We start from the raw sequence: 142,773 nt of genomic DNA on the forward strand, positions 1-142,773 counted from the left end.
TCGAAGAGTGGTGCTCAAGAAACTATCTCACGTTGAATGTACAAAAATGTAATATTATCTTTGTGGCATTCAACTATACGATAAATCACCAACTTCTGCAACGTGTGGACAATGTTCGTGACCTAGGAATCACGCTGGACTGCGCCTTAACATTCAAGCTTCATTACTCGGGCATCGTTGCGAAAGCTAACAGGCAACTCGAGTTCATTTTCAAGATCGCTGACGAGTTTCGCGATCCTGCTTGTCTAAAAGCTCTATACTGCTCTCTAGTGCGATCGATCTTGGAATTCAGCTCGGTAGTATGGTGCCCGTATCAAGCAGTTTGGATAGCGAGGATTGAATCTGTTCAAAGGAAATTTGTTTGGTATGCCTTTCGTCACCTTCCTTGGAATGACCCTGTGAACCTTCCGCCGTACGAAGATCGTTGTCAACTCCTGGGTCTTGAAACACTAGAACATAGGCGGACGATTAATCAGGCCGTGTTCGCAGCGAAAGTACTTATTGGTGATATCGACTCGCCAGGAATCTTGGCTGAATTCGAAATCTACGCACCCGAACGAGTTCTTCGGTCGAGGAGTTTCCTGCATCTTGGACCTCGTGCTGCGAACTACAGCTTGCATGACCCAATACGTTTCATGTCTGGGCGTTTCAACGAGTTTTACGAGTTTTTCGACTTCAACTGTGCAGCGGAAACATTTCGTCACCGTATTCAACGCAGACTTCTGAGAAGGACGAGGACTTCTACCTGATTCACGGACAACTCTATGCCATAGGAGGATAACTTTTTTTATGCTATAGACTTGATTAATGTTCGTTGTAATTGTATTGTATTGTATTATTGTGATTCATGTATTTCGAAAAGATATGGGGTTTTTACGCCTTTTCTAGGATTTTCCCCATCAGGCTTCATTTAGACACGTTAAGTCCGATGAAGAAAAACAAAATAAATAAATAAATAAATAAACACGCCAAGCGTAAGTGGCCATGGATGTCCTCTTCAATAAAACGGCCGCTTTCAGGGCCATCAAGCTAACATCAGTAAAGAGTTGGAATAGAATTTATCTGTGCTAGTTTGTCCATATTCAGAACCACAAGCCCCCAATGACCACACAAAATGCTCTCCAGAGTTGTAATCTTCTAACCAAACTTGGAAGCAGGGGTGCAAGTGATTTTGATTGATTCTCTTAATCAACTTTCTCTTTGAAAAAAAATACTACGAATTTGGTACGCCTACAATTCAAAAACGGAAAAAGTTGAGATAATAGATAATTGATCAATTATTTAACTTTATTATTATTATTTTTTAACGTCAGGAACTTTGTTCATGGGACTTCGTATGGATTTAGGAAATTAAATATAAATTCGGTGAACTACGTAAAGGGAGAATTTCGATGAGATTCATGAAGCTTTGTAAAAATTCGGGAAAACTTCGTAGAATGGGCTATGTGCTGTAGGACGAATATCTCTCTCTCTCTCTCTCTCTCTCTCTCTCTCTCTCTCTCTCGCTAACTTATGACTATCCAGTATTGTTGAGAAAGAGACTTTCATCCTAGGGCGTCAGAAAATCAGCTTAAATTTTTTTTCTTTTTCTGTTGGAGTCGAGCAGCTTCGCAGCATTCTTGCACCTCAGTTGGCGTCGACAAACAAATTTTCAATCGTCTGTCTCTTTTTATCCGGACCGCTTGTCTTTGATCGTTTCGTCTTTCATGAAACACATCAACCGATGTGACGTATATGAAGGAAAGTGAAAATACCCAACAAACAATTTGGGCTGATTAAAGACTGCAAAAGCCATTTTTATCCTGAAGAAGCTTATTTTTGCCTGAATAAGCTCTTATTCAGCTTCCAATGTTTGTTGAGTATACATTTAAAGCATTTCTCACGTGAAAATACTTGAAGATTGGAGGCGAACCAGCCCAAGACTGAAAGCCTCATTAATAAAGTTAAATAATAATACTTGAAGATAATACCCCGTACAGACTATAGCTTATATCATGTAATATAGGCTGTCTTGCAACAAATGAGCACTCATACATAGGATTTCCAGTGAAAACTAGATGTATGAATGCTCATTGCAATACAGCCTATTACGGGGTATAACACGTAATATGTTTAATTTAAAATCCATCCATATATTTATCTAAAAATAATTAACGAAAATGGGACATGTCGCATACTAAACAAATTGACAGAGCAGATGACAGTGTCGGTGAAAGGGATTGAAAGCCATAATGAGGCTTTGTTTCGACTTGAAAATCGACGTTACTTTTATTGAAAGGGGTAGGCAAAGCAAAGACGAGAAAATCCACAGCTGGCCTTCCGTTCTAAGCGTGCTTCTTTGTTTGTTTGAGTTTCGTGCTGATAATCTAGCTAGACGTTTTAAAAATGATGCGTTAAACACGTTGCATGAAGGAAACAAAAATCATGTTCATTTTAAAGCTTCAACAATGTAGAGCCCTGCATTCTAAAGCTATTAAACCATTGCACAGTAGTCTGAAACCGAAAAAAACGTGATCGTTGAGATTTGAGCCTGAAAGTTTTGTTCAAACTATTTGTGCGACCTGCAAACCTACACAAATCTTTGCAATTTTTCGCACAGACCCATTTTGGAGTTATGAATCAAACTGAAAGGCCAAGAAGATTACTTTTTAGTGGATTTTTTTACAAAAAAATATTTGAGATGTCTCAAACTTTGTTTTTTAAGTATAAAATGAATGAAGAAACGTTTTAACAAAAAGTTCAAAAATGTTTAACAAAAGTTATTGTTCTACGATTTATGTAAATTTTTAAGCGTCCATAGTTTTTTTTTTTAATTTTTGAGCTTTTTTGACAATAAAAATTTAAAAAATCAGACAGAGACATTGTTAAATGTTAGGATTTAAAAAAAAATTGTTGAAACCACTAAAAACAATTTTGTATTTTTTTCCAGAAAAATATTATTTTTCTCTAAATCGTTGCCTCGGACGTCATTAAGATCAGAAGTTCCATTTCCGTGCTACAATGTTTTGAACAAAATCAAAGACGATAATTTCAAAATTTTACAAGACTCCAAATGGCCGAATTTCAGTGAAAATGTGAATAATTGTCCTTAACAAATAATTATTGAAAGTTGCATACAAATCGGAGCTGCCGTGTTTTTTTTTTCGATTCAACATTTGGTGTGGAACTGCTCTAAAGATGAATGGACTTCAAATAGATCAGCAAATTCTGTATGAATTCAAGTTCAGGGAGCTTTGTAGAAGTGCACTGCCTATAATCGTATATCAGTCCCATATGGATTTTCGTCAGTTTTAAGATAATAACGCTATCCACTATCAATTGGCATCCACTTTCATATAACGTGATAAAACTACGGACTTAGATCATGAAAAATGTGTAAACAACATCAAGTCAGTTTGTCCCATCAAGCAAAGTAATCGCATATCCCATCCTGAAATTCAATCGTCCAGAGATCAAGTCAGTGCTAACATTTGAAAACGGCGCAAAAGCCATTTGTAAACAAATGGTTTGTGGGCCCTTTACTCGCTACCCGAAGAACGCCCACGCAAACCAACAGCATCGTCAGGAAGGGGAAAATTTCCCCTACCCGATGTTGCTGTTGTGTCGAGTGGGTGTACTTCAAGTAGTGAGTAAAGGGCCCACAAACCATTTGTTTACAAATGGCTTTTGTGCCGTTTTCAAATGTTAGCACTGAAGTTACAGTTCTGTTTTTTGAATTGCCATATTATTCGCTGATATAACAAAACATTCCAGTGTTCACTCGGCTGTCGACAAAAGCAGGCCACTCTCGATGTGTGCCACGCGATCGAGATGGAAAATGACAGGTGGGCAGGAACTCACAGTCTCCCAGTGTTGGTGAGTTCTTTGCCGTTAATGTTCACGAAAAGTTCACTATTTTGCTATACAGAAATTCTAAACAAAAATTTTTATCTGCGGATTTCAACAGTTTTTGACCTGTTTCATACTACCGGAAGGTGTATGCTGGTCACAAATGCCGTGCCAAAATGATTTCCTACTCAATTAATCAATCTTTGATGTGAAATTCGCTAATAAACACGAGGCGCATTTCTTATAGCAAACATGCCATAACAAAATGGGCATGGTTCATTTAAGTAAACAAACTAACACTTCTTTCGACTGTGGCACCTATGCAGAACGTGATATGGCGAACAAAGTAGTGTTTTTGTTGAGTTGTGCTGTGGAAATAAATACATAATTTCGTGTGAAATAGTGCCGTGTGCCGCGAAAGGATCATCCCAACGCGTGCCCGTTGTGTTGTTTTTAACAGGATAAGTAGAGAACGGTTGCCTAGCAACTCGTTTTGGATTTAATTTTGATTTTCCCCCCAGCGCGCTATTGATTTTGTATAGTGAGCTGCGGCGGTAAAATTTTATTTTGTGTTCTCTTCCCCTGTATATGTCTACTGCTAACAGTGTGCGCGTTTAATTTGGCGTGGTAATATGGATGTGTGTAATGTCTGCAAGGGGTCTATTACTATTAGTGGGCTCCCAGTCACATGTGTAGGTCCGTGCAATGGAATGTTCCACTTCAATTGTGCGGCACTCACTAAGACTGCGGCGCGCCTAATAGCAGATAATGCAAATGTTGTTTTCAAATGTGGTAACTGTCTATCAGGTCAGTGTTGTGGCGAGCAGAATGATCTGATCTCGCGCGTCAATAGGATAGAAGAAGAGATGAAGAAAGTTTTTCAACTCTCGGACTCTATCACTGGCATACGAGATCACATTGCTGCTCAGATAGACATCGCGGTTAAAAGCGGGATGGCAGATATAAGCCGAAATGTAAATGGTTTTGAAAATTTAATTTGTGAGAAATTGGATAATATGAAAAGTTCATTTTTTAAAATTGATGCGGAAAACAAATTAGCGGTAATGAATGATCAGTGCAGTGTATCTAGGACAATTCAGTCGGAATCGGACCAAAATACCAGACGCAAAAAACGTAAATTAGTAATCAGTAATAGTGATAATGATGATGTTTTTCAAGAAAATGCGAGTTTTGCGGATGTTGTAAAAAGAGACAGTCGTGCTAGTAAAAGTAAACATGTTAGTAACAGTAACAGTAAAAATAACAGTAACAGTAACAAACAAGATAATCGTAAGACTCGTCCGGTCATTGTGATTAAACCGAAAGAGTCCAAACAAGCTTGCGAAGACACTCGTAAGTTTTTGAAAACTCAGTTGGATCCAAAAACACACAAAATCAGTAATTTTAGAAATGGTAAAGATGGCTCCATTATTGTTGAGTGTGCAACAGGAGCAAATGTAAGTGATGTCAAAAATGGTATTGAAAGCAATCTGGGTGAAAGCTATAGTGCTGTTGTTCCCACTTCGGTGCCGAGATTGAAAATAGTGGGCATGAGCGATCAGTATTCCTCCGATGTCTTCATTGACTATTTAAAAAGTCAGAATGAAGACATCGCTATAAATGATGTAAAAGTAGTTAATATGTTTGAAAATCCACGCTTCACGTACAACAAGTTCAGTGTTGTGATTGAAGTCGATTTCGATACGTATAAATGTTTGTTATGCGCGAAAAAAGTAAATGTAGGGTTTGATCGGTGCTCTATAGTTCCCGCGATTAATGTATTGAGGTGTTTCAAATGTGGAGAATTTGGGCACAAGAGCATGGATTGCAAAAATTGTGAGAGATGCTCTAGGTGCAGCCAACAACACAAAACATCGGAGTGTACGTCAACTGTATTGAAATGTGTTAATTGTTTGAAAATGAATAAAGAACGTAAAATGAACTTGGACGTCAACCATGCCGCATTTAGTCCTGAATGTTTGCTCTATAAAAGACTTTTTGAACAGAAGAAAAGCAGCTTGCGTTTCAATAAATAGCAGCCAAGTTCCAGGAATGTGAATCAATTTGATTTTTTATATTTGAATATTGCGGGGTTGTCAACAAACTACGTAGCATTACGTCAGATTGTTGAGGAAAAACGTCCTCTTTTAGTTTTATTATCTGAAACTCATATTGTAGAAACTGAAGCTTTTGATCAGTATAGTATTCCGGGATATATTGTTGCTGCTTGTTTATCACATTCTAGACACACTGGCGGTGTTGCTATTTATGTCAAAGAATCAATTCAATTCGACCTTCGAATCAACGAAGTTATCGATGGTAACTGGTTCTTGGGCATTACAGTTGTGCGTGGCATGAAGATGGGTAATTATGGTGTTTTGTATCATTCTCCCAGTTCTAGTGACCAGCGTTTTGTTGATGTTTTAGAGAACTGGCTAGAGACATTCCTTGATTCAAGTAAATTAAATATATTAGCTGGTGATTTTAATATTAATTGGCGTGACAACCATAATTCGAATCATTTGAAGCGTTTAGCTGATTTTTTCAATTTAAAACAAACGGTAGATGAGTATACGCGTATTTCCAGGCACAGTAGAACTTTAATTGACCACGTTTATTCCAATTTTGATTCCATTTGTTCAGTTCCGGATGCTGATTTGAAAATAACCGATCATGAGACCTTAGTGATTAATGTATTAGATAATATCAATAATAACGATGACTTAGTCAAATTGAAGTGCTGGAGGAAATATTCGAAACAGGCTGTTTCAAATCTTGTTGAGAGAAGCGTGGATTTTCCATTCGCGGCCGGTAATTTAGATGAATCTGCAGCTGTTCTAACTAACACTTTGAAAACGTGTACCAATCAATTAGTTGAGCAAAAGTTTGTTTCTTTGAAAAACTCGAACAGCTGGTACAATTTGGAACTTTTGCGTCTTAAACGTAAGAGGGACAAATGGTACAAAAAGTTTTGCAGATCAAATAATGATAATCATTGGAATAGGTACACAATCGCGCGTAATAAATATTCACAATCGATAAAACAAACTCGTTGTGAATATGTCCAGAGGAAGATTGATCAGCATCAAAACAACAGCAAAGAGTTATGGAAAATTTTGAAATCTTTATTAAAACCTAGTAATTGCAAACCGCGGTCCATAACTTTTAATGGAACATTAGAACAGTCAGAACCAGTAATTGCATCTATGTTTAATGATTATTTTGTCGAAAGTGTTTCATTGATTAATCAATCCATTGAATTGGTCGATGAACCTGACGAAATAAAACAGCCAGTTAATAGTAGTTGTAGATTTGAAGGTTTTCACCAAATTACTTTAGATGAACTTAGAGTTATTTGCTTTTCATTAGGAAAATCGGCTGGAGTAGATAATGTTAATTCTAGAGTTATTCAAGATTGCTTTCATGTCATTGGCCACATCTTGCTGGACCTTATTAATGAATCTTTGCAGACTGGACATGTGCCACAAATTTGGAAGGAATCCTTAGTGGTTCCTATTCAAAAAGTTGCTGGAACGATTAAAGCCGAAGAGTTTCGTCCCATCAACATGTTGCACACATTAGAGAAAATTTTAGAACTTGTTGTTAAAGGCCAGCTGTTGGAGTATTTGAATAGCAACTCTTTGTTGATACCAGAACAATCAGGATATCGGGAAGGTCATTCCTGTGAAACTGCGTTGAATTTGGTGTTAGCAAAGTGGAAAGACAACTTGGAGCGTAAAGATACGACTGTTGCTGTTTTTTTGGATCTGAAACGCGCTTTTGAAACAATTTCTAGGCCCTTACTGTTAAGTACAATCAAGCGCTTTGGAATTACGAGTACTGCTTATAAATGGTTTGAAAGCTATTTATCTGACAGAACTCAACGGACTGTTTTTAATGATTCTGTTTCCAGTCCCGTGGGGAATAACCTTGGAGTGCCCCAGGGAAGTGTATTAGGGCCTCTTTTATTTATTATGTATATTAATGATTTGCGACGCGTTTTACGATTTTGCGACATTAATCTTTTTGCAGATGATACTGTGTTATTCATTGCAGCTAAGGATTTAGAAGTTGCCGTCTCACATTTGAATGAAGATTTGCGTTCTCTAAGTAGATGGTTGAAGTGTAAGCAGTTGAAATTAAATACAAGTAAAACTAAATTCATGGTAATTTCGCGGAACCGAGTAAATGATAATGTCTCCGTGGTAATTGATGATGAGGCTATTGATCGCGTTCGGGAGATTAAATATCTTGGCGTGATTATTGATGACAAACTTAAGTTCAACTCTCACATTGACAATGTCATCAAGAAAATTGCCAAGAAGTATGGAATTCTATGTCGACTGAAAAACGATTTAACTATTGCCAGTAAAATACAGCTATACAAATCAATCATCTCTCCTCATCTAGACTTTTGCCCATCCATTTTATTTCTAGCCAATGAAACACAAATATCGAGATTACAGCGTTTGCAGAATAAAATAATGCGTTTGATTTTGCGATGTAATAGATTCACTTCCTCAACTTTGATGCTGGACGCTTTAAAATGGCTGTCAGTGAAGCAAAGAATAGTTTATTTGACTATGGTGTTCATTTTTAAAGTAGTAAATGGTTTGCTGCCTCGATATTTGTGTGATCGAATTGAAAGAGGAAGTGATTTTCATAGATATAATACTAGAAACGCGGATGAAATAAGAACACCACATTTCTTGACTTGCGCTTCACAGAATTCATTGTATTTTAAAGGAGTAAATGTTTTCAATTCGATGCCTAGACATATTAAACGTGCAACAACATTAGCAGAATTCAAGAGACATTGTATTTCACACGTTAAAACTGTCTTTTGAACAGTTATCCAGTGATTTTTATTTTTTTTTTTATGAATGGACGAAGTATGTATCTTGACGAAGTTATTTATAACGGATTATTTTGTATGGATAGCTGTCATAACGACTTTTTAATAATTATTGTAGCACTGCAAAAACTATTTTGTTCGCCACGATGGTGATGATGGATTTTTTTTTATATTTGAATTAAAGTAGTAGTTAAAAAAAAAAAAGTAGTAGTCTACAAAGGTTTGAGCCTCGCGCGCGTATTACGGATATAGAGGACTGAATTTAACATTTGATAAAAAAAAAATGCAACTTTGAAGCTTATTTGGAAGATACTTTGAGTTAGTATTAAGTTTTCTGGCTGAATGTCGGGGGTTCGTGAGCATTCCTGACATTGCTGAAAATTATAATAGCATCATTGCGGGGTTGCTAGTGTATAGGATGCTTTGTTGATTGTTCATTAACTCTTGATTGCTTGTAATACTTATGAATATTCTAGGTGGACAAAAAGGCGAACTAAGAGGTGGACGCCTAAGCTTTTTCACATTTATGTATATTGCTGTGAAGCAACTGTAAAGTCTAGAGGGAATTTATATCTGTAACTGTAACCAGCTCGTTTTTGTTTGCTAACCTGGTTAAAATGTTTATATTTAATTATCTTAAAGATAAATCGTCCAGCTCAAACCTTTGTAGGGGTAAGAGGTGGGACCATCATCATCATCATTAGCCGTCTCGCCACGCGATCGTCTGTTTTCTCGGCAGCAACCATTGTGTGGTCTTTCTCATTGTTCTTCATCTGCAGTTCTTTCGGTTGATGCGTCGTCGACTTTGGAAAGCAACCGTTTCGTGATGAGTGTGTGAGTGTTGACCACGTTTTGCGTCCATTGCTGCAATGGAAGCGCTTTGCCCCACGATGGCGTAACTGCCATACAATTAAACAACTGGAAGCGGCTCCACTTCTGATGGAGGAGCCTTTTTGGATAGCAGAAGATAAAGTGTTTATTGTGTTGTACCTTTTGACTATAGTTTTAAGATGTATTGTATAGTGACCAAGAATCCTCGGCTCTGTAAAGTTAATTCGGTTGAGCTTTATCAAATAAATAAATAAATTAATGAAACAAAACATTCAAGCTTCATTGCAACTGATTTTAATTTGACAAAATTGACGGTTAATTTAATATTTACATAGAAACTGCACTTCTTAACTTCAACTGCCATTTTCTCAATGTCTACTTTTTCCATATGGGACTGATATGGGATTATAGGCAGTGCAGCGAACTTAATAGAAATTTTGAGATCTTTGTAGAAATCATCCAAATTAAGTAGCAATTCTAGGAACTCCGTCAAATTCCATAGAAGTGCTATGATTATTTTCAAGTTCAAGGATCTTCATAGAAGTTCAGCCAAAATTGTAGAAACTCCGTTGAAGTTCAGGGAATTTCGTAGAAAATCAAGGGGTATTGCATGATTCTTAGAACTTCAGGGTTTTATTTGGGAACATACTAGAAGTTTGGGGAACTTTGTTTTGCTCAAATGTTTATGAATGCTCATAGAATAGGCTCATTTTTTCCCTGAATATTGGAGAGCGTCATGGATGTTCTGAGATCTTAATCGAACTGAGAGTACATAAAAAATTATTATGGAACTTGGAAGAAGCTGATGTAACTTAGTAGAACATGAGAAAACTTTCCAAAAGTATTGAGTATTTTTCCAAACCTTTGGAATTTTTGGGTGGCAAAAGAAAAACTTCGCCACCTGCTGGGTACGGTGCATACCCTTAGTTAAAAGAAAATCAGACAATGACCAAAGACACCAAACGGCTAAATATTACAGCAGAAGCTCTAGGACAACTAATCTGTTTATTTGTTTATTTGTTATGTTTGCATCAACAGACTAGAAATAGTCCCAATGATGTGTTGTAAAAAAAGTACAGATTATACAGACTACATATACTACAGTTACAAACGAAAATAACTAGGAAAGCATTGTCAAGTTACTAAAAATGTATAAGTCTTAAATTTTACACTTAGCTGTTGGGCGTCAATCGCCTTCGGTCAGCAAAAAAGGCAGAGAATCTTCGACGAAGCATATTCCGTGTCCAGTGGAAATCGAACATCGACGCTACTCGGTTGAACACTCGCTGCAAGCCGTAGATAGCGCTCCCTAAGCTATAATTAAAGGGTGATACGGTCAAAATTTGGTCAATATCAACTTGACGTATTTCTTTCAATTTTGCATTTAAAAAACCTGAACACCCCTCATTTTTAAGGTGTGTGTGTGTAGAATGTTGCTCCTATTTTGATTTTGGAATTCACTCTTCAGTTGTCAAAATGCCGTCCAAGCAAGAAGAGCAGCGTATCAAAATTTTGCTCGCGCATCGCGAAAATCCGAGCTACTCGCACGCAAAGTTGGCAAAATCGCTAAAAGTTTCCAAATCAACCGTTACAAATGTAATTAAAGTGTTTGGGGAACGTTTGTCGACAGCCAGGAAGTCTGGATCGGGGGGAAATCGAAAACCGGAAGCCGCTGAGACGACAAAGAGAGTTGCCGGTAGTTTCAAGCGAAACCCTAACCTCTCTCTCCGAGATGCCGCAAATAAGCTGGGTGTATCGTCTACAACCGTGCATCGAGCCAAAAAACGAGCCGGACTATCGACTTACAAGAAGGTAGTGACTCCAAATCGCGATGATAAACAAAATACGACGGCCAAAGCGCGATCCCGGAGGCTGTACACGACGATGCTGACGAAGTTTGACTGCGTGGTAATGGACGACGAAACCTACGTCAAAGCCGACTACAAGCAGCTTCCGGGACAGGAGTTTTATACGGCAAAAGGAAGGGGAAAGGTAGCAGATGTTTTCAAGCACATGAAACTGTCAAAGTTCGCAAAGAAATATCTGGTTTGGCAAGCCATCTGTACCTGTGGCTTGAAAAGCAGCATTTTCATAGCTTCCGGGACTGTCAACCAAGAAATTTACGTGAAAGAGTTTTTGAATAAACGTCTGCTGCCTTTCCTGAAGAAACACGGTTGTTCCGTACTGTTTTGGTCGGATTTGGCATCTTGCCATTACGGTAAAAAGGCCATGGAGTGGTACGCCGCCAACAACGTGCAGGTGGTTCCCAAGGACAAGAACCCTCCCAACACGCCAGAGCTCCGCCCAATTGAGAAATACTGGGCTATTGTCAAGCGGAACCTAAAGAAGACCAAAAAAACTGCTAAGGGCGAGCAGCTGTTCAAGGCAAACTGGCTTTCTGCGGCGAAGAAGGTGGACAACCCAACAAACAATTTTAGCTGCAGATTAGCTTATACAGCCAAAATTTGCCTTATGCAGCTATTTTTTGCCTGTATAAGCTAAGCTGCAGCTAAAATTGTTTGTTGGGAAGGTGGCTGTACAAAATCTGATGGCAGGGGTCAAGCGTAAGGCCCGGCAATTCGGATTTGGAAAAGCGGAAGCCTAACTGAATATTTTTCCTGAATTTTATACTAATTGAACTTGAAAAAGAAATTTAATTTGATTTTTTAAATAAACGATTTCACCGATTTACACGCGTTTTCCCTTGACCAAATTTTGACCGCTTGTTCACTTGTTGCAGAATTGCTTCGCAGTCGATTCTTCCTTGCAGAGTATCGGCGACGGTTAAGGCTCTGAAAACATCTCTTCTGACACGTAAGGGCTCGACATTGATCAATTGGCAGCGATTCTTGCAGCTTGGAAGACGAAGTCGGTATCTCCAAGGCAGCTTACGGAGCGCGAAGCAAAGAAAACGTCGTTGCACAGATTCAATTCGCTCGGCCCCATTATTGCAGTTCGGGCTCCAGACTGCAGAGCAGTATTCCAACGTAGATCGTACGAGAGAGCAATAGAGCGATTTCAAGTAGTAAATGTCTGTGAAGTTCTTAGTAATCTTGTCGTGCCTATCGTTCGATAGTCGTGCCTAGTAGTTTGTAATTGAAAATAATCGGTTGTTTCTTGCGTGAGAAAGTAATAACTGTACACTAGGGTGTTTCATTTTGAAAAAAGTGATGAATTTTTGATAGGCCACCCTCCAGTTCGATTCATAGCCCCAAAATATGAACCTGTGCAAAAAATGGTAAAGATTGATGAAGGTTTAGAGGTCGCGCCAATGATTTGGATTTTGTATGGAGATTTTGGTGAATTAGTATGGGAAATTATTGATTTTCGTTTACATTGCTCTAACTTTGGTTGTAGTTGTCCAAACGTTGAAAAAAAAAAATATGTGGTTGTCATGACAATGATCAACAAGCCTGTTGTTGTTGCGATGAAATTGGCGTTGTTGCCTTGTACATATTCATCTGTCAATTTACCCTATTTTGCCATTTTTTCACATTTTTATAATTCTTGATACGCTGCAAAACTGAGCGTAGCAACTGTAGGCTTTTTGTTTATTGCCATAGCAATAACATACTAAATTTTTTCGACATTTGGACAAGTAGAAGCAAAGTTATAGCGATATAAGCGATTTTTTAAATTCTTCCATAGTAATTCCCATACAAATTTCAAATCATTGGCGCGACCTCTAAACCTTCATCAATCTTTACCAATTTTTGCACAGGTTCATATTTTGGGGCTATGAATCGAACTGGAGGGTGGCCCATCAGAAATTCATCACTTTTTTCAGAATGAAGCACCCTACTGTACACTTAGCTGGGTTGACCACCAGTCGGTTAAGACTACACCAGTCAGCAAAGATGTCAATCTGATTTTGGAGAGAACGGCAGTCGGCGAGTGAGCGGATGCCCAGAGAAAGTTTCAGATCGTCTGCAAACGATAATCGTGGCCCTGTAATAACATGGTGAACGTCGTTGAAGTAAAGGAGAAATACCAATGGTTCCAGATGGCTTCCCTGAGGTATACCGGACTTTGCGCAGAAGCTTTCTGAGCGATAAGTACCCAAAGTTACTGTCAATTGGCGCTCCGTGAGGTATGAACGAAACCATCTCAAAAGATTTCCACCGATCCCTATCAAGCTTAGCGATCGCAATTTCGTGGTTCAGCTTATCGAAGGCTGCCGTAAGATCTGTGTAGATAACGTCCGTTTGGGTCCGAGCAATCAAACTGTCTGTGATGTAAGACGTTAGGCATAGCAGGATCGTAGTTGTGGAACGCCCAGTTATGAATCCGTGTTGATCTATACTTAGATATTGCTTGCAATGCGCATTTAGGGACTCTATGACAACCAATTCAAAAAGTTTTGATACAGCACTCAGCTATGTGATTCCCCGGTAGTTGTTTACGTCACGTTTGCTTCCCTTTTTATGAACAGGAAACATATTCGCAGTTTTCCAGCAAGACGGAAATATGCCGCTGGAAAGAGAGAGCTGGAATATGCGGCGCAGTGGATCTAAAAGACAAGTGATGTTCTTTTTAAGAATAATCGACGGAACACCATCGGGTCCAGCCTTAGCTGAAGTCTTAAATCGTATCTGTAGTGGCGTCGACAACGCTGAGCGTTTGGTTGACCAAAGGAACATTACTGGCCGCGGAAGTAATGTGATTAGCGGAGAGTTGTTCGTCTTCAAACACACTAGCGAATTTGGCTGAGAACAGGTTGCAAATGTCTTGTTCATTGCCAGCAGTTTCACCATTAAACATCATGGAAGAGGGTAAGCCGACTTCCCTGCGTTGCTCATTTACGAAGTTCCAGAAGGATTTCGGGTGTGATTTTAGCCGCCGTTGAATCCTCCTTTGATAGCGTTGAAAACAGAGACGACTTAACCGCTTATACTCATGGTTGAGTAGCATTTCAGTTTAGTAACTCTTCTGAAAGCAGTCTTCTTAGTTCTTTTCAACGAGCGAAGATCTTTCGTCATCCACGGGACGCGAGAGTTGATGTGGGTGATCTTTTTGGAAACGTGTCTGTCAATGACATATGCCAAGACGTGAGAAAAGGTTTGTGTAGCAATGTTGACGTCTACAGGATCTAGAATATGCTCCCAATCTAGGTTAGACAGCACATGGACTATACTGCGATGGTCAGCTCTACGGAAGTCATATGACACAGCGTTTGGAGTGCTGGTGACTAATCCTGCTAAATTGCTGGACTACTGTGCATTGGTGCACTCAATCCTTTGGAGAATTTCCCTTACCTGTTCATTTTGTTGGTTTGCGTTGGTGGACTTCGGTTCATGACAAAATGGCCTTACAAGGTTTGCGTACAAAATGGAGTTGAGGCCTTTTCAATTGTTCGTCTTGAAATATCATGTCACTAAGGGTTTTCGTATAAACACTCATCTTGCTTGTTCCAACAAGTTTAACCATCTGATTTAAAATCAACCAGAACAATGCATAAGGTCCTAACTACATTGATCGATTATTGGAATGAATTTTTCTTTGAATCACCACGGTCATGTAAAATCGAATCGAGCTATTTTCGACAAACAGTTTAGTTTGATGGATGAAGCTATTATATAGCTATTAACACGACAAACACAGCCAGACACATTTTTGTAGCAAAGTAATTAACGAAATAGAAAGTTGATGAAGAGAATCGATCACTTTCGAGACCCTTACACGCAAACCAAAAATCTATTACAATGAATGTTAGTTCCAGTTCCTATCATCCTCTGTTCATGAACATCGCAACGAATGTTAGAAATTGACCATGCAGGCGATGTAATGGTTTTTTGTCTTTTTTTTATTTCGTGTTCCATCTACGCTTTCGAATATACTAGTAAGCTTGTAGAACGACGCACATTGTAGAACATTGAAGAACGACGCACACACTTGTCTCGAATCTCTCCAGCAAAAAAAGCATACGAAGTCGAGCATTTTTATTTCGTGTTCCATCTACGCTTTCGACTATACCAGTAAGCTTGTAGAACAACGACGCACATTGTAGAACATTGAAGAACGACGCACACACTTATCTCGAATCTCTCCAGCAGAAAAAGCATATGAAGTCGAGCATGCGAGAAAATGAGCGCTTCATGTTTGCTTTTAGGCTAACCGTATTCAGAAGCTTGGAGAGAGCAGTGGAGAAAGCACAGGTCTGATAGTCGCAACGTCCGTGGTTCGAGTCCAGTTGGCAACCTTTTTTCTATTTTTTTCGACATAATTAATTTCACTCACTAATACACTCTACATTTTTCGGTCTCCAATTTTCTTACATCGGACCGCAGCTAGGTATATCGCATCCTCGGTTCATGCGGTCTCCACTTACATCCTCTGATGATGAATCCCACATAATTGTAAGCGAATCTTACATCCCCCGGTTGGGTGTATGCATTGTTCGGGTTAAAATGTTGTTATTGAAATTAAAAAAAAATAATTAAAGCGCTTTTCGATATGTAATCGATTTAAATGGTCTTCCAAAAACCATCTTAATACTTCAAATATTATTTTTAAGTTAAATGTATTTTATTTGGACGCCTTTTGGTACTCGATTTCCATCGGCTGTTAATCACCAATTGGTAATCGGAACACTTTGGTGAATAGAATGCTGTTGCATTGACGTAGTAAACGATAGTCTTTACATCCTGGAAAGACGAGTATTATCGGTTTTTTCGTAAGGATTTGTGCAGATGGCTATTATATAGATATCATTTTATTTTACCAGGATTACGTTCTTTTTTTTTAAAGAATATTCCTCGTTGAGTTGATACTGAGCAATGATTCTGAGAACGTGGCACCTAGCAAGGATACTAGCTTGTGTTTCACCTCGACTGCGATTATTGCTCAGAGTTTGCTTGTTACTTTCGAAATGTGAATTTTCAATCTGGACATATCCATGATAATCACAGCATTTGGATGATCCAACCAGCATTTGCTTACCTTCCCATTCAAAGCAGTTCAGCGAAGGGTTGTGTTGCGTGACACGTTTCATTAATCATTCGATATGCTGGAAATATGCACGTATGTGCAATTGTCAGCAGCAACCAGACGCTTAGTAATGATTCGCGACTTTTTGGCATGGTTTCCATTTAGAAAGAGCCCTTCACCTCCCGCAGCCGTTGAATGTTTCGTCTGGCAGCATCTCATTAAATTCCTAGAATCTGGAAATATGCACAACCACTGTAGGGATCAATGGCACAATCATATTCATAGCCGATGATCCTGCAGAACTCCTGCCCGCTCTCCCTTTGACAAAGAAGGATATCCGGAACTTTTGTTTTCATCGTTAGATATCCACTAAGAACAACAAAACGACAACCGAAACGATGAGGAAAAACATGTTGCTCAATGAAAAAAAAATATCAGTCTGCAATAATCTCAAACTGTAACAAAAAATTTGCCGGACTACTTTGTCTGTTAAAAGTGTATTGACGAATCAAAGCAACGCACGTCGTATCGCATCATATTTGGCAGTCAGCATTTCAATTCGTCAGTAAGAATCGAGAATCGAGAAATGTAGCACGTCAGTTGTCACGTGACATTGATGAAATAATACAGCACTGTTAAAAACTAAGAGTTAAGTGCATCGAAGACGCTAATACGACTCGAACTTATCGCTGCACTTTTACTGGATTAAGGGCTCTTAGAAGTGGATTACGCAACTCACCTGTCTGTTTGTTTGTGTATTATCCAACTGAAACACGGATCTACAAAAAATTACTTTGTTCACATCAAGATGTCACAGCAAGCAGAATAAATTTACCCATGTCAATATGCAATCGTGGAGAGATAAATCACCCTGGTGTAATTAAATGGTAATGAAACCATCATCGGGCTCGAGATTAATTTCCCGGGTTGCACGATCACTTCCAGGATTAAATTTCACCGATTGTATCATTGATTGTCGTAATGACACCTGAGGTAATCGTAAGCAAAGGGGCAGTTGGAATGACAGAGTCTTCCCTTCGGATCGAAACGGAATGCAATTCCCCGGCGGTCAAATATTTCAAGCTGAACAATGCATTAGGTCCTAAGTAACATTGATCGACTGTCTTCATCGACTTTCTCTTTCGTTCATAACTTGGGTACAGAACCGTTTCTTGTCGTTTTTGTCGTATTAGCAGCTAGATAATAGTTTCTTTCATCGATCTGTGTACTGAAAATAGCTGGGAATGTCTTAACATAGCCATGAGGATGCAAAGAGAAAGTTGACGAAGAGAATCTGCCAATGCCACTTTGGACCTAATGCATTGTTTGCATGATTTATGCTTTATCGCAATTTATCACGCCTGATGCTTGTCCATGACCCACATTGTCACGGTGTCCATCCATCTCAGCCGGGCTGTGACCCATGCTGCTTGATCGATTTGGCACTTCCCTTGCAAACGTCGTGGACTTTCCTACGAAGAACCTTCAACGAAATTTGATGCCAAAATATTGCTTCCTATAATGTTTCATCGATGGGAAAAATAAAAAAAAATCTGATCACCAAATTCAATATAAACTCGATGATGCCCGTGATGATGGGTAAGAGAGAATCTGCAAAAAAAAACTCGTCACAACAACATTATGTCAGCGGACTGAAACGGGGTCTAATAGCACCCATTGACGACGGAATAATCGAATGATGGTTTTATGCTAATGCAAGACACAGTTTCAAACTCGATGGAGGTGGCACAACAAGTGCTTCGTCTCAGCACCAACTGCCATTCGCAGATTTCGACTAAGGGTGACGAAGTAGGCGCTAAAATTGCACATACAATGTGTTTGGACCTTCCGCAGCTAGGTGTCGCTGATGCTGATATTCTTTTTAGGTTTTCCAGCGCATTTTGCATCCCAGAGATGCCTTCTTTGTTTACAGTTTGCTTAATTTGCGCCTCTCCTCAGAACGAGCACTCAACACCCATTATTAGTTATAATGAGTTTTTCCATCCGATCTACCGGGACCATTTGAACCGGGGGCTTAAATGACAATCGGCCAATTTTCAAATTAAGTGTGCATACGTAGGAGTTTCTGGCTGCCGCGCCGAGGAGAACTCAACTCGAAGCTCAAACGGACCGAAGTCAATGCACATTTTAGCACTGATTAAGCGGTCGATAGTTCTAAAATTAACAATTCAACTTCAACCCCCCCCCCCCCCCCCCCCCCCATAGCACACACACACATATACGCCTCTCCCGAACGGCATTAAATCTACTTAAGAAGCTTCTCTAACAAACAGTTCCGACTCAATTGAGTCATTAACCGCGCGAAACCCGCTGTTTAAACCCTTATTGCTTTCAATATTCATGCGGCCGAGTTCGGTTCGGGGTTGTTCCGAACCAGATGAGATGAACTTTTGATTTGTTTTGTACGTGACTAACATTCAGTAGCGAATTTCCATCTCCTTCCCAGTGTGGTACAAAGTGTTATTACAGGCTTTTACAACTGGCCTCCCCTCGTCCACCTGCTTAAAACGTTAAACGTAACCGACGTGTGTTTATTTTTGTACCTTCCGAAAAACCCGCTGCCTGCCCGGGAATTAAAAAATCCTTATTATTCGTTACTTGCTGCTGTTGCTGCAATCGGTGGAGTTGGCAATGACCCTTTGGACTTTGTTGCCAACGTCTTCAATCATGAACCAACACAGAGTGTATGGCTTACAAGTACTGCGTAGTGATCTTTCAGACTTAATGGGTCTTTTCCTCCCTCGGAAATTCCTGCAGAAAAGTCAAGAAGCTTCGTTGCGAAAACAGTGTCAGTACCCACCTAACATTTGTCCACCTCCATGAAAAATTATGATGCTACGTCTCAAATGTTTCTGTTTAACCCAAATAATCAGACAACCCTAAGATGCTACCGAATTTACAGGTAGCATCCAAAATTCAAAGTGTGTTCACCCCATTAGTGCCTCTATTAGAGGGAGTTCGAATGTGTCTCTATGCTATGATGATCAACATTAATTGGCGCCATCAATCATCGCTGGATGTTACACCGCAGGCAGTTGCTGGGTTGGGTGTCGTGTACGGGGCGCCCCGCATCGATTCGAGCTGTTCGTTGACACGGCCAGCCGGCGGCGATGGGTAACAGCGATTTTGGTGGTTCCCTTCTTGAACAAGCGTTCAAGTCTCTTGGACGAATTTGGTTGTGAAGTGGTTTTCACAGACCGGAGAGCGATCGAGTGATGCTTTCTGATGCGGTGGCTTTGGTACTTCAATGGATGGACTGCATTGATTGAGACATCAAGTGGATTAGATGGGTGTACTAAATCTACTTGCTCTTCTGAGTGCAATATTTTGATGTTTTTTTTTATTTGGTAATGTATTGGAACATGGAATGTACTTACGTTCGTCCAGCAGGGTAAGCTGGCACAACTCGAATTTAGCATGGAGCTCGAAATCCTGGGACTGAGCGAATTCCGGGACTGAACAAACTGCTGTCTGGACATGTAGGGGAATGAGGGGCACAGTGAACTGGTGCACACTTAGAAAAATTGATGTAAATTTAGGTGCTCTTAAGGCTCTGAACCATTTGGTGGATTATTTTAACTTTTGGTTAAAATTTGACAGATGGAAAGTTATCGATTAACCCTGCTATCCGAGCATGGTTATTTCTGACAGACAAGAAGTTAAATTTTGACAACTGTGGCTCAAAAACCGGTCGATCGACAGCACGGGGATTTTCGAACATAGAAAATAACTTTCGAAATGTCACTTTTAACCACGAGTTAAATTTAACTCGGCAAATGGTTCACACCCTAAACTGACATACACGGTTCGAAACATTCACGTAAATTTCTGCGAGATATAGCGCAGCGCACATAAAATTAACGCTAGATTTGCCATAAATTTACGCGATATTTCGTGTAAATTTAAGCGCAATATCGCATAAATTAGCAATATTGTATGCAAGCTTGTAAACCATTTCGCTGTTTATGCCAAGTATAGCTAAAAATTAAACGAAGGGAGATTTTACGCGATAGTTAAAATTCAGAATTTTTTCTATGCGAGCGTCAATTTTGACATAAATTTTAATCATAACAGACACGAAATTCAGCTCAATCAAAAGTACTTTCAAACTTTTCCGTCTCGGAACACTTAATTTAAATGACATGTTTGTTTAACTTTATGCCAAAGATGCATTCCGTCACATGTAAGATTAGGTACACACTTAGAAATTACTACTTTTACACGAGACGTAATCCATGAACGTAAATCATAGAAGCAAAGTTCTCAAAGCGAAACATCAGCTAGTCGACGAAGAGAACGTTTGAATGAATTGATTTTCACGTTTCTTTCAACTGATTCTTATGTCAAAAGGACGGCTTGGATGTGTCGATCTCAGGGAACCGAAATTTACATGACTTTTTAGTAGTGTGTATTTCTAAGTGAGTGGGGCATAGTGAGCTTTAGCCTTGAATTTCTTAAGGTTCGAAACAAATTAATTTGTCAATAATCATTGCAATGGCGATGTTGAACCTACTTCCAATTAATTTGTTTCGAACAATTCACACAAAGAAATCCTGATGAATGTTGGTGTCTTAGTGGAATACCTGTATAATGAGAGAGAGAAGGATTAGTAATTTCCATTTAATTCCACTACCTTATTTGCTTATCATTGACATAACAAATTTTACACGTGACGGAATCCATCTTTGACATAAAAGATCAGACGTAAACACATATTTCATATAAAATTAAGTGCTCCGAGACTGAACAGTTCGTTACTCGACGAAAAGTACGTTTGATTGAGTTGAATTTGGTGTCTGTTATGACTAAATTTCATGTCAAAATTGACGCTCGTTTATGTCAGTCTATGAGCACCTAAATTTACATGATTTTTTCTAAGTGTGTAGGATTACACAATTAGAAATAACTAATTTTACACGAGACCTAAACCATGGAACGTAAACAAACATTTCATGTAAAATTAAGTGTCTTTAAACCGAAACATAAGCAAGTCAACGAAGTGAACGTTTGATTGAATTGATTTTCTCGCTTCTTTCACCTTTTTTTTTTTTAGCTCTTTATTTGTTCCAAATTCAAAATAAAATACATTTCATTTTAACCTAGGTGCTCCAGTTACTGCAGTAACTTACCAGCCTTAATTGTTATGATATATAGCTAAGTGAAGTAATGAAATTGGGTTGTTAGCGGAATGCTAAATAAAACAGCAAAAAGGTTAACTTCCATTTAATTCCACTTAATTAATTTTGGTATCCATGACAGATACGTATTTCGAATTAAATGGAAGATAACCTTTTTGCTGTTTTATATAGCTAAGTGTTTTTACATTGTTCCTGTCTTGGCAATTCAGTATTTTAAACAGGTTTTTTAAACCTGCATGTCAGTATAACAATTGATAGCTTAAAACTAAATAACTAAAACTAAATCTTATCTAAGTATAAAGGGAATTAATCGTTGCAATTGAGGATTGTAACGATTTTTGCCGGAAATTATTAATTATTTTGTTGGACATTTGTGCTAAAGTCTCAACATTCGAAATTCTATGTACTTCGGTAGTACTGTACCAGGGAGGCAACTTCAAAATCATCTTCAGAATTTTGTTCTGAATCCTTTGAAGTGCTTTTTTCCTGGTAGTGCAACAACAAGACCATATTGGCACAGCGTAAAGCATGGCCGGTCTAAAACTTGTTTAAATATTAGAAGTTTATTCGTCTGGCAAAGTTTGGATTTCCTGTTTATAAGAGGATACAAACATTTTATATATTTGTTACATTTGGCTTGAATGCCCTCAACTTGATCTTTAAAAGTTAATTTTTGGTCAAGTATTAATCCAAGATATTTCACTTGGTTTGACCAGGAAATTGAAACTCCGTTCAAAGTGACTATGTGACTACTACAGGGTGATTCAGAATAACTGTCACCGATTTCACAAATATGCAATTCTCAATGGGTAAAATGGGTATATGTTCAAGTATTTTTGTTTTAAGTGTGTACAAATATCAGCTTGTATTGATAGTAGGATTTGAAATTTCATTCGTTTGTGATTTCAAGCAGCCATTGACGTCAAAATGGAGAATGGCATAAATCTTTAAAAAAATCGTGTGTTATCTTTTAGAAACTGAAATCTCTTCGAAAGAATGTAACATTTATTTTTGCATCATTATAGAGGTACAAAGAAACCATGCTTGGAAAATCCGTTCAATATCAGAGCTTAAACGCATCACCAGGACTCAAAAAATGCTGGAACTAAAGCGTGCGTGCCAACTGTGGTTAATTTTCATGACAAATGTGGCTGATAATTAAGGTAAAGGGAGAGAGATTTGAAATAAACTATGCTTAGTTGAAGATTATATATGTAGAATATCTGGAATATAATGATATCAAAAATTCATGCAAGCATTCAATCGTTATGACCATTTGAAAAAGGGACAGTTATTCCGAATCACCCTGTACTAGGTTTCAAAAACGAAGCTCTAGGCTTATGTGGAAATATTATAAGTTGAGTTTTGGAAGCGTTGGGAGAAATCTTCAATTTTTGTAAATAAGAAGAGAAAATATCTAAACTTTTCTGCAGTCTGCTGCAAATAACACGAAGACTTCTTCCTTTAGCGGAAATGCCTGTGTCATCAGCGAACAAAGATTTGTGGCAACCCAGTTCAACCCAGGCAAATCAGGGAGGTCCGAAGTGAAAATGTTATACAATGTAGGCCCAAGAATGCTACCCTGAGGAACTCCTGCTCTAACAGGTAGTCGATTAGATTTGGAATTTTGATAATTTACCTGCAGAGTTCTGTCAGTTAAATAACTTTGAACTAATTTCATAATGTAAAGTGGAAAATTAAACTTTTTCAATTTAGCAATCAAACCTTCATGCCAAACACTGTCGAATGCTTTTTCTAAGTCTAGAAGAGCAACTCCAGTTGAGTGGCCTTCAGATTTGTTTGAACGAATTAAATTGGTAACTCTTAAGAGTTGATGAGTAGTTGAATGCCCATGGCGAAATCCAAACTACTCATCTGCATAAATTGAGTTCGTATTGATGTGAAGCATCATTCTATTCAAAATTATCTTTTCAAAAAGTTTACTTATTGAAGAAAGCAAACTTATTGGGCGGTAGCTAGAAGCTTCAGCTGGATTTTTATCTGGCTTTAAAATTGGAACAACTTCTGCATTTTTCCATTTATCAGGAAAGTATGCCAAATGGAAACATCTGTTAAATAATTTTACCAAGAAAGACAAGGTACTCTCTGGGAGTTTTTTAAAGAGGATATAGAAAATTCCATCATCACCTGGAGCTTTCATATTTTGAAACTTTTTGGTTATAGACCTTACTTCGTCCAAATCAGTCCCCCAGGAATCATCAAAAATATTTTCCCGAGAGAAAATATTCAGAAAATCCCGAGCAACCTGATTCTCAATAGGACTAGTAAGATCCAAACTGAAATTATGGGAACTCTTGAATTGCTTAGCAAGTTTCTGAGCTTTTTCCAAATTTGTGATCAAAATTTTACCACCTTCTTTAAGCGCTGAAATTGGCTTTTGAGGTTTTTTCAAAATTTTTGTGAGTTTCCAAAAGGGTTTGGAACTCGGGTCTAATTTAGAAACATTATTTTCAAAAGTTTTGTTCCTCAGGGCAGAGAATCGCTTTTTAATTTGTTTTGCAAATCCCGCCAGATAACGTTCATGGCAGGATCGTGTGTTCTTTGAAATTGTCTCCTACGGACATTTTTAAGACGGATCAAGAGCTGAAGATCATCGTCTATTATAATTGAATCGAATTTAACCTCACATTTTGGTACTGAGGCAGCTCTTGCTTCAACTATAGAAGTAGTCAGAGATTCAAGAGCATAATTAATTTCATCTTTGGTTTGCAAAGGAATGTTTGGATCGAAGTTATATTCCATAAATGTTCGATATTGCTCCCAATCAGCTCTATGGTAATTGAAAGTAGAGCTGCTGGGATTACAAATTATTTCTTGGGATATTTCAAAAGTTACTGGAAGGTGATCAGAATCGAAGTCAGCATGGGTAACCAATGGCTACAAAGTTGACATGAATAAGTTAAGACCAAAGTGGAGGGATTTCTTGCAGAAGAAAAGCATGTTGGGCTGTTTGGATATTGAATAGTGTAATAACCTGCAGAACAATCATCAACATTTCAACAGAAACTCCCAAAGTTTCAAAAACTTTGGTTTCAAATGAAGAAAGAATTTTATGTTTGATTCGTCTATGAATAATGATGGCAACGCCACCACAGGGTCCATCAAGACGATCATTTCTATAAATCAAATAATTTGCGTCCTTCTTAACCTTATGGTCAGGTTTAAGGAACGTTTCAGTTATAACGACAATATGCACGTTATGAACTCTCAAAAAGTTAAATAGCTCGTCTTCATTATCTTTAAGAAATCGAGCATTCCAATTTAAAATATTTAATGCTTTAAAATCCATTACTGAATTTTAAAGTCATGACAATATTATTTGCAAATTTTACTCCAGTTTGAATAGCATCAAATATGGAGTTAGATTTAAGCATATCAGAAGCTTGCTTCTTTCAACTGATTCTTATGTCAAAAGGGCCGCTTACATGTGTCGGTCTCAGGGAACCGAAATTCACATGACTTTTTCGTGGTGTGTAGGACTGGAGTGTGGGATGCTCATTATGCCCCACCTGTTGACTATACCCCACTTACCTCTATTGTTATACTTTGGCTTTGGTATTCGAGGTGAAAAGGTTTCCCGGCATTGGAGAGCTGGTTTCCTACACATTTAGAAATAACTTATTTTGACGGAATCCATCTTTGATATAAAAGATGATTTTGATACAAAAAGATGAGACGTAAAAAAACATGTCATGTAATATAAGGTGCTCCGAGACTGAAATGTTCGTTGCTCGACGACAAGTATGCGGAATTTGTCGTAAATTTATAGAATTCTCGCGTAACTTATCAAAAGAACTAATTTAACATATCCGCCATTTTCAGAAAATCTAAGTTGATATTCGACAGATTATTATTTCAACTGTTTCGAAACAATACATTTTGCAATATTACCCAACAAACAATCATTAGCTGTAATTAAACCGGCCAATCGAATAACGCTCGAATAATAGCCTTGAGTGCTGAATAAAACGATACGTTGAACTATATGTTGTACAAAAGGTGATTTGAACAAAGTTAAATCTTTTATGCTATTGTTGAAGATTGCCTGAATAATATGGTTATGAAATGTTTTATAAGTCATCTAAATCTCTTTTGTAAGACTGACCAGTAGAGTGATGCAAAATTTAAAATTTTCACTCCACAATACTTAAACGATTCCAAATCGGATCCTGACTAACCTCTCAAAATTTGAACCCATTTGGTGAGAAACTGAGATGACACAAACCATTTGTAGTTTGTATGGGAATTACTATGGCAAAACCAAACTTTTTTTTATGTTTATCTAATAATTCATCATATAGGTCTGCTTCAAAAGTTTTCAATTGTACTTGTAGGAAATTTTCCCAGCTACAACTTTGCTGTAGACCACTTTTTTTGATTGAATGCAAGGGTCGAAAGTTATCAATGGTTCAATGCGCTGATGTCTTATGATCATGCTCAATCAACTGCTCAGCAGGCAACATTGGTGTTTTTGGGGCGTTGAATCATGGCTACTAAAGAGACGACATGTCAAAATTGGAACAATCGACTATCTGTCAAAGTCATACGAAAAGTCATTCCAATCGAGCAGAAGACCTGTCAAATGGATAAAATGTCGTCTCTTTAGAAATTAAGGCTCTTTAATGGCTACTATGTCACAATGCAAGATACAGTGTTGCCTACAGAGCAGCTGCTTGATCATGTCATAAGTTAACCAATCTCTTAAATAATTAATAACTTTTTCCTGTCTACAATCTTCAACAAAGTTGTAGCTGAAAAAAAAAATACTATAAGAATGTTTCGCAGCTCAATATGGAAAAAAAGACTAGAAGGCAATGAACAAAAAGTTGAGATTTCCCTTAGTAATTTACATGTAAACTTCAAATGACTTGTGCGAAGTCTGTTTCTAACCAAATGAGTTGTAACTTTGAGAGGCTAATCAGGACCCGATTTGAAACCATTTAAGCACTGTGGAGCAAAAAAGTCAAATTTTGCATCAGTCTACTGGCCAGCTGAGCGAAAAGACGAACAGAAGGCATTTCCATCAAAATTATCGCTTTTAATCTTTTTATATAATTTGCCTGAATAATATTCTTAAACAGTACCTTATAAGCGTTGCATAGCTTCTTCATTCATTATCGCACGAGAAACTGAAAAATAACCTATTACCGATAACCGATTAATAAGTCGTTTTTTGAGTCGACATTTTTCCGGCAGTATTCATACTATTTTCTTCAGTCTTTCTATTCTTGATATGGATAAGATATATAAAAAAGTATAAGAGAAGTGGAGCTTATCACCGAAAATTGTGAAAACTCGTGAAAAATATGAAAAGACCCTAAAACATTTGTATTCACAAACTCACTCGGAAGTATGCGGAAGGAGCAATCTAGCCTCAGAACCAAGTTTTTATTCAATTCAACACAATTTCGAGTCACGTAAGCCAACTTAATTGAATATAGAAATAAATTCAAAACATAACTTGCTCTATCATATTTCAGACGAAACAAGTGAAACTAATCGTTTACCAGCAATATCTAGAGTATACAAAATACATGCATCACAAATAACCGGTGTTGCCTCTAGATTCACATGCAGTAGTTCAGATGAACCCTTATGAATATGGGCACTCCGTCATAATATCACTCATCATGCTTTGAAAGATTTACTTATATTGATAAAACAACAATACCATGATGTAAACCCTGCCTTCGGACCCAAGAACTCTTCTACAAACTCCACAAAATACTGGAAACTATGTATTCCGATAGGCGGTGGTAAATATTGGCACCCCGGGATTAGCAACCGAAATGTTGGCTCTGATTTTTTGACGTAGGACTACGTCTGTCATTTCTATATCGGGGTACACTTTGTGAAAACCGAAAATGGAAGATGTAACATAATTATGAAAGATTTTGAACGTTAATAACTCAGTTGCCCCTGGACCAATTTCAATAATTTTATCACTAATCGATCAGAAATATTTCTACGCATTTGATAAAATTGAGACTTCATCATTGTTTCAAAATGTCACTACTGAAAATTGCATGAATGTGCAACTGTTGCTATGACAATTAAAATTATCACTGATTGCCTGTGAAAAGCGATTTACCTAACACACATTTCAAAGTTGAATTCCATACGGTCTCACCAAACGGTGTTTATTCTCTAGTACACAACAGTGTTCTCCAGTACACAACGAAAGGCTCCTCGCAAGCAGCTAGCTATCGAGGCTGGCCTCAACCACTGATCGGATTCAGTTCCAATGACCGTGTGTGGTGGTGTCCGGTCGTTGGCATTAGCTGCTGCCCCTACGAGCATCCATAGAAGGAGGAAGCAGCTGCACCGTTATTGATTGGAATCAGTAGCTCTTTGTGAATCGCTGTGGGCCATCTATGTCAAGTGCGTCATACTAAAGTGTATAAACAGAGAGAACCTTACTCAAATTCTTATTCATACACAAAATACAAGCTCCTGCTGTAGTTAACAAATAAGATTTATTATATAAGACCACGTAGTCCTACCATAGAGGTAACTCTAAGACCACTGGGTTCCGAAGAAAATCATTATTATTTTTGGTTCACTCAGTACCAGAACAACGGTCCCAAGCAGTCCCAAGCTATTTCACTCACCCCTGCATGTTCTGCATGAATCCACACACCCCTGATGTTATCTGTCAAACTTTCATAGCGAATCAAAACAAACATAGTGTAGTAATAGAATTTCAACTAGAATAGGGTACGTTAATCGTTTGCTTGGGACCAATAGGCTACTAAAGTGGTGAGCCAATTTAAAATCGTTAGTTTCGTATTGATTGTTGGTCCTACGTCACCATTGCGTACAACCTCATAGGGCCAACAATCAATACGAAACTATCGATTTGAAATTTGCTCACTACTTGACTAGTCTATTGGTCCCAAGCAAGTTGATTAACGTATCCCATTCTAGTCAAAATTCTAGTACTGCACAATTTTTGTTTTGAATCGCTATGAAAGCTTGGAACCGAAGATAGTACCAGAGCTGAGCCAAAAAGTAGAGCTCGTTTCTCCGGGACCTACTAGTCTTAGAGTTACCTCTATGATAGGGCTGTCCCTTGTAGTTTTTTACGTGTGCGACATTGGCCCTTATGAACGCTCACTGTCGAGTTTTTGATTATAATATGCGGTACACGGAACCAAAAAATTCCCAAAAATTAAGTTCTTTTCACTCATCTCCCATGTTCCGTTCAATAAGCTAATTTTCAGTAAACCGCTTATAGAGCTTTTTGACGTTTAATCGGCGCACACTACTGTACCATTTCTGGATCAACAATAGCAAAGGGCCCATCAGCCCATTCCTCACAAATCGAAGGCCGCTCACACAAACCAACACCATCATCGTGTAGGTAGAAGTTTCCCCTATCCGATGATGGTGTTGGTTTGTGTGGGTGGCCTTCGCTTTGTGAGTAAAGGGCTTTGGAACGGTTTGTTTACAAATGCTGATGGGCCCTTTTCTATTGTTGATCCAGATTTGAAGCGAACGAGTGCGAGCAAGAGGGAAACAGATTAATGGGAAAACAAACCGTCCATTCATCCGTGTGTGCTAGATAGAGAAAGATGATTAAACGTCAAAAGGGTCTATATACACGGAGAAAAATACTACTCAAAATTTGAGTTCTTTTTACTTAATATTGACTTCAGCCTCTCAGTTGCACTCGTTATTGTTGTCAAAAAAGGAACGAGAGATTTGACCCAACGATATAGTTCAGCCCAATAAGTCAGTGTCAACATTTCAAAGGGGCGTAATTGCATTTGTAAACAATGGCTTTAGCCATCGACTTCTCGCGAATAAAAGCATACTCATGAAGATTAATGACACCCGCAGGTAGAAAAAATGTTTCCTTTACCAGCTAGCATTGTTAATTTGAAGGGATGCGCTTTTATTTGCGAAAAATCGATAGCTCAAGCCATTGTTTACAAAAGCAATTACGCCCCTTTGAAATGTTGGCACTGAAATTACTTTTGAGTAAATTGCATATTCTCAAATTTACGTGAATTAAACTTAATTTTGGGTAGAATATACTTAAGAGTAGGTAATTTTTTTGCTAGTGTTAAATGGAAACTACTATATGCGATTTACTCAAATTTGGGTTATTGGGCTGAACCCCACAATTGAGGGAAAAGTACTTGATTTTGGGTAATTTTTCATCTCCGTGTAGTAGTTTACATTTGACTACGGTAAAAATAATTACTTGCTCGTGAGTATTTTCTACCCAAAATTATGTTTAATTGACTGAAATTTGATAATATCTCATATACTCACTAGTAGCTTCCCGCATAAGCGCGAACCATGAATTGACCTTACTTAAAATGGTTTAAAAAGTTTATAATCCCTGCTAAACTTCAACTGAAATGGTTATGGAACTTTACATGAACGTTTAATGATAAAGTTTTAACCATAGTAGTATTATAGTTTTTTGGAAGTGGACCTTACAAATAATGGGTTGTTAAGAACCATTACCATTCAAAATTCTTGTTTTCTCCATACATTTTCGGAAAGAAAACTATACTAAAACCTTTTAACTTATGGTTTGAGAACATTAATAGTAATGGTTATGGTAACCAGTAAGGTCCATGAATGGTTTTGTAACATCGATCAACTTTATGTGGAATATATCGCGAAATGGTTGCCTGTAAATTACTGATTACCACCCTAATAAAAATGGTATGGTTAATTTGCTTAACGACGTGTTCTGGGTATCATCCAAACCATTTGTGGAATAGTTCAATGATTTAGGTTATCGTTCGTTTATGGTTATTTTTTATTAGGGCAATTCACGATATATTTCACGTAAAGTTGAGCGATAATACAAAACCATTAATGGACATTACTGACTACCATAACCATAACCATTAATGTTCTCAAACCATAAGTAAAAACGTTCTAATATCATAGAGGTAACTCTAAGACCACTGGGTCCCGAAGAAAATCATTATTATTTTTGGCTCACTCAGTACCAGAACAACGGTCCCAAGCAGTCCCAAGCTATTTCACTCACCCCTGCATGTTCTGCATGAATCCACACACCCCTGATGTTATCTGTCAAACTTTCATAGCGAATCAAAACAAACATAGTGTAGTAATAGAATTTCAACTAGAATAGGGTACGTTAATCGTTTGCTTGGGACCAATAGGCTACTAAAGTGGTGAGCCAATTTAAAATCGTTAGTTTCGTATTGATTGTTGCTAATATAGTTCTCTTTCCGAAAATGTATGGAGAAAACAAGAATTTGGAATGGTAATGGTTCTTAACAACCCGCTTCCAAAAAACCATAATACATAAGGTTAAAACTTTATCACACAAACGTTCATGTAAAGTTCCATAACCATTTCAGTTGACGTTTAGCAGGGATTATAAACAATTTAAAACCATTATCGGTAAGGTCATGTGATGGTTCGCGTTTATGCGGGCAGTCGTCCATACTTTAACGAGAGGGCTTTAATGCGAATCTGTCACTTCTCGCTTTCCCGCAGGTTGGTTTGTAAACGTGTCAAATTTTTTTTTATGTGTTCGTTTGCTTCACCAGTCGTCAGTCAGTTCGTGTTCGTGTCTCTCCGTGGGTCCGTCGTCCGTAAGGTTTATATCGCGCAAAAGAAAGCAGCTGCAGAAAAAGGGAAAAGGTAGTTTTGGAGGTGAAAGGTTTGGCTTTTTCCTCTCTGCGGGCGTGTGTATTACTCCGTAAAGTTCCGAGCTAACCCGCCGACGAATCCAGGATCCACTGATGTAGAGAGCAACAGGATTACCGGAGATTAAAAGGAAATAATAAATCTTGCCGGAACCCCAGGGCCGCTGCATAGGAGCACACTACAGAGGAGGAAGAGAAATAAGATAGGAAAAAATGGGTGGCCAAAAGTTCCAGTACGATGAAAGCGGCGGAACTTTCTTTTACTTCATTCTGTCGTTTCTGGCGCTGATCCTCATACCGGCCACTTTCTACTTTTGGCCTCGGAAGAAAAAGGAAGGTAAGTGTGTGGATTTTCCCTTGGAATAATAAGAACGGAGGCAGCTATTTAATCTGTTGATTCTGATGGCTGAGCAAATTTCGTCCATTCCAGCACCTCTCGCTGCCCGATACCAGTCGTGTCGGCATACCATGCCTTTGGTGCGTGTGTGTGATGAGCTGTCAAAAAACATTGTACAGACCTAGAGACGAGCCGAAAAATCAGGAGAAATTTTTACAGTTATCTTTCACTTTTCATTCGCTTTCTTCTGCTCGCGTCGCGATGTTTGCGTTCGACAGCCCAGGCAGAATCAAATTTACCTGGGTAGGTCGTTGAAATTTGCAGGGCCCTGGTGCTATAGCATGAATGATGGGCTTCATTATATACGAACCGCACACGTTTCACTTGGGAGCACCTTTAAAATGGTGTGCACCGTCATGTGTGGCATAAGTTAATTCTTCAAACAGCTCATTGTATGGAATTATTCGTAGTTGGTTTAGATGGGTAATTGCGCCCGTGCTGAAAGAATATCTGCGATAAAGTCTTGCTGTACTGCCGGTGGATGCACATCTGTCGCAAGTTCTATGGGATTTCCCATATGCGTAGGACAGTAACTATAGGTAGTTTCCTTCTGGGAATGGATTTTATTCTGTGTAAACATACACATGTGGGGTTACTCTGCGAGTTGAGTGATGTGATGTGGCTAATGTTATTTAAATGGTCACTTATATTATACTTTATGAATATTCAGTTATTCTTTTTTTTTATAATGCGTTTATTTTTCCAGGCTCATTTGCTGTAGCTTTGCGGAGCCGATATTCATTGTTTAGATTACAAAATTACTTAAAACTAACGTTAGTAAAGCGGGGCCGTTTACTCGCGGCTATCTAGGTTTAGGAGTAACAAATTGTAAAAAATGGATGGCAGGGTAGGGATTGTGAACACAAGGTTTGGAGAGCAATGTGCACTTGATCTCGAACTAAGCGGCACTCTGATGAAAAAGACAAACATGGGGGTACACCGATGGGCCGTTAACAACTTGAAAGAACACAAGATGACACTAACTACTAAATCCTCAGATCTATCCGTTTTAAAAACACATAAATTAAATTCAAATAGTCGAGATCTCGGCTCACCAAGACATCTCTAACGGGCATCGCGGGTTGTTTTCCTCGGGCCCTGAGGGATGTGGATAACTCAGATCTGGCAACACGGTTTAAGATACATGACCAAACAACATGCTCGATATCGTGATAACCACTGCCACACGCACCTAAATTGCTGCCTGAGAGCCCAATTCGATAGAAGTGTGAGTCTAACGAGCAGTGATTGGACATAAGCCTTGATATAACGCGTATAAAGTCGCGGCTCATGTCCAACCCTTTGAATCATGGTTTGGTCGACACCTGTGGGAGACTAGAATGTAACCATCTTCCCAAATCACCATCATTCAATTTTTGTTGCCAACTGATGAGGACTTGCTCACGAGCAATGGAGAAAAATTCGTTGAAGTGCCCACCTTAGCCAACGAGTCCCCTTTCTCATTACCCGGAATTGAGCAATGAGATGGGACCCAAACTAAGGTGATAGTGCCCCGTAACGTGGGTAGATCACCTTTTCGTGGTACGTTACGGTAAGATCTACCACCGATTCCTAGTCCCGACTACTTCAAACTAGGGGAACAGGATTTTTCAGTAATCTAAGGAACACATCTTAGTCCTTGTTACTTTTTATGCCTTGTTGATAGTGACAAGACTCGGCTTTGTCTACCGAGGATGATCTTGAAACAAGGCAAAAAAAATGAGTTAGTTGTCTTCATCTATGTGATTCCTAATCTTCTCTTCGTTGTTCCCTAGTTTGAAGTGGTTAAGACTAGGGTTCTGATGCATGGTCATTATCGGTGTCATACCTTAATTTTGTTGCTAAGGAATCCAATTTTGACTGACAAAGGGGCGCGGCTTTGGAGGGTGTTTCAACACTCCGAAGGGTATAAATAGCGGGACCTTTCAATTAGACTCGGATCCTTGCGATAAATGCAAGAGTGGCAACTGCAAAAAAATCGAATGCTTCATCATTTCTCAATAGTGGTGGAGTAATACGACATGCACTAAACTAAGGACACGGGATATACAACAATAGATCAATTTACTGGTCGCAGTAGTGTTAGGTCCCGAACAGAGGAAAAAAAAAAGGTGATAGTATAGGAGCAGTTAGATAAAGTACTCAATTTAGCTCGGATTTCAGGCAGGAAATACAGGAGTGCTTCATCGGCCTCATTGAACGAATAGCCTCCAAAGAGCTAAGATTATCCGTAAAAATGAAATAATAGTCAGAAGGTAGTAAGACAATTCGCTCTACTGCGTAAATTATGGCTGCGAGTTCCGCAACGTATACGTAGCATGGTTTTTGCAGATTATTGGTGGCGCTATGAAATTGATTAAATACACCAAATCCAGTGGAAGCATTTATGGTTGACCCATCTGTGAAAAAACTTTTATCGTTACTTACATGGTGGTACTTGATTGCAAAAATGGAGGGAACAACCATCGACCGATGGTGATCTGGTATTCCATGGATTTCTTGCATCATGGTCAGATCAAAATTTACAGAGGAACTATAGAAGGCTTGAAGGCAATCACGATTGGAGATTAATGAAGAAGGACCAACCTGCAGCGTCATGTACTCGTAATAGAGACTCATGAATCTTGTTTGAGGATTTCTGTTCAGTAGCTTCTCAAAGTTTTCTATTACCAATGGGTTCATTACTTCACAACGGATAAGAAACCGGAAGGACAGTTCCGCGAAACGATCTGTCAGTGGGAGAACACCCGCGAGTACTTCGAGGCTCATCGTATGCGTCGAGTGCATACTGCCAAGCGCGATTCGGAGGCAACGGTATTGAACCCGTTGCAGCTCCAGGATATGTGTTTTTGTCGCGGATTGAAAGCAGAAGCTACCGTACTCTAAAACCGAAAGGATGGTTGTTCTGTACAACCTGAAATTCAGTTCACACTCACCACTCACCAATCAGGCTAAGGCCTTGTTGTCCTCTGCTGCCCGAAGAAGTCGTCTCCACTCTACTCGATCCATGGCCACACTTCGCCAGCTTCGTAGTCTGCGAAGGGTCCGCAGGTCGCCTTCTACTTGGTCGATCCACCTTGCCCGCTGCGCGCCTCTTCTTCTTGTTCCTGTTGGGTCGCTTTCTAGAACCATTTTCACTGGGTCGTCGTGCCTAGCCCACCGTAGTCGCCCAATTTTTGCTATGTGGACGATGGATGGTTCTCCCAGCAGCTGGTGCAATTCGTGGTTCATTCGCCTTTTGTATTTTGTCTTTGATGCGTTGATGGCAAGTCCAATCCGCCTAGCTTCACCCTTCAGTCTGATGTACGTTTCCGCTATCGTCTCAAAGTTCCGTGCCATGATGTCAATATCATCGGCGAAGCCAAGAAGCTGGATGGACTTTCTGAAGATTGTGCCACTCGTGTTCATCCCAGTTCTTCTGATCACATCTTCTAACGCGATGTTGAATAGCAGACACGAAAGTCCATCACCTTGCCGTAACCCCCTTCGAGATTCAAAGGGACTCGAGAGTGTCCCCGATACTCGAACAACGCACATCACTCGATCCATCGTCGCCTTGACCAATCGCGTCAGTTTATCCGGAAATCCGTACTCGTTCTGAAACCGTACTTGATGTAAAAACTCTGCTCGATTAAGGTGCGTTTGCTGAACCCCTTCCAGCCCACCAACGATGTGCGTGCCACATTTTGAACTCAGTGGCCACTACTGACGTTAATCCAGTGTTTGAGGAGGTTGCTGATTTGAAGGAAATGAACGAAACTACAGAAAAAATTGAAGACTTGGTGGAGGGAGCAGAACAAATCTTCTGTAGTTGCCGATGTAATAAAGGAGTGCTTAAGATTATGTCTGATAGCAAATCATTCCAGATCTGCAATATCATTGATCGTGTTCCAGAAAAGTTGAACGCCACTTTAGAACACACAGGATTGCAAAAATGGTTGCCGTTAGAAGTGGCGTATTTAAAATAATATGTGTGGGTGATGCAACCTATTGCGTACACATTAGATACTCTACAACGAGCGAAGTTTATGTATATGGGCTACTTGCTTCCAACCATCTATGGTCTGTCATTGGAAGCGAAGCGAATCAAAGATGGAAAACCTTTAAAACATTGCCTATCACTGTTGGAAGCAGCTATATCATCGATCAAATCCGATAAGCGATTCGGAGCTATGATGACCGATAAAGAACTGATTGTAGCCACTACATTGATACCGGCATTCATGTTTGAATGGGATGCATTCAAGAACATGAACAGAGATGATATTTATCGAGTACTTGTCCTAAGAATGACGGAAGCTGATGGTCGTGAAGTCGATGCTGAAGAGGACGATTCAAACGTCGATGACAATTCAGAACTTGACGAGGAAGCGGTGTTTTTCGGCGTTAGTCAACCCAAACTGCAAGCAACTCACAAGGAAACATGTCAAAAAGAGCTGAACCGCTACTTGGCATGTACTTTCGATACCGTTGAGGAGTGCTACGGTAATCGTAACCCAATGCCATTCCACAGATTGTTGTTTTACATCAACAGGCTGGATGAAGCCCCAATGATTTTAACCTTATCAACTATGGAAAAAAAAATATTCAAGCATGGTCATAACATAAAAAACATACATCTTATAGTCAGTTACTACTGCCGGCGAAAAATAGAAAAAAAAACTTTCGACGAAGCGCACCACGGGAGAGATGAAAGTCGAAAACAGATGCAACTCTGTTGAATGTTCTGTGCAGTCCGCAACTCGCATCGTACGCTCCATAATTTGTGCGACGTAGAGGCAGTCTTAGCATAGGGTTATTACGAAGCGGTCGGGGTTGAACATTCAGGTCAATTTGCCTCAGGATAGCCTCGCAATCTGTCCTTCCTTGTAGGATATCGGCCACGGTTAGAGTTCTGCTTGTGTCTCTTCTAGTCCGGAGAAGTTCTAGGTCGATAAGTTGACTACGGCTTTCGTAACTGGGTAATCGAAACGGATCATTCCAAGGCAATCTACGTAACGCAAAACGAAGAAAGCGACGTTGAACAGATTCAATTCTCTCGGCACCGTTGTTGTATTTTGGGTTCCAAACCACCGAACAATACTCAAGCGTCGATCGAACAAGCGAACAATAGAGAGATTTTAGACAGTAGATATCAGTGAAGTTTTTAGTCGGTCTAGAATAGGCCGACGGCCAGGTTTCAGTAGGTACACACTCGCTTAACGGCAGATTGGTTTACAGTGGTCGACCAGGGTGTGTGCTGATAAATTACAAAATTACAATTACATTACATCATTATTTCATACATCAGCTTGAAGTACGTTGATCGATATTACATTTTTTTTTTGCTGTGCACTACACCACTGGAGCCAGCAAAGTTCAACAATCCATCGTTGCTTATGCCTTTGTTGTCGTTTGGAACCAGTTTTGCGAGGTAGGCGACGATTGTGCGTATTTCTCGCGTAACTTTTGAAAAGGGCCTATTTATAGCCAGAACAATACGTAAAGAGCAAACTGAAACAATTAATTAATTTAGCTTTATTTAGGAGGCTTTCAGCCTTAGGCTGGTTCGCCTCCAAGCAAACTGAAACATTGAACGTCGCGTGAAAGTGGAACTTAATGAAGGCCTAAGTACTTTTTCGTAGTTTTTAGTTTTCGGATTTGAAAGATCGTCGGTTACAGTGGCCTGCTTACTGAGCAGAAAAACGCGGTCCCAGGTCCTTACATATCAAAGAGATTTATGGTAAAATCGCTTGTGTATCGTGTATTTTGCGAAACTCGTTGTTGTCGTTGGTTCCGGGTTTGAATGGACACCAAAATTTGAGCAACGGTATTATGTGATATGAGGGGCTCGGTGGCCTTAGAGCAACCGTTTTTGCTTACTGAGCAGAACATCATGAGTCTAATCTCAGGCCCATCCACATTCAAGATTCGTCAATCGTTTTATTTGTTAATATGACTACATGGTAATAACAGCAACTCGGTGATTAAAAAGGTACTCGTCTGCCTAGTGGCAAACGTTTTTGCTTACTGAGGAGAAGACCGTGAGTTTAGTCCCAAGCTCGTTCGGGTTATATGATCGTATGACCCTGCTGCAAACCCAACCCTCTTATCCAACATACCAGTGATTCCTCGTGGAAGTGCAGAGGTGTTCTCGGCTTCCATCAAAGCGAGTGTCATGTCAACACAATCCTTCCCATTCCTTTCTTGACCTGTGTGGGCGCGGCCGGCGCTGGTATTGCCTAATTTAAGATCACCAGTTTTTACACATTGAGGATGATTGCTAGTCCCAAGCATCGTCTATTGGTTCTCTGTGTAATTACAGCTGATCTGGCAATAACAGAGTAGCAACCGTGGGCGGTCAATCAAGCTCAAGCTCAAGCTCAAGTAGATATCAGTGAAGTTTTTAGCTATCCTAAAAATGAACCCTAAAGTTCTTGACGCCTTATCAACAACATATGCAATGAGTTGTTTGAATGAAAGCTGCGAATTCAAGATCACACCCAAGTCTTTCACCTGATTCACACGTTCGATTGTCGAGCCAAGCAGGTCATAGCTAAATATTATCGGTTGTTGATTTCGTGAAAACGTAATAGCGGAGCATTTGGCTGGGTTCACTACCATTATGATTAAACTGCACCAACTACCGAATACATTCAGCTGACGTTGAATAAAGTGACAGTCAGCAATCGAGCAGATTCGTAGGAAGATTTTGAGGGCATCTGCATATGATAACCGAGAAGCTTCGATGACCAGATGCACGTCGTTGAAGTACAGTTTAAAAATTAACGGTCCCATGTGGCTTCCCTGAGGTATACCTGATGTGTCAAAGAAGCTGATCTGCAATCTCCTATGGCAACCTTTAGTTGCCGACCGGTAAGATATGATCGAAACCAACTCAGAAGATTACCGCATACACCGAGCCTGCCGAGTTTAGCAATCGCAATAACATGGTTCAACTTGTCGAATGCTGCGGATATGTCTGAATGAATAACGTCCGTTTGAAACCGATCCGACATGCTTTCGGTTATATACGATGTGAGACATAGGAGATTGGTGCTTGTAGAGCGGCCGACAGTAAACCCATGTTGATCAGCACTCAAATACTGCTTGTAATGGAACAGCAACGGTTCCATAATCACTAGCTCGAATAGCTTCGAAACGGCGCTTAACGATGTAATTACTCAATAGTTATCCACAGCTCGTTGCCTACCTTTTTTGTGGACGGGAAACATGTGCGCAAATTTCCAGCAAGATGGAAATATGCCACCTGAGAGAGACATTCGGAACAGGCGAAGAAGCAGAATTAACAAGCTAGCAATATGTCTCTTCAAAAATACAGATGGAGCTCCATCAGGTCCAGGATTGAAGGATGACTTGAGCAGAGTCGCGGCCTTAGAAATCATTTCTGCATTAAAATCAATTGCACCCAGCGTTTGATCGTTTACTGGAACGTTCCTGGCAGCCATGTTAATCTGGTCGTCAGTTAGTATCTCATTAGTGAATACACTGGCAAACTTTTCGGAAAAAAAGGTGGCATATATCCTGAACGGTGGCAGCAACTTCTCCGTTGAATTCCATAGTCGATGGGAGGTGGATTCCCTGCGTTGCTCGTTCACGTAGTTCCAAAAGGACTTCGGGTGTAGCTTAAATTTGCACTGGATGCCTCGTTGGAAACTTGAAAAGCATTCACGACTGACTCGCTGGTACATGTGATTCAGCCTCACATAATGTAGTTTCAGAGGAAGCGTGCGATACTTCGTAAATCTTCTCAATGCTGCTATCTTGATTGACTTCAACCTACGTAGCTCTCTCGTCTGCCAGGGAGGGTGAGACACTTTGTGGTGAGTTCTTTTCGGGACGTGTATGTCAATGACATATGCCAATACATGTGAAAAGGTTTGCGCTGCAGCCTCAACGTCATCTGGATCAAGGATGTTCTCCCATACCATGCTAGACAATACATCTATGATGCTACGGTGGTCAGCTTTACGGAAGTCATAAGAAACCGTAGCAGGATAATCGTCGAAATCACGCACGAGTTTGTCCTCAACAGTGACAATTAGAGGAGGGTGATGTGGAACTAGCTTAGTTAGTTCACAAGGAGCCGAGGAATTTGATGGATCCCTGCCCTGTGTGCTCACGAAGCAGAGGTCCAAACTACGACCATTTTTGTTAACTACATGGTTAATTTGAGAAAGCGTCGCTGCGCTGTAGTTGTCGAGAAGGTTAATAGCTCCTGCGTGAAATGTAGAGCTATCAGGATCTGGGTACAGGAATCCGCTATGAGATGGACTCCACGAAACGCCTGGCAGATTGAAGTCACCAAAAATGAATATCTCATCAACTGGAGTGGCACTTTCGACAACTGTGAAAACTAACCGACAGTGAGTATCGATGAGTTCATTGTCGCAGATCATCAAGTCTCATTGGATACTCGCCATAGTGAGTGGGTTGGAAGACCCCCTCTCCACATCCGACAGCAGGTCCGGAACGACTATGATGAACGAAGGCTGCTGATGACAGGACTGAGACGGAGGGATTGGGGGCTTCCATGGGGCTTTCTACGGCGCGTTCCAGGATTCCTGGATTGGGAGTTACATCATCACAATGACTAACACAGTCAGAATTGCTGAAAATTTGATCGGCATCAGGCAGTGAATAGTCAATATATTGATTATACTTGCGTGTAGAGGCAAGGTGGAAGACTCGAGAGATTTAATCGAAAATTAAACTACCCATAAACGCATAACAGTTCCATTTGAATAGAATATGTCCTACCTCCAAGACTAATCTAGTTTTCAACTAGCAATAATCGCACCTCGGACGTACCTCATTGGTTACGATATCGCCACTGCGCAAAGTTCCAAGACTAATCTAAACTTCTTTTTTTTTTTTGGTTTCCTCCCTCACCCAGACCCGGAACGCTTCAAAGCAGAATGCCAGTGCGAACCATGCAACAAAAAGCGCATCCTAATATCACATTCCGACCCGTACAAGGGATTCAAGGCGTTCCTGATCAAGGTGCTGATCATCGGTGGCTGGGCGCTGCTTGCATTTCTAACCTACAAAGTGTCCCAATTCGACTACGAGATGTCCAACTTTGACCCGTATGAAATTCTGGGCGTCCCACCGGGCACCTCCGAGAAGGACATCAAGAAAGCGTACCGCACCCTGTCAGTCATTCTGCATCCGGATAAGGAAACCGGTGACGAGAAGGCTTTCATGAAGTTGACCAAGGCGTACCAAGCCCTGACGGACAACGAAGCCAGGAAGAACTGGGAAAAGTACGGCAATCCGGATGGCCCGGGTGCGACGTCGTTCGGTATTGCGCTGCCCTCGTGGATCGTCGAGAAGGAGAACTCGGTGTGGGTGTTGGGTTTGTATGCGTTGGTGTTTATGGTGGCGTTGCCTACGGTGGTCGGAACCTGGTGGTATCGATCGATTCGCTACAGTGGCGATAAAGTGCTGCTGGATACGACGCAGATGTATTTCTACTTTTTCCACAAGACTCCGCACATGGCTCTGAAGCGGGTGGTGATGATTCTGGCTGCCAGTTTGGAGTTTGATAAGAGGCACAACACGCAAGTGGTCGAACGACAGTCGGATAACGAGGAGGTGCCAATGGTGAGTGAGAATCGGTGCCGATTTTTGAAAACGTAGATTTATCTGATGTGTGTTCATGTTGTTACAGCTTATCAAACAACTACCGAACTTGAACGAAAAGTGTAAGGAGCTGCCGCTGTGCCGAATGTACTCGATTAAAGCCCGATCCATCCTGCACGCTCATCTTAGCCGGATGGTCCTGAATCCGCACACACTGGACAAGGATCGCCAATTCATCGTTAAGAAGTGTCCCTATCTAATCCAGGAGATGGTCAGCTGTGTCAACCAGCTGATTATGCTTGCCTACGCTCGAAGAAGTGAGTTCGAAATTCCTTCATTTATAGAAACGTATTTCAATGGATTTTTCTAGTTTCCAAGCTGCCCACCATTGAAACGATCGAAAACTGCATGAAACTGTCCCCGATGATCATCCAGGGTCTATGGGAGTTCAAAAATCCGCTCCTGCAACTGCCGCACGTCACCGAAGAGCACCTGAAGTACTTCACTTCGAAGAAGCGCCCGGTTCGGAATCTGCAGCAGTTTGCCCAGCTTCCAGCAGACGAAAGCCGCGGAGTGCTGCGAAGCTTGAGTGACTATGACTACGAGAACGTAATGAAGGTGCTCGGCAAAATGCCCCTGATCGATTTCAGCGTCAAGTGCGAAGTGGTGGATGACGAGAACTCGAACGTGGTAACTGCCGGGGCCATTGTGACCGTCACGGTCGAGCTGGTCCGGAGGAGCATGAGCGAACTGTTTGGCGATACCACCGCCAAGGAGAAGCAAAGCATTACGTGAGTTGTTATCCTGACTATTTGTTTTAGGATCAACTCTAGATCCTTTATTGTTTTAGTGAGGAAAACGACGAGGGAGCTGAAGGGGAAGAGAACGGTGGTGAGGGGGCACCGGCCAAGGACGAGAAAGAGGAAGCCAAGGCAAAGAAGCCCGCCTGGCAGCCGAAGGCAGGCAAGGGTCACAAGAGCAAAAGCAAAGGTGCGGCCAACAAGAACAAGCAACGACAAGCAGCAGCCGCTGCCGCAGCACAGGCTCAAACTCAGGTTACCAAGGTCGACAAGGTAAGAAAGGTAATTATTGATAAACATAAATAAGATAGACAGAAAAAAAAAAAACAATTATTTCCGCTAATTTTCAGAACAAAATCAACGAAAAGGTTCGCAAGGATGATTCAGATGCAGACAGCGGTGCCGAAAGTGACAACGATATCAGCTCCGATGAAGGGAAGAAGTCCTCTGTGGAAGACGACGATGTCGAATGGGAAAAGTAACTAATTCATACTTCCCCAAGATCAACTTTCCAAATTATTGACTCAATGCATTATTTTCAGATTCCAACAGAAAATCAACAAACGTGAGAAATTGGAAGGCAAATCCAAGGTTTCCCATCCGGTGCACTGTCCGCTGTTCCCAGAGGTAACATCCCCTTTCAGCGGCTTAGTCCAAATCACCGACATAATCGCCCATCCTTAATTTCCAGGAAAAATACGAATACTGGTGGACGTACATCTGCGATCGGAAGTCCCGCACCCTCCTCACCGCGCCGTACCACGTCACCAATCTGGTGCACCGCGAGGAGGTCGCGCTTAAATTCACCGCCCCCAAGTGGCCCGGTGTGTACGTTTTCACCGTTTGCCTACGGTCGGATTCCTACTTCGGAATGGACCAGCAGGTCGATCTGAAGCTGGACGTCAAGGAAGCGGCAGCGATACCCACCGAACATCCACAGTGGGACATCAGCGACTCGGAATCGGAAGCGAACGAACAGCAAGCCAACGAGAGCGAATTCACCACGGATTCGTCCGATGCGGAGAATGACGATGACTAAAATTAAGGGAAAAAATACAACTGAAATGCAAGCTGTGGTTGCGAGAGTGTGTGCACAATGCAAGAGAGAGACTATTATTACCCTCCAAATACCTACCCCAATTTTGATTTGTTCTCCGTTGTTGATTTCCTATCACCCTGAATCCTGGATGGACTCCGATGTGCGCCGAGTGTTTCGCGTAATTTGATCCCACTGATGATGTGAGAGTGACACATTTGCACGGGAAACGAAACGAAAAAAGGTAAGAGGACACTTTTTTATAAAAACACTACAACGCTCGGTTGAAGCGAAAGACTACAATATTTCTAGAGAAAATTTTGGGTAAATGTAAGGTAGACTAAAAACGGCAGTTATGTAGTGTACAAAAAAAAGTAAATCTTCGCAACATTACATACAATCACAATTATAGAACATTAAAAGTCTGTAAAACAAAAGTGCAAGAAAGCATATTATGCAAACAAACAGTAGTAGCAGTGGAAGTTCGTTCATCCGAAACCTATCCTTAATGATTTGATTAAATGGGCGTTGTGACCGGTAAAAGGTGTTGGGGGAGAATCTTCGTACGAAAACGAAGAACTGCATTATTTACCCATATTGTCTAGTGGCTAGGAACAAGAAAACCTCCAAAAGGTCGCCCAGTAGGTGGAATCGAACCACTTCGACGCTAATCGACTACAGGTTTGAAGCCTGCACCCCGGACCACCGAGGCTCGACTGGGCAGTGGAGGATGGTAGCGGCATTTGTATATATACTACTGGCGCAATGAAACAGTTCTAGCGATGGATGGCTCACACGAAGCAGGCACGTGATTTTGTTTGTTTTGCCGCGGATACATTTGTATGGCCAACTATAAGCATGAGCCGTATTTGTATAATAAAACTCATACTCATCCATTGTCACACTTGTATAGTTTTTGAATAGTGCTCATAATTATTATACAAATAATACTCATAGTTTGCCATACAAGTGTATCAGCGGCATACAACTTCCACGCGCTGGTGTTGTATGCAAGATTTTTATTTATAGAATCTATTGATTTTTGTTGACTGCTGCTGTGCACATATCTAGACAAACATTCCAATAGGTCCCTATCTGCATTGTTCGCTTTTCTTCATGAATTTCGCTACATAGTCTGATAACAGAAGGTCCGCGTCCGTGTAAAACACAACAGGAAAAATGTGTTTGCAGGTGAGATCTGAAGTCTTTTAAATAGGTCCTATATCCATTTGTTGATAAAAAAATCGAGGTGGCTTTGCAATATTAATGCTTACAATCAAAATTTCAAAGACTAAATTAAAGACTGTACGTACCGAAAATACCGCGTTGGTCGCGCTGAAAAGCGAATCAATTTAACCGATTTATTGATCGACAAATAAACAGGACATATTGAAAAATTAATCTATAGTTATTACCTGAACACGCTAACTTGAAAGTACCCATTAATGGGTAAAAAATACCCATTTGAAAAAAATGGCTTAAATCATTGATGAGTAAAAATTTTACCCATTAATGGTTACTTTCAAGTTAGCGTGACGAGAAAATCGATGAAGAGAATCAATCACTGCAGATATTACGACCTTTTGAAACGTTCATGTAGAATTGACTCACATGTGCTTTGCCTAAGTTGGTCGTGTGCGGATTTTACATTTATTTTGAGCATCCACATACTGGTGCTGTAGTGTGAAGGGTTGCATACTGAAAGGCGACTTCCTCGGGGGTTAACAACAACGGTGAACGCTACAACAAAACATTATTTTACTATTAAACAAAGAAATTGTTTGTCTGCTGTTTTTGTCTATTTTTTAATAATTCCTGTTCTTTTTGTTATTTTATGATTAATAGTAATTAATTACAGTTATGATAAAACACTAAACATTCGCTAACCGAAAGGATATTTGAATATTTAAAAAAATCCAACTTATTAAAGTTGTTAACCAACAGGCAACATATCTATACAGAGCTGGAAAAAGGGCCTATCTGCTTTGATCGATTCTCTTCATCGACTTTCTCTTGATACCTACGGCAATGCAAACAGATTTTGTGCTATTTTTGCCACATAGCATGATAAAGGAGGTTTTCATCTATCGTCCAAATCATCAAATGCAACAAGGAATGTCGTTACAGCTGAGTTATTAACGAAAGAGAAAGTCGAAAAAGAGAATCGATCAAAGAAGATAGGCCCTTTTTTAGCTCTGTTTATGATTTATGATAAGCTTGACATAGGACCACTAGTGGACGGAACAAATATGTTGAGTCTTTAGTCCTTTTGACCGATACTTTTTTATCTTAACTCTACGTGTTTGAATTGGCGGCCCTAAAAAGGTTGTTTTACGAATGGTGGCCTTGAGAAGGGCCGTTGTTTGTTTTTTCTTCCTATTGGTCGTTTGAGACCTCTACCGTGTAGCTGATAAAAATAGTGATTATTGATACCTGTAATTTTAAAAGTGGATGTGATGGACAACTAACACGTAATGCATAAACGTGCTACCAATTAATCATGTTTTGTTGTTTTTGACATCATCCACATCCAGAGGGCCAGTCACTTCGAATGTATGGGAATGGTAGGAAACCATTTGGAAATGCATGAAAATTTTCAGTTTTTATTCATTGTCGTCTTTATGGGCAGTTTTAGATGAACAAAAAATGCCCGAGTACATTACTATGGTGATAAGGTAAACACTCGTTTATTTGTTTCCTTCTGTGAAAGCATGTTTAGTCACAAATCGTGGATTTTCTGATATTCTCCATATTGCAAAAATGATTTTCCTACCACTGAAGGGGCGACATCTCTCGGATCTTCAGTATAGCTACTACTCAAATCATATAATTAATTGACGTCTGCGGGAAGGTTTAGAGCTGGATGATTTACGCATGGTATATACATGGTGATACAGCTTTTTCACTAAATGGGCGAGGTTTTAGAGCAAATTGTAAACAAACTTATAACAAGTTTATTCTCTCACGAAGACTCAATGACCCAAAGCTGATAGTGATTTTCCGAACACTGGCATACTGGCACTTTCAGGATATCGTGCTTACACCATTGCACAGCGGTCGAAATGTTGCAGGCAGCGAGACACATAAAGCAACCAACGATACAGACAAAACGGTTGCTACGACCGAGGCTACGACTACCATGACAAACTCGCTCTGTAACATAGCTCTATCGGAGTGGTAGAAGGATAATGATATATTGCTTGCCAGAATTGTTGCAATATACATGGATGAGGACATAGCTTGATCTGAATCGAGAAACGACATAACACAAAAATTCCCATTAATACACGTGTATCATCTTCGGCTATACTTCGTGAAGCAGCTTGCCAACAATTTGCTCGTTTCTTTCTACCGCACCGAGTGAGCTGTGTCGCACGGGCTGATTGTCATGAAAAAAGGAAGAAGATTATATCATCATTGCTTTCCACTTCTTACATAGCGTTATCATTCGGTCCATTGATCGCTTGTCATTTTGTCATTTGGAGATATTTTTGATTCCTTGGTTGCAGGTGATCAATGTTGTAGTCAGCCTAACGGAACGACTGCAGTGGAACGTCCGAAAAGATGGTGAAGCTACTCAAAGAGCCTCCGATGTCGGCGTCCTTCAGGATCTCACCAAATTTGTGGTGGCCATCTCCGTCGCAAATGAAACTGCCATTTTGGATCGAGGCGAACAAACTGGTGCACTTGGGTATCTCCAGAGACAGCGTGCTCAGTTGGTTTCAAATTAGTTGTGACTACTGTCCCCACAGCAAAAGGAATTGCAACTGATCACGTTCACTGAATTACAGTCTGTTTTATACTTTCAGAATAGCTGATTAAGCCCCTCCCTTTTGGTGTATTTTTCGTCAGAGCGTTCTAGGAAGTATATGGCAGCATTCACACCAGACCAAGACGTGTTCCTACCAGCATTGAATTGGATTGTTGTGAAAAAACAACTAGCGCTACTTGACTCATTCATACCAGTGCAATTCGATGATGACGGATCCGGATGACGGCTGCCCAGTCATGCTGCCTATTGCGGGAAGCCTTTCCTCCGGTCGATGTGGGTACATTCGTCGTCGTCTTCGTATTGGTACGATGCGTACTGTTCCACTCATACGTCGTGTCCGACGCTTATCCGTCCGTTGTTCGAAAGTAATTGACGAAGAAAACGATTTGGCAAGCGTTTTTATTACCGCTGCTTTCTCCTCCCTTACGAGCGGCCGTGTGTCGTTAAATTTGCGCTCTATCGTTGCGTCCGTGTTTGGAATTTTTCGTTACATGTATGAATTTTGATTTTTTTTTAATGTGACCTCCAGTATAGAAATTAAAGACGTAGTCCTACGTCAAAAAAAAATCCAGGGAAAGATCTTGGACATTTTTTAAAGATCTATGACATAGACCAGTGGTTCTCAAACTTTTTTCGATTTTCGTCTTCCACTCAAGCCGCGCTCGGGTTGACGCTAGTGGGTCAGATGTGAACAGGAGGGTCCGCACGGGGTATGGGTGGTGCCAAGTGTGCCCCGAACAAGTTCAAATTCGTGTACGACCTCTTTGCGCGCCGATTTGAATGGAGCGTTTTGGATACGAATTTTAAGCTTCCGCTTTAAGCTACAATCCTATTATCTTATTCATCTTTTTCCAGATAATGTTCGGAGGATTTGTACATGCTTAGATGTTTTTATTTATATCGATTGTCCCCGTAGATTGTGGACAGTCCTTGTATTTGATTTATATTGATCATGAGAATCCGTGTGACATTTTAATTATCATATCAACAGATGCACATTCGTGCAATTTTCAATAGTGACATGTTGAAAAATGATAGTCTTAATTTTAAAAGATTTGTAGAAAAAATTCGTATCGATTGGCGTATTAAGAATTAAAATCCATCATCTCTGGATCAAAATCAGACCACTTTCATGCCGCGACCGGCTTTGGTTTTTGTAATTACACCCCCAATTTTGCCTTCAAGAACATGGTATGTTAGATTTAGATAGACCTGGAATTAGGCGTATCAGCTTTTGTAAACAATGACTTCTCTCGATGATTTTGAGGAATTCAAGACACGTCAACGCATACCAACATTTCCGTCGGGTGGGGGAAGTCTTACCCTACCTGATGGTGATGTTTATTTGCGTGGGCGAGCCTTGACTTTCAAGACATCATCGAAAGAACTCATTGTTTACAAAAGCTGTTACGCCCTAATTCCAGCTCTATCTTGGGTAACTGACATCCGATTGATGACCTTGACAAATGTCAGAGCAAATGTCCAAAAAATACTCTTGTACAAAGTTATGGTGGTCCTGAAAAGGACCGTTTTGTCGTGATGGCTGAGCTATTAGGGTATTGAACACAGATGAGGCTGGTGAGCTGTATGTTGTTTAGAATGAGGGTGACGCGCTTGGCATAGATGGCCTACGACACGTTGAAACTACGTGAAAAATCACGTAAGTTCTCTCTTTTACCACTCCCCTCAGTTTTACGTGACTCACGTAGAATGTATGTGATACCCCTTAAATGTCAAAGGGAATTCCGATTAAGCACACAAACTTAATCAATGCAATTTACGTGATTTTCACATACACTGTTTCTATGTGCGTTTCACGTAAACCTTATGTGATTTCCACATCTGAAAAAAAGAGTTCTACACTCAGAGTGGTGCAAAGTACGGCGACATCGTGATGTGCTTATGTCCGTTATTTTTTGCAAAATAATCGCAAGATGTAAGTACAAATGTTGATTATTTCTAATGATTATCAAACATACATTGGCTGTCAACAATCAATACGAAACTAACGATTTTAAATTGGCTCACTACTTGACTAGCCTATTGGTCCCAAGCAAACGATTAACGTATCCCATTCTAGTCGAAATTCTAGTACTACGCAATGTTTGTTTTGATTCGCTATGAAAGTTTGACAGATAAAATGAGGGGTTATTGGTTTTTCCCTAAGAGAAGAGATGACAAAACGGGGGCGAAAATGAACCACTTTTCTGTCAACGTGAACCAGCTCCTGATTGGCCGATTTCATGTGCGTAAGATAGAGATAGAGATAGATAAAGATAGAGATAGAGATAGAAATAAAAGAGGAAGAAGCCAATTGTCATCTCTTCCTCTTAGGTTTTTCCTATGTTTCGAGGGGTGAATCGATTAGCTTGGGACCGAAGAGAGTACCATAGAGCTGAGCCAAAAAGTTGAGCACGTTATTTCGGTACCTTCTAGTCAAATGCATATATAGAAGTACCAGACATGTTTTGTAGTGTCAGGTACTCTATTTTGTAATCTGTGAAAAGGGAAATCACAAATCGAGTGTCAACAAAATACATGGCATGTTGAGAGATTGAGGTCGTGAGTAGAAACACTGGAATAAAAGACCAGCGGAGAAAAAAAAACATGAATTTGGCAACAAGATAAACATTACAGCAATCCTGGAATCACTTGCATTTGTAACTGCTTGCGAGTGACTTCGTCAATGCACCGACGATCGAGTTCATGAGTGATTGTTAAACGATTTTAATACTCCTCCCTAATTGAAGCAAACCATTTGTAAACATTGCAGATTGGAACCGCTTTTGACAGTTCGATTGGAATCATAACAGTGTCTCCGCTGGTCTCTTATTCCAGTGTTTCTAGTCGTGAGAGCAAATTTTCTCTCTCAAATTTGAATTTTTTGGCTCTCTGGGAGCTGGTAGTATATCAGGTAAAACTGTATGGGGAAAAATATTTTTTATTTAATTGTAGCTTGTTTAACAATAATTTCCGGGAAAAAACTGAACTACAAAGTCCCTGATTAATTTCTTTAGGTTGTCGTTCACTTTTTTTTTTGACCTGAATATGCACCGAAAGCGAATTATTCCCACTTCTCTCAATTTCTCGCAATTTCTATATGAAGATTTTTATCACTTTCTACCAGCGGAACAGCGCCATCTGTGTGGAAAATAGTCGAAAAAAATGATTAATTGGTATAATGAGAGAGAGAAGAATTAGTATTTTCCATTTAATTCCACTACTTTATTTGCTTATCCTTGACAGATACGCGTATTTCGTCTACAATGTGCAGACTTCTTCAGTGTCTTGTACTAATACTCGACTGTCGAGTATTAGTACAAGACACTGAAGAAGTCTGCACATTGTAGACGAAATACGCGTATCTGTCAAGGATAAGCAAATAAAGTAGTGGAATTAAATGGAAAATACTAATCCTTCTCTCTCTCATTATACAGGTATTCCACTAAGACGCCCACATTCATCAGGATTAATTGGTGCCAATTGAACCGCATGGTTGTAAATCCAACAAAATGTTCAGTAATCACGTTCTCACGGAAGAAACATTCAGTTATATCAACAATCAATTCGAAACTAACGATTTTAAATTGGCTCACTACTTGACTAGCCTCTTGGTCCCAAGCAAATCGATTAACGTACCCCATTCTAGTATAAATTCCAGTACTACACTATGTTTGTTTTGATTCGCTGTGAAAGTTTGACAGATAAAATGAGGGGTTCGTGGATTTTCCTATGTTTCGAGGGGTGCATCGATTAGCTTGAGACCGCAGATAGTACCAGAGCTGAGCCAACAAGTTGAGCTCGTTTCTTCGGAACCTTCTGGTCTTAGAGTTACCTCTATGGTTATATCCTAGTAGGCGTTGACGTACATCGTGTGAATCACATTAAGGATCTAGGAGTCATCTTAGATTGTCAACTCACACACAGCCAGCATATCTCGTACGTGATCGACAAGGCATCCAGAACGATCGGCATCATTTTCAGGATAGCTAAAAGTTTCACGGACATCTCCTGTTTGAAGTCGCTTTACTGCTCCCTCGTCCGGTCGGTGTTAGAATACTGCTGCCCTGTATGAAATCCCAATTACTAAAACAGTGTACAAAGAGTAGAGTCTTTTCAACGGCGATTCATCTGGTTTGCCCTTCGACGATTGCCTTGGAGGGATCCTCATCGCCTTCCAAGCTACGAAAGTCGGTGCCAGTTAATTCACCTGGATCCTTTGTGGAGTCGAAGAGATACGACCAGGGCCCTGTTTGTGGCAGACATTCAACAGGGCAGAATCGATTGTCCTTCTATTGGCGTTGACGGCACCGTCGAAAAATTTGCTCTTTCAGCAAATATAGACAGTTTCTTATAGAAATTTTCGGTGGAGTAAAAGGATAGTACAAAGTCCGCCATGTTTCACGCACAGTCTGACGTTTGCTTATGGATTTTCTCATAGGAGTAAAGAGCTACAGAGTCGCCGTCAACGCCAATTCTGCAACAAATCGACGTTGAACCACAAACGAAGTGACAGACGGAGCGGCTCGAAATTTGATTTGACGCACTTACATTTGCAGTTTTCGAGTGTACCTCACGGCAACACTATCTACTCATATGTACTAGCTTAAAGTGGGAAGTACCGTATGTTATCTCTTTTTCTCTAACGAAAATTTAAAGGGAGAGCCTGTTGTCAAACAGCATGTCATTATGACGTTTAGTTGTTATCTGCTTTTCTTTTGTATAACAAAAGATCATATGCCAAAATGATTAGGGGTGAACACATCGGTTTAACATTTGCTTAGAAGTAAACGATGTTGAGCTGTCAAAGACTCGCGCTTGTTGCCATTGTTGCTACAGATTTCTTCAGTCCGTGCTTCTAACCAAAGTCAGAGTGAACCGCGACCGAGAAGACATCGACAGAACTCCTCCGTAGCGGAACTGTTGACGGTTTTCGGGGAGTCGGTGGATGGTGATAGGAAGGAGGACCTACTGCATTTGCAGGCATTGCTTGGAGTTTGTCGCGAGGCGGTGAAGTTCAGTGGGAAGGTGGTGAGTTTAGTTCAGCCATAACATTTGATAACGGCATAAAAGCATTTGTAAACAAACTTTCTAAGGTCCTTTACACGCGAACCAAAGTACGCCCACGCAAACCAACATCATCGGATAGGGGCAACTATCACTTTTCCGAAAGTGGTATTGGTATTCGCGTGTAAAGGGCCTTAGAAAGTTTATTTACAAATGCTTTTGTGCCGTTATCAAATTGATTTTGGATTCTGGATTCTGTATAATAAATTTTACTTTTTCAGGATAAACGACACATATTAGTGCAATGCGCTTGCTTGCTGGAAGATTGCACATACGAAGAAGCAAACGGATCAGCAAAAGTGGATTTTGTCTGGATTGGATGTGATCTGCTCCACCACGATTCGATTGTTGCGGCATTGGTCCGAGTCTGACGAGTTGGCGATCCGGGCGAAAGCAGTAGGGATCTACAACGATGTGTTCGATAACTCAACGGCGCTGCTGTATCGACTGTTCACTGTGTATCAGAAGCGGCCAGCGAAATTTTTCGCATCAGTGATATATAGAGAAGTGTAGCGAGATGGAAATGGCAGAATTATTCCACAAGAGTTTGTCTTATTTGAAAATAATTCTTAGCTTGGGTGAGGCTTCCAAGCAGTACATACAATTAGTGGAGATTCTTAGTAGGGTTAACTACCCCCTTTCCGGCCAATTAAGCACAACGCGCACTTAGTCTTTCTTAATCTAGCACAGTTTAGCATCAAACGAAATGTTATTATTACTGATGGCTTCCAAATTTATTTACCTTTCTGTACGTACCGTAAGATTTAATAAAGAGAAACCAATCGTTGAGATATTGTCAAAAGTCTAACACTGATTCTTGATACCAAACTCGGCCTACGGATTCTAAATTCGACCTAACGCATTGAATCGCCAATGAATTCACTTCGACCTTTCGGATGAAGATAAAAATTGATTGAGCGCTTCTTTTGTTTTTGTGAATTATGGGTGCAAAGCTTTATATAACGCATTCTCATTGACTTCGTTCGACAGCTAATTGACTAAAGTATCGTACCAAACCCACAATTGACTTCTTAACTCTGAAATCGTGGATTTATTTGATGTTTTCTGCTCGATAGGCCCAAAATGGGCGATTAGACCGAAGTAGTTCTCTACCCTATTTTTGAAAGAATAGAATCTGAGCCAACGGCAAGTTCCGTGTGGATTTTGAGTAAGTATCTCAACTTTCAAAACAGCTCTGTTCTGGATATGAAAACGCTGAAATCCCTATCAGAGAAATTGAAAATCCTCAGTGGGAAATCCCCTCCGGATCAGATTTTGGTAGAAATCGTTATATTCATCACACTTCAACTGTGGATACATTTGGATCAAATTAAGCAGCATGCTTCGGAGGTAACCGAGCCGATCATTGAATTGTGCAAATCGTTGGTCAAATTCAGTAAATACTGCCCCAGGAATCAAGCCCAGATTTGCTCCCGCTGTGGAAGCTCCAGTTGGAATTTTGTGGATTACATTTCAACGATAGTTATAAACTTGGCGATGACCATGTCCAAGGCCGGCAGGAAATCAGTCCAGAACTGGTCGGATTGGTCAATGGATTTCTGAGGTATAAAATACTAACTCTGGACGATTTGGTATGCGAAAAGAAGCCATCGCTGCTGGACTCCGGGTTGCGATTTTTGGTCAATTTCCCGGAAGAGAAATGCTGGACCTTGCTCGGTTGGTCATCGACTTCAAGTACAAATACGGATTCGATTTTCTAACGGATAGTTATTTGATAAGACTCGTGGAGAACTGCCTTAAGGATGCCGAAGTCTGCTCGGCTACAATTGATATTAAATTCGTAAAACTATTGGCAGCACTTCGAGATGTTGCTGACGACTCCAAAGACGTGGACGAAACAATTTATGCGATTGTGAACTTTCAACTAAGCACCAATACCGAACCAATTCGTTGAATATTACAACAGATAAGTTGCACATAACATATACACACTAATCCAGTCAGTAATGTTTTTACTGGGTTTTTTAATTAATTATATGATTTGAGTAGTAGCTATACTGAAGATCCGAGAGATGTCGCCGCTTCAGTGGTAGGAAAATCATTTTGGCAGTATGGAGAATATCAGAAAATCCACGATTTGTGACTAAACATGCTTTCATAGAAGGAAACAAATAAACGAGTGTTTACCTTATCACCATAGTAATGTAATCGTGCAATTTTTGTGCATCTAAAACTGCCCATAAAGACGATAATGAATAAAAACTGAAAATTTTCATGCATTTCCAAATGGTTACCTACCATTCTCATACATTCGAAATTGACTGGCCCTCTGGATGTGGATGATGTCAAAAACAACATCACATGATTAATTGCGGACTGTTCGATAAAAGTTTAAAACTCTGCAGAAAATTCAAAAATATGAAACTTATTCCGAACTTGTACAGATATAGTTCTGTTAATCTCATTTCTTTTTTTCTTTCTTCCTTTGGTTTGTTTTCGGTCGATCTGGTTTTCGGTGCTGAGCACCAATGCTACCGACGCCAGCGAGCTAGCTCTCATACCTGGACCCTGCCTATTTATTACCTATTACCTATTATTACCTACATCATTTTAACATAGAAATCTTGAACCACCATGTAACCGATTTGAGAGATAAATTTGATAAAGTAGGAAAAACGCAGTTTACAGATGTGATAGTCCAAAAATTTGACGACATAAACCTCTCACTAGGAACTATTTTACAAACCAAGAGACAGAAACGCTGGGACGCAGTAGGAAAAGTTTGGAAATTTATTGCCGGATCCCCCGACGCACATGATTTAAAGTTAATCAATTCAACCATTAACAATCTCGTAGCAAATAACAATATACAAGTAAAGATTAACCGAGAAATGGCATTACAGTTAGAAGAGACAGTATTTAAAACAAAAGATGCTATTCCACTGTTCAATTCAAAAACTTCGGAACTATATTTCATAAATATTCTTTTCAACCTTAAGGAATTAAATGATAAAATAAACAACATTATTGATACTATAGCCTCAGCAAAAGTAGGATTATTAAAGGAAAAAATTCTATCAAAAAATGAAATTGAAATGTTTAGGAGAGAAAATATTACAGTTCACTCAAATTCCGAAGTCGTAACCTATGCCAAGACAGCAATCGCCACCAACCGCAAGAAGATCGTATTATTCATCAAGATGCAGAAGTTAGACCCCAGAATTTTTCGTAGAATCTATGTTTTCCCAACATTCCACAACCAACAACAAATCCACACCACAGAGAGATCTTTCATGATCCATCCGACACAGAAATTTATCGTCAAGAACCTAGAACCCATCATTTATCGAATTGAGGACATTGAAGTAACCGAGTCTACATGCATACCAAACCTAATAGATGCGAAACCAGCCATTTGCAACTATTCATCAAATCCCATACAGCAGGAGATTGTTCCCATCGATAAGTATTATTTACTGGTGAATTCAATTCAATGAGCAATTTCACCCTATCATCAGATTGCAGCACCAATGAAAGAATTCTCACTGGATCATATCTGATTCGATACGAGAATTGCACCACACGAATCAACAACATTTCGTATGCCGGCAGAACTCGAACCACGGCTGGAAACCCGGTCCACCTTCATCTGGACGGAATAGCTATTTCCAAGGACAGTCATATATTGAACCTTATTATGGAACATCTCCACAAACTGCAAACAGAAACACGGAAAGATTTGGACTTACTCCGTTTAAAAAGCTACAGTCTGCATTTCCCACACTGGTTCCTTTTTGGAGGGATAACCATCCTCCCCATGATCGGTATCATTATTTTCCTCAGCATTTTCTCCCGCAGAACAACAAATATCAAACTAGAGACGATGCCAAACACCAACGATCATCGTGGAAAATCGGAACCTGGAAAAAAAAACGTCGGAAACCTAAGTACATCTTCATTTGGATATACGATGCCCCTGGAGGTTCATCACTAAGGAGGGGCGAGTTAACGCCGGTGCCAACCGCAATTGGCAAATTCCATCGTCGGTGCTTTCGTCAGCATCTAGGACGGATGCACAGAACGGCAACAGCAGCGAGCTTCATCAGCATTCCGCAATCGGGCGATCGATTGGACTCCGGATTTGCATAGTGGACACTTTTCGCGAGTGCTAGGTTCTCTGTAGGAATTATTGATTGAATAAAGTAGTTTTTAGGTAGCAGCAGTAGTGAGTAGATATTTTTTTTAAAATAACCTCCGACGCTCAAAACTTTAACTCGCGCAGCGAAACGAACCGACGGAGAATCGCAATTGCTGTGATCAAAGTGATTGGTGAGGCAGAAGGAAACAAGTCAGGTCTTTCATTATCACGACGTTCTTATGCATAATATAGTGTGACGTAACGTTGGATCATGTGTAAGAACATCGTGAGAACAAAAAAGTCGACTACATTCCTTCTGCCGCACCTATAGCAACGCACACGGCTCCCGCACTGACTGTTTCTTACTTTCTCACTCTAGTCAAAATTTCCTTCGATGAGTGAGAAAACAGCACCCCGTCAATGCGAGCGAGAACGCGAGTTGCCAGATCATTGCACACAAAACCAACTTGAATTAATTCAAAACAAAAATACTAGCGAACCTGGCGGTGAGGGGCGGAAGGTGGACTAGAATTCTATTACAGAGAACCACATTATTTTAATTAATTTCTTCGGAGAAAGTCGTCTGTAACTTCGTTTGTGGTTGAACGTTAACGTTAACGAGTACTCCGTAACAACGCAATGCTGAGCATACCTTTTCGTCGTACAAACTATAGTTCGTATGGTGCTATCAAATGGATTAATGGATTTTCACTTGGCACGCGAGACGCTGCGTCAGAGATTCCGTGATATATTTTTAAGAATTAGGAATTAGGAAATAAGTTGGACTTCACGGCCTTTGCAGCTTGTTACTTCTTGACTATATTGTATTTCCTACACACAGAGAAATGATTTTTATATTCAAATGGATATATTTTTGGCTCAGGGCCTAATATATTTTTGGTATTGATTCAAATATATTATTCGGTTAGTTCAAAGAAAAATATTTTTGAATCAACAAACCGGTTGTAGAGTCAATAATCTGTTTGTTGATTCCAAAAACCATTTTGTTGATTCAAAAATATGTTTCGTTGAAATAGTGATACAATATGTTTTTTTTTTTTTTTTTTTTTTCCTTTGGTTTGTTTTTTCCGTCGATCTTGTTTTCCGTGCTGAGCACCAATGCTACCGACGTGCCAGGAAGGCAGCTCCCACACCTGGACCCTACCTATCGACCCATCAACTCATGAACCGGGGACCAACGGCTTTACTTCCCATCCGAAGGAAGGCGTGATCAGAGATGTTATGCCTCAGAACATCCCGGCGGCGCCGACAGAGATTGAACCCAGGCCTGCTGGGGTGAAAGGTAATCACGCTTACCACTACACCACCGGTGCCGTTATACAATATGTTTGAATCAATAACAAAATACATTAAGCCCTGAAACAAAAATCCATTTTTCTGCGTGTAGTATTGCTTAATCCATTATTAGGACTAAACCCAGTCTGTTGATGTAGAACCAAATAAACAAGAGAATTAGGATCCGGGGGGTCCGCTTAGGGGGGGCAACTAACCTTTAAAGTTGTAGAATAAATCTTCCTATTTAGTCTTAAACTTCAATAAGAAAACGCAAGCAGACCAATAGCATTAAGCAGATTAACAAGGAGAGGAATAGCAAGCCGTTCTATAGCAAGTAGGAGTGACTTGCAATACTAATCTAAACCCTAATAAAAATAACCATAAAAGAGAGCTTATCGACGTGTTCGGGGTATCATCCAAACCTTTTGTGAGATAGTTTACCATTCCGGGATACAGCTCGTTTATGGTATTTGTTTATTAGGGAAACCATAATTAAAGGTACCGCCTGATAATTTCAGTGCTTGATACTGAAACCGTCGATTCCATGCAATAATGCCACAAGTTTATTTTTTTTTATTTATGAGATTTTGATTGCAAATGACGGCAAATAGTAGGAAGTATGATTCCGTAGAAACCCATTTTGAAATTCGTGAAAAAATAAAAGTTATAGGTAGATAGGCCTTGCTACTTTATCAAAATAGACAAACATTAAGTAGCATCTAAGGCACTTGTTGAGTTGTCAGATTTAGTTATACTTTAGCATGTTGTTTATTCATGCAATAGGGTTTTGATATAATTTCCGTCCTACTTCCGCGCTTTACCTCTCTTTTATGAATGAGTTTAAACAAAAAATGAAATATTTATGTCAAAGATGACTTCTAAATTTATTCACCTTTCCATACGCACCGTTAGATTTGATAAAGAGTCACAAATTGTTGAGATATTGTTTAAAATCCACAACTGTTTCTTGAATCTAAATTCGTTCTACAAGTTTCAATTCCGTCCTAACGCATTAAAACGTCATTAGATTTTCTTCGTCCTACGGATAAACGTTGAAAAAGGGGATTCGCTATGAGCGCTTCTTTTGTTTTGAGAACAATGAGTGTAAATATTCACACAATGCGCTCTAACAGGATTTATGTTGTAGCTAATGAATTCATCTGAAATTCACATAACATTTATGCGATCGCATTAAATTTATGTGATTTTGCAAATGAATTTCATCGGCCTCATAATATTCATATGATTTTGTGCTGGGATTTGCTGCTATGTGATCACTGGAAAGTTATGTGAAATTCACATGGATTTCATCCATTAGATAGGTGATAAATTTTTTGAGTGTACCGCATCGGAACAAACCTATTATTGATTTGTGTACACTGAAATCATTGATGTTATTGATCTTTTCTGATCGATAAAATGGAAATGGGCGATTACGACGAAGTAGTGCTCTACCCTATGGCCACAACTCAAAAAAGTAAAGCCACTTTTTCGGGGCCTTCTGGTCTTAAAATTACTTAACAAACCTTGAAATTACAGGCCTTACTGTTGATATCCATTCCATTTTGTATGTAGTTTATTGAAACAAACAATTATCTGAATAGTAATAAAAGTAACAAATTTGTCTTGATTACAAATCCTAGCAACAGCAAGATTGCCCCGATGACAGCATTGGTGTCTAATCATTCGGGACCCTTTTCAACACTGCAACTATCCATTTGAGGAATACTTAGTAAAACAGCAAAAAAGCCCTTTTAGGGTCACACATTAAAAAAAAATATATATATATATAGAGTTAAAATTATAGATCTTGAACAATTTAAAGCATCAAACCCAAAAACTAATCCACCGATAAATGCGGTACTACGTCAAGTTTCCGTTCGGGTCCCTAGGCACAGACTCTTTTACTTTTTTGTATCATTCAATTTGAAAAAATATGATCCCAGATGATCTAGACTAAGAAACATTTTCAAGATTCTAAACTGTGACTTTTTTGATTACCGGTCATCTTGCAAGCTTGGTAGAAACCCCTCGCCATGAGAAGCAGTTTTGCTATTTCCTCTGCCTTTCTTCCTTCTGTTTTGAAATCCGACCTTTGTGCGCATGTGAAATGGAGCTTATGGTGACGCTTCTGGACAAAAAACAAACACCCATCAATTGTATACTTAACTGTTTTTATTGCTCGAGATATATCTTTGTGTGGAGAAAAAAATCATTGCATAACATAATGCTACAGTGAAATATTCCTGCTTACTGCATCTCGATCAGTGGGATTCTCTACATTACGTTGCACTGCTTTCCACCACACGAGATTGCACAGCTTTCCATGACAAACGTTGTTATCGTTGCGTTCGACGCGTCCTTAAATAAACATTAAATAAAATTGCTTCGTCATCTCTCGGGGTGGTCTCCAGATGCATGGACGGTTCTTTCTGTGTGAATTCTCATCCTTCTTTCCCCATATTAGATAGATAGATTTTCCGACACCGCGCAAAAAGGACAACTAATTCAGTGCACAAAAACTAACTTCATTGCTTTAAACATAGCAACCCTGAGCCTATTGCTACTATTGCGGTTTCGGTTCGGTTTTTCGCTTTTCCTCGTTGTTTATCAGTTGTTGCGCCCTACGCCAGCCAGAGAGTTCGATGAAAATTATCCTAAGCATCTCTAAAGTTACATGATTTTGTTTATGTGTGGGTATGAGTTTGTCATAAGAAAAAAAAAACTGGTCTTATTAATGCTTTGTTGTTCACTTAACGTATTCTTACACGGTACAAGATACAGAGATGTAGTGGATTTTGTTTATTGGATTTTCCTAAAAATCGGGGAGTGATGACATGGGACACGATGAATAAGGCAGTTCCAGGAGTCGGATTTATTCCTCCTGCTCTTGCTCGGCCAGCATGGGATCATCGGTGTCCACTAGTTTGCCGGACACTTCATCCTGAAATTAGATTCAAAGCAGATCGATTAGTCGCTTCCAGTTTCCAACATAGCCGAATCACACTTTCAAGCGGACAACATGGCGACGATTGAAAAGTTTGAATTTCAATGGTAGATGTTTATTTGCAAAACTAAACGCAATTTGTCGATTTGTTAGAAGCAATTCCCTATATAGAAGTTGTACGATTCTTCCTGAAAGCATATATTTTTCTTTTTTTTTTGTAGTTAATAGCATATTCCGTTTTGGCTCTTTTCACACCTCTTCGGCAATCTCCACGTCCTCCGTCTCTTCCTGTTGTTGGTCGTTCTCTTCTTCGGCGTCCTCTCGTTTGCCCATAGCGGCAGCCGCTTCTAGAAGTTCCCTCTGCTCGGCCTCATCGTCCTCGGCTGGCTCTTCGCTAAAAATTGCCTTTGAAATGTTTCGAATATTACGTAATTACGAGTGCGGCTCTTTTATTTTTCTGTGACGCTATATATTGTATTACTGTCTACAGTGCAAGCGGTCAAAAATACACATATCAGCGTGTAATAATATTACCAGTAGAATAGAGCAGCGATTTTATTGAAAGCATTTCATACATGCCACGGCGTTCGAGATTTGTTTTGTGGCACACGCGGAAAGACGAGTTCATTTGTCTTTAGCGTGCGTTATTTTTCGCTTCTTTGAGAAAAAAAAAATGCAGAAATACACACAGAAAAAAGATAAAGTCAGCGTAAACGAACGAAAAGCCATTAAACGATAGGTAGGACTCAATGATTAGTCTAAGCATGGTACATAATATGAAAGGTAGTTTAAAGAAGAAGTAATCGAATCAGATGAAAATAAAACAAAACCAACTAATTGAAGAATGCGGAAAAGTCTGTTGAAGTAAAAGCGAAGAGAACGGAAGTGATTCATTGCAACGTAGAAGTAGAAGTACGTTCAGAACATTTATACGAGCGAAGAGTAGAAGGAAGACCATTGATACATAGTAGGAATCACTCGCACATGTTGATTCATCAGTCATTGGTTTGTGGGATTAATATTTATATATTGTAATTTTTGCGGTGAATAGACCTTTTGTGAGCCAAAATCTATCATATGACACAAAATATTACAGGAGACCTCTAACATAAGCTCATTGCGGGTCACATTACGAACCCAGAACCACATTGGCTAACACCAGAACATGCTACGGGAACATGCTACGGGAAGTTGCTCAAAATTTGATTTTGTAAAAAGGGTCAGATCTCACCATATGTAGGTAGGTAGATAAATTCAGATTTATGAAGTATTTTTAACAAGTAATACTCCAATTAAAAATAAATTACACACAACATGGAAGTACTAAGAAGCGCATAATAGTGATGGATGCAAATAAAATATCCACTTAGAAATGATATCCGACTTCGGTAATTAGATGAACTCAAATGTAAGTTAATTTTCTATTTATCGTCGTTAAGGGGCTGTCCATCCATCACGATGAGAGATGAGCTACCGTACATGGTACACGCTCATAAACACTCTCAAAATAGTATGCCGCAAGTAAGTATATCACAGAGGCAACTAAAGATCCAGAAACAAAAACCGATAACGCTGAACGGCAGATTGGTTTACAGTGGTCGACCAGGGTGTGTGCTGATAAATTACAAAATTACAATTACATCATTATTTCATACATCAGTTTGAATTACGTTGATCGATATTACATTTTTTTTTTGCTGTGCACTACACCACCGGAGCCAGCAAAGTTCAACAATCCATCGTTGCTTATGCCTTTGTTGTCGTTTGGAAGCAGTTTTGCTAGGTAGGCGACGATTGTGCGTATTTCTCGCGTAACTTTTGAAAAGGGCCTAGCCTGAACAATACGTAAAGAGCAAATTGAAGCATTGAGCGTCGCGTGAAAGTGGAACTTAATGAAGGCCTAAGTACTTTTTCGTAGTTTTTAGTTTTCGGATTTGAAAGATCGTCGGTTACAGTGACCTGCTTACTGAGCAGAAAAACGCGGTCCCAGGTCCTTACGTATCGTGTATTTTGCGAAACTCGTTGTTGTTGTTGGTTCCGGGTTTGAATGGACACAAAAATTTGAGCAACGGTATTATGTGATATGAGGGGCTCGGTGGCCTTAGAGCAACCGTTTTTGCTTACTGAGCAGAACATCATGAGTCTAATCTCAGGCCCATCCACATTCAAGATTCGTCAATCGTTTTATTTGTTAATATGACTACATGGTAATAACAGCAACTCGGTGATTAAAAAGGTGCTCGTCTGCCTAGTGGCAAACGTTTTTGCTTACTGAGCAGAAGACCGTGGGTTTAGTCCCAAGCTCCTTCGCGTTATATGATCGTTAGGACATCAATTCAGCTTATCGTTTACCAAAACGAACCCTGCTGCAAACCCAACCCTCTTATCCAACAGCCCAGTGATTCCTCGTGGAAGTGCAGAGGTGTTCTCGGCTTCCATCAAAGCGAGTGTCATGTCAACACAATCCTTCCTATTCCTTTCTTGACCTGTGTTCGGGCGCGGCCGGCGCTGGTATTGCCTAATTTAAGATCACCAGTTTTTACACATTGAGGATGATTGCTAGTCCCAAGCATCGTCTATTGGTTCTCTGTGTAATTACAGCTCATCTGGCAATAACAGAGTAGCAACCGTGGGCGAACAATCAAGCTCAAGCTCAAGTTAAAGGGCTGAACACAATGACAAGAGCATAGCGGTACAGCGGCAAACGCACAATGTACTGAAATTGCGCTAACCGCTGTACCGCTGCCGCTTTGCCGCATTCCTTCCCAAGTCGATGTTATAATAAGAGTCCCATCAAGAGAAAATGTTGCGAACAAACAGCACTGGATGGGATTTATTTTTCGTCAGAGTAAATGGCAACCAGACTGTTTGCGTTAGCATCGGATGAGTTTCATTGAAAAGAGAAAATTTGGGAGACAAAAACAATTATAGAACCTGAAAAATGTTTAAACAAGTGCTTAGTATAACTTATAAATACCACAATGTACTAAATAAAGCGAAGAAAATTTTGTTTAATGTTTTTCATCTAAAATTACTAAAATATTGTCAGTAATGAATGCAATACTTGTAGTTCACTGGTTGTGGGAACAATAATGTTTATTTAATTTACTTGTTCGGCACCCCGCTTGACAGTTCGTTTGGTACTTTTGGCTTCACCCTTCGCGGGACTCTTATTATAAAATTGACTCTGTGTTGTACGTAAACAAACCACGACGAATTGTGATCACAGACGAATTGTGATCACAGACGAATTCTGATTGCAGTTTTGAGTTTGGGCGACTGATTTAATAAGCGGACTAATTTCGGATTGGGAAAACACGTAAAACACCGTAATACCAACAATCAATACGAAACTAACGATTTCAAATTGGCTCACCACTTTAGTAGCCTATTGGTCCCAAGCAAACGATTAACGTACCCTATTCTATTTGAAATTCTATTACTACACTATGTTTGTTTTGATTCGCTATGAAAGTTTGACAGATAACATCAGGGGTGTGTGGATTCATGCAGAACATGCAGGGGTGAGTGAAATAGCTTGGGACTGCTTGGGACCGTTGTTCTGGTACTGAGTGAGCCAAAAATAATAATGATTTTCTTCGGGACACAGTAGTCTTAGAGTTACCTCTATGGTAATACCACAAACGAAGTGACAGACGACTAACTGGCGAAGAAATCCATTAAAATAATGTGGTTCACTGTAATAGAATTTTCTTGGAAGCTTGTGCCATCATCCACCAGATGGGTTAGTTTTTTGTTTTGATTTGAACAAAGTTGATTTTGTGTACAATGATTCTTTGACAGTGTGCAAAGAGTGTATCATTTTGTCATTTTTTTTTATGCATTTCAGTTTTGAGTAGAGTGAAAGAGATAGAACCAAAACATTCTAATACATTTGGTGAAAATGCTAGTACAATCCAGTAGTGGTGTTGCCATGTGGTACACTGAAAAATTGAAATAGCAGGTTAGTCACCAAAGTTTTCGAGCCGCTCCGTCTGTCACTTCGTTTGTGGTAATACCAATACTCTGGTCTCTCTTCAATTGTCGAACCGTAATACCAACAATCAATACGAAACTAACGATTTTAAATTGGCTGACTACTTGACTAGCCTATTGGTCCCAAGCAAATCGACTTAAGTACCCCATTCTAGTCAAAATTCCAGTACTACACTATGTTTGTTTTGATTCGCTATGAAAGTTTGACAGATAAAATGAGGGGTTAGTGAATTTTCCTATGTTTCGAGGGGTGAATCGATTAGCTTGGGACCGAAGATAGTACCAGAGCTGAGCCAAAAAGTTGAGCTCGTTTCTTCGGGACCTTCTGGTCTTAGAGTTACCTCTATGGTAATACCAACAATCAATACGAAACTAACGATTTTAAATTGGCTCACCACTTTAGTAGCCTATTGGTCCCAAGCAAACGATTAACGTATCCCATTCAAGTCGAAATTCTAGTACTACGCAATGTTTGTTTTGATTAGCTATGAAAGTTTGACAGATAAAATGAGGGGTTATTGGCTTTTCCTATGTTTCGAGGGGTGAATCGATTAGCTTGGGACCGAAGAGAGTACCAGCAACAATTAATACGAAACTAACGATTTTAAATTGGCTCACTACTTGACTAGCCTATTGGTCCCAAGAACATTGAATAATACCCCGTTCACATTACAGCCTATATCACGTAATATAGGCTGTCTTGAAATGAACACTCATACAAAGGATTTCCAGTGAAAACTAGATGTATGAGTGCTCATTGCAAGACAGTGTATATCACGTGATATACGTTGTAATGTGAACGGGTTATAACGAAGCACATTCTAGTATAAATTCCAGTACTACACTTTGTTTGTTTTGATTCGCTGTGAAAGTTTGACAGATAAAATGAGGGGTTCGTGGATTTTCCTATGTTTCGAGGGGTGAATCGATTAGCTTGGGACCGAAGATAGTACCAGAGCTGAGCCAAAAAGTTGAGCTCGTTTCTTCGGGACCTTCTGATCTTAGAGTTACCTCTATGGTACCAGCAACAATCAATACGAAACTAACGATTTTAAATTGGCTCACCACTTTAGTAGCCTATTGGTCCCAAGCAAACGATTAACGTACCCTATTCTAGTCGAAATTCTAGTACTACGCAATGTTTGTTTTGATTCGCTATGAAAGTTTGACAGATAAAATGAGGGGTAATTGGTTTTTCCTATGTTTCGAGGGGTGATTCGACAAGCTTGGGACCGAAGATAGTACCAGAGGTGAGCCAAAAAGTTGAGCACGTTTCTTTGGGACCTACTTGTGTTAGAGTTACCTCTATGGTACCAGAGCTGAGCCAAAAAGTTGAGCACGTTATTTCGGGACCTTCTAGTCATAGAGTTACCTCTATGGTAATACCATAGAGGTAACTCTAAGACCAGAAGGTCCAGAAGAAACGCGCTCAACTTTTTGGCTCAGCTCTGGTACTCTCTTCGGTCCCAAGCTAATCGATGCACCCCTCGAAACATAGGAAAATCTACGAGCCCCTCATTTTATCTGTCAAACTTTCATAGCGAATCAAAACAAACATAGTGTAGTACTAGAATTTCGACCAGAATGGGATACGTTAATCGTTTGCTTGGGACCAATAGGCTAGTCAAGTAGTGAGCCAATTTAAAATCGTTAGTTTCGTATTGATTGTTGGTAATACAGCACATAATCAGACCGCTTGTATTAATAGCTTTTTCATTCTCGATGAACATTTCAAATGGTCCTATCTGCTTTGATCAATTCTCTTCATCGACTTTCTCTTTTCATAACCACTGCTATGCAAACAGATTTCGCGCTAATTCTACCGCATAGTTTGATAAAGGAGGTTCTTATCTAGCGTCCAAAACGTCAAATACAACAGGGAAAGGTTTTGCAGCTGAGTTATTGCCGAAAGTCGATGAAGAGAATCGATCAATGCAGATAGGACATTTTGAAATGTTTATCTAGCATTCTATTAAACATGGAGCTGTGTGATATCTATGAAAAGTACACGTTTATCGGAAATTGTATACTTTATCATGATTTTCGTATGGTTTTGTAGATAAGTAGAGTCGTTTCTTGCATTTTCAATCAGTCGGAGATCTTCAAACTAGCTAATCGTCATGAAGTCATACACTCATAAAATTCGACACATTTTTATTGGCGAATATCCATGCGAAATTCCACATGATTTTCATGTGTCCACACATAAACAAAATCCACTCAGAAGTACACATGAAATTTATGGGTCAAATGAATAGTATGTGTGGCTACACATGAATTTTATGTGTACACATAAAAACTATGTGTCTGACACATATATATCATTTGTTTATCACATTGCAAAAATTCATGTGTGGGACACATAAAATTAATCATTGAATTTTTATTAGTGTACGGTTATTTGAATAATCTCCGATTCATAGTGAAGAAATATGAATAGTTGATCAGTAGAAGGTCTCCTGAATAATTGATCAATCTTGTAAAAATATCCAAGGGGCTCTGATCGTGATCGTCTCTGAATTCAAATATTTGGGAGCACTTTGAAGAAGTACCATGAACCGTGGGGAAATATCGAGAGCTCCCTAATAAAATTGTTATGGTTATTTTGCTTAACGATGTGTTCCGTGTATCATGCAAACCATTTGTGGAATAGTTCTATCATTTGGGTTATCATTCGTCTATGGTATTTTTTTATTAGGACATCGCAGAAGAATTATGAATATTAGGAAAACTTCAAGAGCTTAAGGAAAGTTCATGAATTTTAGGGAAGTCCAGAGAACTCTAATTTCTAAGTTTAAAGAACTTTGGGGAGTAACGATATCGATATAGAGAAGTCCCGAATGTCGGGAAAGTTCAAAGATCTTCAAGAGAATATTCAGACAACTTCGTACATTTCAGGAAAATGTTGAAAACTTCATCGAAGATCTAGAGCAGTTTTAGGTGAACTTCAGAGTAGTTCTGACGAGAACTTCAGAGTAGTTCTGTGGAGAATTTCAGAGTAGTTCTGAGTAGAAATTCAGAGTAGTTCTGAGGAGAAGTTCAAAGTAGTTCTGAGGAGAATTTCAGGAAATTTCTGCGAACTCCAGAGAAGTTCCATTGGCCTCAGGAAAATTTCGGGAAATTTATTAAACTCCCCGGGCGCACCCAGAACATGTCTGGCCAGCGTGGTCCTCAGTACTTACTATGGTCACCAATGTTCTTATTTTTGAATTCTCATGTAGTTTGATGTGTCACATGAGGATGTAGGTCCAAGTTTCACTTCTCCGGGAGTATCCGGAACATGTCCGGATCTGGCCAACGTGGTCTTCAGTTCTTAATATGGACAAAAATGGTCATATTTTTGAATTCTAATGTAATTTCATGTGTCGCATCAGAATCTAACCACTTCCTCGGGGGTACCCAGAACAAGTCCGGCTGCGGCCAGCTACTTACTTACTACCTTGGATGATTATTTGATTCACGTCTTGAAGTTTCTGGTTAATTTAAAATTACAAAAAATACATCTGAAAACATTGAGCACTTCTCAGGTTGCCGCTCAACCGAACCGCATTTCTCCAAAATGTTGAAAGAAAACAAGTTTTAGTACAATGCCGCTTTTGTCGCAACGCGCTCATTGTGGATTGCAGTGCTGTTACAACAGGCGCGGATTTCACGATTTTCGCGGATTTGAACTTTCAGTCGCGAAAATCGCGGAAACATTAAAAATGATGTCGCGAAAATCGCGAAGGGACTGATGTGCTGTCACAAAAATTGTGGAATTCATTGTAACCTTTCCGTCCCGGATTATTTTGCTGTCATCAATTTAGTTGTTCATTTGGCTCTCAATGTTTTACCGGTTCAAACCAAATACCCTGCAAATAATCAAGAAATGATCTCAATTCCATTAATCACACCGGATTTACACGGAAATTCCCTGGGGTCTGTCCAATGTGAGACATTTTCATGTTTTTTTTTTATATTTCGAATATGAACAGAGCATCTTTTTTTATATTATAGTCACTTTAACGCTCTTGGGTCATTCGTGACTTGTCTGGAGGTGAGATTTAAACTCGTGACTTTGGCGTGAGAGGTATGGATTCTAACCAAATCATACACGAATCGTATATATACGAGTAATTGCCATGTATCCAGATATTCTAGGTTCTCCGAATCGCCTTGGAGCTCACTTGATTTGTTCTACTATATCAATCAAGACTGCAATAATGGCTGTAGTATCGAAATATGTCCAAACAGATTTAAAGTGTCTATGTGGATCGTGCCCGACCTATTGCTACGGCTACAAGATGTTATAGATTCTGAAATCATTCTGGAGATCAGATTATGTTTCTACTAGATCACCCAAGACTAGTTCAATATCTGTGGTATCGAAATATGTCAAACAAATTTGCAGTGTCTATGTGGATCATGCCAACCTATTTTCGTGTATGCCAAATGTTCTAGGATTTCCATATCGATATTTCGATAATACAGATATTATCCCATACTACAGATATTATCCCATATTTTGTCTTTGTTGATCTAGTAACACAAATCATCTGAACTGCAGCAGGGATGCCATTCTCCCCAGTGTAAGCAGGGTGATGAGTTGAAAAGACACCTCGCACCATGCTTGGCATACACAGTTTTGGTCACGAACTGCTCATTTGCTAATAACTTTGCACACAGTTGACGGAACATAGTTCTTTTTGAAGCAGTAGATAGAATAGAGTGTAAGCTTGTTATAGATATGTAAAATAAAGTAGATTTTAATGCTAGTAGTAAACTGTATTTGTTTTTGCGTTGTAAAAATGAGGTGAGAAATGCTCACTACACATCTTGAATTTAAGTGTTAAATTGATTAGTGTTGATGCAAATGTTAAGCTTTACCTAATCTTCGCATATCTATAGTAAACTATGAGCCTAATCTATCAATTACTTTAAAGAAAAATAAATTTCAACATCTGAGTGAAAAGTTATTACCAAATGAGCAGTTGGTGTGTACCTACCTAGATCTCACCCGAGAGATCTTCATTTTGTTTTCACTTTCTACCGCTTCTCCCACTTCGCAAACAAATACACTTTCTGACGTTCGCACCTCCAACAGTCCAACACACCGGAGCGGATGAGTGATCACTAGGGAGCACCGTAGAGAGTCTTTTGCTTCACCGGGGAGAATCACCCCGGTGAAGACTTTGGTTGTTAGTGTGTTGCATACTTCTTCTTCGGATTTCAAGCTTATTGCATATCGCATATTAGCTTATTGCGTGCTCTCAACATAGAGGAACCGTACCAATGAGTAAATAAGGCACACACATTTACCAGCCTCTACCATAACGCTACTTGCGTACCGGAGGTTGCTATTCAGGTGGGGGAAATAGCAATCCGCACCTTGGGAAGTAGTGAGTTCATAAATTTAGCAACCCGCATCAGACGGTTGCTATTTTGAATATACGTCAAAAGTTTGTTTTGCCGGTGTGGAAAACGGTAACTTAAATTATGACTCTGATAGCAACGACCGGTGTGGAGAGGAGTGATCAAGCCAAAATGGAAACGCTGTGCGTAAGTAAAATAGTGCCGCAAATGGCAACGACTGGTACGGTTGCTCCTAGTGTTCTAGATGCAGTTCCACAGTTATTAATTGAGAGCTTTCGATGCCTGTACCATTTTTTGCATTGGTATAATTGTGTGGCAAGTCCAATCATACTTCTATGCCCAGGTATGTCGAGACATTTTCCAACCCGAAAAATTCCTAGACCGGACCGGGAATCGAACCCAGCCACCATGCTGGGCTTTGTAGCTGCGCCTTTACCGACTGAGCTAAGGGAGGCCCCAGTTGTTGCATACAAAGATTTTATAAAGTTTACTTTTTATATTAACGTCTATTCTGAGGTATGGAGGTCCAGCCTGGGTTTCTGAGCTGGAAACGAAGCAGAACCAAAGGAAACCGATTAGTATATTCCGGCTCATAGCCATGCAAGTCGTGAGTGCGTACAGAACCATCTCGTCGGAAGCAGTATGCGTTATCGCCGGTATGATACCTATCGGCATCACCCTGGCGGAGGACAGCGAGTGCTACAGGTGGAGATAAACCGGAAGAGTACGAAAAGCTGTGAGAGCGGAGTCGTTGGCTAAGTGGCAACAGGAGTGGAACACGGCCGAGAACGGTTCCAGTTGAATACCGTGTCCACTTTGAATGTTTTTCCATTTGCCATGCAAAGCACAAAATTCACAACCACCTTTTCGGTACCGTTGTCAAACCGCACTTTTTTCTTTGTGAAAAAAGTTCGCACTTTGTCCCCTCACGTCAAGCTCTGCCAAAATTTTTTGGAGAAAAAATAACGCATTTGCACTGCCATCTTCCTCACGGAAGTGAGTGTATAAACCGAAAAACAGTGAACTGTCAACTCTCTCACTCTCTCGTGCTGTGTCTAACAATCTCTCCAGTGGTGCCACTGAAATTCAAGCAGAGATTCACCGCAGAGAATGATATCTCTCGCACCCGGGTGATTCTCCCCAGAGAATTTTCAACCCTGAACTGCAGGACGATTTGGAGAACCTAGATCATACGGATCTGGTATACGTGAAAATAATTGAACATTATCCATATAGACACTATGAATCTGTTTGGACATATTTTGATACTACAGACTTTTTCCCAGTCATGGTTGATCTAGTAGAACAAAATAACTGGCGTCCTGGACGATTTGGAAAACCTATAATTTCCGGTATCATAGTAATAAGTCGTGCATGACCCACAAAGTCACATATATACGATTCGGTTATGATTTGACAACCAAAAGGTTCATATTATAAATAAAAAAATATCATGAAATTCATTTTACCCTGCCCTATTGAAGCCACGTTTTGAGTGAAAGGAGCTCAATGTTCGGTACTTTTTTCTTACCGTGCAACTTTCTCTCATAATTTGAAAATTCCCTTAGGAATGCAGTTTTTTCCCCAGGAACATTCCCTGTTTATTTCCGGTTTTTTTAGATTTTTACAGGTTGTAAATATCCTGTCTGAGGATAATTTCAAAGTAAATCTGAAGAGATTTCAAAGGGAATTCCCCGAAGAATTCCAAGTTAATCTAATTCTGACCACGGCTTACATATACCAGGCTAGCTCAACATCAACCGAAGTAGGCCAAAGTGACGTCATCAGAAACAGTAAAGTTCCCATGAAATTTTCTGGAAAATTCTGAGAAGAATTACAGGATAATTTTTAGCTGAATCCCATAGCATTTCTGAAGCGAATGTCAATAGAATACCAATTCTATTCTGAAGGGTATACTAAAGAAATCCTGAGCTGACTTTCAACATAATTTTAAGGAGGTTTATGGAGAAAACTTGAAGTGAATTCTAGTGCAAATGATTGAAAAGTCTTAATTGTAGAGTGAGTTTTAAAACGTATTATGTAAAGAATTGCTAGAGTTTTCAATATTTCAAAGAACTACAAATGAGAATCTCAATATTATTCTGAAATATTCTAAAATACTGAATAGAAAATCTGAGGAAATTCTGAAATGACATACAAGAAAATACTTAAGAAAACAAACTATAGAGAAATCTTGTAACAAACTGCAAATGTTAGGGAAGAGAACTACTTCGACCTAATCAAATAAAACCATGATTTTGACGTTAACATGCGTTTCGTACGATACTTTAGTTCAAAAGCTACCGAACGAAGTCAATAAGAACGCATGTTTGCACACATTATTCTCAAAAACAAAAGAAGCGCTCCGACCGAATCATCCGATAGGTCGAAGTGAATTCAATAGAGTTCCAATGCATTTGGCCGAGTTTAAGGGTCAAGAAGCAGTGTTAGATTTTTATCAATTACTCAACAGTTTGTTACTCTTTATCAAATCTTACCGTACGCACTGAAAAGTGAATAAATTTAGAAGGCATTTTGTGATAAATTCCGCTTGAAAAATAGTGTCAAAGGTCGGGTTGTGCTGTGTGTGTGTGTGCCTGTTTTTTTTTCCTTCTAATACCCACTGGCCGGCACTGTTATTATGGAAGAACTCTCTCTACAATTCCGAAGAACTCTCTTCCAACACATCATTATTCCGAGAATCGAAGTGACTTTTGTCACTAGTGAAGTGAGAAAAGTCACGTCGTGGTGACGTGACTCTCTGTGCAAATCGAATGGAAAGTCACGTGATTTCCTTCCGTAGATCGTCCTTGGTCGGTTCTGACATGATTCCGCCTTTACCGGGTTTTTCTTGTTTTCCGAGGGAGATAAATCCGCACTAATTTCCGGAACCTGGTTCGATGACGACTCTTCCTACCTGGTTGGTGTGGTCGAGCTCATGCCCACCATCTGTCACTATATTCCCATGGTCATCTGGCATAAGGCTCGCGTCTTAAGTCACTGGTACACCGAGCACTCGAAATGAGTCATTATTGAATCAATGTAGAGATTAGTATGAGATGGTGTTATATGCAAAGTGTGAAAAGAGAATGAATAGAATACGAAACGGATTAGTTTCAAGAAATGATAGTTTCATCAGATTCCCCTAAGTAAGTAAATGTAAGCTATATTGCGACTATATGGTTACTTGGGTACTCATATGGCCGTCAGAATGGTTCATCGGTTGCGAAGTGAAGTATTCCTGGAAGTGATGCGTTATATTTCTCAATGTTTTGATTTTATCCTAAGGTTACCTCAATGTTATATCACAGACAAACAGACACAACACATTGGACATTTATCATTGTAAACACTACCGCCATCTAAGGTCGGGTTGTGCTTAGTGCAAATTTGCCTTATGATTTCGTTTATAATTTGAAAAAATAATTAAATTCATAAGACAGCTTATGGAACTCACTAATAATCATAAAATGTAGTAGATTGGAATTGATCTATGAGCGTTAGGTCCGTGGATGATGTAAATCACGTATAGTATAAATTCCCCATCCTCGACTGATAACATCAAACATGCGACAATTCTTACTATCGAATATTAGCGCTTGGCGAAACGAAGAGCGAACAACATCCATCCATAAACCATCAAACCTTGGGATCAACCGCTTCCTGTTCGGCTAGAGACAAATCATCTTGCTCTTGATGATCAGCAGCATCTTCTGCCTTACTCGTCACCTCCATCACCGACACAGGTTCATCACTGTCACTCTGTTCGTCATCCTCGCCCTCATCCAGTTCGTTTTCAATTTCATCGTTCTCTGGAGCATCTTTAGCGCTTTCTACTTCGGTTAGCTCTGTGGCTGTTTCCGTTTGTGCTTCATTTTTATTCTCGAGTGACTCTTCTTCATTTCTCCGTTCTTCTGTGCTCTTACTTTCCTCGTCGACAACCTCTGTCGAGGCTTCTGGTATTTCAACTCCAGTAGCTTCCAGTTGGCCGTCTTCCTGGTCATGTACTTCTTCGCCATTGTTATCTTTCTCTTGAGGCGTTTCCTCTTGCTTGCCATCATTCTCATCAGTCTCTTCCAGTTTTTCTTCCGGTCGAATATTTGCATAATCTTGCACTTCGACTGCCTCTAAATGCTTCTCTTTCACTTCTTCTTCATCGAATTCTTCTTTCGAGGTGCCTGGATCATCCTTTTCAGAATTTGCTTTACTTTCGACGTCTTCCTCGGCTTCTGACCTTCCATCTTCAACTGCATTGGTATCTTCTGATGTTTCCTCCGTTTTCTCATGGCTAAGGTGTTCCACCTTCACATCAGCTTCGACCACCTCTCGTTTCTCCCCTTTCACTCCCGCTTCTTCGACTACTACTGCACTTTCTTCCTTCTTCAGTTCGTCTTCTTTCGCGGTACTTGAATCATCATCATCAATGTCTTTCTCTTGCGAGCGTCCTTCTTCACTGGCTTTGTTCTCTTCAGATTTTTCCTCCGAAACTTTCGGATGGCTAGGTTCTTCCACTACTGCCTCCTCTTCTTCGACTAGTTCTTCCTTCTGTGGAGAGTCTTCGTTTGCTTCGTCGGGTTTCTTCGTTTCGGATTCGAATTCGCCGTCGATAGTCGTCTGCTCTGTTGTGTCGTTGGTGGTGTGTGGCTTTGTGTGCGTGAATGCAGTGATTTTGGTGTACATGTATGCCAATTCACAAATGAATGGAGGCGCCGACAACGCGCGACAGGTGAATAATGAAATGAAAATCAAACGAAAATTAGTCAATTCTATTCTACGCACAAAGGATTTGTTTTCACGACATCCATACTTTGCGATTGGCTGCGTTGCTTCATTTGTTGTGGTCAGCGGCGCGGATTGAGTAGAGGCATTATCTAACAAAGGGATTAATTTGGGATTAGTGAACAAACACACACAAATAAAAACGACGGCAATGCAGCTTATGTTTTGGATCTTATACGTGGCGAGTAGGCGCAGCCGCGCTTTTATTTTTGACCTTTTTCCAGCAAAGAAACTGTCCTAAATGTAAATATGTATGTATTTCTTAAAAGCTATAGGCAACCTAGGTCGTCTCTCTTGTCGGAAGAGTCGTGGTTGTTTTGAAATGCTCATTTTGTTCTTCTCGCGTTGTTAGTTGTTTGTTGCCGTTGTTTCCTCCACTGCCTACACTGTTTCGAAATGTTTCAGTTGCACTTTGCTTTTGTTGCTTTCTGTTTTGTGTTTAGTAGACTCTATCATATTGTTTTTTTTTTCTTTTCTTTTGAAAATATTTAATTCTTAACTGGATGCTGGATTTCATTATTAACTAATATTTTCGTTGAAGCAATAAAGACCTAGTATGATTCTATTTGTTAAAAAGGAAAACTAGCACATTATGGAAGGCAATGAAATATAGATACTTAGATAACTGGTTATATGCATTTTAACTTTTCTATATAATGGGTATAGAAACTATCGTTTAGTAATTGTCGTTGAAGGAAGCAAATTGGTTGATTATAATAATTTGTTTAATTTACGAAAACTAGTTTTGTTCAATAAATCAGTGTACATTAGCACTAAAATGTGTAATTTTACTTTATTTTTAAGAGTTTACTTTCCTTTCCCGTGTTTTTCTTAGGGAGCGAGTAAAGTAAACTCTTTCATTCATCTGCCTATTGCAGTGTTAATTTCGAACAAGTACAAATGTATTGATAGTGTTCACGTAATTTCCTGGGTTTACTAAAGAGGTATATATTCTGGGTACTCTTCCCCTATCAAGAATTTGAAATGGCCCTTTTTGAAACCAGGACTTACCATTGGGCATCTCAGAGCTTACACATGAGATCTTCGGAATTTATCCCCAATTCAACTAGATTCCTTCTTGAAGTTTGTTTTAGATAGGCCTTCAGATCACTGTCCCTAAATGTTCTCCAGATTTGTCCTTAAGTTCATCTAGGATCACTATTAAAGACCTCTGAATTTGTCCATAACGTTAACGGAGCTTATCCAGAAAGGCGTCTAGACCTAGGCTTGGGATTTACAGGGCATTTGATTAATGTTCTCCACACTTTTCATTGGAGTCCTGTGGATTTGCTGTTAGGGTTCTTTGGGCATTTACTTATGATTTCTTGACTCGGAGCCTTCAGGACGTACCCTAGAGTTGATTGGGGTCTTGTTCTTCGCATTTCAAGCTGATTGCTTATCGCATATTAGCTTATTGGGTGCTCTCAACTTAGTGTTCTACATGCACTTCCACAGTTATTGATTGAAAGCTTTCGAAACCTATATCATTTTTGCATTAGTATAATTGTGTGGCAAGTACAATCATCCCCTTATGCCCGAAAAATTCCTTGACCGGACCGGGCATCGAACCCAGCCACCTCCAGCATGGTCTTGCTTTGTAGCTGCGCCTTTACCGACTGAGCTAAGGGAGGCCCATGATTGGGGTCATGCCTCCTAAGACTGCAGCACTTATCATTCCGGGTCCGTTAAATTCTGCTGCACTTCCGAAAGATATCAGGTTTATGTATTGGGTCATGAGGAGCATGTTAAGAAGTCCAGAGGTCTTGTGGAAGTAATTCAAAAGTATTGTGAAAATAAATGTAAAACCTTGGTATACTACTTCAGAGACCTTGTGGCTATTGTGTGGAACAAACTTAGAGGCTTAGAATAAGTCCAGATGCCTTGAGAAATGAGACATAACACCTTGTTGGACAGATTCACAGGTCATGTAGAACAAGTTCAGAGGCATTGTAGAAAGACAAAAAAAGCCTAAACCCTTGTGGGACAAACCCAAAGGTCTAGTGGAGCTCGCCATAGGTATTGTGAATTAAACCGAGAGTTGTTATGTCACAAGTTCAGAGGCAAGACATGAGTCTCTCAGGAGTCTCGTGGAAAGGTCAGAAGTCTTATGAAACGTCTTGTGAGACAAGTCCAGAGATTTTGTTAAACGAGCTTGTAGGACTTATCTGAGCCTTAACCCTTGTAAAACTGTTTAGATACCTTGTGGAACAAGTCCAGATGTCTTGTGGTACAAATTAGGGACATTTGGGAGTTAACTCAGGGTCTTATGAAACAATTTACTGGACTATCAACGACAAATTTCTGCCAGAATTCTTGTGGAAAAGTTCAGAGGTTTTACGGGATAAGTTCGGCAGTCTTATGAAATGAGATTAGACGCCGTGCGGGACAAGTTCAGTGATCTCGTCAAACACCGCTCAGGCTTTGAGGATGAAAACCAAAACTCTTACTCTTGCGAAAGAAGCTTAGAGATCTATTGGAACAAGTCCAGATGTCTTGTGGAACACATCCGGGGCTTTTTGGAACAAATTCAGAGATTCTATCGAGACCTCGTGGAACAAATTTTGAAGCTTCATAGGCAAGCCGGGAAGTCTAATAAAAAGGTCAAGTGGCCCTTCGGAATAGGCTAAGAGAACTTTTTACATTGACACCCTGGAGAACACCCTAGCCATGAAGAATTTACCCTGTCCGGGTTCAGAAGTCTTGTGGGACAATCCCATAGGCCTTGTAGAAAAAAAAAACTTGTGAAACAAGCTTAGAGATCATGAGAAGAACAAGATCATATGCCTTGTGTAACAAGCCCAGGGTATTGCGGAGCAAATTCAGAGATCCTACCGAAGCCTCATGGAACAAATTTTGAGGCTTCAAAAGCAAGTGTCTGATAGAACTCTGATAAAAAGTTTAAGTGACCCTTCGGAATAAATCCACATGTATTTTTAAATGAGACCAAACTCCTTGTCCGACAGGTTCATAGGTCTTGTGGAACAAGTTCAGAGCCCTTGTGGAAAATCCTCATGGAACAATTTCAGAACACAAGGTCAGAGGTATTCTGAAGCAAATGAAACCAGACCTTACGTTTTGTGGGAAAAGTCCAGAGAACTTGTGGAACAAGTTAAGAGGTCAAGCACAGAGGCCAAACAAATTTAGAGGTCTCGTGGAACATGTTCAGAGGCCTTGCGGAAAATGTCAAAATTCTCATGGAACAAGTTCAGAACACAAGGTCAGAGGTATTATGAAGCAAGACTTTACATTTTGTGGGAAAAGTTCGGAGATCTTGTAGAACAAGTTGAGAGGCCTTGTACAACAAGTTAAGAGGTCTTTTAAAAAATGCCAAAATCCTCAAGGAACAAGTACAAAGCACAAGGTCTTGTGGAACAAACACAGGGACCTAATGAAACATACTCAGAGGTCTCGTGGAAATAGTTTAGAAGCCTTGTGGAACAAGTTCAAAGTCCTTTTGAAAAACGCAAAATCCTCACGGAACAAGCTCCGAGCACAAGGTCTTTTGAAACAATACTTTACGTTTTGTCGGACAAGTGCAGAGACCTTGTGAGACAAATTAAGATGCCTTGTGGAACAAGTTAAGAGGTCTTTTAAAAAATGCCAAAATCCTCAAGGGACAAGTGCAAAGCACAAGGTCAGGAGTCTTGTAGAACAAACACAGGGACCTAATGAAACAAACTCAGAGGCCTTGTGGAACTTTTTTAGAGGTCTTGTGGAACAAGCGCAGAGGTCTTGTGGAAACTGCCAAAATCCTCATGGAACAAGTCCAGAACACAAGGTCAGAGATCTTATGAAACAAGACTTTACGTTGTGTGGGATAAGTCCAAAGACCTTGTGGAACAAGTTAAGAGGTCTTTTAAAAAATGCCAAAATCCTCAAGGAACAAATGCAAAGCACAAGGTCAGAAGTCTTGTAGAACAAACACAGGGACCTAATGAAACAAACTCAGAGGCGTTGTGGAACTTTTTTAGAGGTCTTGTGGAACAAGCGCAGAGGGCTCATGGAACAAACGGAGAGGCCACGTGGAACAAGTTCAGAGGTCTTGTGGAAACTGCCAAAATCCTCATGGAACAAGTTCAGAACACAAGGTCAGAGATCTTGTGAAACAAGACTTTACGTTTTGTGTGATAAGTTCAAAGACCATGTGGAACATGTTAAGAGGCCTTGTGGAACAAGTTAAGAGGTCTTTTTAAAAAATGCCAAAATCCTCATGGAACAAGTTCAAAGCACAAGGTCAGAAGTCTTATGGAACAAACACAGGGACCTAATGTAGGAGGTCACGTGGAACAAGTTCAGAGGCCTTATAGAAACTGCCAGAATCCTCATGGAACAAGTCCAGAACACAAGGTCAGAGATCTTATGAAACAAGACTTTACGTTGTGTGGGATAAGTCCAAAGACCTTGTGAAACAAGTTAAGAGGTCTTTTAAAAAAATGCCAAAATCCTCATGGAACAAGTTCAGAGAACAAGGTTAGAAGTCTTATGAAACAAGACTTTACGTGCCAGTGCCTTGTAGAACTTACTCAGAGACCTTATGGAGGTTCCACAGGTCACATGGAACAAGTTACGAAGCATTAAAAGACAAGAATCTGACAGGAAGTTTTGTGGATAGGTCGCCTTTCGAAATAGGTCCAGAAGTTTTATGAACACGGCCAATGAGATCAACCCAAATTTGAATTCAGTTTACTCATAAATCGCAAAAAGTGCAGGTACTCAGCGATGAGTAAATTTGCCTCATGTCTTGGGAAACTCATTCTCTCTCAAATGGAACAGTACGAGCAGAATTGCTTGCATAAACTCAAGCCAGTTCTCGACCGAAATCCTGGAAACCCTTCTGAGAAAGCTTAGGTCACCCAGTGGGTTTTAATAATTGCCTTACTGGTGGATCGGGGCGGCCACTAAGACTGGTTTCGTCTTGCAGGGGCCTGGATGACCACCAGTGTAAGATTACTCGGTAGGCCTTAGTGACTGCCGTAGTTCTCTGGTTGATCGATCTGGGCGACATTGGTGCCGATGAAGATAGCTAGTTACTTTGATGGAGTCGTTGAGTACGAATTTAAAAGTCCCCCTTATTTTGTGAGTCACGTGACTCTCTGTCACCGGTCACAATCTCGGGAGCTATTCAGGAGGACTCCCTAAACCTGAACATTGAACAAACTCAGAGCTTCTTTACAAATGAATCGGGACAAGCGTCAAAGCAGGATCGTCAAAGTGAAAGCCCCCAGGCATGTTTCAATTTGACCATTTTGGACGACACCACTACTACCAATACATTTATACTTTCCGAAAAATTCTTCAATAAATTTTCCTTCGTTTATCTTTGTTGGTGATCTTCTCAACTTAGTCTACAAGTAATTAAGTGGAACATTTATCAAAATTGTATCATATAACGTGTGTACTGCGGCTTTTCGCAAGTCGGTCCCATAGTCGTTTTTTGTCAAAATTGAGTTTTTCAATCACCCATATTTAACAACTTTGTTCTGAAAAAGTTTGGAAATTGGTTGTCCCATCACATAAGAAGCAGAAACAGAAGCAAACTTAAAACGCGATTTTCTCGACTTGCGGATTTCTGCTATGGGACGGACATGCGAAGAGCGGCAGTGTAGATGTGTCAATCGATGATGACCAATAAGACGATGATGGAACAGATGGTCTATTTCTGCAGCAGCGCACTAAACAAGTGGAAGATTAATTTAGTGAATAGATAGGTACCTGCTTGCTATCACAAACCTACGTGAAAAAAATGTCCCTCGTGCGGCAATGCTAGTTGATATCAGCGGAGTCAACAAGCGGAAATCTATCGGTAAACGAAACCAACACTCTCTTTATCTTATCGTGTTCGGAGTGAAAAACCACGCTTGCAGCCAATAATATTGATTTGTTGGGAATCTATTGCATCATTGAATTGTTCAGAACATTGAAATTTATGTTTAAACTGTGTTGAATCGCAAATCGCTTTAACTACTAAACAAAGTTATTAAATATAAGATTAGATTCGTTATTCTTGTTATATATTCCTGATTTGGAAAAAAAAATACATGCGCCTTCAGCATCATTATCTTTGCTCGTTGGATAATTATAGGATTAGAATTTGATTAGTATGCTTGATAGCAACTAAATAGCGAACAACACCAAAACTGATTACAAAACTATAAATTAACAGAAAAAAGCAACTTTTTTTTTTTTTGTTCTATAAATTTGCTGTTTCATTTGGCGACGGGGCGCGCGAGCGGTTCATCTTATTTCCTTTGGGGAGCAATGTTAAGCCACGCGAGTGAGACAGTTTTTTTTGTTTGTTTGTTCAGAAAAAAAAAAAATTGTAACTCAAAAGAAACAACTAAAACGCATAACGAGCGTGCAAGCAAACAACTCAAACCTCATTCGCTCCCTCTTCAGTCTTATTTTCTTTGTTTTCGTCGTCGTCTTCTCCCGCCGACGCAGCCTCCGTCGCCGTCACCTGGCTCTGCTGGTCCTGCTCGGCGTCGCCGGTGCCATTTTTCTGCTGATCTTCGCTCACCTCGCTGCTGGCCTCCACTGGGGCCTTCGGGGCTTCTATCTTGAGGAACACTTCCAGATTGTCCACCTCGTTGGCCAGGTCGAAGTCGTCGTAGTCCCCGCAGTACTCGGCGTCGTTGAACATCTGCGGGGGAAGCGCATGCCGCGGGTTCTGATCGCTGATCGTCGCTCCGTTGTGCTCTGCGTTTTTCTGCATAAAGTCCTTCTCCGCCTCCTGGCCCGGCTCTGTTATATCGATGATCGTGTAGGTGATGTGTTTACTGTCCAGGATCATAGACACCCGCTGCTGTCGCTTTTTCACCTGGTGTGGAGGGAAGAGAAAATCGACATCATTAATCGTCGGTTGTTCGAGGTATTCGGAGAGCAAATTTAACGTGAATGTATTACGGCGTTAAGTTTAATTACAGGAAGCAACCGAAAAAGACTTCCCTCTCATAAATTCAAGATTTATGCGCTGTTCAATTCCTTATTTTCTCCCTAGTCATACTTCCGCCCAACTGAAAATCATTACAACCAAATGAACACCCTTTGTTTTCTCGTTGATGGGTCAATGGAAACTGTCGAGTCGACATTGAACTTGAAAATATAACATACGAATATACTACTATACTGAAATGATGACAAATGAAATTCACAGTGACCTCCCACACATATAAATGAACTTGTTCGTTGGTTTGTAAGGGGTTACACACCAAATTGTTTCGAAAACATTCACCTACACGGACGATGAGATCGACTCAAAATTGAGTTTTTTTTTTTTATCGTGTATGGGTTGAAGGCTCAATCGTGTATGTGTGTGATGTATATTTTGAATATTTGATGACATTTTGCGTTCAGTTGCGCATGTTTTAGAAAATTCATTTAGTGACCAACCACACTGGCTAAAAGCGAAGACATCATATCAAGAAGACTGACAACTTTGCCAAAATCCAAGCGACAGATACAATAGAGCTGCGCTTAAGTGAAGGTGGAAGCAACGCATAGAAAAATGAGCAAATACACAAACCTTTCTTCTGAGGATGTTATCTTTGCTATCAAATTCATTCGAAGCATTTACCTTTGAGCGGCAGATGACGCGATTTTACATGTCTCATACTGGGGGGGGGGACGTGCTGTCAAATCAGCTTACTGATCATCTTGTATGAAACTGGTTCCAAACGTAAACAAACGCTGTAGGTTTCTTATGGCTTGTTTACGTTTGGAACCAGTTATGCGAGGTAGGCGAAGATTGTTCGTATTTGACAGCCACCTCCCCCCCTTGGTCTCATAGCGTTTGTATGAGAAAATGGAAGAGTTGCCAGTATTCTTGATTTGTTGACTTTTAACGAAGACACTAATAAAAAAAATCATTCAGAATATCATGTATTTTTTATTCAAATTTCATATGATAAAAATAATAGCATTGATCTGGAATAGATCGGATTGAATTTTATAAAACTTCGTTATCTCAGTTGCTGAACAGCTTTTATATCTTCGTCAACTTTTCATAAAACTCTACTTCACTGAAGACGGATGCAACCCCAGAGCGTTATTAATTTCTTCCTTCTTCTTCTTCTTCTTCTTCTTCGCATTTCAAGCTTATTGCATATCGCATATTAGCTTATTGAGTGCTCTCAGCTTAGTCTTCTAGATGCACTTCCACAGTTATTAATTGAGAGCTTTCGATGCCTGTACCATTTTTGGTATAATTGTGTGGAAAGTCCAATCATACTTCTATGCCCAGGGAAGTCGAGAAATTTTCCAACCCGAAAAATTCCTAGACCGGACCGGGAATTGAACCCGGCCACCTCCAGCATGGTCTTGCTTTGTAGCTGCGCCTTTACCGACTGAGCTAAGGGAGGCCCCTTCCTGTTATATTTAATTCCTGGTCCACTGTGCAGTGGGCGACGGGGGGACCAGACAAATAAAAACAACTCAAACTTAAGATGAATTCGACTAAATTTTGCAAAAACTGGATTTGCTCACAAAATTAGTCAACTTTTCCGAGCTGTTTCCAGGAAAAACTTCTCGAATATAAGGAAAATCGACGAACATTTTACTCAGGCTAGGGGTATTCTAATAGACTGAGTGAAATATCTATATATTTTCGTCATAGGGCCCTATTATTTAAGCCGAGTCGAGCGTCACTTCTGGTCACTTAGACCAGATATTGGTATTACGAAAGTAATTATTAACGGTTACCAGAAGTGACGCTCGACTCAATTTACATAATAGGGCCCATAATGGAGAAGTTTTTCCTGCAAAAGCTCGGAAAATAAACTTTTTGCAAAATTGAGTCGAATGCAACTCAATTTTGAGTCGATCTTGTCGTCCGTGTCCGTGTCGATGGAACATTAAAACCAATGTTACTAAATTTAATCTGATGATTTACAAAAAATACAGTGGACATTATCGTCATCCTGTATTGGTCGAAAACAGAAGACTTAGGTAACAGGTCACAACCTTCAGGGAATAAGTCCAGCGCGCACCAAAAGCAAATTCATTCAATTTCGGTGGGATGCTCAACCTACAGAACAAGATCAGTGAACCTTAAATAGAAAGTCCACAGCATTTAATGTCAATATTTCAACAACGAATCGGGATGCTGTAGACGACTCGATACGATTTGAGTTTTCCGTATTCAACCGCCACCACTGCATGATCCAATCCATCCTAATTGTTCTTGCCTTCCGGTTCCTAGAACACTCCATGTGCGTAGTAACTGAATGACTTCTGACCGGCATCGATAGCAATCTGAGTTCCTCTAATATATTTAATTATATAATTATATATTCATATATGTTTCTGAAATACACAGTCAAACAGCCCGCAATGTTGTGAACAACTTTAATGACAGCTGTCCAGCAGTGCTCCCATTTGATTTAATGAACAATCCAATGCCTACGAGATTGTGCCGAATCTACTTTCGGCACACTGTGCTGAGTGACTTACCCCTTGGACAAAGCTAAGGTTCTGATCGGTACGACAATAAATCATTCCTAGTTTAACCACGAAGGTGGACAGTAATAAGTGTTTAGTTAAAAAAAAACTCTTCGAAAGCAAATGAAAAGTTAATTTATATATACAAAACAATGCTGGGATATGGGAGGGACCATTAGGGCACCCGATTGAAGCGATTTGAACTGGGAGAGTGGTAATGCCAACATTGCGTGAGTAAAGGACGAGCTCTTCTCCCCACTCATTGGGGCATCTTCCTGTTTGAGGACTCGTCTTTGTGTCCAATTGTGCGATCATGCTGCTGGAAGTAGATTCTTTACTGCCCCGTAGATGCGTATAGGCGACTTGCCTATCGATCCACCCAATCCGTTTTTGGCAACACTTTAGGCACCCATACATCTCCAATGTTCTTCTAATTTAAACTCACACATTCAAGCCGGTCTTCAAGTATGATACACGTCCAAAGCGTGCCAGACTGATATTTCCGTTTATAGCGTGATTGATTGATAGTTTCAATTAGGACTAGGGGCGCAAACCGCCATGTATGGTGGATAATTTATGGTATGTTTCAAGCACGATTCAATTTTATCTCCAGGAAGGTCTGCATTCTCGCCCAACAGTCGGAGCAGTTTGAGTGAATCAACGAAAGTGTCTGGAAAAGAAATCCACGTCGCTCCGCTATTCGCTTAATTCTGCAGAAACTATTCCCAATCGGCAATCGTCAACCATCATCCGGCGGATGCTGCGGAGGTAGCCAAGGAGGCCGTCCCATGAACGGTAATGGTGAAGGTTTCCGCGGTGGCGAGCGCCCCTCGGGAGGATCCCGTGGCGGAATGGGCGTGGAGGTTTCGGAGGAAATAGTTGTTCGTTCGATTGGCAGGCCAACAATGGCGCCTCGCTACGTACACTGAAGTGGACCAGTGAAGAGCTGACCCCGTTCGAGAAAGATTTTTTACAAACCAACGGAATTCATCACGAACCTCTCGGAGACAGAAGTCAAAGGATATCTGGCCAAACTAGAGATCACACTCAAGGGCAGAAACAAACCAAAGGCACATACAACGGACCTGTGCGTACACAAAACCTCTGCATTGGGCACTGGATTTGCACTGGACACTACAAATGGATCATCTACCTATCTACACACGCCTTCACGGATTTCGAAACACTTAACCATGCAGCTTCGAGCGAAATGTCAACAACAACATCTCACAACGGTATGGAACCCACTACAGCCAACGATGTATCCAGTCAGCTGTTTTTTTTCCCGAATTCACGTCAACGGAAACAAATCGACCCAAGAGATACACTCGACGATCCCTGGGTACACCCACGATCAGATACCATCGCCAATCTTCACGGAACACAAGTGATCGGTGGAAGATTGGTTGAGTCCCGTTCCATTTTCGGCTTTGGTATGTAGGAAGCCACGACGAAGGAGAGCCAAGGATCGAGATAACTCACGGAGGGTATTCGTATTAGACCGTATCTCCGCTATCGCATTCTCTCAAAGCAAGATTGGTTCTACGATGACGTCATACCTACGGGTTCTCGCTTACCACGGATCGGATGGAAGCGGGTAGCTGCACCTACTTAGCCAGGTAAGCAGCTTATATGCATATGTCTAGCCGAGCTAGGCATTACATACTGTGAAACTAACACTAACCATTCATTTTTGGAAATCAATACGTCATCACCGTTTGGCAAACTGCCCTCGAGTCAACCCTATACGGAGCACTTTCGCATCAAATTGAGCTTTCTACTACTACGAAGGAAGGCATGCAGCTCATGGATCAGCTGATCGTTGGAAGAGAAATTCGATTTGCGCTTACCCCTGATACCATAGTTAACGGATGCTGCGGAAAGCCTTCTTGGACAACTTTCGTTGATGTGGATGCAAAAGCAGGGTGTTTGATGAAATGTTGCGTGAATTAGCTGGAGTGCTGATTTATCCTTCAATCCAATTCGATCGCTAGGGGCGTTCGAATGGTATCAGACACAAGGGCGTTTGATTTTCCCATCACGATTTAAGTACACAGGATGCTCAATCCTATATCCAAGCATGCACAAGGGTGTCTGTTTAGTACATCACGGTTTGAGCGAATCGGTGTTAATTATTAAATCCAAGGATAAGACACAACGGTGTCTGGTTGCCAATCCCAAGGATGGAGCACAACTATATCCCAGGCTAAGACGCAAAGGTGTGTTCTAGCCAAACCCTAAGGTTCGAGCACAAAGGGTGTTCGAACCAATTCCAAGGCAAGGACATAAGGGTGTCCTCTAGCCATTCCACGGTTTGTGCACATAGGGTGTGCAAACTCATCCAAGGCATGGGTAAATGGGTATTCAAGGCCAATCCCCAAGGACAGAGCACACAGGATGCTCAAAATCAAACTCCAAGGATTGGGCACACAGGGTGCCCAAGGATATCATACACCGGCTAGAACATACGGATGGTTCACCAGCCAAAATTGTAGGCACTAGGGGTGTGTCTGCAGTCTGCCATTCGTTTCTAGGATTATTTTATTTTAAACATCCAGGAACAGGATTAAGGTGTCCTGTAAACATCACCAGGAGGCACTAAGAGTGTCTGAAATCAACCGCTAGGATGACATGCATCTTTTCTGAAACTCCATCAATAAAATTCGAAACCGTTACTAGTCCAATGGTCCTACATTGGCTTGGATTAGCATTCAGATATTCCAGATATTACATGCAATCTTTTCCCGCACATTTACTCGAATTGAGGATTTGCACCGAACACGGACATGGATTAATCACTCAACCTGATGACTTCTGAGCCCGGAGCGGTTCCACGATGGTAAGTAGCGAAGCAAAAGACGTATTCTGCGAACCAATTCATCATCCCATGCGTGCATAGTCAATCAGGTAAGGCTGCAGTATATGTCCTACGAAGCTAGGCATCATTCAGAAATTACATACCTTCCTCATTACCGGTTTTCTAATGTCGACCTACAACCAGGGCGTCACAATATCAACTTCAATCGACCAAATCGATGCGACGAAGAGACTGCTGGCTTTCTTTTTCTGTTAAAGTCGAACAGCTTCGCAGCATTCTAGAACCTCAGTCGGCGTGCACAAACAAATGTTCAATCGCTTGTCTCTCTTTCTCCCGTCGCTCCATTGGTCTTCCTTTCAAGCTTCGGTGAAACGGATGAGCGAAAGAGCGCTCGACTTTGATAGTTTTCTCTTTCATGAAACACATCAACAGAGGTTTCATGACGTATATGACGGAAAATGAAATAACACATTTAAAGCATTTCTCACGTCAAAACACTTGAAGATTACACGTCATATCAGTGCTAACATTTGAAAACGGCACAAAAGCCATTTGTAAACAAATGGTTTGTGGGCCCTTTACTCACTACTTGAAGTACACCCACGCGACACAACAGTAACATCGGGTAGGGGAAATTTTCCCCTTCCTGACGATGCTGTTGGTTTGCGTGGGCGTTCTTCGGGTAGCGAGTAAAGGGCCCACAAACCATTTGTTTACAAATGGCTTTTGCGCCGTTTTCAAATGTTAGCACTGATATTTTTAATTTATCTTCCATTCATATATTTATCTAAAAAAAAATGATCGAAAACGGGACATAACGCATTTTAAACAAATTGAAAGAGCGGTGATAGAGTGTTCGTGAAAGGGGATTGAAATCCATAATGAGGTTTCGTTTAACTAGAAAATCGACGTTAGTGACATTGAAAGCGATGAGCAAAGCAACGATGAGAAGTTCCACAGCCAGCCTTTCCTTCTAAGCGTCCTGCTTTTTTATTTTCGTTTCTTGCTGATAGTCTAGCTAGGCATTATAGAAATGAAGTGTCGAACACGTATGTATGAGAGAAACAAAACACGAGTTCATTTTAGAGCTTCGAAATTGTAGAGCCCTGCCTACAACAGCAACTAGCGAGTTTCATCCCACGGAATTGAGGTTGACGGAACCGAAGGCCTTCCAATGGGCGCATAGTGGGCAAATCACGAAAGGCTCATCAGTCAGGGTACGAACCACAAAGGAAGGATCGTGATCAAGGATATATCTGAATACCGTCGATAGGCAAGAAACAGGATCCCCGACGGTGCATGATAGCTAAACTATCATCTCGATAGCTAACGGAACGGATAGTGGAGAGCAGTACGATACTGTCATCAGTGGCAGATGCAGGTCTTCGACGGTGGGTGAGTTGTTAAACTCAACTTCAATACACCAATTCAAGTTCTACACTTTGGACCAAGGATCAGAAAGGAGATTACTACGATAATCAAGGATAGGAAGGAAGGATTATTCAGAAATGGAGGACATTTCAGGGTGGGTGAGTAATACTCACTGAGTACGTTCAGGAGTAACCTCACCCTACTCTAGCTACGCCACTGTCGTTTGTACAGAAACTCTCCCCAATTCTAACCACGTAGAATCAGACCACTAGCATCAGGCATTTGACCATTCACAAACTTACCACCAGCCACCCAAAAAACGTCGCATTTAGGTGCACTATTTAACGAGTTTTGTCATGGAAATCAATCCATTAGGGATGAGGTAGATCATCCAAACTGAATTTAATCCTTCTTGAAGCAAACCAAGGTTAAAGATTTAATTGAGCCACACCATACAATACTTAGTGTACTCTGGTCTGGAGTATAAAAGTATAGCTATAGAGTTAAAAGTGATAGCTCAAAATGTATTCTCCATGTTAAAAAAAATCTCAGCATAGCTGATCGTCCGATCTTAGATCAGAAAGCTGCAAGGGTTGCCACAATATGGCTTGTAATTTCAAAAAGTAAGTTAAAAAAAAGTTGTTGAAACAGATGCACATAGAGCATTCCATAGGTTATGTAATATTACTTAGTATGGTGTACACAGAATGTGCTAACAAATTCAGATCCATGGATGTATCTTCTTTTCGGAATTACCTCACTATTTGATACACCAGAATGAACTGCATTGCCCAGACAACCAGAATGCACGTATATTCAAAGTTGTTTTCACGATATACAAACATATATACAAACCAAAAAATCGTATAGAATGCAAAGAAATGGCTTATACGTACAAAAGTGGAGGCCATATACGTGCAAATTTTAATTTAATTTTAAACGACTAGATTTAACATCATATGCGATTTAATCTGTAATAACAAATTCACTTTGAAAAGTCTTACGATGTAATCCGATTTGATTTGTGATACAGTACGACGGAAAAATGAATCATCGCATATAGGTAGGAAATTTATATTCTATACGATTTAACTTAAACATAATGCGATGCATGCCATTCTTATATGCGATTTTGACTTAAACTGTAGCAATTTACGACAGGGTCTGCACATTGTTATACGGCTTCTGGTTGTCTGGGTGGTCAATTTACAATCTGTTTTTTAGAATGACTGACCCAAACTTGGGAACAGCTTCAAATTTACTTGTTTTCTTGCCTTTTAGGGGTTATGATCAAAGCTATTTTGATACTGTACCTAAACAGTTAACATTTTCTTAATCTAGGGTACAACAAAATACGTTATAATTGGAAAATCCCATGTGGAACCTAAATAAAACCAATGAATTCAGTATGTATACGATTACCCCAAGAATTACTCATAACTGTAGCTACTCAGAATTATTCTTCAGTAAGTCCAACAAAGCTTCGACTCTAATTTCCGTAACATTATGCATGTGCCAACATCGGATAATAAATGTAAGCCCTGAACATTGTATTGAGGATACACGTCGCCTTTATTACTATTGCACCATTGAGACACCCCTCGGCCGTTTTTTTGCCATCATCATAGAAAAATACTTTCATCGAAGATCTTGTTTACTACCCTGCCCTATACTCCCTTGTACACACCTATCTCTCAATGACCACTCGATCTAGCTGAATTACCCCCTCGAGGAGATAATTAAAATGTATATATGGGTATTTACCTTGCCGCACAGATCTGCCAAATCTACCGCGAGACAGTGCGAGAGGGAGCGAATTTCCTCTCCGACGCTCCAAACATATGTACATACAGTAATCCCTCCATTAATGTGGTAGGTGGTACCGCCCACCAACCGCTGTTTCTCGGCTGTCCTTCAACCAATTAAAACTGATTACGCCAACGGTCAACCATACACTTGTCACCTACAGAAAATCAGCTCAATTGATCGGGCGCTGGGTAGACGGCACCACCAACCGCGCTATTCGGGGGATTTCTGTATGTACATAGTTCAGTATGGAGACGCCCGGTCCTGTACCCCTAGACCGAATACAGACTTGATCGTGGTGAGAAGGTGGCCTTCGCGTTCTCCTCCTAACCACCCACCCAGAGTCCACCCGTTCACGAAGGTTTTCTGTAGGCGGCGTCGTTGTGCGATGGGTACGTACCTATAGGTAAAGTACATTGTGAATTATTTTTCGCAGGCAGTAAAACTGTCTCTTTGTCGTCTTCTCATCATCACATCTAGACTTTTTTTTTTGCCGCCAACCAAGATCTTTGCCAAGGTCAATATTAAGCCCGTCATTCATCGGATCGTGGCACCATATGGCACTGGTTTGCTGGTATTTAGTTGCTTGTTTGATGTGTGAGAACGTAGAGGTGAGACACGATCACCTGATAGTGGGGAGGAGCAGGGGAAATTTGTTTACTTTCCCACCTGTAGAGTGTTGGGATGATGTTTTTTTGGCACACGTTTCAGCAATGAATACTGCTGCTGCATCATTTTGGTGGTTGGGGGCTTTTGCCTTCTACCGCGATTTATTATTTCAACGATCATTTTATGCGCGATTTAGGGGGAATAATTTCACACGTTCTCTTCGTTTGTGACCGAATTTCTGATTGGCGGAAAGTGCATCGCCGAGCAAACTGCGGAGATCATTGTACCTTCTATAAAAATGTGTGTCACAGATCGGACCCGTGCCGTGCGGTAGAAAATTTTCGAAACTCGAACAAGTTCCATCGTTCCATTTCGGTGCCTCCGTCTTTATTTATAAAGGTTGTTTTGGCACATTCAATTTTGGCATAAACAAACGTCCTTTGTGGTTTTGTTATTGTAATTGCAGTTCGATAAAACGATGGGACGGTTTAGTGAAATTTCACTTTCTTCTGACACATTGTGCAAAAAAGCGTAGCATCCAACCAAAACTGAACCGGGCCCAAGCGGTACACATATTACGAAAGACACAATGTAAATTACGATTAATTGCTGAACTGTTTATAAATAAATCTCACCGATAGAGAGTGTCGTATGGCGGCGACTTTCCGTCAAACAATTAGCATCAACACGTTAGCGGTTGTCGCTTCTCGGGTATGCGATCGTAATTATTATACGGGATTTGATGCGACAGATATGGAGAGTGCCGAGAGATATCTTGATGACATATTGGTAATTTTTAAGCACTTAGCACTAATCCAGTTAGACGTTTGGCATCAGCATTCTAAAATTACAGACTAAAACTAGCCACCTCCCGAGCAGGAGAAAATAACATATGAGTACTTAATTATGTTCCTGATACCAATACTTTGTAAATAACAAAAATTGATACTTGGATGTGTTGTATTGTTTTGGCATTGTATTTGCTGAATTTGGCATTGGAATGATATTTAGGGGACATTTTTTTTTAATGTTACCTCTTACCATACCAATTTAATGACAATGAAGACAGCCTTAAAAGATAGATCAACTACCTGCATGAATTTGAATTTTGACGTAACAACATTCTCTTGATCAAGGCAACCTCTGAGTATCGAAATCAACATTTGTTTTTTTTTCGTTCGTGGCTGGATGTTCATTATCGCCTGTGTTGTAGTCAATATTAATATTCGTCTTCATCTTGGTGGGGATGATTTTGAGGATCAAATGCAAAATGATTATTTTCATTTTACACAAATATAGCGCTGAAGAACTTGTCGTGTTGGTATTTACACATAGAGAAAGATGGCAAATTATTGCTCGCTGAATTGATGATAATATCGAGGTTTTAGGCTCTGGGGTCGACAATATTCAAAATAATATTTTTGCCCAAAATGAATAATTCAAATTATTTGACTATTTTGCTGAGTGATAATTTACTGTCACAAGCATAGCATAGCATAAACCATGTTGCACAATGTCGTAGGTGGTACGAGCTCCAAACTGTTGTTAAGAAGGAGACCCACCGTCATCCGTTGCTGTTAGATAGTAATTTGTGATTAATTGCTACCTCTTAGATAAAGGATGTGTCTCCCTCCAACAGACCAGAGCTGTCCTGGCCACGTCCATGCATCTGGTGAGGAAGGGGGAGGAATGTTAGTCCGACACTTACTTAAGAGAGACGCAGAGAACTCTACGACCCCTCATAAGTGATGAGTGATAATTTACTGTCACAAGCAAACTGTAATGAAATGATGATCAAAGAGTGCTGTGCTTGTACAAGGAAGCGAAAAAAAATTCCTCCCGTCAATTTTTTGGATTTTGCGTTGTTCCGGACTTTTTTTTAACAGTAAAGTAATATTGGTGACGAACAGATACTTGAATTTCCTGAATCGAGTTCCACAGTGTGCGGATTGTGTCGGACGGTGGCCAAGAGGTGTTTCAAGACTACATTCGGGACATTCCGTGCAAGCTCTACCACAAAGTCTGGAATTTCTTGAATTTCTCGAAGTTATGAAGCTATTGGAAATACCGTTAATATCTCTGAAATTCCCTAAAGGTCTAGTTCTTTGAGGTACTTGGAAGTTCTTTAAAATGTCAATTTTCTTCAAGTTATCTCCACATTTCTGAAATTATTATGACTTCCCTAAAGTTCTCTGGATATCCTGAATTTTTTCAAATTTTCTTAAAAGGTCCTGCAGTTTCCTGAAGTTTTTGGAACCACTTTAAAAATCCTGAAGTTTGCCTGAAGTTCACAGAAGTTTTCAAAAAATTTGCGGAACTTTCCTTTTGTTCCCGCAGTTTGCCTATGAAACTTTCTGAAATTCTCAGTACCGTAAAACGGGGTACATTGATAGTTTTTTTAAAGTATATTCTAAATATTTTTTACAGCAATGCCTTTTTTTCAAATTTTATATTTTTAAAACAAGTACTGATGATCCAAGAGTTAATTCGTTAGTAATATGTTGAACGAAAATTAAAGCATTTGCACTATTTTTTTTAGTTTTGTGACCGAGCTTGAGTATTTTGATTTGGGGTTACTTTGATAATGCTCGATGAATGTAGAAAAAAATGACTGAAACTCAAACAATTTAGTTCTTTAAATATGAAACTTTGAATGAATATACAATCAGGAAACTTCATAAGCAATACGAATACAACATTGAATTTGTGATGGCTATAATGTAAATATATTTCATAAGTGATGGTTTGAGTGCTTTTTCAAAAAAGCGAAAAACACGAAAATGGTTTTTAATATTTTTGAAAAATATGTAACACATACTATCTAAAAACTATATACCATATCAACGGAAATATCCTAAGCTACAATATCGAACCAATGTTTCTTATTTGGAAAAAGCGCAGAGAGTAAATTTATTCTTTATATTATAATATCAAAGTTACCCGCATTATCAAAGATACCCCGTTTTACGGTACTTCTTTTCATTTCTCAGACCCTCCTGAAGATCTCTATTGTTTTCTGAAGTTTACGGAACTTTCCCTTATGTTTTCCTGATGATGTTACTGGAATTGTTCAGAAATTAATGGAACTGTCCAGAAGATCTTTAAGATTCCCTTTAAACATGGATCTTCTGTTTACTATCCTTAAATTTTCGGAACTTCATGACGGTTTCCTCTATTTTACTGAAATAAATGGAACTGTCATAAAGTTCTCGAAACGAACCTAAAGTTTTAGGAACGTCGCTCAAGTTCTCACAGTTTTCGTGATATTCATAGAACTGCCCTAACATTTTCAGAACCTTCCCGAAGTTCCCGTAACTTACTCATAGGTCATTAAGCTTAAATTTTCCTGAATTTAATGGAACTGCCCTGGAGCTAAATTTTCCTGAAATCAATCAGAACTTTTTCTTTCGACCAATCGAGCTTGATATATTCACAAGCTAAAATATGTAATCTAGTCATCCAGATGGGCATCCGAAAATGCCTTTTTGCATTTTGGTGCGCAACTTTTATAAGATGAGCATAAGAAGATCGATATTTCGATCATTATTACGAATTGACCACTTTTATGGATGTTCCAAATCTCCCAGAGGACAGTTTCGTGACCAAAAGTGTGCGCATGCTGGTCCCAGATTCAAGTTCATTCATGTAGCATCAGAACAAGCGAATTAAAAAAAATCGCTGGGCTATTCGGATCTTCCGGAGGACCGTTTCTTGCGTACCTGCAGTGTTGGCAAAATCAGCAATCAATTGATATTTTTCCGCTCTTGGAACAAAATATCATGCTTGATATTGATTTTACAAGCTCCTTTGATATTGCGAGACTATTCACAACGTGCAAAAATCAAGCTGAGAGTTGACTCGACACAAAAATGATTCCATTGCACGTCGTTCTCTTAGAAAGAGATAGTATAGTTTGATATCTCTTTTTACTCTTCACCGATGGCAGACACGAAGTGACTGCTGCCATCCGTTATGGAAGTTTCGGTTGCATTCGGGAGTAAAGCAGAAATCATGAAACTCAATCTTACCACAGTTTGTTGAGATTTGCAGCTGATTTAGCTTGATATGCCTAACTGCGATATCACGGCTTGCAAAATCAACCGCAGTTGTTTCCTCGTTGAGTTTTGTTTACGAAAATCAAGCGTGATCTTGGGCGTTGGTGAGATTTGATTTTTTGATATTTTCCCAACACTGCGTATCTGTGTCTGTAGTTGGATCTTAACTAGCATTGGGCGATCTTGAGGCAAGAATCGATCTTAGTGAATCAATTTATTTTTTTTGAGAATAATCGATTCACCGATTCAATCAATCATTTTGAACCAATCTTTTTGAATCGATCTTTTGAATCGATTTATTTTTTCAGTTCAGTCTAAAGTTGATATTACGTTACATAAGCTATCTTGTTATGACATTTAACTTATATTAGTCAGTTAGTGTGATGAGCAAATTCCGGCAAAAAAAAAGTTAAGGGTTGTGTCCACGACCGCATTGTTGACGTAGAACTACGAGATTGTTTTTGATGCTCCATTCACTAACATATTAATAACAAAATAAATGGTTTAGAAACTTAACTCCAAAATTAACAATTTATTATTCAAATTTTTGAAATTGGGTGTTTATTGAATAAATCCTAAAATTAGGATAACCTTTGGCCGCTTTCTTGTTAACTCGACACATTCGAACGCGTTCAGCAACGTGCCGCGTCTGTTTCACAGGTTTCCCAGCCTCCTGGTCTTTCACGCGCTTCCGATAATCGCGGGGATATTTAGCAGCCATGTGTTGAGACATTTTGAAGATTTTTACAGAATATCTCAATAAACACTTGTTCCACTTCGAATATTGACTCTATCCAACGCGGAGTGTAAACACTGAAGCACTTACTGTACCAAATAGAATTTTTCAGAGAATGCTATAATGCATAATCACGATGGTGTTTCAATATGATGTCTGTGTTTGGGAAACAACCACAAAATGAAATTTTGATAGTCTTTCTTTAAAAAAAAATCACACCTTCAGCACACCTCGTGTTTTCTCGAAGAGCAGACCGGAGATTCGTTTGACACCACCACGGCGAGCCAGACGACGGATGGCGGTTATCACGACGAGCCTTGGCGCCTCCTTTACCAAGACCTTTTCCTTCTTTGCCACGACCAGCCATTGTTGCTTGTTGGGTAGAAGAGTGGACTACCTTCCTACTGCTGCTATTGATGCTTCTGCTGCCTGCTCACCACGCCGTCCGAAGCGAAAACGAGTTGAGACTAGACAGCAGCGCTCTGTTATATCTTTTTAGGTTAAAGCAGAATGATTTACAACCAAATGGTACTCGATTATGACGACTGGTTTTGGGAAGAACGTTTATTACATGAAAACAGTGATACAATTATCACTTTCTATTTGTACATTGAGTAATGCTTGATATTTCCACTTTTCCAATAGTGTCTTGTTGAAAATCATCAGTCGAAAGCATTGCTTTTGATGCGTAGAAATATTTCTGATCGATTGGTGATAGAATTGTTGAAATTGGTCCAAGGGCAGCTGGGTTATTAATGTTCAAAATCTTTCATAATTTTGTTACATGTTCCATTTTCGGTTTACATAAAGTGTATCCCCCATATAGAAATCACAGACGTAGTCCTACGTCAATATTTCACTGAGATCTCAGCAAAAGTGACATTTTATTGCTGAGTCTCGGAGCTGAATCTCAGCAAACAAATGAAATGTTTGCTGAGATCTCAGTAAACCTTTTTTTGCCGAGATTTGCTCATCCGAGCTCGGTAGAAAAACGAAGTGTGTATAAAACAAAACGATTAGATGGTCGGAGTGTAAAAACTGGTACTTACGGAAACTATTAAATTAAAATATCCCAAAACTCATCCGAGAGGGATCCCAACAAAGCTAATAAGGTTGTCCACGAGACAGTTGCGATCAGCTGACTTTTTTGTTTACCCAGAACTTTTGACTGATCACAGTAGAATTGGCAGTTTATTCTCATATGAATTTCTGCTTTGTTTATGTTTACATTCAGCACCATTAACACCAGATCACTCACGCACTTAAGATTTCTAGCTGAAACGTCTCTTGGATCACCTTATTGAGCCATGCGTTTTGCATTGAGCCGATTTCGATTCTGTGTGGTTCCACCAGTTTTAGAGAATAACCTCTCTCACAGAGCGAGGCGTGGGACTTTCTCGTGTGAAAGACAGAAGTGGAAGAGAATGTGACGTACTATACGAGAGCCGTACAGAGAGACGATTATAGAGCTTTCTGATGTTTAATCAGTGCACACTACTGTACCATTTAAATCGAATGAGCGCAAGAGGGAAACACAATTAAACGTCAAAAAATCTATAAACGTCTCTGGAGCCCCAAACTTTATCTTTCTCGTTCTTGCCAGATATGTTGATAGAGACGCGCAATGAAAATTTCTGTCGAAACAGCAGCATAGTTTTTGAGGGATCTGGCAACCAAGAGTGGCGCCACAATGCTGTTAAGAAAATTTGAACGTTCGACCGGAACTGAATAAAAATGAAATGCGCGGCAACATTTTACAAAAATAAAACGAAGACGAGACATGACAGTCGCTCCATGACAGTATAACTTTTGTCATGTTTTACTGTTTTGCTTGCAGTGCAATCATTTTTATTACCATAAAACTAAATAAAACGTTCCAATTCGAATTCACTAATAAATGTTGTATTTAATTGCATCAGCAATAAATAAATAAATAAATAAATAAATACAGATATCAAATATTTCGTGAAAATAATTATCATCATTGAGAACAATACTCCTCTCTGGTGAATTGAGCGAACAGTAATGTTCATTTATTTTGCTCGTTTAGTTCAGCGTTTGACGGTTCGCTTGGTTCTTCTTGCTTCAGTCTATGCGTGTCTCTATTTTTTTTTCTTTGTGTTGTCCTTATTTTGGACGGCTAAGACCGCTCACGGTCCATCTCGCCACTGTGGTTGTCGTGTTTCGTGTTTAGTGGTTTCTTCGATGTTGTATCGTCGGTTTCAGTTTATGTTTGGATTTTTGTTCGTTTGATGAAAGCTACAATTTCTTTCAGGTCCGTCTCGTTGTTCTCTTTTAGGATGGTGGTCAGCGGTTTGCAGTATTCTATCACGGTATGCTCTGATCTTTCGATGTTGAACTTGGGGCAGTAGTATAGTAGGTGCTGTAGGTCTTCCGTTTCGTCGCACAATTCGCAACTATCGTTTATTTTCTACCCCCACTTGTATCTGCGCTCCTTAGTGTTTGTGTGTCCTGTGCGTATCCGCCCGATGATAGTCTTCTCTTCTGTGTTCAGGTTTAATCCTTGGAACCAGATTTTTTTCCCCTGGCGTTTCCATTATTTCCAGGTGCCATGTTCCTTTCTCCTCAAAATTTTTCTGTACGATGTTATCCAGTCGTCCCAGATTTCAGCTTTCGCCAGCAGGATGGCATCGGGTAGTGTCAGGGAGTTGTAATTTGTTTGTGGTCCTTAAATGGCTCGAACCGCTTCTTCATCAGCCTTCTCGTTACCCGGAATCCCTTGGTGGCTGGGAATCCATTGCAGCTTGATCTTGTGGTTCCTGTCTTGTTTCAGCAGTTTGACGATTTCCCACGCCAGGAAGTTTTCATTCTGCTTCCTTCTGTTTCGGATGGTTTGACAGGCTCCCTTGGAAACTGCTTTGTGATATTTTTTCTCCTTTGCGAGTTCGATGGCCGAGCGAATAGTCAGTAGTTCGGCGTTGGTGATGGTGTAGTTAGGGTTGATTTTCTGCGTCAAAACTTGCTGGTCTGTGTAGTCGTACACCGCCAGTGCCGTTCCCGTCGTTGATTTGGATGCATCCGTATAGAGGTGGTGAAAGTCTTCATAGTGGAGATTCTTTATTTCCAGGAATTTTAGGTTCCAGAACTGCTGGCTGTAGTTTTCCTTTTTGTTTTGGTGCACAAACATGTCCTCTTTGATGTTCCTCTCCAGTGTGTAGTCCGAGTACTGCCGTCTATTCAAGAAGGCTATTTCGCTGTCTTTCGGGTTCATTTGGCATATGATGTAGTTGAATTTGACGGCCATTTCCGTCCAGTAGGATCCGTTTCCCAAGTTGTTCCTGATTGAACGATCGGAGAAAGGCTGTAGCTGATTGGTGTGGTAGGTGCTTTTCAGGAGCTCCTTCAGGGTGAGCAGCTCCCTTAGGATGTCCAGCGGCGTCTGTCCGGTTTCGGCGTGGATCACATGGATTGGTGTGGTTTTTAGGTAACGCATAGCGCTGCGAAGGTACGAGTTGTGTACAGTTTGTAGCTTCTGAAGGTTTGTTTTGGCCGCATTTCCGTATATTTGAGCTCCATACTCTAGTCGGCTGCGGATGATGGCGTTCCCAATCTTGACTAGTGTGTTCGGGTTGGCGCTGCTGCTGCGCTTCCCGAGCATCTTTATTATTTTTACTTTTGCAACTGCTTTGTCTCGGATGTCCTCGATGTGTTTTCTGTGTGTGAGAGTCCTGTCGACTGTGTATCCCAAGTATCGATGAGTGTTGTTCAGGTCCACGTTCTCTCGTCCTATCCTGATCCTTACTACACTGGTGTCTTTTCTCGTGAAAGCGACTGCAGCGCTTTTGGAAACGTTGATTTTGAGTTCCAGTCTGACGAGCTCGGCTTGGAGCTGGGATAGATAGTTGTTGGCTTTTGCTGCTGCATCTTCTGGACTGCTGCCGGTTGCCGCCACCGCAAAGTCATCCTCGAACTGGACGAGTTCACATCCTTCGTGTTCTATCCGGTGCAGACCACTGGTGTAGAGGTTGAAGAGGATGGGTGACAGTGGGCATCCTTGGGGGAGGCCTTCGCTAACCTCTCTGTGAGCGTCTCCTTCGTTTGTTTGCGTGTCTCTATTTAACGTCTCTGGTTCTTGGGGTTCTTGCCTACTGAACTGTCACACTGGTTGTTTGCAGAATTCATGTTCAAGGTAAGTGATGTGCAAAGGTGAAGACAAAAAAAAATCAATAAATAAAATAAATAAAATTGCAAATGCAAATGCACTGAAAAATTTGTTTTGGATCGAAACAAAAATCGAACGAAAAGGATCGATCCAATCGATTTTTGTCGAGATCGATTCAAAAAATCGATTAATCGAACCAAAAGAATCGATCTTTTGTGTTTCGATCCAAGATCGCCCATTGCTAATCTTAACCTTCAATCTTCAGTCTTCGTGGTTAGGTATATTAAGATCAACTCCCCGGCAAGGTGACAGATAATCTTAGTTTCACGTACCCACTTGCAAATAGTAGATGTCGCCACACAACGTAAACAAAGGGACTGCCCTTCACCGCCGCAATGGTATTTCTCTATGGGAAGGCAACTTTTTGTTTCACCATGTGTGGATGTCAAGCAACAAGCAAGAATGCCATGTGAAAAGAGCGATTTATGATTTTCGTGGTGAAATGAAATAAATCCAAACAAATTGGAACAGATTGATGGAAGTTTTTCTTATATAATCAAATAGAAATAAAAACACATTGGTTAATTCTATTATATTTTGCTCTTGAATATTATCAGTCTCGAGAATAATGTTTCTGAGCATACTTGTGCGGTGAAGACTTGCAATAAAAAGCCGTATTATTAAAAACAGTTTACTTCCCCATCTTTCTATTGAGGGTGAAAAAAAATACAAAATTGATTCTTATTCGCGGTGAGTAGCAGGTTTGCTGTGTGAACACTAACATTTCGTATATTCATTCAAACATGAAGAAATAAATAAAATAAATTAAAATAAGCGTCTCTCAACAAAAGATATTCATAATGAGCTTCTAAAACGAATAAATTTCAGTGATTGTCTTTTGTTACACCCGTCCGTTTAATTAACATTGTTCCCCACCAACTTGAAGTTTCAAGAAACAGATGAGGCTATCTGTTTTTATGTTCAGTATTTTATTTACTTTATTTACATATCTGCATTCGCCCTATTCAGATAACACTTCTGAAATTTGTGAGTTTGACAGAACCACCAGCACCAAATTTTCGGAGTACACTGGAAATGTACTGGACTTGTCAAGTTGCCCCCGGGTTGATTAATATTGTCGAAAAAAACAAGCACGAAACTCTGCGATCAATTTCAGTTCGAAGTTCGACGATAAGTTTAGCAACTATCGGTGCTAAACCCGAAAACGTAAATTCACACAATCGTGATAGCAACGACCGGTGCGTAATCAAGTTGCTAACTAAAATAACAATGGCTAAAGTTGTCAAACTAGCAGCCCGAATAGCAACGCATTGGTGCGGGTGCTCTAATGAGTTCATCTGAAAAATATGTTTCCGGGCGGAATGTGTTTCATCAACGCTGAGTCACCAGTTGCTAGAAAAGTGTATGTTCTAACAGCTCCCTTCCTTGTTGAGTTCTAGTAGCTTTTTGATTTTTAGAATCAATCAAGATTATTAATTATTATGCACTGCCACTGACAGTAGGACAAGCACAAGTAGTGGTTTCCTCTATTTTTCTTCAGGAATGTTCCTTCAACAGAAAATGGATGATGACAACAGCAAAATCGTACACGATCGATGAAGATCATAATGAATTCCTTCTGACTGTTAGCTCTCTACGCGAATTTTTACATCGAAAGTAGTGTCGTGGGAAAATAGCCAGAGACAATCGAAAAACAAGAGCCAATGACGACGACGATGCGCTTGGCACTGAATGACGGACGATATGTGAAGTTAGTTAGGTAGGAGATGTATAGTGTTAATCTTTTTGGTCTCAGACTTTGCCTTCGAGTTAATGGAATGTAAATCAATGCAACTTTGTCTCACTCTTTATTGAAAGTCCTGATGAGTGCGAACTAACCGTTGATGACAAAGACGTTTCGGGGAGGGGAAATTAGCAGTGTCACACACCACATACGCGGCCTTAGTAAATTGTGACTAACTGAAGGCCTTTCGGTAATATTATTTAATTTATTCTTCGTCGTTGCCACGTTGTATTGGGAACGATGAGTAACACACAACATGCCACCACGATAAACGGCATTGTAACTGCATTTGCGACGCTTGTGAGCTGTTCACATGTACCTAGAGAAACTGGCTTATGGAATTATTGGCAACAATTTTCATTCATGATCAATATATTAAAGATTAGAGAAGTGAGGAATGTGGCTTTCGTATAGCGCGTACGAAGAAGTCGCTCATAAGTGGAGGAAATATTCGCTTTTTCATACTTTAATATAATATGGCCAACCCCAATAGCAGAATCAAATTTGGTGACACTGTCAGGGTGGCCAGCGAAGCAGGAAAACCGGGAAAAGTTCGGGAATTCGATGGAAGAACCGGTACAAATTAATAACCCTAACATATACACTCAGAAATTATTATCGTGTTCAGTTTTTTTTTTACTAAACTCCCAACAGCAGGAGTATTTAAATAGTAATAGTTTGTTAATACCAGAACAATCGGGACATCGGGAAGGTCATTTTTCGCGTTGAATTTGGTATTAGCGAAGTGGAAAAATAACTTGGAGTGGATCTAAAACGCGCTTTTGAAACAATTTCTAGGCCCTTATTGTTAAGATCAATCAAGAGCTTTGGAATTACGACTACTGCATATAAATGGTTTGGAAGCTATTTGTCTGACAGAACTAAACGGACTGTTTTTAATGATTCTGTTTCCAGTCCCGTGGGGAATAACCTTGGAGTGCCCCAGGGAAGTGTATTAGGGTCTCTGTTATTTATTATGAATATTAATGACTTGCGACGTGTTTTACGGTTTTGCGACATTAATTCTTTTTGCAGATAATACTGTGTTATCCATTTCAGCTAAGGATTTATAAGTTGCCGTCTCACACTTGAATGAAGATTTGCGTTCTCTAAGTAGATGGTTGAAGTATAAGCAGTTGAAATTAAATACAAGTAAAACTAAATTTATGGTAATTTCGCGGAATTGAGTAAATGAGAACGTCTCTGTTGTAATTGATGATGAGACTATTGATCGCGTTCGGGAGCTTAAATATCTTGGCGTGATTATTGATGATAACCTTAATTCCACATTGACAATGTCATCAAGAAAATTGCCAAGAAGTAGGGAATTCTATGTAGACTGAAAAACGATTTAACTTTTGCCAGTCAAATACAGCTATACAAATCAATCATCTCTCCTCATCTAGACTTTTGCCCTTCCCTTTTTTTCTGGCCAATGCAACACAGATATCGAGATTACAGCGCTTGCAGAATAAAATAATGCCTTTGATTTTGAGATGCAATAGATTAACTTCCTCAACTTTGATGCTAGACGCCTTACAATCGGTGAAGCAAAGAATTGTATATTTGACTATGGTGTTCATTTTTAAAGTAATGAACAGTTTGCTGCCTTGATATTTGTGTGATCGAATTGAAAGAGGATGTGACTTTCATATATATAATACTAGAAACGCGGATGAAATAAGAACACCACATTTCTTGACTTGTGCTTCACAAAATTCATTATATTTTAAAGGAATAAATGTTTTCAATTCGATGCCTAGACATAACGTTCAGCAACACTTACAGAATTTAAAAGACACTGCATTTCACACGTTAAAACTGTCATTTGAACGGTTATCCAGTGATTTTTTTATGAATTGACAAATTATGTATGTTGACGAAGTTATCTATAATGGATTATTTTGAATAGATAGCTGTCATATGACTTTTTAATAATTATTGTAGCACTGCAATAACTATTTTTGTTCGCCACGATGGTGATGATGGATTTTTAATATTTGATTTAATAGAAGTAGATTTAAAAAAAAAAGTGTTCTCTACAAAGGTTTGAGCCTCGCGCGCGTATTACGGATATAGAGGACTGAATTTAACATTTGAAGCTTATTTGGAAGATACCTTGAGTTAGTAGTAAGTTTTCTGGCAAATGTTGGGGGTGCGTAAGCATTCCTGACATTGCTGAAAATTATGATAGCATCAGATTGCGGGGTTGCTAGTGTAATAGGATGCTTTGTTGATTGTTCATTAACTCTTGATCGCTTGTAATACTTATGAATATTTTAGGTGGACAAAAAGACGAACTAAGAGGTGGACGCCTGAACTTTTTTCACATTTATATCGCTGTGAAGCAACTGTAAACTCTGGAGGGAATTTATATCTCTAACTGTAACCAGTTCGTTTTTGTTTGCTAACCTGGTTAAAATGTCATATTTAATTATCTTAAAGATAAATCGTCCAGCTCAAACCTTTGTAGGGGTAAGAGGTGGGACCATCATCATCATCATCATCATCAACAGCTGAACTAAACCCTCTTTTGCTCAAACGTTATTTCAAAACACGTTCAACCTTATTCAAATGATCAAATCTTGCAGGTGTATTGGAGTATTCTTCTTATGGTTGCTTTGGAACAATTAAATTGAACTGCCTAAATTTTAACGAACACTTCAGCTGTTGAGATTGAGTAATGTTTATTTTTTTTATTTTTTTCCGGTAACTCAAACGCCATGTAGAAGATAGAAAGTTGTAACGTGCTATAAGCTATTTACATTGTTCTTGTATCACGATATCCACTTATAGCACTTTACAGCTCTTTAGACTAAATATCATTATAAACCAGGGGGCAACCCTTCATGCCTCTCACGAGTTCAAATCTCACCCCCGGACAAGCCATGAATGACCCAAGAGAGTTAAGGTGACTATAATAATAATAATTTAAAAAAATACATACATAAACTAATTTTCATAGGAAACTTGAACTTTTATTAGTGTCCTGTTCTTCAACATTCTTCTTCTTCTTCGGATTTCATTTATCGCTAATTAGCATTTCTCTTATCGCATTTTAGCTTAATGCGTGCTCTCAGCTTAGTGTTCTAGATGCACTTCCACAGTTATTGATTGAAAGCTTGCGATGCCTATATCATTTGTGCATTAGTATAATTGTTTGGCAAGTAGGGTAGAACGCTACTTCGTCGTAATCATCGATTTCCGTTCTGTCGAGCAGAACACATCAGTATAATCAATAATTTGACGAGAAACAGAATACGGTCGCAAAAAGCCGTGCCCCAAAATCCCCCGTCTCGATGAGTCTGTCTAATCGTCGCCCACTGGTGTCTTCATAGCTAGTCGAGCTCCAGACGAATCGTTAATACTCCCCTGATCCTATCTTTCGACAATGTACCCCTCTAACCTCGGGTAAACTACGAGTATTCGGCCCAACTCCTACTAGACATAAAAGTAAGTGAACTTTGTTACAAACAATGAACAATGAATTACCGGCTCCGTAAAGCTAACGCGATTGAGCCTTCCAAATAAACGAACTAGATTAAAAAATAAACACAATTTCACTGTCCCACCACTCTCTATGCAATTTATGCCTAGCGGGACAAATAATAATGCAGGGTATCTGACTTAATCAAACCCAATCCAAGCTAATACCAGTGAGAAGCTACGGCATCGAATATCATGCCTTCAGTTTTCTGGTATATGTTAGACGGTGACATTATTGAAAGGTGTTGTCGAGGCAGTGGTTTATTGGCAAAAGAGAAAGAGTATAATCTCACAGGAACTTATATAGCTAATTGATTAATCACAAAGCCTAGCTCTCCGTTGGAAGGCCCTTGGTGAAGATATCAGCAACTTGGTCATGAGTCGGTACATATTTCACCTCGATCTCTCGTTGCTCGATTCGCTCTCGAACAAAGTTGTACCGAATGTCAAGATGTTTGAGCCGTTTTTGGTCCCTTGACTTCTTCGCAATTTGGATGCAGGACTGGTTGAAGATGACAAGAGGTGCATCCAGCACAAAACCAAACTCCGTAACGAGATTTCGTAGCCAAATTGCCTCGCATGCAGCCTGACTCAGAGAAACGTATTCCGCCTCGGTTGAGGACAACGAAATGGTTGCTTGCTTGCGTGTAACCCATGTCACCGTGTTGCCGAAAACTTTGAAGCAGAATCCTGACGTGGATCTTCTATCGTTCACATCGCCGCCCCAATCTGCGTCCGCAAACCCGAGCAGTGGAACGTACTCATCGTCACGATGATAGACAAGGGAATACTCCTTCGTCCCTTGAAGGTAGCGTAGGACTCTTTTGAGAGCCTTCCAATGTTCCTCTGATGGCGCACTCTGGAACCGACTGAGGACGTTAACAGCGGCACAAATATCCGGACGGGAAGACAGCATGAGGTATGTCAGACATCCCGTCAGCTCTCGATAGGAACACTTGAATTGTTCCCGGTCATCGTGTAGCTTTTCCAACTTGGTGTTTGGTTCCAATGGTGTGGAAACCGGTTTACATGTTTCCATGCCGAATCGCTTCAAAAGATCAAGCAAATATTTAGTTTGATTGATAGACAACGTACCTTGCTTCATGTCGTATTCGATTCGCAATCCCAAGAAATTCTTCAACTCGTGAAGATCGATCATGTCGAACTCTGCAGACAGCAGCTTCTTGGTCGATTCCAACTTCTTCAACGAATTGCACGCCAGAATGATGTCGTCCACATACAGGACAACGTAGATCTGAACCTTTCCTTCCCTTCTTGTGTAGAGACAGCTGTCATACTGCGAACGTTGAAAACCCAGCTTCACCATAAAGTTGTGGAACCGCTCGTTCCAGCTTCTAGGAGCCTGCTTCAAACCATATAGGGATTTTTTGAGCTTGCACACCTTCTTCCCTTTCTCAAATCCTGGTGGTTGCCGCATGTAGACCGTCTCTGACAATGTTCCGTTCAGAAAGGCAGTCCGAACGTCCATTTGATGCAGGTGCAATTTCTGCTGTACGGCCACTGACAGTAACGTGCGTACGGTACTCATTCGAACCACTGGAGCATACGTTTCTTGGTAGTCCAGTCCGAACCGTTGAGAGCAGCCTTTCGCTACTAGTCGCGCCTTATACCTGCTTACCGAATTGTCATTGTTGTATTTGATCTTGAAGACCCACTTACAGGGCACCGCCCGGCAGCTATCAGGAAGGTCAACCAGGTTCCAAGTGTTATTCTTCTGCAACGACTTGATTTCATCGTCGATCGCCAGCTTCCACTCCTCCCAGTCATCCCGCTGCTTCAGTTCGCCTATGGTTTCCGGTAGATTTTGTGTGTAGCTTTCAGCATTCAGCGCAAACACTCCGTACAGCTGATAATCGGAGAACTTGCTTGGTTTCTTCCTGTTCCGCCCACTTCGCCTTGCTGGTTCTGTTTCTTCATCCGGTTCCGATTCGGTTTCTCCGCTCGTTTCTTCCTCGGATGCAGCTTCCTGGTCATTGATTTCTTGATCCTCTTCTTCCTCGGCGACTTGAGTGCTTGATTCTTCCCTATCGGACACAAGGTGGTCCGACGTGTAAACTGATGACATTTTGTGCTGCATCTCTTCAACTACTACATCCCGCGAAATGAAAACCTTCCGCTTTTCCGAGTCCCACAGTCTGTACCCGTTTACAGCGTATCCGACGAAATTGCACAACTTACTCTTATCGTCCAGCTTGCTTCTCTTCTCCTTTGGGATGTGGACAAACGCCTTGCTTCCGAATGCTCGCATTTTCGAAACATTGGGCTTACTTCCGTTCCATTTTTCAAAGGGGGTCACCGGCTCCTGCAACGCTGATGTTGGGCTTCTGTTGATCGTGTAGACTGCTGCTTGCACCGCTTCGTTCCACATATGCCGCTTGAATCCAGAGTCGTCCAGCATCGCTCGAGATCGTTCCATGATGGTCCGATTCATGCGCTCCGCAACGCCGTTTTGCTGTGGCGTATAGGGCGCTGTAGTCTCCATCACTATTCCTTTGGCTTCACAAAAACTGATGAATTCTTCGTTGACGTACTCGCCACCGTTGTCGCACCGGATGCGCGCCACCCTGCGCTCGAAGTGTGCCTCCGCCATCGCCGAATATTTCCTGAACATTGCCAGAACGTCACTTTTCGCCTTTACGATGTACACCGCCGTGAAGTGCGTGAAATCGTCGATGAAGGTCACGAACATTTTGCCTCCATCCCAAGCTTCCAGCTTGAATGGTCCACACACATCCGTGTGTATCAATTCCAACGGACGACTCGATCTTGCTTGCGGTGTGTCCGCAAATGGTAGCCGCACTTGCTTCCCTTTCATGCATGATTCACAAATTTTCTCGTCTTCTTCCAGGTTACTTCCAATTTCCAGGCCGTCCACCATGTTGTCTCGAACAAGCTTCCTCAGACCAGAACTTCCGATGTGGCCGAATCGTCGATGCCACAGAACCATTCGATTTTTGGTATCTGCAGCGAGAGCCGACTCAGTTGGTGGATGGATCAGTTCGACATCCAGCTCGAACAATTTCGTCTTTCGTGTGGCCGTACAAACCTGCGAACCATCCGCCTTCGTGATGTACGCATCATCCCGTGTGAACGTGGTGCGCATTCCTCGTTCCCCAATTTTCGGAAAACAAGTTGATGGTCAAATTAGGAACTAAAAGGACCTCGTATACAACGCACCGCAGCTTTTTCTTGCCTACTTTCGCAAGCATTTTCACTTCACCGGCAAATTCACTCACCAGTTGCTATCCAGACTTCGCTACTGTGATGACGACCGGTTGGTCGAGACGATACACGTTGTGCAGAAACTTCTTATCCTTGACCATGTGTTCGGAGGCTCCGCTATCAAGCACCCAACGAAATTCTTCGCCATCGGTGTTACTTCTGTCGTCCGTGCCCACGAACGCAACATCGTATTGTGTATCAGCAGCATTAGCCTTCTCCTTTGATTTTTTTTTCTGCTTCCCGACGTCTTTCCCGCACCGTGCTCCTGCTTCCGGCTGTTACTTGGAAAATCTGCTCGCTTATGTCCGGGTTTACCACATGCGTGGCACGTGAAAACGAACTTCCCACCTTTCCAGCAAACGCCGTGCCAGATTCAGATTGCACTTCGCCAAGCTGTCGTTTCACTTCTTCGCTCAGCAACCTCGTCTTGACGAATTCCAACGAGCATTGTTCCACTGGCAAAGTCTCCAGCACCGTAATCAACTGCCCGTAGGATTTCGGCATTGACTGAAGCAAGTTGAAAACGGTCACCTTTTCGTCGAACTTCACTCCAGCAGATTCCAAATCTCGAAGGTAACAATGTGTTCCTCCAACGGGCGATTTTCGTCGTATCGCATCACTGACATTTGCTTGAGCAGGTAGAATATGCCAGCGACGCCTTTCTTCTCGCCGTTCCAGCGTGGATCAAATTTCCTTCGGAGTGGTTTTTCCTTTTATGAAGTCAAGGTGCGAATCCGCGATCTTGTGGATCAATATGGACTTGCACTTCACGTTCTACTGCTTTCGCCGTTCCCGTGATTGGTGTTTCTGCGCCTTCACTTCGGCGGTGTCCACCGCCGCATCGACGAAAAAATCTTCTTCTTCCAAGCTCTTCCGGATGCAGTGCTCCAACCCCAATTCTTCCAGGTACGCTTCCATCCTGTAGCTCCAATTTGAGAAGTTCGTTCCGTCGAACAGGTACACCCGTTGGGTTCTTTCTTCGTCCATTCCGCTTCCAGTCGTCCGAACCGTAAAACCGTAACCGACACTTTTACTTCGATCGATCGACCCGAAATTTCACTTTGCTCGTGAATTTTTTTTTTCTTGCGTTCCATACTACGCCAAACAAACCACGTTGCTATGGTAACCGCGCGCCTGGGCCCATAACCTATTGAAAGGTGTTGTCGAGGCAGTGGTTTATTGGCAAAAGAGAAAGAGTATAATCTCACAGGAACTTATATAGCTAATTGATTAATCACAAAGCCTACTACTTTTAATTTCAGCTTCATGTTTCGGTTTGCTTCACATCAGACATGAGCTAGCAAAAGAGACAAAGTCCAGCTGCCCTTAGATGCCCTTACGAGAATCCCACCCACCTAAAATACAGGCAAAATATCATGTTTTTCGAGAATATTTCACTAAAACCACTATAAATTCCACAAATAGTTCAATGAAAATTCGCAACTAGTTTGTTTTCGTTGGAATAAATACAGAAACCAGAGCAAACATTCGAAAATATACAAAAAAAGTTAACAAATAAGAATTTTGACATCATATTTTTCAATGTACCCTATATCTCCGAAACTAAAGGTTATGGAAGTTTTATGTCTTCTGCAACTTTCCTTCATTTTAATAGATAAAAAACTTTGTTGAAAACACCATACGTCTAGGATGCTTTATTCAAAAGTTAGATTCGCGCGCCATCTCTACGACCAAGTTGCGAACTAATTAATTTATTCAGAAGAAGTGCTTAACTAATACAAACAACTTTACCGAAGACAATATTCTGATTGGATGCTTTGTTCAAAAGTTATTAATTTTTTCCGAGAAAATCACTGATCTGCCCCAGTGTGCACCGAGACGAATATTAATATTGACGACAACACAAGCGATAATGAACAAAAACAAATGTTGACTTCGATACTCAGGCTGTGAACCATTTGCCGAGTTAAATTTAACTCGTGGTTAAAAGTGACATTTCGAAAGTTATTCTCGATGTTCGAAAATCCCTGTGCTGTCGATCGACCGGTTTTCGAGAAGAACTCAGCCACGGTTGTCAACATTTAACTTCTTGTCTGTCAGAAATAACCACGCTCGGATAGCAGGAAAAATCGATAACTTTCCATCTGTCAAATTTTAACCAAAAGTTAAAATAATTCACTAAATGGTTCAGAGCCTCAGAGGTTGCCTTGATCAAGAGAATTTATGTCAAAATTCAAATTGGTCATTCACTTCTTATACTCTCAGTGCTAGCTGGTGTTGCTAGATCGTTGCTCTTCTCTCCATTTATGTTGCAGCTCCGACATAATCTACGTGACTGCTCTGTTGACGGCATTCCAAGTGCCCTCCTCTCGACAAACTTCATCGACGTCCACGTTAAGGACGGACATCTCCATTCGCACTGCCTCAACCTTTGACAGTTGAACATCATATGCTTTTGTAAACAATGCCTTCTCTAGATGATTTCTAGAAAGTCAAGACTCGCTCACAATCGGGTAGAAGAATGTTCCGGAACTTTTATAATGTCCTCAGAACTTCTTTGAAGCACTGCAATCTGTTACCGAACGGTAACCTTTATTTTGATCTTGGTGCTTCACATAAGGTACATTCAAGGATGAATTTTCAAAATCAAACATTCAAATGTCCGTCAACATGTTGGGGAAACTGGTCTTGGGATTTTTTTTTTTTTGGTATGTGCACAGGCAACTCCCGGGGATTATGGGGCACGTCTTGAGGATGCCTTGGGCCAGGTCCAATGATTATCCATAACACAGAATAGCAGACAACTTAAACATTTTATAAAATCAAAATAGTCGTTGGATTACCTGACCTGGTCACTCCTGTTATTTTTCGCTGTCATTCCAATTCAAGAGCTCGATGTGAGCAATTCAAGTTTGCCTTAATAAAACATTCTTTTGTTCGTTAAGGGGGGAGTACACTTTGATTTTTCAAAAAAATGCATTTTTTTTTTGGCTTAAAATGTTCCTTGGGATGTAACTTTAATTTAGAAAAGTCCGCCAGAATATTCCTTACCGCTTTACGAAGCGATTTCCTAAAACATGTACCGGCGCGCTGAGAGAGCATTTTATCTTTAAACGCGTTTATCTCGAAACGGGGTTTTTCAAACTGGCGTGCGAAATAACTCTAACCAGTTATCATCAAATTTGGATATCGCCTAGGTTTTCTTGTTCAGAATTAAATTCTGCTTAGAAATACGTATCCACATTTTCGATTTTATCAAAAATGGATTTTTAATCCACGATTTTGTAAGCATTTTTAGGGTGATAAAATGGACTTTTTTTTTCCTAAGGCCACAACTTTTGAAAAAATTAATTTAAAAAAAAAAATCTGAATACGTATTTCTAACCCAAATTTCATTAATAATCAGGATTTTTGTTCGATTTATGTTCCAGGGTCACATGGAAAGGAGTATTTTCCTACGCCGTTTTCCGACTTCCGCGCGACCTGGTGCACCGGCCACGGGGAGACGCCAATCGAGTTCAAAAAAATACAAATTGTAGTTCGAAGGATGACTAATAAATGGGTTATAACATATTGGTCCTCCCTGAGTGTTTTATTGCTTAAAAAAAATAACGAAAATGCCTTACTTTTTGGACGTTCAAAGTGTACTACCCCCTCAAGTCTCGGCCTGTTCATTATTGCCCCGTCCTATCCACGTAGTTCCTTCAGGTTATGGGCTCGTCTACGAAGGAAGGCTCCGGAATTCCGCAGTTGAATGGAACGAACTTCGAGAATTGGTGGTTTCGAGTTCAACTGTACCTGGATGTGGCCGAAGTTTCGGACGTATTAACCAAGCCAGTTCCCGATGACTCGGACCAGGAAAGGGCGAAGTTGTTGCAGACAGATCGGAAAGCGAAGTCCTTGCTAGTTGGATTCCTTTCTGTTGAATGTCTAGGCATAGTACGGGACAAGGAGACTGCTCGAGAAATGTGTAAGGCACTGGAAGATACATATGCGAAGACGTCTGTAGCAAGTCAGACCCTGTTGCGAAAGCAGTTGGCCAGGCTCCGTATGAAAGAAGGAACTTCGATGCGGCATCACTTTCAACAGTCCGACGATGTCATACACCAACTCAAATCGGCAGGCGCGAAGAGAACGACATGGTATCGCAATTATTTCTCACCCTTCCCGATAACTACGACTCCCTTGTAACGGCTCTAGAGATTTTTTTTTATATCTTTATTAAGGAGACTTTCAGCCGTTGGCTGGCTCGTCTCCGAATACCCCAGAGGGGGGTATTCCTAGGGGAAAAGGGGGTTTACAGAGTTTTTAGAATGTACAGAGTTTTGGTTTTTGAAACTTATGTTTCCTGTCTCAGCTAGCTGTCAAATTTTCATTTCAAAGGCTGTCTAAAGGACCCCGGTAGAGCCCCACCGGCAGAGGCTGCCAGGTGAACCTGGTAGTTGCTACCGGCAGGGGTTGCCGGGCCTGCTATCAATATCGTATTTTAAATATTTTTGTAGATTCCTGCTTCCTTCGTAAAGCAGATGAGTTGGATTTCCGCTACCGGGTCGTTTTGGAGGACGTCCCGAATGTTGTCGGTCAGACCGTACAACTCCCGTGATCCGTGGAAACACGGGCAGTTGATAAGGATGTGCTCAACCGTCATCGTTGTTCGGCACGCGTCGCATCTCCTCCGGAAGCCTCCACCGCTGCTGCTTCCCATGTTGTGAGTAATCCGGGTGTGACCGGTTCGAAGTCTGGAGAGTATTCTCTGTTCCGCGTAACTTTTGGTGTCCGTCCATGGGGCCGTTTCCCCTTTGACCTTTCTAATGAAAAGCTCTTGGTTGCTGTTCCATTCGTTGCCCCATGCTGACCTGATGGTAGATTTTATCCAGACTTTCAGGTCTTGTCTGGGGACCGACTTGTGGGCAAGACGGCCGCTTCGTCCGGTGGCCGCGAGGTGGTCGGCTTCAATGTTACCGGCGATTCCGCAGTGGCCCGGTATCCACATGAAGGTGGTGCCGGGTTGTGTGTGCTTCTGGATGGCCTGAATCCACGGGTGGCGTGCAGTGGAAGATTCCAATGCAGCCAGAGCGCTGGCGGAGTCCGTGAGTATGCATAGAGGGGAGGAGGATGGCTCTAGAGAATATCAACGAGAACGACCTAACATTGGAGACTGCGAAACAGCGGTTACTGGCTGAAGAATCCAAGCGGTCTGATGGAAGATTCGAGCAAACACAAGGCAGCAGCGTTTGTTGAAGGCAGAAATAAGAAGCAACGAAAGTACAACGGAAAGTGTCATCGATGTGGCAAAATTGGTCACATGATGAAAGATTGTCGTGTCAAGAAGACCGATGGTAACGTCAACGCAGCAGTTAGAAGCACAGCAGTTTCGTTTATGGTGAACCAGAAGCAACCGAAGGTGCAGAACAAGCGAACCATCTTCTACGTGGACAACCTTTCGTTATTTATGTGGCCAAAGATGGTGTGTCGATTGTTGGGAAATATGAAGGCGAAGTCAGGGGGATTTCCAAAGAAGGCATTCTGTTCCAGATGAAAAATGTAATTTTCGTACCACAGCTGCGAGGCAACCTGCATTCTGTCAAGAAGATGTCCCAAGCCGGGATTGACGTGTTGTTCACAAGCCGCGGCGGAAAACATCAGGCGCTGATGAAGCAAGGTGATGCGGCAATCGGTGTGGCATAGTGGCGAGGAAATCTCTACGAGTTGGAGTTAGATCTGGACGTGGTAGGACCTACAGCAAATCTCTGCGCAGCGGAAGTCAGCAATCTCTGGCATCGTCGATTGGGTCACACTTGTCAGACCACGAAGAAAACGTTAGTTCGACACAATATGGTGGAAGGTCTTGGCCCAAGTTGATTCAATTGGATTCTGTGACACATGTGTGCTTGGAAAGCAGTGCAGATAACCCTTCGACTGAACTTGTGAGCGAGCCAGTCGATTGCTAGAGAGGATACATTCGGATGTGTGCGGACTGATCGATCCGCCGGCTTGGGATGGATCGAGATATTTCGTCTCCTTTATAGATGACTACAGCGATTTTACGTGCATCTACCTGATGAAGAGAAAGTCCGAAGTCTTCGTACATTTTCAAGAGTATGAAACCATGGTAACCACCAGTTTGAAAAACGAATTTGCAAGCTAACTGTCGACCAGGGACGTGAGTATGGCTCCGGAGAACAGAAAGCGTACAACAAACGAAAGGGAATTCAAATTCAGCCAACCGTTGCATACTCGCCTCAACAAAACGGCGTGGCTGAACGGTTCAACCGAACCCTAGTAGAAAAGGTGAGAACCATGCTTATCGACTCAAATATGCCAAAGTTTATGTGGTCGGAGGCAGAACTTACTGGAACGTACTTGTTGAACTGGTGTCCTACTGCTGCTCTGTCGGATAATCGTACACCTGCTGAGCACTGGACAGGTGCGAAACCTGATCTCTCCAAGTTGCGTATCTTTGGATGTAGAGCGTTTTCGTGGGTTCCAAGCCAGCTGAGGAAGAAGTTGGACAACAAGAGTCGGGAGGCGGTCATGATAGGCTATGCTCCAAATGGCTACCGCTTATGGGACTATTCAAGCAAGAGGGGGTGAAATCAAAGTAGTCGTTGGATTACCTGACCTGGTCACTCCTGTTATTTTTCGCTGTCATTCCAATTCAAGAGCTCGATGTGAGCAATTCAAGTTCATTCTTTTGTTCGTTAAGTCTCGGCCTGTTCATTATTGTCCAGTCCTGTCCACGTAGTTCCTTCATTTTATGTGCTGAGTGCTGAGAACGGAACGAGAAAATTTCCTGAGTAGTCTCATGGCAAATTTTGTTGACCTCGGTGACAAAGATTCCCTGAGCAAATCCAAAGAAATATTAATGGACTTAAGGCTCATCGAATAATGTTCAATCGCTTCCTCAACAATTCCAGAGGAATCAATGGCCGAATCCAGTGGGTTTCTGAAAGGCTAGTCCAGAAATGATAAATCACATTGGAGTATTTCCGGGTATCTCACAAACCAGCCCAGTAAATCGCAAAGACAAGGCCATTGGAAAGATTTGTCTGTGTGTACTTCAAGAAAGCAATGATACGAAGACCTCTACAAGACACCGCTGTTATAATATCGTATCTCACATTTTAATTTTAAAAATGGTTCACTACATCACACCCGCTTCGCTTCGGTGTACATTAAGCCCCATCATCCGATACATTATTCTTTCGCATGCTAGCTAGCTACTGCAAAAAACGAAACGAAAAATTGCCTCATGGACCGATTGGCTAGTAGTTTTCTGATTAGGAAGAGTTTTACAGATCGGGCCAAAAAGAATTGATAATGAGCCTCACTCAATCAGTGGTTCAATCTTTCTTTTTTTTTCTTCGTTCAGGACCATATCTTCCGTAAGTTTATGCGGCACATGAAATACACGGCTTGCAAGCACCTAGCAGCGCTGGAAAAAATAATAATCGACGTGCTTGAGTTCTTCAAACAAGAATTATTAGTGAATTGTTCACGCAGTGGGTCAAGGTTTCTTCTTCTCGCTCTTCGGTTGTCTCTGATGAGCTTCAAACCTACAACAGCCAAAATGTGGGATTGTTCGATGATCACTGCGAAGCTTCGAGCTCTTGCTGCTCCCGTCCATTGGGGTAAACAACAAACAAGTTCCCCTATTTGGTGTGTCCGGCCGTCTGATTGATGGAATGGAACTTCACTACGCGTCTGCTGCAGCCAGCATAACTCGTATCTACTATGAAAAATGTACGTGGAAACGGATCGAAAAATGACCCAGAGACTAATACGTAGAAGATAACTGTAAACGGTTTGTACCTCGCGCTGGGCCATAGCTTGAGCTTGGACGGCTGGCTGCATCACAGCCATCAGTCATCAAACCGGTGATTAGGAAGGTATGAGTTCATTGTTCGTCATGATCGAATCATGTAGGACTCTTAACAATATTGTTATTTTGCCGATGTGGAACGGATTAGAAAGTTCGATCGCCATTCAGAAATATTGGAAATGCTTGCCTTTCAAATCACAACCTCTTCGGAGCCAAAATTCCTTCCTATTGTTTCACAGCTGTTTATTTTCCCCACGAAAAAAAAAACCTCTTTCGCTGGCTTATCCGCAATTAGAACTCGTGCTTATCGGCAAGCTAGCCACGAGTTATTTTGTGTCTTTCGTCTTTTTGCCCACTCTCCTCTCTGTTTTCTTTGATTGCAAAGTGTCTCAAAAATAGAACTCTTTTTTCCTCGTCGTCCATCCACTTGCCTAACTAACACCCAATTCATTTGCGGCGTTTCGACGTAATTCTTCCCATCAGCAGAGCATTCACTCCCGCAGTACTTCTTCCGTCATGCGATTATAATATCTGGCTCTGGTTCAGATACACACACAATACATAATATGACATCATCCCGACCGGAAAGGTCACTCCCTGCTCGGTTCTGTTCCCAGATACCAATCAAATTGAATTCACTCATTCAATTTTGCCCCGCAGAAGCGCTTCCAGTGCCACGAAGGTCACCACCACCAACCGCCTCGCATATCCACATCGTTTGTCGTTCGGAGCTCATTTCTCGAACAATTTAGTAGATACGTAGCATTGAATATTTTTTGTGTATTTTGTTTTGGACCGCCAGGGCATGGGAACAAGAGAGCGAGAGAGAGAGCGTTTTCATTGCCTTATTTAGTAAACGAAATCAAAAGATAACTGTATAACTGTATTTCCTTGGCTAGTTTGCAGCCCCTTCCCTTCCCTAAATGCTCTGCTACGACTTACCTCCTTGCTTCCGGACATTCCGCTGATATACACTTTGATAACCATTTTGAAGAGCGTTTCCTGCTGCGCTCGCTTTCGGTACTCGGAATGGGACGAAACTGTTTCTTTTCTGCGCTCTGCTTGACTCGACTGAAATTTCCCTTCCTTCGTTACTTGCTTTACTGACTGTGCTCTTGATCAAGCTCAGTCGTCACCTCGCAAGCTCCTCCGCTCAAATTTCGGCCGCAGACAAGCGAAAAAAATAATATAACTTCCACACCCTTTCTCTAGCACTGCGGACACTGCTTCTTCCTAAAGCGAACTTTTCCTCGCTTTCTTCACGCCCAACTTTTCCTTCAATTCACGCAAATTTGCACGCCGCCCTTTTTTCACCCTTATCACTTCTGTAAAGACGCACTCGCGGAAACGCGTACGATTGACACCCGGACTTGCACGGTCGACAAAATTCCTTTTGTGGACTATAATTTTTCCTCTTTAATTCCAATAAAGGCGCTGCTGGGGCTAAACTTTTCCACTCTTCTCTGGCTTTGCTGGCTGACTGACTGAACGAATGTTGTAGAATCGGATGGTTTCTCGGCGCTGTGCTGGTTGTTTTCTTTTTCTCATCGGCTTTGGGGGAGTTTTCCGACTTTGACGTCGTGCGGGTGACGTTTTGTTACGAAAACGATCTAAGCCCATAGGTGCAACGGAAAGATGAGTAACTTGCACTTTACAGAGAAAAAACGAAAAAACGGAAAAAACAGAAAAATAAAAATTTGTGTGTTCCTTTTTTTACATTAAATTCAAATGCCAATAATTTATCGATATCATGTAGGGGGAAATTGAAACCCATAGAAAGTACTCACGGTAACCAGCGTAAATATATAAATGAGTAACAAAATACACATTTTTTATATTTATATGCAGCTGTCAAAAAATGTGTAAATTCGGAGATCCTAAAATGTGTAAAAAAATACACATTTTAAGAATGTAGTGCCAGTCAAAAAATGTGTATTTTTATACTCATTAACAGGGTTGCTTCCACTCACTTGCTATAAAACAATGGTTTTCTAAATTATGAGATCATCAGATGATATAATGATATGCTGTATTTGTAAGTAACAAGAAAAGGGTGTAAAGGATGTGGTTGACTCATAAAACCTGTCAATTTCGCTTTCAGAGCGTCACAATCGGCGATTTTATGATTCGCGAGCGTTCACTCTGAGTGAGCGCTCACGAATCGTTAAATCGCTAATTGTGACGCACTGAAAGCAATTTTGACAGGTTTTATGCATCAAACACATACTTTACGACCTCTTCTTGTAACTTACAAGTACTAATTATCATTATCACATCTAATGTGTTCATAATTCGGAAACACAATTTTTTATAGCAAGTAAGTGGAAGTAACCCTGCTCATTAATGTGTAAAAAAAACTTCAAACTTTGCTGCATCCTGCTTTGTTGACGCACGGCATTTGCTAAATTTTCAGTGAAGAACAGCAGGAAAATGGAGGAACTACGGTCCAAACTGGACAGTGCGCAACGATGGACATGCTAGAGGGTAGGTGATTTATACTTTTTTCATACACACAAAGAACAAAAATTGTTGCTATAAAAATATTGCATGATCAAATTAAAAGTTTGCCAAATTTCGTAGTTTTAACTATGAAAATTTTCAAAATAAAACATATTTTTTTGGTTTAAAAGTGTTGCTTTCACTTTCGGCTTGTAATTTTAAAAGTGTATTTTTTAGAATAAAAGTCGAAAAACTGTCAAAAACCTCTTCATTGCAAAGTTTTTGACAGTACTGGACCACCGTTTCCCGCCAAATTAGACATGTGAAAAAGAAAGTAAACCAGCAGCTAACATGCATGAGCAGCAGCAGTTTCCCACATTTTCATCCGCCGGCGCGCTTGTTTCTCTTCTGACGCTATCAAGTGGAAGGATCGGAAGGATATTCCAGTTACGGGATTTGGAGGTAGGTTGATGTAATTTTCGAAAACTTTCGATCATGCTTCCGATTTTACTAATTTATGTGTTTTGAGCAGCCTCGTCAGTCTTGCCGGAAAGGAAGGCTACTCCCATCATCACCATCACCAACTGTATCATTTGCGTAAAATGCTTCTCATGGAAGATTCCACAATGCAGTGCCCTTTCAGTCATCATCAAAAATACTCGCAAAAATATAAATAAACGAATATATATTAAATAACATATTTCTATTTTTATTTTCTTCAAAGCATATAGCAGTCGAATTAAAAAATAATTCATATTTGAAATGAAAACATGCATCGTTGCGTTAAAAATGCCCATCTTTTAAATTAAATGCTTTCGTGAGTCTATTTAAAAACATGGGTTTTTATATTGACAGTTCTACAATTTGATTTGAAAGTTTCTACTTTTAAAAGTAAAAATTGAGTTGTTTTTGAATTGACAGTTGGCTGACTTTTGTTTTGAATCCTAAAGACTTTCTACTAAAAAGAACCAACGCAAACTTTTAATTCTACTAATGGTTTTTTTCAATTTAATTAACGATAATTTTTTGTGTGTAGCTTATTCCCTTCAAACGGTAACCAGCGTAAACACATTAATGTGTAAAATTTCACACATTTCGTAAAAAAAGGGGCCTACTCATAAAATGTGTAAACTGCGTTTACACATTTATGTGTAAACCCAGCAAACGTCAAAAGAAGTGTATTTTTTACACATTTTTCAAGAACGGTTTTTACAGCAAAATGTGTAAAAAGTAATCATTTCTAGAACTTAAATATAATGGGTGCGCATTGTTTTTTTTTATTAATTTCGGAATTTTCTTATTTGTGTCAATGGTAAAATAAAGATTGCTCGATTATTGTATCCAGCTTTCCATGCTCGGTAATGGCGGCCTGTTTGTATGAATAAATGTATCCTTCACTGTGCTTTTTGACACTATCTGGATGTTCGAATTTCAACCCCTTCCCTTTCCCTCTCCCAGGAACAGTAGAAAATGGAACAACATACGCCCTCCAGTTAGTGTCAAAAAGCACAGTGAAGGATACATTTATTCATACAAACAGGCCGCCATTACCGAGCATGGAAAGCTGGATATATTTTATAAAAAAAAGAAATGCCATCAACAAAAATAAGTAGTGGCACCGGATGTGTGGTGGTAAGCGTGATTTCCTCGTGATTTCCTCTCAATCCCAGTCGACGCTGCCGGGATGTTCTGAGGCATAACATCTCTGATCGCGCCGAGGATCACGCCTTCCTTCGGAAGGGAAGTCTCCGGTTCATGAGTTGATGGGTCGATAGGTAGGGTCCAGGTATGGGAGCTTCCTCCCTGGCGTCAGTAGCATTGGTGCTCAGCACGGAAAACAAATCAAGGGAAGAAAAACAAAAATCAGTATATGAAGTATATAAACAAAACGAGAACTAAAAGCTATGAAAAAAGTATAAATCACCTACCCTCTAGCATGTCCATCGTTTTTTTTTTCCTTTGGTTTGTTTTTTCCGTCGATCTTGTTTTCCGTGCTGAGCACCAATGCTACCGATGTGCCAGGAAGGCAGCTCCCACACCTGGACCCTACCTATCGACCCATCAACTCATGAACCGGGGACCAACGGCTTTACTTCCCATCCGAAGGAAGGCGTGATCAGAGATGTTATGCCTCAGAACATGCCGGCGGCGCCGACTGGGATTGAACCCAGGCCTGCTGGGGTGAGAGGTAATCACGCTTACCACTACACCACCGGCGCCGTTAAATGTCCATCGTTGCGCACTGTCCAGTTTGGACCGTAGTTCCTCCATTTTCCTGCTGTTCTTCACTGAAAATTTAGCAAATGGCGTGCGTCAACAAAGCAGGATGCAGCAAAGTTTGAAGTTTTTTTTTACCCATTAATGAGTATAAAAATACACATTTTTTCACTGGTACACTCAAAAATATTACAAAACGAATATACCCACATACAGCGGGCTAGTCGCCCACGGCTCGCCCCCGGACCGCTCGGCGGACGGGGCGGACTTGGGCGACTCGAACCTCGCGGCGCCGCTTGGTCCAAATTTGGTCGCCGGCGCGCCGGGGGCGACCATATTTGCAACATTTGGGCGCCTGAGGCGAAAACGATACCTGTCAAAAAACTGATCGTTTCGGCCATTTTGTCCGCCCCCAGGCGCCCCGGCGCGCTTCCGGTTGTTCACCACCATTTTCTTTTTCAATGGGTTTTAAATTAATAAAAATAAAAACTGTTGAAGCATGAACATGACTTCATCAATAATCTTTATTTATCTTATTCTTATAACTAACATATGTTTTTTTTATGAAATAGATCTTAACCTAACAATAATATCTTACAAACTAACCCCATCATGTAACACATCAAAATACACAGGAATTCAAAGACTAGTTCAATGGAACTCAAATCTAGTTCCAAGAACCACTTTGGCCACGTCCGGATACATTCCGGGTGTCCCGGGGGAAGAGGCCAACATCTGATTAGGGTCAAACAAATCATGCGACACATCAAAATACATAAGAATTCAATTTCTGGTTTAATAGAACTCAAATCCAGTTCAAGAACCACTTTGGCCACATCCCGACATATTCCGGGTGTCCCGGGGGAAGAGGCCAACATCTGATTAGGGTCAAACCCACCATGCGACACATCAAATTACATGAGAATTCAAAGACTAGTTCAATGGAACTCAAATTTAGTTCCTAGAACCACTTTGGCCACATCCGGACATATTCCGGGTGTCCCGGGAGAAGAGGCCAACATCTGATTAGGGTCAAACCCATCATGCGACACATCAAAATACATGAGAATTCAATTTCTGGTTTAATAGAACTCAAATCTAGTTCCTAGAACCACTTTGGCCACATCCGGACATATTCCGGGTGTCCCGGGGGAAGAGGCCAACATCTGATTAGGGTCAAACCCACCATGCGACACATCAAATTACATGAGAATTCAAAGACTAGTTCAATGGAACTCAAATTTAGTTCCTAGAACCACTTTGGCCACATCCGGACATATTCCGGGTGTCCCGGGAGAAGAGGCCAACATCTGATTAGGGTCAAACCCATCATGCGACACATCAAAATACATAAGAATTCAATTTCTGGTTTAATAGAACTCAAATCTAGTTCCTAGAACCACTTTGGCCACATCCGGACATATTCCGGGTGTCCCGGGGGAAGAGGCCAACATCTGATTAGGGTCAAACCCACCATGCGACACATCAAATTACATGAGAATTCAAAGACTAGTTCAATGGAACTCAAATTTAGTTCCTAGAACCACTTTGGCCACATCCGGACATATTCCGGGTGTCCCGGGAGAAGAGGCCAACATCTGATTAGGGTCAAACCCATCATGCGACACATCAAAATACATAAGAATTCAATTTCTGGTTTAATAGAACTCAAATCTAGTTCCTAGAACCACTTTGGCCACATCCGGACATATTCCGGGTGTCCCGGGGGAAGAGGCCAACATCTGATTAGGGTCAAACCCACCATGCGACACATCAAATTACATGAGAATTCAAAGACTAGTTCAATGGAACTCAAATTTAGTTCCTAGAACCACTTTGGCCACATCCGGACATATTCTGGGTGTCGCGGGGGAAGAGGCCAACATCTGATTAGGGTCAAACCCATCATGCGACACATCAAAATACATGAGAATTCAATTTCTGGTTTAATAGAACTCAAATCTAGTTCCAAGAACCACTTTGGCAACATTCCGACATATTCCGGGTGTCCCGGGGGAAGAGGCCAACATCTGATTAGGGTCAAACCCATCATGCGACACATCAAATTACATGAGAATTCATAGACTAGTTCACAGGAACTCAAATTTAGTTCCAGGAACCACTTTGGCCTAATCCGGACATATTCCGGGTGTCCCGGGAGAAGAGGCCAACATCTGATTAGGGTCAAACCCATCATGCGACACATCAAAATACATAAGAATTCAATTTCTGGTTTAATAGAACTCAAATCTAGTTCCTAGAACCACTTTGGCCACATCCAAATAGACAAATACCAACAATATGGGTATTTTTGGAATCGGGGTGACGTAAAAAGGTTCCTGAGCCATTTTGAAATCGAAGATGGTCTCTTCCGGTTTCAGAAAATAGGGAAATACTGTCAAATATCTATCAAAATGGGTATTTTTAAAATCGGGGTGATGTCTAGAGGAAATGGATATCCGACGTCATTTTGAAATCAAATATGGCTGCTTCCAGTTTTAGAAAAATAGGGAATACGTCAAATATCCATCAATATGGATATTTCTGGAATCAGGGTGACGCCGAGGTCGAGGTTTGAAATGAAAGATAGTGGCTTCCGGTATCAGAAAAAGTGCGAAATACTATAATATGCCCGTCAATATGGGTATTTTTGGAATTGCAGTGAGGTCTAGAGGTCAAAAATCGATATCCGGCTACATTTTATAATACAAAATGGCCGCTTCCGATTTATGAAATGTGGGAAATATTGTACAATACCCATCAATATGAGTATTTTTTGAATCAGGGACCGAAATCGATAAAAGCCATTTTGAAATCCAAGTTTGTGGCTTCCGGTTTAAGAAAAAGTATCAAATACCCATCATGGGTATTTTCACATCCAACACATTAAACATTTTCGAACAAAATTTTGCTATTGTAATGTTGTTTTGACATCAAGAATTTAAATCGTGTGACATTAGAATCAAACGATTTTGGGATGTTTTTATATGTACAAACTAATTTTTTTCTCGGATGTTTTCAATTGTACCTACAGCTTATAGTTCTCTGATGTTTTCAAATGTATGAAACAGTTCTAACGTACTATGCACTAAACGTTGTTCAGATGTTTTCAAATATGGATGCTTTCTAATGTATTCAGTTGTACAAAATATTAGAATCAGTCATTTTTCAGATGCTTTCAATTGTACCCAAATTTTATTGTTTTCTGAAGTTTTCAACTGTGCAAAACATCAGAATCTAACTTTTTCAAATGCTTTCAACCATACAACACATTAGAATTACAAACATGATTTTGTAAACAGTACACACCATTGTTGTTAGATAACATTATAGAAATGCATACATAATAGTCATTGCTAAAGCTCCCGTTCCCCACCAGTCAGTTAACTGACCTTAGCTAACCTAATATCATTGTAGCAACTCTCTATGCGGCATTGGAACCATGCCATCAGCGCGCTAAGAGTTATTAGACTACTGACATAGGCGCCAATTCGTGGATGACGAGGCACTAGGTGACGTTACAGCGAGCTTGACGATTGTTGTATCATTTTTGAACGAACTACCAGACAATGATGCCTAGTGTTTACATGATCAAGTTTCCAAATTTACAGGGCCACCCACATTAGATCCGGATCTGACGCAATGCGGTAAAGCGGCAGCTAAATATATTGTCTAACTGTAAAATTTACGTCAATGCAACGCAAGAGGATCTAATGAGGGTTACCCTTAAGGTCTGTGGCAGAGTGAAAACTAGGGGTCGCGTGAAATTTTAGTGAAATACCCCAATCATTTATATACTTTATCAAAACACAAATGCTCCGTCCATGTGTCGAACCACAAAGGAAACTCGTCTGTTGGTGGTGATTGATGACTTCCTTGGTTGCTTTGGTGGTGTCATGCCTTCCTTCGAAAAGAAGCCCAGCCATGGGTCCTGGCCATTGAGTTGATGAGTCCAGGTGTTCAGTTGCCTCCCTGGCGTTAGTGGTTGCCACTCGGTTGCAGAACATAGACCGATAGAAAATAAACAAGAAAATAAAGCCGAATTGAAGATTTATCCAAGGATTTTTAAGTAAATATTTAGATGAGCGGTTGAAAAAGGGGAAATAAGTAAAACACAGCTTTTAAAGTCTAATGAGCTAAGACTAGAGAATGCTAGAGAAACTGTGAAAGACTATCAAAGCAAACTATGTACCTAGATCCAAATCTTTTCAGAAAACTTATCAATACGCATAGTTTGAACCGATGTATAAACATCATGCAGACATTGTTGACTTTGAAATGTCTATGAGCCAGGGCCGAACCCAATGACTCCAGGACAGCGGCATAACGGTACAGCGGTAAATGTACATTTTCAGGAAAGTTCGAATAACTGCTAGAACAGGGTAGTTCTAGAAACATCAGAAAATTGCGGGATTTAATTTAATTTAAGTTAATAATTATTCTGAAGACCTACTGCTGAACAGAAATTCAAACGATGTCCTTTTGATATTCTTTGAATAGGCCAAATTGATCAGGTATTATTCTGAGAACCTAAAACTGATCAATAATTCAATTGAAACTTTTCGGATATTACTACAAGAGATCATAATAAGCAGGAATTTTTTCGAAGACCTAGAACTGATCAGAAATTCAAATAAAGTAGTTTCGAAAATATTTGAAGTGGTCAGGTGGATAAGGATTAGATATTAAAATCTTGAGATATTCTTCGAAGAGGTCAGGAATTATACTGAGGACCAACATCTGATCAAAAATCGAATTGAAGTCGTTTGAAAATTGCTTCAGAACGCAGAATAATCTGAAATTGTTTTGAAGATGTTACACAGAAAAAAAAGTTGTTGAATATTACATCCAAACTGCTGCAACCAGGTCAATCCATCGGTTGTGTAATATAACGTTGTACGATGTACATCGATTTTGCGAACTAAATTACATCCATTGATGTAATATTGTATCTGCTTTTTGCTATTACATCATTATTTCATACTTCAGCTCGAATTACATTGATCGATATCACATTTTTTTGCTGTGTACTACACCGAAGGTCTTAGATCTTCAGAGAAATTAGCAGAACTTTAGGGAAATTAAAAAAAAAACTTCATGGAAGTTTAAAAAACTTCAGGGAAGCTTAAAAAACTTCAGGGAAGTTTTAAAAAACTTCAGGTAAGTTAAAAAAAACTTCAGGAAAGTTCAAAAATCTTCAGGTAAGTTCTGAAATCTTTAGATAAATCAAAAGAAAATCAGGGAAGTTCGTAGAACTTCTGAGTAATTTACAGAACTACAGCAATGTTTGTCGTCGTTTAGAGAAATAATCAGTACTTTAGGGATGTTCACAGATCTTCAGGGAAGTTTGAAGATCTTCAGAGAAATTAACAGAACCACAGTGATGTTCGTAAATTTAAGATAATTTTTTAGTTCCTTAGGGAAATTAATAGAACAGAATTTCAGAGAAGTTCGCAGAACTTTAGATAAACTCACAGAACTTCAGGAAATATCACATAAATTTAAAGATCCTCGTACATCTTAAGAGTTATTTTCAGTACTTCAGGGCAGTTCACAGAGCTTTAGGCAAATTGGCAGAACTTCAGGGAAAAATACTGAATTTCAGGGAAGTTTGTTGATCCTCAGAGAAATTTGCAGAACTTAAAGGAGATCTTCAGATAAATTTTTATAGCTTCAGAAAAAATTACAGAAATTCAGGAAGTTTTGTAGACTTTCAGAGAAATTTTTAGTGCTTCAGGGTACTTCGAAGATCTTCAGAGAAATTCTCAGAATTTCTGGGAGTACACAGAACTTCAGGGAAATTCGAAGATCGTCAAACTGAACTTTAACTTAACTTAAGCATTAACATAACTCTAACTTAATTTGAACATAACTTTAACTTAATTTTAACTTAGCTTTCACATAACTTGACCTTGAACATTACTTTAACTTTAGCTTAACTTAAACATAACTTGAGCATAACATCACATAACTTTAACTTATCTTCAATATAGCTTTAACATACGTTAACTTAACTTAACATTAACTTTAGCTTAACTTTAACCTAGCTTTAACTTAACTTTAACTTAGCGTTAACTTAACTATAACTTAACTATAACTTAACTATTACTTAACTATTACTTAACTTTAACTTAACTTTAACTTAACTTTAACTTAACTTTAACTTAACTTTAACTTAACTTTAACTTAACTTTAACTTAACTTTAACTTAACTTTAACTTAACTTTAACTTAACTTTAACTTAACTTTAACTTAACTTTAACTTAACTTTAACTTAACTTTAACTTAACTTTAACTTAACTTTAACTTAACTTTAACTTAACTTTAACTTAACTTTAACTTAACTTTAACTTAACTTTAACTTAACTTTAACTTAACTTTAACTTAACTTTAACTTAACTTTAACTTAACTTTAACTTAACTTTAACTTAACTTTAACTTAACTTTAACTTAACTTTAACTTAACTTTAACTTAACTTTAACTTAACTTTAACTTAACTTTAACTTATCTTTAACTTAACTTTAACTTAACTTTAACTTAACTTTAACTTAACTTTAACTTAACTTTAACTTAACTTTAACTTAACTTTAACTTAACTTTAACTTAACTTTAACTTGACTTTAACTTAACTTTAACTTAACTTTAACTTAACTTTAATTTAAATTTAACTTAACTTTAACTTAACTTTAACTTAGCTTAACTTTAACTTAACTTTAACTTAACTTTAACTTAACTTTAACTCAACTTTAACTTAACTTTAACTTAACTTTAACTTAACTTTAACTTAACTTTAACTTAACTTTAACTTAACTTTAACTTAGCCTAACTTTAACTTAACTTTAACTTAACTTTAACTTAGCTTAACTTTAACTTAACTTTAACTTAACTTTAACTTAACTTTAACTTAACTTTAACTTAACTTTAACTTAACTTTAACTTAACTTTAACTTAACTTTAACTTAACTTTAACTTGACTTTAACTTAACTTTAACTTAACTTTAACTTAACTTTAATTTAAATTTAACTTAACTTTAACTTAACTTTAACTTAGCTTAACTTTAACTTAACTTTAACTTAACTTTAACTTAACTTTAACTCAACTTTAACTTAACTTTAACTTAACTTTAACTTAACTTTAACTTAACTTTAACTTAACTTTAACTTAACTTTAACTTAGCCTAACTTTAACTTAACTTTAACTTAACTTTAACTTAGCTTAACTTTAACTTAACTTTAACTTAACTTTAACTTAACTTTAACTTAACTTTAACTTAACTTTAACTTAACTTTAACTTAACTTTAACTTAACTTTAACTTAACTTTAACTTAACTTTAACTTAACTTTAACTTAACTTTAATTTAACTTTAACTTAACTTTAACTTAACTTTAACTTAACTTTAACTTAACTTTAACTTAACTTTAACTTAACTTTAAGTTAACTTTAACTTAACTTTAAGTTAACTTTAACTTAACTTTAACTTAACTTTAACTTAACTTTAACTTAACTTTAACTTAACTTTAACTTAACTTTAACTTGACTTTAACTTAACTTTAACTTAACTTTAACTTAACTTTAATTTAAATTTAACTTAACGTTAACTTAACTTTAACTTAGCTTAACTTTAACTTAACTTTAACTTAACTTTAACTTAACTTTAACTTAACTTTAACTTAACTTTAACTTAACTGTAACTTAACTTTAACTTAACTTTAACTTAACTTTAACTTAACTTTAACTTAACTTTAACTTGACTTTAAATTAACTTTAACTTAACTTTAACTTAACTTTAATTTAAATTTAACTTAACGTTAACTTAACTTTAACTTAGCTTAACTTTAACTTAACTTTAACTTAACTTTAACTTAACTTTAACTTAACTTTAACTTAACTGTAACTTAACTTTAACTTAACTTTAACTTAACTTTAACTTAACTTTAACTTAACTTTAACTTAACTTTAACTTAACTTTAACTTCACTTTAACATAACTTTAACTTAACTTTAACTTAACTTAACCTTAACTTTAACTTAACTTTAACATAACATTAATTTAATGTTAACTTAACTTTAACATAACTTTAACCTAACATTAACTTAACTTTAACTTAGCTTAAGCATTAATATAACTCTCACATAATTTTGACATAACTTTAACTTAATTTGAACTGAGCTTTCACATAGCTTTACCTTGAACATTACTTTAATTATAAAATTATTTTAATTTTAGCTTCACTCTAACGTAACTATAACTTAACTTACACTTAATTTAACAAAACATTAACTTATTTGTTTACTTAAACATTACTTTAACCTAATTTTAACTTAACTTCAACACAACCTTAAATAAATTTAAACTTAAATTTAACATATCATTAACTTAACTTTAATCTAACATTAACTTAACATATCTTTAACTTAACTTTAATTTTATAATAACTTTAACCTAACTTTAACATAACTTTAAACTAACTTGAACTAAACTTTAATATAACCTTAAATTAATTTTAACTAAAATTTACCATAAATTTAACCTAAGATTAACTTAACTGTAATTAACTTTAAATTATATCTAAAATTTAAAATAACTTTAACATTAACATAGCTTGAACTTAACTGTAACCTAACATTAATTAAATAGATCTTTAACTTAACTTTAACTTTATAATAACTTTAACTTAACTTGAACTAAACTTTAACACAACCTCAAATTAATTTTAACTCAAACTTAACATAACTTTAACCTAACATTAACTTAACTTTAAATTTTATCTTAAATTTAAAATAACTTTAACATTAACATAACTTGAACTTAACTATAACCTAATATTAACTTAACTTATCTTTAACATAACTTTAACATAACCTTAACGTAATTTTAACTTAAATTCAACATAACTTTATCCTAACATTAAATGAACTTAAACTTAACTTAGCAGAAACATAACTCTAATTTAATTTTGACATAACTTTAACTTAATTTTAACTAAGCGTTCCCATAACTGTACCTTGAATATAACTTTAATTTTAAAATGATTTTAACTTTAACTTTAACTTAAACTTAACTTTAAGTTGATTTATACTTTAACATAACATAATATAACATTAATTTAACTCTAACATAACTTTAACTTAACGTTAATTTAACTTTAACTTAACTTTAAATTACCTATACCAGAACTTTAACTTAAGTTTAACATAACTTTAACTTTAAAATAACTTAAACTTAACTTTAACACAAATTTAACTTTAAAATAACTTAAACTTAACTTTAACTTTAAAATGACCTAAACTTAACTTTAACTTAAAAATAACTTAAACCTTTAACTTTAAAATAACTAAAACTTAACTGTAACCTTACTTGAACATAATTTTAGCAAAACTTTAACTTAAATGTAACCAAATTTAACAAAAATTTAATTTATTTTTTGGCATTACTTTAACTTTAACAAAACTTTAACTTACATATAACATAACTTTAACTTAAGTTTAACATAACTTTAACTTGAAAATTACTTTAACTTACCTTTAACATAACTTTAACTTAACTTTAACTTAACTTTAACTAAACTTCAACATAAAATTAATATAATTGTAACTTAATTTTAGCATAACTTTAACCTAACATTTACTTAACTTTAACTTAACTTTAAATTTTAACTTAAATTTAACATAACTTTAAATTTTAACTTAAATTTAACATAACTTTAACTTAACTTTAACTCTAACATAACTTTAACTAAACTTTAACATAACCTTAACGTAATTTTAACTTAAATTTAACATAACTTTAACCTAACATTAACTGAACCTTAATTTACCTTAACCATAAACATAACTCTAACTTAATTTTAACCTAACTTTAACTTAATTTTACCTTCGCTTTCACATAACTTTACTTTGAACATAACTTTAACTTAACTTTACTTGAACAAACATAACTTAAACTTAACTTTTACTCTAACTTAACTTTTACTCTTACTTAACTTTTACTTTAACTTATCTTTAAGATAACTTTTTCATAACTTTAACATAACGTTAACATAACTTAAATGAACTTTAAATTAACTTTAACTTTAACTAAACTTTAACTAAATTTCAACTCAAGCCGAACTTTTACTTAACTTTAACTTAAATTTAGTTTTTGCATACTTAATTTAATTTAACTTAAAAATAACTTTAACTTTTACTTAATTTTAATAAAACCTTACTTTACCTTAAACATAGACATCGGGATCCGGCATCGGCATGCGTTGCATCAACGGATTCCTCCAGCGGCTCAATTTTGGGAACTAATTACTTCAAAATTGATCCACTGGAGAGGACTTTAAATTTTTTATTTAAAAGCAATTTACTTACCTTGAGTATGAACTGGAAAGATGTCTGTTCCCTTCGTTGGTCCCGTCGGAAGACCATTCAATCCCGTAGATGGTCACTGGAGACCAATTTCGCAGCCCGGATAATCGGAGCAAGTAGCCGGCTGAAAAAAATTATTTACAAAAATTATCATTGTTTTGGTTTTTATTTCATTTAAAAAGCAATTTACTTACCTTGAGTATGAAGCAGAAAGATGTCTCTTCCTTTCGTTGGTCCTGTCGAAAGACCATTCGATCCCGAAGATGGCCATCGGAGACCAATTTTGCAGCCCGGATAATCGGAGCAAGTAGCCGGCTGAAAAAAATTATTTACAAAAATTAACATTGTTTTGGTTTTTATTTCATTTAAAAGCAATTTACTTACCTTGAGTATGAAGTAGAAAGATTGCTCTTCCCTTCGGTGGTCCCGTCGGAAGACTATTCGACCCCAAAGATGGCCATCGGAGGCCAATTTTGCGGACCAGATAATCTTATGAGCAGCCGGCTGAAAAAAAAATGAGGTACAAAAATTAACAACATTGTTTTGATTGTTTTGTTAATTTAAAGCATTTTACTTACCTTGAGTATGAACTGGCAAGATGTATCGTCGGACCATCGGACCAATCCGGAAGATGGCCATCTGAGGCCAATTTTGCGACCCGGATAAAAAAAAACCAGCACCTGCCACGAACGAAATGAAAACATGGCTGACCGCTTAGTCAGCCGACGCAAAAAAAAAATCGCAAAAAAAATGGTAAGTTTCATCTGCCATTTGGTAGCCCGGCGCATGAAATTACTCTAGCGGGGCGAGTCGCCCTTCGTCCGCATCCCGGAGCGCCATTTGGTAGCCCGGCGGATGAAATTACTCTAGCGGGGCGAGTCGCCCTTCGTCCGCATCCCGGAGCGCCATTTGGTAGCCCGGCGGATGAAATTACTCTAGCGGGGCGAGTCGCCCTTCGTCCGCATCCCGGACAAAGGGCGAACGATCAGTCTTCAAGTCGCTCAATGTCAAATGACGTCACTTTTTCGCCGGCAATTCGTGTGGGTAGATTAAATTTTATACATTTTATGGTTTTTCAAAATTTATACATTGGTTCGATTAAAATTTTCGTCAAAATTATACTAAGTCCGAATAACGGAGTGGAATTCGATCAGTGTTTACTAAAATGACAGGAAAAATAACATTTGGATTCTCTTCGCAGCTTCGCGCTTGTGAAGAGCTTTGTTCCGGCGGATTTCAACTGCGCCTGTGATCTGCTGGGCAGCTAGACTGCGTGAGCTCGTGAGCACGAGTTCATCTTAATGAACATCGAAATGGTAAGTATTTTTTAAATAATATTCATAAAAAATAAAATAATTAAAAAACCTTCCTGTGAAAATTTTTATTTCTATTTGAAAACAATAATATTTACCATAAATAAAATAAAGAAGCGAAAAAGACATTCTCTCGATTAAACCGTATCTATACATTGTAAGTATATTTCGATTTTATACTATGGCACGCATAAACCATTTTTATACTAAGTTTGCATTCTCTCCATTTATACCGACCTTTGCGTCGGTACGGAGAGTTGCGATTTAGCGTAACTTTTATACTATTTAGATTTCAATATTTTTTGAGTGTACTACATTCTTAAAATGTGTATTTTTTTACACATTTTAGGATCTCTAAATTTACACATTTTTTTGACAGCTGCATATAGATATAAAAAATGTGTATTTTTCACTCATTTATGTGTTTACGCTGGTTACCGTGATACTGCCATAGACGTAAGTTCAAGGTGACTACATATAAATGTTCTAATGTGTCAAATTCATGATTCAGCCATTTTTGATTTTTGTATGGGACAGTGAGTGAGTTTGTTTATAATTTGCTCAAAAACCGCACTTCCCCCCCGCGACCTCCTTGCCTATATAGTGACAAAGCTGTGTCACCATTTATATACCCACCATGGGTAAGTCTAAGACCAGAAGCTCGACCAGAAGGTCCCGCAGAAACGTGCTCATCTTTTTGGCTCAAGTCTGGTACTCTCTTCGGTCCCAAGCTAATCGATGCACCCCTCGAAACATAGGAAAATCCACGAACCCCTCATTTTATCTGTTAAACTTTCATAGCGAATCATAGCGAATCATAGCGAATCAAATAGTGAACTACTAGAATTTCTACAAGAATGGGGTACGCTTATAGATGTACTTGGGGTCAATAGGCTAGTCAAGTAGTGAGCCTATTTAAAATCGATAGTTTCCACCGGTTGGCTCGCCGGTTGGTACTGCCATCCATTGCTATCGAAAATTGTTCCATATGGTAGACGAACAAAAGCAGTAGCGCTCGCTGTTGTTTTTGTAATTACGTCCAATCTATGGGCACCCCAAGGGGGTAAGTCACTCTGACACCTTGTGTCTGTGCTGATTGTGTTTCTTCTGTGTTTCTGGATGTTGGAAAGCGTGTCAACGTAGTTGTCAAAACGTTGAGTGAAAAATAAAGTTTTCTGGCAACCATGCGTTCACTGTTGATTGGAGAAAGGATAACAATAAACAATAAATTTTTGGCCAAACGTGCTGCGATACGGATGAACGTGAGTCATGGTGGACCGAACGGAACAACTGACAGTGTTTGGACAGGACAAAAATTTATAATGGTTGGGCCACCACCTCGGCCCAACTACGCAGCAAAAAAAAATCTAATATCGATCAATGTAATTCAAGCTGATGTATGAAATAATGATGTAATCTAGGATGTAATAGCAAAAAGCAGATACAATCTTACATCAATGGATGTAATTTTGTTCCCAAAATCGATGTACATCGTACAACGTTATATTACACAATCGATGGATTGACCTGGTTGCAGCAGTTTGGATGTACTATTCAACATCTTTTTTTGCTGTGCAACGAATTCGATTCGTTAGTTGGGTCTGACAGAAGGCTAAAATTTGTTCCGTAGAATGCTTATCCTTTGTTGCGGTTAAGAAGATTTAATAAAAAAAAAACAATTTGGATTGAAGCAAGTTCTAGGGGAAGGACAGGTCCAAGTAACAGCATCAATATCGATGGTGGAAATATTAAATATTTTAATATGTGTGATATTTGTGAATCTTATACTTAGTCTGACAGTTGTTTTTTTGTTTTTGACTATTTTTGGTTTGAAGTGTACATTTGACATTCGTTTAGTAAAAAATGGATTTCACACCAGATGCAAGTCATTCTTTGATGATCTGCTGGCCACCGCCACCAAAATCCGCTCCTTGTTCTAAAAAATTCGGCATTATTTGTTAGCTGATCTCAGTGCAAATAATCGGTCGCACTTATAGTCATTAATTTCCACGAATTCTTTATCGTCTGCGAATCAATGTGCTGTCCTCCGATGAAACGGGAATCGACTGACTACGCCTCCCCTGTAAACGGAGTCCCAGAGTGATGGTTCCGTGGTCGTATTACACTCGATTTGCCATGAGCCTGCAACTGGCAAAATTTGCTGCTGGGGGAACGTCCAGTACCGTTTTTATCATGAAAAGTCGAAGTCGAAATCGATCAGAGTTATCGAAAACGAAAATCTAGGCAAAAATGAAAGCTGCAGTAAACATAAACAACAACGGTGAAACGTCATTGAGTGTATGCGTTAAAGTTACACTGTTTTTTTTACTTTGAAGCTGTCCGCTTGACAGTTAATATCATTAATATTTGTACTAAAAATTATAATAATTACCAATTTGAGCAATTTTTACACCAAATATTACTGCAGATCAAGTTGTACTTCCCCTATAGGGCAAGTTGCTTTAAATTGAGTGGAAAAAGCAAAATTCTGGTGTGCTTAATATGTGTTTTGAATTTCTTGTGGAATTTCAAATGAAACTCAAATGTTGCGAACAAACACCATATGTTTACATTCATTACATTGAATGTGCAGTTCAAAACACATTTGCTTACCTCTAGGAGGAATTTATGGTTGATTGTCAAATCTACTTTGACGTAAGATTTTGACATCCAGATACTTTTTAATTGAGTCATGGCCCAACTAGCGAACACCCAACTAACGAGCACCCCAACTAACGAGCCCCCAACGAGCGAATCTTCGCTGTACAGACGATAAGATATCGATAAGGTGTCCACGATGAAATTGCCACACTATGAAATTGCTCTAACTTTTTAACCGTTATGTAGAATTTAATGAAAATTTGGGTGGATTTAGTTCATAGTGCATTATTTACATCCTGCAAGTTTTAAAGTCCTGTGATCAAAACTCGTGGAAATGGAGTCGAAAGAACAGCTCGTGCGTGATAAAATCTTGCGCATTCATCACGAGAACAAGGATCTCTCGCATCGTTCCATCGCTGAAACGTTGGGAATCGCGAATTCCACGGTGTCGCGAGTGGTTAAGCGGTTTGTGGAACGGTTGACCACCGATCGGAAGCCCAGAAGTGAAGGAAAAAGTATTCCGTACAACACCAAAAATCACAACCGCGTAGTTGGGGCCTTCAACCGAAATCCGAACGCCTCCGTTAGGGATGTGGCTAAGAAGCTGCACCTAGGCCAAAACTAAGGCTCAAGGTACAAAAGGCCCCTAATCGCGACGAGAAGCAGAACAAGTCCGCCAAAACCCGTGCCAGGAAGTTGTACCTCAACATGCTGACGAAAGTTGAATGCTGCATCATGGACGACGAAACATATGTGAAGGCCGACTTCAAACAGATCCCCGGCAACCTGTTTTTCACGGCCAAGGATAAGTTCAGCGTTCCGGAGCATGTCCGCACTCAGAAGATGTCCAAATTTGCGAAGAAATTCCTGGTTTGGCAAGCCATCTGCGGGAAGCGGAATGCACCTTTCGTGACCCAGGACACGATGAACGGACAGGTGTACATAAAAGAGTGCCTCCAGAAGCGGCTGCTTCCTCTCCTGAAGGCCCACAACGTCCCAACAATCTTCTGGCCGGATTTGGCCTCATGCCACTACTCCAAGGACGTGCTGAAGTGGTATGCGGACAATAAGGTCAATTTCGTGCCGAAAATTTTCAACCCTCCCAACACTCCGGAGCTCCGCCCCATCGAGAAATACTGGGCGATTATGAAGCAGCACCTTCTTAAACGACCTAAGGTAGTGAAGACAGTCGAGGAACTGAAGAAAGTATGGGTTTACATGCAAAAAACGGTTGATTCACAGGTTGTGCAGAATCTTATGGCCGGGGTTAAGGCCAAGGTGCGGGCATTTGCGTATGGACTGTAAATAAAATACGAGTAAAATGGTAAAATGAAGTTTAATATTTATTTCTCAATCCCTGAAAATTTTATGGCAATCGGATGAAAACTCGAATTTTGCGAATCAATTTTGTGTGTGGCAATTTCATCGTGGACACCCTTTATTCAGTACGGAATATAAGATCGAAGGAAAACAAATCAAGGAAAAAAGAAAATGTTCCCAATTGCGGCTGCGGGAGTCCCGAGTCCGTGTCTCTACCAAATATCTGTAGAATCCTACCGATTGCTGCAGGATAAACAAAAACGAAAATGGCATCACACGAATGTAAACATTCTTGGCTGTAGGCAGTGCTGCTAGAAATTATTGAAAAAATTGTTCTCTTGGTGGTTGAAGGTAAAGCCCTACAGTAAAAGCATAGAGGTAACTCCAAGACCAGAAAATGAGCTCAGCTTTTTGGCTCAGCTCTGGTACTATCTTCGGTCCCAAGCTAACCGATGCACCTCTCGAAACATAGGAAAATCCACGAACTCCTCATTTTGTCTGTCAAACTTTCATAGCTGATCAAAACAAACATAGTGTAGTACTGCAATCTATACTAGAATGGGGTACGTTAATCGATTTGCTTGGGACCAATAGGCTAGTCAAGTACACTCAAATTAAATGACTGATATTTTTCATGTGCAGGGGGCGACCCCGGCGTAGTGGTTAACATCCATGCCTCTCACCCCGCATAAACGCGAACCATCACATGACCTTACCGATAATGGTTATAAATTGTTTATAATCCCTGCTAAACTTCAACTGAAATGGTTATGGAACTTTACATGAACGTTTGTGTGATAAAGTTTTAACCTTATGTATTATGGTTTTTTGGAAGCGGACCTTACAAATAATGGGTTGTTAAGAACCATTACCATTCCAAATTCTTGTTTTCTCCATACATTATCGGAAAGAGAACTATATTAGAACGTTTTTACTTATGGTTTGAGAACATTAATGGTTATGGTTATGGTAGTCAGTAAGGTCCATTAATGGTTTTGTATTATCGCTCAACTTTACGTGAAATATATCGTGAATTGGTAATCAGTAATTTGCAGGCAACCAATTCGCGATATATTCCACATAAAGTTGATCGATGTTACAAAACCATTCATGGACCTTACTGCTTACCATAACCATTACCATTAATGTTCTCAAACCATAAGTTAAAAGGTTTTAGTATAGTTTTCTTTGCGAAAATGTATGGAGAAAACAAGAATTTTGAATGGTAATGGTTCTTAACAACCCATTACTTGTAAGGTCCACTTCCAAAAAACTATAATACTTAAGGTTAAAATTTTATCATTAAACGTTCATGTAAAGTTCCATAACCATTTCAGTTGAAGTTTAGCAGGGATTATAAACAATTTATAACCATTTTAGGTAAGGTCAATTTATGGTTCTCGCTTATGCGGGACGCCAAAGTCACGAGTTCAAGGACATAATATGATATCAGTACTAACATTTGAAAACGGCGCAAAAGCCATTTGTAAACAAATGGTTTGTGGGCCCTTTACTCGCTACTCGAAGTACACCCACGCAACACAACAGCTACATCGGGTAGGGGAAATCTTAAATATTATGCTAAATGGACTCCAGCAGTTCCTCATCTTTCTCATGGTTCTCAAGTCGGTGGCATTAGATCATTTTCGGCAGTAATCCGCCAGACGTCAAAACGTGACAGTTCCTTTGACTACTGCTGTCAAATATAGGAAGAAAAAAAATAATCGCTTATTTTCCGTCGGTTCCGCAAGTTTCGTACGAAAAATCCTCGTTTTGTCGAAAATGTCCGGCCTGATCCGGTTGAACAGCAGCGCCCTGTTGGTGCGTAATCTGATCCAACATTCGGCCCGCAACGCCCGGCTCATTTCCTCATCCCAAAAGAATCGCGATGCGGCCACCGTGGACCTGAGCAAGAAGGCTGCAGCGAAACCCGCCGAACCTGCCGCCGCCGCTGCTGCCACCAACAAGAATTGGGTAAGCTATGGATTCGATTACAAAACTGAAAAGGAAGATCAGAATTCGATGCACTCGACGTTCCTGTTCACCGTTACCTTCTGCCTGGTGCTGGGAACGTTCTACTGGGCATACCTGCCGGACCCACAGCTGCAGGACTGGGCCCAGCGGGAGGCATATCTGGAGTTGAGACGTCGCGAAGCTGCCGGATTGGAACCCATCAGCAAGGATTTCGTCGATCCTTCCCAGATCGTCCTGCCGTCCGACGAGGAGCTGGGCAAAACCGCGATCATTATCTAAGAGGCGCAAATGTGGTTGAGAGTGCGGATTTTTATTTTTCTTCTGCCCGTTTTGCCGTCGACCGAGGATTACATAACTAATGCCCGCAAGCAGCAGGGTAACCAAAACATCATCAGTGCTTGTATATACTAAGTTCAATAGAATATATTGCGGCAACGTAACGACGCCTGCGAGTGCGACATACTGGCCGAAGGTAGCAGAGCGATTAATGATTGGTTCAATAAAAAAAAATGATTAGGATTTCCGAAATGAGGTAACTATTGCTTTCTATGATGTTGTTCAGATTTTAGGCAAGATGCTGGTACGTGCTTCACAATGGTAAACAACAAAATGTTGATGACAGCCTTGTAGAGCGGAATGTTTGCTATAAGTGCATTTTGTGGATTGTGTAAATCTTTAATCGTATTCATGAGTCCTCAACCATGAAATTACATGATCACATACAATCTACTAAAAATATATAGGAGTGACGGAACAGATCGATTTATCAACGTTGAACAAATTGCAGCAAATTGTTCGAAATTATTTTTTTGATGTATAAATTTCAAAACGTGTTTTGAAGAAACATTGAAGCTTTTTGCGGATAATCAACGAGGTTATTCGGCTGATAAATTGACGACAGCATTTTTTTTAAATTAGTTAATTTAAAAATAAGTTAACTTAAATTAATTAATTAAAAAGGTCAAAGATACATTTACAAATTGTGGGATTAAAAAACTCAGAAGTTTAATTGTTCCACGTGACTACTCATTATGCTAAATAAAATTCCCTGAGTTTTCCAGGCTTCCAGGAGGACATCAATGGAAAATTTCCAGATTATCAAAGAAACCTTTACTTAAAATACGTGGAAAAATATGCTATTCGAATATTTCACATAGTTTTGAATCTTGAATGGTTCTGATAGTCCAGAATCTTGGATACTTTTCCAAGCTCGGAATATTGGTCTGGTGACTCACATTTTATAAGCTTCGAATGTAAAAAAAGGTCCCCTAATCTTGAAGCTTATATTTTCCTAAATCCAGAATCAAGAGAACTTTTCTAAGCATGAGATATCAAATAGTAAATTTCAAAGTCTCAGATTTTTTTAATTTTTTTCTTCTGTGATCTCGAAAACAATGTCTATGTGTGAATCATCTTGATACTCTTGGAGTTCTTCACAAGACTTCTTTATGATTTTTTCATTTTTTTTTTTTTTTTTTTTCTTTATTTTAGAGATTTTTAGCCTGAGGCTAGTTCATCTCTTATGATTTTTTCATGAATTTTCATAGAATCATCTCAAAATTACGTCAGAGTTCGTCTTAGAACTCTCTCTGGTATTTCCTTACAATTCGCTCACTGGAACAAGATTAGCCTGCTATACCGCTTGAAGGGACCGAGATAACCATAGGCACATTGAAAAAAGTCGTCACATATCGAGATATGCACGGAGATGAAAAACTACTCAAAATTAAGTACTTTTCCCTCAATTCCCGAGTTTAGCCCAATAACCCAAATTTGAGTAAATCTCATATAGTAGTCACCGATAAACCGACATGAATGATCATACAAATTACAAAGAAATTTCTGATCAAAGAACACAACTGACATCTGTCGCCGTGTTCGCGGAAAATATTTATCCTAGCCACGAAAACGCGTACAAAATTTATGAGTTGGTTCGTGTCTAATCTATTTCGAACAAATTATTTTTATCTAGATAAAAAATTTCTATGGGTTTGACAGATGGGATCGCTGCAATTTGAATCGGCCGTTATGGATTCAAGAGCTAAGTTCAAGTTTCATGTCGGTGTGTCGGTGGTAATAGCAACAGGGTGAATCGATTAGCTTGGGACCTGTGTGGGTGCAAAGCGCGCCCAATGCTTCTCTGTGCAGTGTGCTGAACATTCAGCACTATCGCAGGGACTCGTAGTAAGCCATGATGAGTGTTGTGAGGACAACGAACTGGACACTGCATTTTGCTCCCTCTCAATCATCAACCACCGTGGAGGTAAGACGTTCGGCGATATCGGGCAGATACCTTTCCGGCTGATGGTCAGTTATCCACAATGGCGATCCTGCCAGGAGTTGCAACAACCATCCTTTGCTGCAACGCAAAAATCAGAACCTCGATTAGAAGCCGGAAAGGAATCTACCAAAATTTTCAACGCAACACAATAAAAAAGACCTATATATAAAAATAAAGTGAGGTTAGATTGAGCGGATTAGAAAAATCGCGCTTCGATTTTTTTTATGCATAAAACGCAAATCTATTAAGATTGTGCATAAGATGAGCGGATCAGATAGATCGCGCATTGGGGAAGCGGACATAAAAAGTCGCGCAAGCGGATCAAAACGTCGCGCATTTCAAAAGCGGATCGAAAAGGTCGCGCATTGTTGAAATGATGACAGGTTCTTAGCAGCGGATCTTACGATCGCGCATCGGACACATTGTGCATTAATAGAGCAGATTAAAAAAATCGCGCTGCGGATCTTATCATCGCGTGGACCCGAGAGCAGATCCTAGAAATATGACTGAGAGCAACCTAAAGTAATACAAGTATCTTAACGAAAATAAAATGGCGAATGATGGAAGGTATGTTCGAGTGGTTGACGAACCAAGCGGCTGCGTTGAGGAAGATGTTCAAATCGATAACCATTTCGACTCTGAGATGATTTCTAGTAGCGACAGCAGCAGCATCTCAGAGAGTGATGCTAGTGACTCCGATACCGATACACACGATGACAAAAAAAATTGGACTCGGATAGTACATCTACTTATTCATCGAGATCGCCATCGGTTAGCCCATCTATCCCTGAAGCAATCCCCACCGAAAACGCAAGCTAGGACACAGTGGAACACACCAGTAACGCCGAACGTATCGACCGTATGAAGAAGATACTCGCGGGTATAAATGACGCCCTGAGCCGTTTTCAGTCAAATTCTGGACCGACGATGACTGGAAATGCTGATAACAGCTGGAACCTCTCTAGCGATGTAAACGCTTGTGCAAGTGTCGGTAGAAGTTCATCCTCCAGCATCCGCTGGGACCACATGAAACCGTTCCCAAGTGGCATCGCCACCAATAAAATGTGGGAGGAATGGAATCGTTACTTAGAAAACTTCGAGATAGGTGCTTCGCTCGGTAACGTTAATAATCCAATAAAGAGGACTCAATTACTATTCCTCTCAATGGGCGACGAACTGCAAGGAATCGTGAAAGCCGCAAAGCTTCGCCCAAGCTTGACAAACCCGGACTGCTACCAAGTCTTCGTTACGAACATCAAAACCTACCCTACGGTCGATGACGGACACGGCAGCAGAGCACGAGGCTTTCTCTAGAATGAAGCAGGAAAATGGTGAATCAGCGGTCGCTTTTCACGCTCGGTTGATGTGTAAAGTACGGTCGTGCAACTACAGCGTTCACGACGAGGACAGATTCGTGCGTGCACAGTTATTAAGTGGACTAAGGAACAGAGACCAAGCGGGTTCGATTCCCGGTCGGGTCGAGGGAATCTTTCGGGTTGGAAATTTTCTCGACTCCCTGGGCACACAATATACAAATTCATGCATTGGTATTGGCATCGAAAGCTCTCAATTAATAACTGTGGAAGAGCATTTAGTAGAACACCACAACCTGACTGAGTTTTTGGTAGGGAACATATGATTTGACGTTTGGGTTGTGTCGTTTGACGTGTAAACGTTCAAATTTGAATGTTTACACGTCAAACGACACAAGCCAAACTTCAAATCTTATGTTCCCTAGCAGAAACTCAGCCAGATTGTGGTGGCCATAAGCGAACGTAAAATACTGGATATTGGAAGTATTATACGCAGGCTGGATGGAAATTATGACGTAATGCTAATTTTCACGAATTTTATATGCAGTCTGTCAACATTATCATCATCATGCAGTGGCGACATCTGCGTCGAGCTTTTACGGCAATCTCCCAATACCTTTTGGCAATTATTTTTTGTCTTTATTAGAGAGATTTTTAGCCGTTGGTTAGTTCATCTCTATAAAATAGGGGTCCCAAAGTGGGGTTTCGCATGCAAATTTTGTTACGAACTTGGCTTTCAATTCACATGTACTGAAATAGAAGCAATTAAAACAGATTCCAGTAAAAGACTAACAATACAGGCAACGAAAAAAAAAATGCAATCTGGTACATCAAAGTCATGTAGGGTTCTGAAAGAGATCGGAGCTTCACCGTAGGAGGGGTAATCCCCCGTCTCGTCAGCCAAAAGAAAGCTAAATGTAGCCCAGCGTCCTTGAGGAAATAAATAACTGTCGCTAAAGTGGAAGGTTAGTCGCCCAGTATGTCCCTAATCATGCTGGGAAGTGCGTACTGCTCGCGTAGATGTTGGTATTGCGGACACAGGCATAGGATGTGTTCCACCGATGCAGTGGTTCCGCAAACGTAGCACATTCTGTGGGACTGTGTCCCACCAAAACTATGTGAGATCCTTGGGATTGGCACCACTCTGCTTCCCACATTTTGCTGACTATCCATCGCTTTATGTCCTGTAGGGACACTTCGTCGGTGTAACGGGGGCTAGCTGGTCCAGACCCTGCCAGGCTGTAGTCTTCGCTATTTCCTGGGATACCGCAGGGCCCAGGGATCCAGGTGAACACCGTGT

At 39.8% G+C, this 142,773-nt stretch overlaps 3 protein-coding genes, 1 non-coding gene and 1 pseudogene across 5 annotated transcripts; 2 read left to right on the forward strand and 3 right to left on the reverse strand.

Annotated features, from left to right (window-relative positions):
- The first annotated feature begins 31,171 nt into the window (after positions 1 to 31,171).
- On the forward strand, positions 31,172 to 43,536 carry Sec63 (translocation protein Sec63). 2 transcript variants are annotated; one of them, XM_065226628.1, is made up of 8 exons: positions 31,172 to 31,602; positions 40,559 to 41,268; positions 41,336 to 41,564; positions 41,618 to 42,038; positions 42,098 to 42,329; positions 42,398 to 42,525; positions 42,590 to 42,674; positions 42,739 to 43,536. In XM_065226628.1, the coding sequence occupies exons 1-8, from the start codon at positions 31,479 to 31,481 to the stop codon at positions 43,084 to 43,086; spliced, it is 2,277 nt and encodes a 758-aa protein (XP_065082700.1). In that variant the 5' UTR covers positions 31,172 to 31,478; the 3' UTR covers positions 43,087 to 43,536. The 2 variants fall into 2 exon arrangements, with proteins under 2 accessions (XP_065082700.1, XP_065082702.1); XM_065226630.1 differs by having other exon boundaries at positions 42,098 to 42,320.
- LOC135705123 (U4 spliceosomal RNA) lies at positions 40,349 to 40,507 on the reverse strand (annotated as a pseudogene).
- Positions 43,537 to 43,718: 182 nt separating the features above from the next.
- TRNASTOP-UCA (transfer RNA opal suppressor (anticodon UCA)) lies at positions 43,719 to 43,805 on the reverse strand. Its single transcript has one exon. It is a non-coding gene; the product is annotated as a tRNA-Sec (tRNA).
- A 15,680-nt stretch (positions 43,806 to 59,485) lies between these two features.
- Positions 59,486 to 117,173, reverse strand: Sh3beta. The gene is made up of 5 exons (XM_065226691.1): positions 116,603 to 117,173; positions 80,768 to 81,208; positions 73,258 to 74,256; positions 60,520 to 60,669; positions 59,486 to 60,261 (listed from the first exon to the last, which is right to left on the reverse strand). The coding sequence occupies exons 1-5, from the start codon at positions 116,645 to 116,647 to the stop codon at positions 60,193 to 60,195; spliced, it is 1,704 nt and encodes a 567-aa protein (XP_065082763.1). The 5' UTR covers positions 116,648 to 117,173; the 3' UTR covers positions 59,486 to 60,192.
- Positions 117,174 to 137,599: 20,426 nt separating this feature from the next.
- NP15.6 (NADH dehydrogenase [ubiquinone] 1 beta subcomplex subunit NP15.6) lies at positions 137,600 to 138,394 on the forward strand. The gene has a single exon (XM_065226598.1). It carries the CDS (start codon positions 137,688 to 137,690, stop codon positions 138,156 to 138,158), a length of 471 nt encoding a protein of 156 aa, XP_065082670.1. The 5' UTR covers positions 137,600 to 137,687; the 3' UTR covers positions 138,159 to 138,394.
- The last annotated feature ends 4,379 nt before the right edge of the window (positions 138,395 to 142,773 follow it).

Source organism: Ochlerotatus camptorhynchus, unplaced genomic scaffold, assembly GCF_037179485.1.
Source record: "Ochlerotatus camptorhynchus isolate MF236.1 unplaced genomic scaffold, CSIRO-AGI_Acam_v1.1 ptg000257l, whole genome shotgun sequence".
Classification (NCBI taxonomy): domain Eukaryota; kingdom Metazoa; phylum Arthropoda; class Insecta; order Diptera; family Culicidae; genus Ochlerotatus; species Ochlerotatus camptorhynchus.

What these genes read in the sequence shown, in the direction of transcription:
- Sec63 (XM_065226628.1), top strand. Translation starts at nt 31,479, where the DNA reads ATGGGTGGCCAAAAGTTCCAGTACGATGAAAGCGGCGGAACTTTCTTT. An exon ending in ATAACGAGGAGGTGCCAATG is followed by an intron (nt 41,269 to 41,335) that starts GTGAGTGAGAAT and finishes ATGTTGTTACAG; the next exon opens with CTTATCAAACAACTACCGAA. An exon ending in GCTTGCCTACGCTCGAAGAA is followed by an intron (nt 41,565 to 41,617) that starts GTGAGTTCGAAA and finishes GGATTTTTCTAG; the next exon opens with TTTCCAAGCTGCCCACCATT.
- NP15.6 (XM_065226598.1), top strand. Translation starts at nt 137,688, where the DNA reads ATGTCCGGCCTGATCCGGTTGAACAGCAGCGCCCTGTTGGTGCGTAAT.
- Sh3beta (XM_065226691.1), bottom strand. Translation starts at nt 116,647, where the DNA reads ATGGTTATCAAAGTGTATATCAGCGGAATGTCCGGAAGCAAGGAG. An exon ending in CTGAAGAGGGAGCGAATGAG is followed by an intron (nt 74,257 to 80,767) that starts GTTTGAGTTGTT and finishes ACGCACACAAAG; the next exon opens with CCACACACCACCAACGACAC. An exon ending in AGGAAGCGGTTGATCCCAAG is followed by an intron (nt 60,670 to 73,257) that starts GTTTGATGGTTT and finishes AACATTTCAAAG; the next exon opens with GCAATTTTTAGCGAAGAGCC.